General features: G+C 44.7%; 2 protein-coding genes across 2 annotated transcripts; both read right to left on the reverse strand.

Annotated features, from left to right (window-relative positions):
• Nucleotides 1-12,634: 12,634 nt before the first annotated feature.
• DPY19L2 (dpy-19 like 2) lies at nucleotides 12,635-49,300 on the reverse strand (the record flags this gene model as incomplete). The annotated part of the gene is made up of 22 exons (XM_081146986.1): nucleotides 12,635-12,785; nucleotides 15,206-15,331; nucleotides 16,622-16,721; nucleotides 17,171-17,345; nucleotides 18,025-18,144; nucleotides 18,952-18,976; nucleotides 19,701-19,747; nucleotides 20,719-20,790; nucleotides 21,836-21,937; nucleotides 23,947-24,027; nucleotides 27,144-27,203; nucleotides 30,437-30,523; nucleotides 31,336-31,413; nucleotides 31,939-32,038; nucleotides 32,380-32,471; nucleotides 34,109-34,166; nucleotides 36,904-36,997; nucleotides 39,516-39,636; nucleotides 43,172-43,309; nucleotides 45,574-45,661; nucleotides 46,434-46,458; nucleotides 48,880-49,300. The coding sequence occupies 22 exons, from the start codon at nucleotides 49,298-49,300 to the stop codon at nucleotides 12,635-12,637; spliced, it is 2,361 nt and encodes a 786-aa protein (XP_081003112.1).
• A 6,115-nt stretch (nucleotides 49,301-55,415) lies between these two features.
• On the reverse strand, nucleotides 55,416-90,632 carry TBX20 (T-box transcription factor 20; the record flags this gene model as incomplete). Its single annotated transcript, XM_081146967.1, has 8 exons — nucleotides 55,416-60,116; nucleotides 61,891-62,000; nucleotides 74,151-74,227; nucleotides 78,581-78,739; nucleotides 82,287-82,395; nucleotides 85,918-86,082; nucleotides 87,054-87,309; nucleotides 90,506-90,632. 8 exons carry the CDS (start codon nucleotides 90,630-90,632, stop codon nucleotides 59,776-59,778), a joined length of 1,344 nt encoding a protein of 447 aa, XP_081003093.1. The 3' UTR covers nucleotides 55,416-59,775.
• Between the last annotated feature and the right edge of the window lie 53,547 nt (nucleotides 90,633-144,179).

Genomic DNA, 144,179 nt, shown 5'->3' on the forward strand with positions numbered 1-144,179 from the left:
CAGGCCCAGGTTCCAGTCTGCTCTGACCCGTAACAGCCCTGGGACCTTGGCCAAGTTACTAGACTTTTCTGAGTGTCAGTTTCCTCATCCCTAAACTGAAAATAATAAAAACATCTCCACGGCAGGTTTGTAAAAATTAAATAAGACAGTGTATGTAATGTATCTAACAATTACTTCCATGGAAGTAATTTTTCAGTAATTGTTCAAAGCAGTGGATGATGTATAAGGACCCTCAGTCCTCCCGGAGCCTGAGGCTGACAGTCCTGGACAGCCCAGGGCTGTGGGATGCAGGGGAGTAGAGCTCAGAGCAGCAGAGGCGGCTGTGCACCCTCAGACCAGTCCCGCTGGGCCTCCGCTTCTCAGCCACTGAGCCGCTGATCCTCCCCGAGGCTCCCTGCTTCCCGCCTGTGCCTTACAAATGATGCTCACTCGGGCATCACGAAGCCTGGGCAAAACAGTAGGCAACCCCTCTGGCCCTCCTCCCCTCCATCCCCGAAAAGGAGGGTGTTTGCACAGAGGGAGGGTGGTGGGGCAGAAACTGGAACACTCCTGGAAGGTTACAGCCACATTTCATCTTGTCTCCATAACTGTGAGACCCACCAGCGCAGCCCTGCAGCTTATTCACAGCTGCATCCTTAGGCCAGCGCCCGCCACATAGTGGCGGATGCTGAGAAAAAGAAACAAACTGAGAGCTGATTTTAAATACTGTGTTGGGCACCGAGAATGGATGATCCTTTGGACAGATTCAAGTGTATACTGAGTATAGATTAAGCATTGCAATTACCGACCGCCTTCAACATGCTTTCCTCTTCGGCGGCTCCAGGTCCACCGAACCGTGTTTCCTCATGTGACGCTGTAGGAAAACTGGGTCAAGGCAGACGGGTTCCAAGGGACCCACCAGAGCCACCGCTCATGAAGGAGCCCTGATCTGGTCCCCAGCGTGTAAACCCAATCCTCTCTCACTCAAAGCTCCACTTTGGGCATTTGAAATTAAAAAAAAAAAAAAAATTAATTGAAAAATAATTTTTAAAAACTTTAGGGATAAAGAGAAAGAAGATTAAAAGCAGGACGCAAGCCTGGCCGGCGTGGCTCAGCGGTTGAGCATGGACCTAGGATCCAGCAGATCCCAGTTCGATTCCCCGTCAGGGCACATGCCCCGGTTGTGGGCTCGACCCCAGTAGGCGGCGTGCAGGAGGCAGCCGATCAATGACTCTCATCATTGATGTTTCTGTCTCTCTCCCTCTCCCTCTCTCTGAAATCAATAAAGATTTTTTTTTAAAAAAATGAGGAAATGATCATAAAATAAAGAGGAAGAGCATAAAATAATAGAGGCAAACAAGTAATACCCAAAACTAAGGCCTAGCAATATTAAGATATAGGGACCAGGGGAAGGAATATTGTTAAATGGGAGAGGAAAAGTCAAATTAGGCCAAGAGCAGACCATGCTGGGAGCCAAGTTCCTTCCTCTGCACACTGGCATCTTAAAGCCCCATTTAAACTCCCAGATTTCTCCCTTTGCCCCCATCTGCTCTCCCACGCACAGAGCAAAGCCAAAGGAGAACCCTGACTGTGGTGTTGATTCTCACTTCCTTGGGCCCGATCTCTTCATTGGAGAAGTGTCACGGGGTCTAGTTCTAGATTCTGGCAGTTGTTGCTCACATTAAAAGAGGAACCTCATACTCCCAGAACACTTCACAGTAACCGAAAACGGAGAAGTGTATCCGTGTGACACTCCCCGCCCAGCAGAATGCCAGGGTTAACCTGTCAGGAGGATGCATGTAAATTGCTACTCTTTTGCTTTTCACATTTTATCTACCCTCTTCCTCCCAGCCGACCTTGTAGTTTAAACTGTACACGCTCCGATGAGCGTTGCTGAGAAACTCAGAGTTCATTGTCGGTCCTGGTTAGAGTTACATGGTCAGGAGCCGCTTCAAGGGGACATCGGCCAAACTTTCAACAATAAAGCTAAATTTAAAAAATGGAAAAGAAGAACCACTTGGTTGCAGAAGGGCCTGTCTCTCTAAAAAGCAATTCCTGTTATCGAGGGCTTGCTGTGTCCTTAGGACCTTAGTAGGTATTATCAACGTTAAAAGCTCATATAGTGAGTCTCCATCCCCCAGGGCTCACAGATGAGTTGGAGGCGGGTGAGCTGGAGCAAGGCAGTTACAGGAAACAAGACGGCTGATAGGAAAATAAGTACTCGAGTCAGAGCCAAGTACAGAAAAAGCCCCAAAGATGAGACCATGGGTGCCGAGACCCAGGAGGTGTCAGGGAAGAGAGGAACCTCAGGCTAGGCCTTGTTAGAGCAACGGGATTTGTTTGAACAAAGGAAACATGAAAAGGGTGTGCTAGACAGAAGCAGCGTATTTCAGAAACCCTTGTGTGCCTGGCACATAGTAGGGGCAACTGTGGATATCTTCAGTCCATTCGGAATGAGGAAGGTAAGAAACCACGAATGTAAGTGTGAGTGATAAACAGATGGATTAAAGGTGAATAAATGAATGAAGCGATAATCGGAGCGTGAACTGCCCAGAGCGCCCCAGCATGGACCCTGGCTCGCAAAGCCCCGCAGGTGCATCTAGACCTGAGCAGCCGCTTCCCCCGGGGATACTGGGCCCCCTACACCAGGTGGCCCTTGGACTTGAATGCCACCTCCAGCCTCTGATCTGGGCCAGGGCTTGCTTGCACCCCTCAGGCTTCAGCTGACACCTAGTGCCTCTCAGGGCCCCCAGACACAGGTAAGGAGATGGGGGGGCTGACTCATGGAGACGCCTGTGGGCAGTCGCCCGCCCCCATCCATTCCCCCGGCAAGCACGCGGAGGTACCACGGGACCTATCCTCTCACCCCCAACCTCATCGCAAGCTCCCTGCAATTGTTAAAAAAATCGCTTCAGCTTATTGCAACCTTGTGTGTCCTGAATTTCTTTTACGACTAACTGGACAAACGCGTGCATTTCAGAAACCATCGCATGACCAAGACGGCGGAGAAACAAAACGTGTGGTGAGATGAGGCCCGAGGGTCTCAGGTGGGCCCTTGGGATGGAGGGAACTGGACGGGGGCAAGTGGGAGATGGGCAGCCCCGGGGGCAGCGCAGAGGCAGAGCGGATGCTGTGGCTGGGTCCCCCAGGCAGCTGGGTGTGGGAGCTTGGGAGGCTTCCCTGAGGCTCCAGCCCAGGTCGCCTGCTGAACCCCGACCTGCCTCATCCCAGCTTTACTCAACTAGAGGAGCCCCACCCTCCCCAGTTTCTTCACTGGAATCCTGTGGACAGTTTTACTTAAAGAGGGCACTGCTGCTTTGAAAATTCAGGTCAGGCAAAACACCCAGAAGCTTGCTTAAAATGCAGATTACCGGGCCCTGCCCTAGAGAGTGAGGAGTTCAGGGTGAGGCCAAGGCCGCCCGCATTTCTAGCCAGGGCTTCCTGACCACCCCTGGCAAACCCTGGCCTGGGTGCTGGTTCAGACTCCTTGGCTCCACGTGACACTGGTCTGAGCGTTTGGAGAGCACACTCCACAGCACATTGAAATTCTTTCGTTTCCATTTTGCGTCTTTGAAGACAAATATTTTCTCAAATTCTTCTATTATGAATATTTAATAGTCTATATGTGTGTGAAGGAGACACAAACAGACTTGGCCTGTAGAACGAATGGAAGGAGCCGTAGAGACACATTGTCACCAGGATCACGCCTCACCCTTCTCTTTGGAGTCATATTTCGGAGGAATAGCTATTGAATGTCCATAATAATTCTCCCTTTAGTGGTTCAAGATGGATCTTGGAAACGGGTCCTGAAAATACTGCCAAGAAAATGCGGCAGGTAACAATAGGCCGTGTGCCATTTATAAACCTTTGGTAAGAGGTTACGCAGATACCTGTTATATTGCATCTTTGGTGGCACCTGACCCTTCCTTGGAACCTGAAGTGGGGGGAAGGAAGCTAGGAACACCCTCAGCTGCTCAGTGCAGACCCACAGGCCTACCAGGTCTCAGCCCCGGAGCTCTGGCAGCGTTAACATTACCCGGAGCCTTTAAGAAACACTGATGCCCGGACCTCAGCCGACCAATGGGATCAGACAGGAAGGTCATTGGCGCCTTTTAGAAACTCCCAGGTGACGGCAGAACAGTGAGGCTGAGACCCATGACTCCAGGGAAAGAAGAAAACCCTCTATTCTCATTCCTTGGTTACACGACAGATTTTTAACATACACGAATTTATCTTTACGCAGGGTCTGTCCAGGAAAAAGAAATAGCAATGAGGTAGCCAGGAATGAGGGGGCGGTCTGGTCAAAACGCAGGCGTGGCTGTCACACCTCAGAGGCAGACCTTGTCCTTGGCACTGGCCTCCGTCTGCGTCCCTCAGCTCAGGCCACAGATGCTAACTTCACCCCAGGGCGCAGCGGGTCGCAGGCGCTGGCTGAAAACTCCTGCTCCTCCCTTCGAGCCAGCCCAGCTCTGCTGCATCCTGGAAAACCAGGGCAGGCGCCAGGCCCCTGCGTGGACTGGCTGGAAAGAGAAAGCTCGAAAGTGATGGAAGAAAAAATGAATCGAGTGTGAGGGGCCAGTGAAGAGAGTCATGAAACACTTTGGAGAAAAGCTCCTGGTCCCAAATCCCATTTTCCTGGAGCTACCCAAGCCTGAGACACATTTCTGGAGCCAGCAAGGAAGAGGCCCATGGAATTGTAAGTATGAACAAAAGAAATCCAGGCGGCACCCTGTATGTTCCTGTGCAGGCCTGATCCAACCTAGGAATGGTGCCCGTATGTGTTCTTTACACCCAAAGACAAATGCCAAAAGGTAAAACCTCAAGGAAAACCCTCCGAAAAGGGAAGGCCTCGCAGTAACAGGTAGCTACTCTGAAACTCGCCTTGACCAGGCCCCAGGCACTGTTCTGTGTTTCATGCTCACTACTTAATCCTCACAACAACCTACACGGTGCATACTTTTCCTACCCCCAATCTATGGGGTGGGAAACACAGAGAGGTTGAGTAACGCGCTCAAGGTCAGACAGCTAGTTAGAGGGGGTGCTAGGAAGTGAACCCCGATGGCGCTGCTCCACCTCACCCTCGATTCTGCCCCATGTGGTGAGGTGGAACATTCATAAACGACAGACACCATGAGTCGTGGCTTCCCCTAAGCGCTAAAAATTGCTTCCCTGAAAAGAAAGGCGGTAAAAGCCCATCAGCAATTACCGGCTTTCATAGGAAAGTGTGCTCAGGGCTCGGGGATTAGCTTGGGTTCTCTCTCTTTAATTTATGCATTGAAAAGTAAGTCCTTTCCCGACTTCCGAACTCTATTGTTAGTAACAAATGACTTGCGTCACCGCTGACAGCCCATTGCCACCCCAGGGCGGGTGGTGACGCCATCACTGCGGGAAGTACCAGCCTGGAAAATAAAACTCAGTGCAAAGAGAGCTGTGTGCTGGGGTTGGAGACGGGAGCTGGAAGGTGCGACAGGCTCACACCAGCTGGTGGAAGAGGGACCACGTCCCAGGTGGCAGCTGTGCCTGGAGGGATAAGCTCCAGGGTACCCTGCCGCCTGCCCAGACTACTGGACGACAGGCCCGAAGCCCAGCATTTATTGCAGGAGATCAAGGGATTCCTACCCAGTAAAGGAGGAAGCAGGACGGGAGGGTTTGGGATGGTGGTAAGGAGTCAATAATGCGGTTAGAGCATTAAGCACAGCGCCTGGCCCGTGCTAATCCCTGGTCATTACTAGTCGTGCCTTGTCTTTCCAGGGCTTCTCCACCAGGTGAATCCAAGTGAGGTCAAAGTGACGTGTTTGCTCCGGGGCAGGTGCCCAGAGTTTGCCAGGGGAGTGGTCTGTTAGCCCACCTGTGACTCATTTGTGTGCTGGGGGCTTCACCTCCCAGGAATCATAATGACCCAGTGTCCTGTTTTTATGCTCGAGTTCTGAAACGTGCCTCAGCACTGCCACCACCATCGCCTGTGACACTCCGTGTAATTGTTGGCCTCTAAGTCCGCTTCCCCCCGGAGGCAGAGAATTTGTCTCTGCGCTCGGAGCAGGAGTGTGATGGCTCTTTTCATTGCCTGGCTGCCTTAAGCTTGGCTTTCAGCTTCTTGGCATGCGGGGCAGCATTTTTCTTGTCTCGTTAAACACGTCTGATAATAACAACACATCACACATCTCTGAGAGCTATCCTGTCATCACAGGTCTCCCGTCCCTGAGACAAGGGTCAACGCTTCGCCAACAGCGGTGTCCTGGAGCTGTGAAGGGTGGTCACAGGAATCTCCCCCACTTCCGAGACAGGCAACTCAAGCCCGGGGAGTTCAGGTGTCTCTCTATTCAACCGAAAGCTATTAATCACCAAGAAGAGACTGAAACGGGGAATCTGAGTCAGCCTCAGAGTGACAGTTCTGCTCTCATTTCCCCTCGGCTGCGCAGCAGACGGCTCAGTATACATTGATTGACAAGTCACTCATTTTTACTCTTGCACTAGGACATCATTTAAGAGTAGGTTTCTTGCCTGGCTCAGTGGTTCAGCATCGACCTAGGATCCAGGAGGTCTCGGTTTGATTCCCACTCAGGGCACATGCCCAGGTTTGGGGCTTGATCCCCAGCAGGGGGCGTGCAGGAGGCAGCTGATCAATAACTCTTATCATTGATGTTTCTCTCTCTCCCTCTCCCTTCCTCTCTGAAATCAATAAAGATATATTTTAAAAAAATTTTTTTTAAATAAACTGAAAAGAAAGGAAAAGAAAGATATATTTAAAAAAATAGGCTTCCTGACTTCCTGTCTCTGACCCAATTAACAACCACGTGCGTGACAGGCCACACTTCATGACATCATTGTGCCCCCACAATAGCCTGAAAAAGTTTTTTAGTAAAATAGCACTTACAGTCTGCTGGCGTGTGAGTGCAGTCAAGGCCGTTTCATGCTATTTTCCGAGGCTCTTACACACTTAGGAACTTTGCATCCGAGTGGTTTCAGCAAGATGTCAACTCAGTGGTTCACCTACAGGCTCCAGGTCGAGGCCCGCCCTGTCTGGCTGCAGGCTCCGTGCATCCTATGGCTGGGACAGCCCACCCCCTCAGGGCGACAGGGAATTTCACATCGCACACCCCACAGTGGCCTCAGGCGGGAATTTGATTCTCTGCAGAGAATTTTTAATCCCAGCAAATGGATTCTAGAGAACAAGTCGATGGGGAAGGCTTCGAAGGCCCGCGCCCTGACTCCCGCTTCACAGGAACCCTGGGCATGAGCCCCGGCAGGGACCTCGGGGGCCTGCACGGAAGAAGTCTGAGCTTCCCCCAAGAGGATGCCGGGCTTCAGGCTTGCTGGGGGGCCTGCGGCAGGGCGGTCGGCGGGGAGACTCGGCGACACCTCTTGTCGCGGGGGTAGAAGGAGCAGGGGCTGCTGGGGCGACGCTCCGGGGCTGCTGGAGCACCTCGTCCACCTGCTTCCCCGTCCCCTCCACTGGTGCCCCGTGGAGGCCGCTTCCTGCCCTGGGTCGGCCCCGCCCCGCACCCCGGGCCCTCGCCAACCCTGAGCAGCTCTGGGACGAGCAGAGCGAGCGGGGCAATCTGCTTGGCCAGTAATATCGGAGGCCGTTCTTGGGACGGCCTCTGGGAGCCTAGGCCTTTACCTGCAGGGTGCCTACCTCGCTTCTCCCTTGCACAAGTGCCAGGGCCTCCATTTTCAGCCTTCATTCTTTATTTTTTTTAATCTTCACCCGAGGATATTTTTTCCATTATTTTTGAGGGAGAGTGGAAGGGAGACATTCAACATCGATGTGAGAGGGACACATTAATTGCTTCAATTGCCTGCCTCCCGCACGTGCCCCGACCCAGGCCAGGGGTTGACCCTGCAACCCAGGTCCATGCCCTTGACTGGAAATTGAACCCGCCACCCTTGGGTGGGCAGGCCGACGCTCTAACCACTGAACCGCCCGGGCCAGGACTCAGCCTTCACTCTTGGTTCTTCATTTCCTTCACTACCTGGCCCCAAGTACAACATGACGACTCCTGGGGCGCCGACTCTCCAGGCCTCCAGCTCTACCCCCTTCCGTGAGTGGCTTCCACCTGGGCAGTTGGGTGTGATAGGGAGTCGTCCTTTCATGTTGCTTTGGGGTCAACGGGGAGACACTGGTCAGAAACCATACTCCGGAGGTCTGGGTTGTTGGGTTTCTTATTTCAGACCTGGAGGGACAGACCCCGCAGTAAATTCGGAGCCATTTGGAAACTCGCCCCCCCGGGATTGCCCTGCAGCCGCCAGCCATTGCAGGGTGAGCTACAGTCATATATCCAGGCTGCCTGAGCTCCCTGTCTCCAGCATAACGGCTTCTTAAAATTAAAGATATATCTCATCGGAGAAACAGCGCAGCATAAGCCTTCGAAAATTGGCATGGCCAACTGTTGATGACGACTCTAGGAGGGACAGGCGGTCCCTCCAGAATAAGGTACTGAGTGGAGAACAGGAAGCCCGCCCAGCCAGCACCAGCCCGGTGCCCATCCGACCTGAGCAAGAACCAACTGCACCTCCCAGCGCTTCTGCTTGGCATGTGTAACGTCATTGCCTTTTCGCTTTGAAAGGCCATTTGGAGGTGTTAAAGGACAGAATTCAACTGAGTACACTTAAAGATCTAATTAGCTTTATTAAACGATTCCTGAATCTGGCAGCGTCCCATCCAGCAACTAGAAGGGCGCTTGGTGGGGTTGTACCAAATGGAAGGAATTTACAGCAAAAAGGGTGGGGAAAGGGAGTTCTTAACTAAAGAAAAGATTGCTTCTAGACCCCAGTGTCTTCTTTTGGGTTTTATCGTGCGGATCACCTCTTCTTTCTGTGGGGCATGGAGAGGGTCCATGTGACAGATGACCTTATTGGTGTCGACCAGATAATTCCAGACTGGTTAAGACTCTGTTTCTGGGAGAGGGTGAAACAGGTCAGGTATTAAATCTAGTATCTGAGACTTGAGCACAAGTGACACCATTTTGGGCCTGTGGTTTTCTCTTTAACAGAGGAATAGGCATACCTTTTATATTTTCATTTTGCATATGAGAAAAAATTTAAGTGTTAAATTCCCCAGCTAGTAAGTAGTAGAGCAGGGATTCAAACCCAGTCTTAATGTACATACTAATATATTGTATTTGTCCCCCAGAACACCACAAACAGTGCTGGAGATCTAAAAGATGTGTTGATCGTTTTGGGAATAAATTAGATATGTGGTAAGGATAGAAAACAGTAAAAATTATCCAACAGGATCAGCAACCACCCCACCTTTTTCCCCTGTGTTTCAACCAGTTATTTTCCACGTTATTCCTTCATGCAACATTTACTGAGCACCTACTATGTGCCAGGTACTGTGCTAAGTGGAACACAGAAATAAGACACAAACCCTATATTTAAGTAGCTCACAGCTCAACAAGAGACTCCCAAAGGTAAAGAGATAATTTTTAAATTATCAAACAACAAGGCAAGTGGAGTGGCACTAGCAGGCCACAAAGGAGATGGTCAGGGCAGGCCTCCTAGAGCAGGGGGCATCTGAGCCAAGAGGTGAAGATACAAGCAGGAAGAGAAAGTGAGAACAGGCAAGACTTTCACAGACTGAGGCTACAGTGTGAGCACAGGCAGGAACGATGCTGGGGATTCCGAGGCGTTTCCTTTGCTGAAGTGGAAAGCGTGGAGTGTCCATCATCCAGGACAGGCAGGTGGACCCAAAGCAGACGCTCACGAGGCGCCAGAGGCGGGAGACGCGGAACAGTGGAGACGTGGGGGGTAAGGGGGAGAAGAGCCAGGAATTACTGTTCCGTCACCACCTGCAGAGACAGTCACAGCTAAAAAGCAGTTCACGTCCTTGAGTTCTGTTTCTGCCCGGATTTCTCCCGTTTTCTCTTAAAACATGCAAACTAGTTCCTTAACACCTTTTGTAGCTATTTCATGACAAATGTTATCACATTTCATAGCCAGCAGATGGCACTAGGTCTATATAAAATAAATATTTTGCCCACTAACGGTTTTCAGTGGGTATTTTAAAAGAAATTCTTTATAATACATCGTTTCACTAAGTATGGGGGATAAACAATATTTCAGATTAACATAATTCTGCTTTTTCCAACATTGTAGAGTCTAATAAAGCCCAACTGTTCATTTAAAATAACTGGACTTGGCTAGAGTAATTCTATGACCAAGTTCTGGTGTTTACTGTTTCATAGACGTGTACAATGTGTGTATACTATGCCTTCACGGTTTGCATGTCTGGACTCCACTGTTCTCACAGGACTTTTCTCCATCCTGGAATCTCTGAAATTAGACAAGGGTCTCGCACTGTGAGGAAGGACAGGCCTCTCCGAACCACACGGTCACACTACTGACAATGGGCTGCTGCTAGTTGGGTAATAAAAATGACCTTTTTAAAAAATAAAAACAAATTGTATTTTTCCTATATATTATAGAACATGGGTGTTTGATATACAAAAACGGATGTGTTGGGTTATGAAAACAGAATTCTCATCATGCGGCGGCTAGAGGCCAGTATTCCTGTTTATTGACACAAAACAAATGCAGGACTATTCAGAATTCTGCGATGAGGTAACCACCATGCAACTTGACGTTACTGAACTGGCAATTTAGCAAGCGGGGAAGGGGGAGCACATGGAAATAACATTTGTTGAGTCCTGCACGTGCCAAGGGATTTCGCACACTCTTACTAATCCTCATAACGACCCTTCCAAGTAGGTCCTAAGACTTCTGATTTAAAGGTTAAAAAAACACACAAAAAACCTGACGCTCAGAGAATCAAGAAACATGACCAAGCTTAGCACAGTGCTTGACATATAGTAAGTGCTCAATAAATACCTTTTGAATGGGTGAAAAGTAATACATCTAGTAAATGAAGTGTCAGGATTCAAACCTAGACCTATCTGGTTATAAAGCCCATACTGTTTTCATCACATACACCGCCTTCTGCTTTAAAATGGCTAAGAAATATTGCCACTGGAAACATGGTTCACAAATCCAGGAACCTGAGATTTCTACCTTCATATCAGAACTATGTCCATCTCAGGACTCGTGCTGGTCAAGGACGAGGAAAGATAGAACACACACAGGATCTCCAAGGCCTCTTTTAATTTTTAAACATACATAGCACATGAAGACAACATAAATCCATATTAATACATTATATCTACATGAAACATTTTATTAGTCAATACAGCTTGTCCCATTTTTTTTGGTGTTCAATTCTGCAAACTTTAAAAAATTGGATGGTGTTTCCTATGAAAACACCATCCAATGTGTGTTATATTAATTTTATGTTAGGTGTTATGTCTTTTTATTTGCCTCACATACCAACACAAATTATTTGAAAAAGCTAAAGTAAAATGTGGCATGCCTTAGCTGCTTTGTATCCTGTATTAAAATATTTTACAAGTATGAGTTGAAAAATAATTTTATTGGCTTTCCTGTATATAATCTCCTACCTACTATAAGTGAACTAAATTATGGAATTAAGTCATTTTGTTACCTCAAATGTAGAGGGTCAAGAACATAAGGGAATTACAAAAGCTCCAAGATGTTAATTTAAAATAGATACACATTAAAGATACTATAGATGTGGCATATTTAACATCTATTAAGCGGAGAGTATTTATCTTTGCATTTAGCAACAGTATCTTCAAGATAACTACCCCTTTTCAAAGCATTATTGTTGGGTAGGTTTTATATTAGAATTTATAAAACATCACCTTCCTCATTGAAAACCAAAAACAAATGAGGACTTAAAATGTATTATTACAAAAAAGACAGTGACCAGAAAAAAAGGAGTATGTTAAATGACCTACGCAGCTACCAAGACGAAATGCCTTTGCCTCATTCAAGATCTAGAATCTTAAAATCTCATTCGATAAACTTAACCAGACTTTCTTTTCTGATTGAGTTTAACCCCAAATTATGTCATGTACAACAGCCAATTTTTATTTTACCTGGATATCAAAAGAAAAACCACTGGATTCTGAAGACAGATAAATAACTTATTGAACTTAGGCTGAGAATCAACAGAAAAAATACTCATCTGGTTGGGTAAAGAAATTCGAGATGTTCAGAACATTACATAGTCGGCTGTTTTTAAAAAAATGCTTAACTTGAAATGGTAAAAAGTTATTAAAAGTGATTAAAGACCTTTCCTGAGGCCAGTAAAAGAAACAGCCTTTGTAGTGGCATGGTTATAAACAAATGTCCTCACACAGGCAGGAAGTTGTGGTCAGTGTCAGGATCTGAAGTGTCGTTTGAGAAACGGCTTTAGTCTCTCCAAGTGGTTTCGAGAGTCTAAGCCAGTACCTCCTGGTACTAGAGACAATCTGAAGCAACTCACCTGGCGGGATTCAGAAGGACATACACATCTTTGATTTATTACATTTCACTGTTCTTTTACATACAATTTTTTTAAACTTTAAGATGAGCATCTGTTTATGCAGTATGAAATGAGTTAGTTATTGAAATGACAAGCTTAATAAGGCTGACATTCAATGGAAAACAAATACCCTTCAGGAATCAGAAACAACAGGTGATTTTATTATCTTCTTCTTAAGGGTCCTTAGTAAAGGCTGTGATTTTTATTAACGCCAATAAGCCAAAGCGACGGTTCCCGATGCACTTCTTCGTGCCGTGTGATCGGGCTGTGTCCTCAGTCAATCTTCAACACCCTGTACATGCCGTTCTGAAACACGGTGGTGAAGTGAGGCCGAGCATCCTTGAGCAAGATGCTGCATAAGGGGGGCTTAGCTGCGTTGGAAGGGTCTTCCAAGTCCCAAATTTCGAGCATACTGCAACCAGGCCTGCAAACCAGGCACAGTAAATCATAGGAACAATGCATTCATATTCAGAGGACACATCCAAGTTATAGAGCAGCTCCTAGATTTTGAGAGACTAATTTTTCAATAAACTGGAGATTTTAAGACACTATTTCAGAAAGCATAAACTCAATATTTAGAGATAAAAATGAAATTATGTTGCATTTTCACGTTCCACTTAATCAAATAATAATGTTACTGAATCTAATAAAGGATCAGTATACATTCAGAACTATATTTTAAAAATTCAGTTTTGAAATAAATATAAATCAATATATTTTCTAAATGATATCACCAACCAACATAAGGTCTATTAGTAGTGGAATGAGACAGACAATTCCTGATGAAATTCGTATTTTTGAACTTAAATTGGTGTGGAATTAGCATGAAAACACACAGTTCAAGTCGGGAAAGGGAAACTCTTATGCCAGATTTGTTCCCATCAACTGTTTCTCATTTGGGTCGCTCTATGAGTGGACTGAATGAAGTAATATTTCTCACTAAAGAATATTTTCCTTAATTATTTGACTATTTAACAGCGGCTTTGCAGATTTTGACTGCTAAGTCCAACATCTGGGCCTACTCAAATCTGTTTCTACCAACTTTTTTCCTTAGTATTAGTCACACTGTCCATTTTTTGGAGGTCTGATCATTTTTGGTTAGAAACTGGACACTGAAGATTATAAATTGCCATGATTCTGGAATCTGTTTTGTTCTTGTGATGACTATCGATTTGTAGTCAATTAACTTGCTGGGATAGCCTATTATGTGCAGCAGCTATCCCTGCTCAGTATTTTCCAATTCCAGCTATCATTAACTTGTAAAATCTTTTTATATAAACTATATATGTAAGTCCTTCATCAGATATATGCTTTGCAACTGTTTTCTCCCAGTCTGTGACTTGCCTTTTCATTTTCTTACCATGTTTTGAGGCAAAGATTTCAATTCTGATGTATATAATTTACTTACATTTTATGGTTAGTGCTCTGTATTCTAAGATGTCTTTAAAATTTGAGCTTTTACATTTAGTTCTGTAATCCACGTCAATTTTTGAGTATGGGTCATGTTTCAAAATTTTTCTTCTATACAGATTTCAGTTAGATCAGCAACATTTTCTAAGACTCCTTTTCCATCCAAGTAAAAAATATTAGTTATCCATAAATTTACTGCCTAGTTTCCAAATATGTATGGATTTACTAGGTACCTGTTTATAGATTTCTAATTTAATTCTGTATAATTTCACAACATTTAAACACACTGAGTCTACTTTGATGGCCCAGCATATCGTCTTTTGATGAACACTTCACTCCATGTGCCCTTTAAGAGAACATGTGTTTTCCAGCTGTTCCCCGTAGTGGTACATAGATGTCAATCAGATCAGGGTCTCTGATACTGTTTGTTGCTCACATCTTTTACATCCTCACTGACATTTTATCTACTTTTCTCAGCAGAGAAAGGAATGTTAACATTTCCAACTATGACTGAATATTTGGGGTTTTTTTTGCTTTTAGTTCTGCATATTTTTACTTTGTGTACTTTGAAGTACTGTTCAGATGTCCACACATTTATAACTGTTATGTATTTTGATGAATTAATCCTTTTGTCATTATAAACTATCTATCTATCTGGGGCAATAAGCCTTGTTTTAAAATCCACTTTGTTCTGTTAAATTTAACATTACATGCACACACATGAACATTATGATGCTCCTGTTTCTTTTGCAAGATGCCATTTCTTCCAGGATACATTTACTAGATAATGAAACTATATAAAAATAAGGTACTAAAATTTCTGAACTTACCTTTTCAATACTGGTATAGCCTAATTCCTAATTACCTACAGGAGAAGTAAAAATGCTCAATTTTGGGCTTAATACAACTAAACACCTCTTAGATCAAGGAGTCTAAAAGAAAAGGCCTCAAGATATCCATCAAACATTTTTTTAATTTTAAGATTTTTAGACATTCAAAATTCTGAAATTTAAAAATTTTAATTAAAAATACTTTTATTATGTCCTTTTAAGGTATGTGAAACTTTTGTCATAAATCTTATAAATCCCAAGTAATTTAGCTGTATAGCAGAATGCTAATTTCTCACTTCGCTGTAAATTCAAATCTGTATTTCACACATCTAATAAAAATTATCATAAAACTTGAAAAATCTTTATGAAAAAAGCTGTATTTAAGATAATAAAATTTAAAAATTAGGAAACTAAAATACAGTATAATTTTTTGAAATTAAATTCTACTGAAATGATAGTATAGTTTTACTTTCCTACAAGAAATAATTTTAAGTAAAATATTTTAATGAAATTTATTTAGAATAAGAATTTTTAAAGAATCAGGACTACTTTAATAAAGTAAAACAGTTGCTGCTTAAAAATATATCATAGGGCTCATACTCACTTAGTTCTTACGACACACCACGCCTCTTCTAAAACGTAGTAATTCACATGTAACTCCGACAATTTATCCCTTACTTCTTTTGCAGATTTTCGACTATATGCGGAATAAACTATTTTTGTCCGGGCCCTTTAATTTTTAAAACAGGTTAAGGAAATTTTAATATACAAGAATAGAATGGAGTAAATAAATTTTGCTAGTAAATTAAAATCTGAATGCTCACTGGATGGAGCATTTATATATATGACCCCAAATACATTAATTATTTTGGGGTAGTGGTTTCCACACTCCTTATATTTTGTGCATGCTCAAATATACAGCAGTTTGAATTTTGCATGTATGGCTTGTTTATAAACCAGTTTAGGATCTAGAGTTAGATAATAGGATAATCATTCACAATATAAAGTTTGCTTCATACAATTCATAAAAGAATTAATCTCACAGAACACATTCAGGTAGAGGCTAAATACAGCTGAAACAGATTTCAGGAGATAATTTCATCGATAGAAGCTCTGAGAAGCAGGAGTTGAAGCTGAATGTAGGAAACAGAACATCCAGACAGAGGGCGTCGAGGGCAGCCGTCAGATAAAGCACCTTTGCAGAAGCTTGGGACACAGGGATGGTCACCAAAATTCGGTACAATACATGGTTTAGCCCTAAATGGGAGTTTTTATGAAATCCTGAGCAAATTACCATTTATGTTCTAGACATTTCTTAGAAGTTCAAGCAAATAGGATGCCCAATCTCCATGACAAGACATAAAACTTTAAATAATTTAAAAATATACCTGTAACAATCGGCCAAAAATGTATGCAGAAAAAAGGATTACCCTGACAATTACTAGAATAATTAATTTTTAAAAATCAGGCATTTAAGAAAAACATAAGTGTCAGACTCCAATGGAAACTAGAGTTCTCATAACCACCTAGCAAAAGAACACCCTAAATTTTCATAAAAGCATCTAATACGTCAAATTTCATATATTTTTCTATCTGTTAATAAAGGCTAGTCACGGGCCAGCAGTAAGATGGAGAATGGGTTCTTAAGTCAGGCGGAGGGGCGGTGGAGTCCGGGGCGGGGGCTGGAAAGATAAGGCCACGGGCCAACCATCTCAGCTCGTTACTCCTGAGTTTTACTGCAATGAGCACACGCAAAGCGCGCACACGCGCACTCACACTGAGGCAGTCATAAATGTGGCCCATGTTCCACTTGGCCACAGTTGGCTTTTGCTTCTGTCCCCAGAGCCTAGCAAGCTGCTTTAGGGCCCACAGGCCCACGTGATCTCTGGGTGGTTGTTACACGTTTTAACCTGTAGCATGGATGAGGTGAGCGCGTGTGCGAGTGTAAACACGTTTCCCAGTGCTGAGCGTCAGCACCAGGTGTGAGCGTGCTGGGGGCAATGTCCCCTCAGCTGCCAACCTCAAGTCCGCGTCCTCGTAGTGCGGGTGGTTCACGATGGGGCGCAGCGTGGACAGCTTGATGCTCGCCATCGTCGGCATGGCGCCCGCGAACACGGCATCTGAAAGGCGACAGTCCTTCGTGACATATTTAAAGAAAACCAAGAGTGACTTATCTGTCACAGCTGAACCCAAATGAAGGATGCTGCAGGACGCAAACAACCACTCGCATGTTACGTCCCTTCGCTCGATCCTGACTGCCCACCACAGTAAGAGCCAACCTGGTGCCAGGCGGTACTAAATGTCGTTACCGGGACCACACAGTTTAACCTGCACAAGTTCACACAGTGGGTTCTCTGTGAACAATCCTGCGTTCCTGATGTTAATGAAAACTCTTTGACGGTTACCTGGGGGGACTGACAGAGGGCGCGGGGCGCGCTGTGAAAAGCTCTGCTTCAGTGGCCGTCGCAGTGAGCCTGCTCGCGACCGGCGCCGGAGCGAGCGACCGTGTGTGTGCATTTTCAAATGTGTGCACAAAACCAGCCACCCGCATAACTAAGCAGCTGCATACCTGGTCTGGTATTGTATTTGATCCACTGTATCAGTTCTTCCTGAGGCAAATTATTAAATTCTCCTAGTATGCTCCACTGATTATGGAGGTTTGCACACCCTTGGAGTGACATGACCGTTAGAATGCCAAAGATGACATTCTCAAAACGAATTCTGCAAAAAAGCCAGCCAAAGAGCTGGAATGAGAGAAACCATTTATTTATCATTCTTATGTGAACAGTGCTCTCGGGTCAGTAATTAATACTCTCACCTTGCTACTTAAGCCAGGGTGGATTACCATTTGATATTGTCAAGTGCACTAATCACTTACAGAGCTGCCCTCAGCTCCTGTTACGAACAGCAAGTATTTTTACGGACATCCTAAATAACAGGGCAAGCCCACTAGCGCGAACATGTATATTGCTCTCAGGAAAAGCAGCACCTCATATCCTAGGACAAGACCCTCATGATCAAAACTATTCTAAAGAACGAGCCCCAGAGCGCCTTTCCCCGGGGATTCTCCAAGCCAGCACTTCCACCGAGTCTCCTCTCGCATCAGAGGAGCGCCGGGGCCGGGGGCCACGGGCCTAGACACCCCTGCACAGACCTGAGCTCCACCAAAAGGCTACGTTTGTGGGCAGGGTCACGGACAGAGGGGAGGGCGAGCCCATCGCTCGTCTCAGGAATATCAGTCACAGCCTGGGAGTGATCTCACAGCTACTCGGAGTTGCTCGCCCTACTCCACAGGGAAGCGTGAGCCAACCCTGTAACTCATCTAAGGGGACACGGCCTTTCTGTGCTCTGGGGCACTCGGCAGTGACGGGAGCCGCGCCACAGCAGCCACACAGGACGAGGGACGGGGGACGAGCGCCTTACCCGCCGAGAGCATATCAGGGAAGCCATCACACACATGTGAGGCGTCAGGAACAGCTTCAGCCTCATAATTAAAACGGCAAGAGCAGTGAATGCGAACAGCTGCAAGGTGTGGAAAATCAGCTACAAAAACACAAAACAAAATGAGTTTCACTTTACATATTGTTGAATTGGTAAGTATAAAATAAAGTGTATTAAAACTACGATTCGCTAGGACAAGGATCTGTTAGCTTAGTAAGAAGTCTACTAATATTTATTCACTCGACAAAGCTAAGCTGAATGCCTACTACATGCCAGGTACTGTTCTGGGTGCCACGGATTCAACATTAACAAAACAGCGAGCAATTTCTGCCCTCGTGAGGTTTACATTTTAGTATATTTAGTAAAGAGAGACAGAAAATAAAGCAAAACTAAATCCATTATATGGTCTTTTAGGAAGTGGTGGGTGGGTGCCTAGTGTTTTTCCATGTCTCCACTGAAAACTTATCCACATGTGAGCGCAGGAGCCCTGCTACACCACCTTCCGCAGCCGTAACGCTGCTGCTGCTTGTTAACTGACTGACTGTCACATCTGTCTGGGCAGAAGCCCGGCCTCCAGTCACAGGCCTCGGGGACCCATCCTGATGGCTGAGCAGCTCAGTGGCTGAGAAATTAATGTGACTGTCGAATGCACAAAAGAATAAATGAATGAAGGTAACTTAATTTAATCATGCTCCACAGTCCTACATCAGCCTTCGAGCTTTCCAATCCTTACCACTGGTCACAACAGAGCGGGTTAAAATGTGAGGAGGGTCAGCAGACATTTACCACCACGGCCGAACCACTCAAGATCCGCTCATGGCCGTCAGCAGCGAGGCTACACCTCGGTAAACCGGCCTTGAGTTAGAATCTACTCCACAAATCTACCAGAGATTAAAATGAAGGCTTTACCTCGCCCTGTTCAAGGAGCTGTTTTCTGAAATAAAACAAAAATAGTCTCTATTTCCTAAACGTCCATTATTCTATGAGTCCATAAAAATAAACTTTATTTCTTCTTAGATCTTAAAAATTTGATTCTCTCTTAACTACTTAGAAGCATAAAGAAAAATAAATATATTAGATGATATCATTAAAAGTACAGCAATCTCTTAAGCATGATGTATAGTCATTCGACTTAAGTTTTCTTCAATTTATTTCATGTCCTATTTTTCTTGCATATGTTTATGCCATAAATCTGCTGTCTTTACTAAAATCACCAAAAAATGTGATGAAACAAATAGTTTTAACAAGAAATGTAGAAGAAACTATTTCATTGATATTCAGAAAACCAATTATACTTTCTCCGAAAGTTAAAAAAAGAATTGGCCAGATAAATGTTAGCATACTTCTGTTTCTTCACTTTAAATTCTAGTCATATATTAAACTAAATTAATTTAAATTTTGAGTTAATTCACAAATATAAATATCTGCAAAAACAGCTCCCAAATATATGAAAGAGATAGATCCATCCAATAAGACTAATACATTCAGCCAATTTTTAAATTTTTTTTTTTTTTAGAAAACATGTAAGTTTGGTTCGTATCTCCTTTTGTCACCATAATGCTGAGGTTTAATGTCCATTCATTTGAAAAACTGACATGACAGTAAATTATTTAATAATTAAAAATAGCGTGGTTTAGAAACAACTATGATATAATTACCTTAAATAAGTGTTTGTAGATAAGACACATAAAACATCACGAAAAGTCTGTGAATAGAATCAAATCAATGAAACTTTTCTAAGAAATTACACAGCATTTAAAACACCCTCATCATGAACATAAACACACCCAGTAGGGAGAGTTTCTTAGAGGGGAAGGGGGAGCGAGCCTGCCCTGTGACATTACCGCCGTTTTCCACGCCGGGCTACCAGCAGGCTGGCGGAGCAGGCCTGGGTGCCGTTTCCCACCCCTCTCCTCGCCGCTCTCCTCTTTCCAAGTGGTCCCTGGGGACCTGGATCGGGGTGAAAACTACAGAGATGCGGAGGAGGTGCCCTTCTCACTCATGAGTTACTCACATTCTGTGTGGCAACACAGGAATGAGAAACGCGGGAGCTGGAACCACAGAGAGAAGATAGCAACCGATTCTAAACACTGAAAACCGGCTTCACCAGCCGCCCGGTAGCGGGTGCGGGAGGGAGGTCTAGTCGGAGCGGGATTTCTTCCACAGCCATAACCCGTTCTTTGTTGAGAATGGACACAAGGAGAACAGAACGGTGTTTTTTAAATAGCTACACACATTTCTCCTGTGTGTCTCAAAACGGATCGAGGCTTCCTTGAAGGAGCTGTCCTTGCACTTCATTTCATAGCATCTGTAATGTGTAATTCTTTAGTCCTTTGTGTGGCTGTTTAATGTCCCCAAACCCATTGAATAGAACCTTAGGCTGTAGGTCCTAAGGCAGGGGCCTTTTCGTCTCACTGTTCCAAGATGTTTAGGTCTTTCTTGCCCCCTGGTGGGTAACTGATGTTTCTTTTGAGAGGATACATAAGAATACCTTTTCTAATGTGGCTTCCTAAAAAGCCATATAATACGAGATTAAAAAAAGATTTCAATAAAAAATCTGGGGGGAAGGGGAAGAGTTTAGTGTAAAAATAAGATGGGCAGAATTCTGAGCTGTTATCATTAATCTAGTATAAAGTTCTTATCTTGAACCCAAAGTGACAAAAAAATTTTAAATACCTTTTTTAAGATGAAATAAGTAATCACCATAACAAGTGGAAGTAATAATGTCTTTATGTATCTCAATGGAGTCTGAAATAAAACAAATTATTTAAGTCATTTATTAAATTTTACATTAAATGAGTCAAACAAAGTCCATGTCAAACTGAGTGTCACAAAGAAAATTCTTAAAGGCAGATCTTCGTCATTAACAGAATATATATATTTATCAACCTTCATGTTCTAATATAAGAATCAACATTAAAAAACAGTTACAGATTTACCAAAAGTTTTAAGGATAAAAATATTAAACTAAAAATTAGCTACGTCTATTAACTTTTCCTTGCTTTGGGGTTTATCCGTTCTTTATTTACATAATATTGAGTTTTATACTGTGTGTTTGCTGACCCGTGTGCCCTACATTATCATTTTCTGGGCTGCAAAGCTTCATCATTTTCATGCACCAAACTGGAATTAACAGCTAGCCTAAGTACTTACTGAGTAGCAATGAGGACTGAGGCAGCATCAGCAGCTAACCAGTTTTCATGAGCTGTTACTGTGACGGGGAGGGATCTACCAGGGGACCACCCTGGAGGAAGGACCCGAGTCACATTCCTCTTTGTGGTCTTGCCACCAACTGCCTCATGGGTAACTGGTGGCCAGTGAGTTTTTGACTGACTGACTGACTGGGTAGATAAGAATAACATCTGATTAGTAGTGTCCCTTTGCTGGCAACGTCTTGTTTAAAATTTGTGTAGTATTTGGGGTATTAAGTAAAATAAAGCTGAATTTTTAAAAAACCTAAATAAGAATTTGGATTTACTTTTCCTGAGTGGTCCCATACCTCCAACCGACCTGGATTACTACAAGTAATTGAACTGTCATAACAGTAAGTCGCAGTGGTCCGTGTGATGTGTTAAGCACTCTCCCTGGATTATCTCAGTCAACCACATCAATAACCCTTCAAGACGGGAAACCACTGTTGACTGCTTTTACATGTAAGAGAGCAGACAAGGAAGGCCGTCTAACTAGCGAATGTTCCAGTAAAAAAATTGATAGGGTAAGTTGGATGTTTCTGAATAAAAAATTTTGAGTTTCAGATTCGAAAGAAAACTTAACAAAACAAAAAAAAACATACCGCTTTTTCCATAAAGTCAAATTCAGGAGCACAGGTGTAAATTAAGGTATCGAAATCTGTATACCTTAAGATTCTCGCGGTTATGAGGTCACTCAGGCGAATCTGGAAGAAAATAGTTAAATTAAAATTACACAAATCATTATAGTCAAGAACCACTGATTTTATATCCTAGTAATAAAAATCTATAGAGCACATAAATCTGGTACATGGTGCCCCTCAAAGGAAAAAAAATACAGTGAACAATACAATACATGCTATAGGCTGAACTATGAAAAAAACGAGAGAGAGAGAGAGAAATGTCAAGAGAAATGAAAAGTTGAAAGAGGTCAGGAAAAATAAGCAGAGATGATAACGTAAAGAGTGAGCTAAAATCAATATTTGCTGGGCAGAAACCACCATGCAGTTAATCATGAGATTTTATAATCACATCATCTAGCAAGAGAAAGACAATTTTGCGTTACGCTCTTGACCACACACTGTAAATCATGCAGATTTTCTGCGTGGTCATTTCCCCAAAGCCTCAAGCGACTGTTTCGGGGGCCCCAAGCTTCTGAGATGCGCGCTCAAGGCCGAGCGGAGCGCCGCCTTCGCCATCACGAGACGCCCCGCACTACTCTCACTTAGTCAGTTGCTCTCCGAGGCCTAAACAGACGCAGCGCAACTCCCAGCTTCTATGCTGTTCCTTACCCTCTGTTGGGGAGACAACTCTTCTCCCACTGCATCCTTAGGCCAAATAGAAAGGAAAACATTTGGTGTATAAAATCTTAATTCATAATATTTTACAGGGATAGAAATTGTTTCATATCAAGTTTATATGATTATCTGCGATTGTCTTTTATTCATGGTCCTGAGGATGACTAGTTTCCTTAATTTTCCTAATTTAGAGTAGGCCTGGTGACTAATGATAATTTAACCAAAACACTTTAGTTTCAAATCTTTCTCACTGCTGTCTCACTGAGGAAGTCACTTAAGAGTACCAAGAATGGGGGTGTGTGTGTGCGCGTGTGCACACGCAAGCACATATGTGTGTGAGATTTGTAAAGAGTTGGGTGACCACGCGGAGCAAAGCAAGAGAGAAAACTATAGACCAACTTCATGGATAAGTACGTAACTTAGGATATCTAAGTAAAGCTTATCATAAAATAGATACTCCCTACACAATAAAAAGTGAAGAATAAAAGGGGAAAGAGAGAAAATGTGTCAGACATACCAGAGAGCAGCAGCAACAATTAAACCTAATAAATCACTATGCAAAGCTCGCAATAAATAGCAAAGGAATCCTTACACTCTGAAATTGTATTTAATATGAACACATACGTGAGTTCAATTCTATTGGATGACAATAGCGGTTGACCTTTCAGAGAGTAAATACTATGTTCCCTTGTTAAACCTGAAGCAATTTCAACATTAGACAGGGTCCTAACTGGATAGTACTAGATATGGTAAATTTCAGAGTAGATTATTGTGTGATACATGCATGTATGCTCATATCCAAACAGAAAGTGCTAAAACTCGAAAGTAAACCCATGAATTGTTTTCTATTCCTTAAATTCATTAAGTAGGGACTTATGCTTTAAAAAGGGCCATTATTTAAGGAATTAGCCTTAAAACAGAAATGCCACACAAGGGGTCCATATATTTTCTAGAAGATAAAAAAGAACTTTTATCATTTTCTATGTTAAAAATTCTTAAAAATATCAAATATCTTAAACTTAATCCGTAATTATAAATAAAACTATATTGATATTTTAAGAGTTCTATATTCCAAAGCTGAGTATAGACTGCTCATATGTTAACATCTGCAATAACTGTCTAAACAAATAATTATTTGTGCTTTAACTGAAATATAAACAAGTAACTACTTAACATATTATTAATTATTTTCCTAGAAGGGTAAGTCAGCACTCACTGATATACTTTTTTCTTAGTAGGTTGAAAAGCTCATTGAATTTCAGGGTTATAGTATTTACTCTGCCAATAATTAGCTTGGAGCCCTTGAAGAAGGCACTTAACATATGTAAAATGAAGCAGTAAAAATAGGTGATTTCAAAGTTTTCATCCAGGTATACATATTTACAGAATTTTTTATATTTTAACTAGAAAGTACTTACATGGTCTGAAACGCCTAAGATTTTAGATGTCAGAAATTTCAAAATGATTGTTCCACATAACCAACCAAAACCTTGAATTAGCTAAAGAATAAAAAAAACAGAAGTCAGTTACTAAAAATTACCCAGTTAAAATACTCAATTATATCAAAAAATGGCATAGAAAAAAATTGACAAAAAGTTGTGCCACCACCTCTGGCCCCCATAGCTTCAGGTGAAAAGTCTGCTGTATTTCAAATCAGTTTCACCCTATAGGTAATGCATCATTTCTGACTGCTTTCAAAATTTTTTTGTTTAGTTTTCAAAAGTTTAATTATGATGTGTCTAGCCAGGGATTTTGTTGAGTTTATCCTACCTGGGATTCATTCAGTCTCCTGACTCTGTAGATTTAAGTATTTTACCAAATTTAAGAAGTTTTCAGCCACTACTTCTTTAAAAACTTTTTCAGTGCCTCTCTTTTTCCTCTCCTTATGGAACTTCAATGATACAACCAGATCTTTTGTTATTGTCCCACAGGACCCTAAGCCTCTATGATATTTTTTCCAGTCTATTTTTCCTTTGTTATTTAGATTGGGTGATTTCTTTCTATTGTACTATCTTCCTTATAGCATTGGACTGGATTTGGAGGTAGAGTTATGACATTATTTCATACATATAAATACACACATGTGAGTGTACATACAGATACATATAATGAAAGGTCTAGAAGCAAGGACACACTGGTAGCAATGACAACACTCTGACCTTGGTTTCTAAATACCATTCTATACTAAAAGGAACTAAGGGTCTTGGGAGAAATGGCTGATTCCAGAGTTGGGGCAAGGACAATATAAGAAGAGCCTGACACATCTTGTTGAGCCATAATGTAAGGAAGTACATAAAGAATTATGAATATAGATCAAATGGGGGAAAACCCACACTGGCCAACTCTGACATTGATATTTGTATCTGATATAACTTTTCCCATATATATAACAAATTACTCCAGCATTATTCATTGAAAAGCATCCTGCAAGGTAATCTTGTTATAACTGCTTTGAATCTAAGCATCAACTGAAGAGAAATGACATTATATAGTGTCTTCCTATGCATAAACATGGTATATTTTTTCCATTTATTTTGATATAGTCTTAACAATTTAAAAATATTTTCCCCAAATATTGTACATATTTTGTTAAGTTTATTCAGACACTGTGCTTTTTCTTCCTAATATACATGACAAATTTACAAAAATTTTTTCTTTGTTGCCAGAAAATAGAAATGTAATTGACTTTTGAATATTAATCATATCTAGCCATGTTATTGAATTCTTATATCTAATAACTTGAAAATTATTTCTCTTCCATGTAAATAATGATATTATGACTTCTGATTCTTCCTTTCTATTTCCTTCCCATTCCTGTTTACTTTCTTGCTTTAATGTGCTAGCTCAGACCTTTAATGAAAATGTGAAAAAAACACATTTATCTTGCTATTTTAAATGGAACACTCTAACTACCTCACCTATAAGATCAATGGATGTTGAAAAATTTTACTAGGTTAAGAAAATCCCCTGCTATTTCTACTGTGTTGAGTTTTTATCGTATATACATGGGTGTTCATCAGATTCGTGTTCTGCATCTAACAGAACGATGAGTGGTTTTTCCCTTTAATCTGTCTGTGTGATAATGCACACTTACGGATTTTCCAGAACCATATTTGCATTCCCGGGATGAGGCCAATTTTATCAGAATGAGGATACATAGTTATATATAGCTGTTCTTGAGTTACTAGTTTTTCTTCCAAGTTGCCACACAATGGTAAAGAATATTAAAAATAGATTCTGATCAGTCATAAGTGACAATTTTTCTGTGTATTTTTTACTGCTATTCAATATAAAAATAATAAAGAACTTCCTTGTTCTCAAATTTTTCAATTGTGGCAGAGTAAGATATGCAATATAATCTTTATTCCATTACCAGGAAAGAATTACTTGAGAAATAACAAAACAGGTAAGAAAAAGTGTTAGTTCACAAAATATCTTTGCTTTTCTTTTTTGACTGTCTTCTGTAAAATGAAAAAAGCTATGAAAATCCAGGACATCTTTTGCATTGTTTAAATGACTACCATGATGTTTCTCCCTTTTGCAAGACTGACAATTATCAATTATACAAGTTTCAAAATATAATATATGCTGAACATTCATTAAAGCTCAACTTTTTTCTCTTTAGAATTTGTTCCTTTGGAATTACTGAAATGAAAACAATGAGAAGCTGGCAATACATTCATTTTGTTCATTTTGTATTCTGAATAGAAATGTACTTATCTTATCATAGCTTTTCCAGTTTTACCCTATCAATATATAAGATGTATTCACATAGTTCTTCAATAATGTAGGTTTTATTTTTCAACAGAAGTAAAACAGAGGGGGAAAAAATGTCATCTGCTGATATTATGATAATTAGTCATTGTAGGGCCTAGCAAATAATATACTTACTTTACTTGGAAACAAAGCTTTACACAAACAAAGAGGTAACATGGGCCATCCATTTGCTTATCTGGGAGGAAGTTGAACAAAGATTAAGCAGTGTCTAAACTGAAATAAGAAGAGGCTGGGAGATTGTAGAGAAATGTCCAAAGGACAAAAATACTAGAGTCTAAAGTTGGAAGCAGAGGGAAAGATGGATGATGGACAGATGCAGAGAACAGAAAAGGGGAAAGTGGGAACAGAATTACAAACCTGGTTATTTTGAAGAAAAGGTTAGAGAGAGAAACTTAAGGCAAACAGAAAATTTAAAAGTAGGGTAGCCTGGCTGGGCGTGGCTTAAAGGTTGAGCATCGACCTAGGAGCCAGGAGATCAAGGTTTGATTCCCGGTCAGGGCACATGCTTGGGTTGTGGGCTCGTTCCCTAGTCGGGGGCGTGTAGGAGGCAGTCGATCAATGACTCTCTCATCATTGATGTTTCTCTCTCTCTCCCTCTCTCTCTCTGAAATCAATAAAGATATACTTTTTTTAAAAAAAAATAAGGTAGTAGGGATCTAGCTGAATGAAAGCAAAGGGAGAAAGGCTGAGGCAGTACAAGTTTCTTAAAGATGACTTCTTGATGTTGCTGAAGACTAAGATGTATTACCTCCAACCAGTCATTTTTAAGTATATCATCCTATTTGGTTTATGGAAATAAAGATTTTGAAGAAATTGTATTAAAGATGTTAAATCTCACCCAGAAGTTGAGTTCAGATACTCCCAATCTTTGAATATTACTTCTCTTTAGAATTATCACCTAAAATACATGTGATACAAAATGAAATAAAATTAACATTTATATTTTATATGAATTATATGTTTCCAAAATTACATGGCCACGCCCCCCTTCCATCTTGCCTATCACCAGCCATTTTCCTTCTTAATTGCCGATTTTTCAAAATTTGAACATGACAGAATTTCCTTGGGGTGAAAGCTAAATGCTTTGAACACTAAAAAGTTGCCCCTAGAATAAAGTTAATTCCTCACTGCACTACTTGGGATGTGTTACATAGGCAACTCTTCTGACGAGGTAGATGGTGTGTGGATGGTGTGTCCATGCAAGTGTATATGCAGGTTATCCAGCAAAATTAGTGGTTTAAGTTAACCTGAAAATCCTTCCTCTCCAAACTCCCAAATAAAATATTTTAAAATGTTTTTTTAAAACCCTAACTTTTAAGAAAGAAATGGAACTTTCCACATGCCAGACAAAAGAAGGTGATTTTAAAAACAAAAACAGGAGAGACCCTATGGCAGTCTTTAAGGAGGACTGTAGAAGGAAGTTACAACTACAGGCTAGTACTGAAAAGGGAGGGAAGCAGAAGAGTACTTGGAACTATGAAAGGTAAGAAAATGAAACTGAGACTCATACATAGAGCCAGGGTCCTCAAAAACCACACCTTCAGTGCTATCAACAAAATGTTTATGTCCTCTACCAAATTCATGGGCTGAAACCCTAATCTCCAATGTGACATGCTGGAGGTAAAACCTTGGGGAGGTAATTAAATCCCTAATGAATGGAATTAGTACCCTTATAAGGGGAGACATGGAGAGAGATGGTCTCTCTCTCCACATGTGAGGATACAGTGAAGGCATCTGTTTACAAGACAAGAAGAGAGCCCTCACCAAGAACCAAAGTGACTGGCACCTTGGTCTTAGACTTCCCAGTCTCAAGAACTGTGAGAAATAAGCCACCTAGTCTATTGTATTTTTGTTGTGGAAGCACCTCTAGCTACCATTTCCAGGGCTTCATTTGTGCAGTGCCATACTGACATCTACTATTATATTCCATCTGAAGGGCCTCCTTTAACATTTCTTTTAGTGCAAATGCGGTCATGTAGCCTTTATTTTGCCTTCATTTTTTGAGCCATATGTTGCTAGGTATAGAATTGTAGATTGACAGTATTTTTTCTGTAAGCGTTTTAAAGAAATTTTGAGTATTTTAACTGTCTTATTCCTTGCATTTTTTTCTTATGAAAAATCTGACATCCTTACCCTTTGTTCTTCTACATTTAACATGTTTTATTTCTTTGGTTATTAATATTGTACCTTTATCACTGATTCTGAGCAACTTGATTATAATATGCCTTACTATATAGCATTGTTGTATTCGGGATTTACTGAAATTCTTTATCTCTGAGTTAATAATTTTCATCACATTAGAAAAATTTTGGCCATTATTTCTTCACATATTTTTCCACCTCCTCCTAACTCCATTCTTTTAGACAGCAGTTTACTTTTCCTGTATCAACTGTAAATGAGGGACTGGAATATTACTATTTTGCAATCCCCACTAAATAATGGATCTGGTACTAAGCATTGATGGCTGCTATCATGAAAAGAGAGGTACTGGATATTATGTATCTCCTGACGAACGAAGAACACTACGCTAAATGGATCAAACCTTAAGCTGTCCAAGTGTTAGATTCAATTATTAATATACGATAAATATGGAAAACAAAGGAGGATATAAAGCTAAACCACGAGGATTCAGAGAGTGAAATCTACACCATATAATCCTCTAGTGTTCAATGGCCTAGGCTCTTCAACAAGTGCATCTCCTGGGGAACAAAACAGGCATATATATATGAAACCTGTGGACAAAAATAGAAACTTAAGTGATGAAACTATAGAGGAAAGCTAGGAGCAATTACCATAGTTATTACTGCTGTAGAGCAGTGCAAGGGAATTATAATTGGGGCAGGACAGCTGGAAAAGTTCTGATTTTGACTTGATTGTGATTTAAATATATTTGCCAAATAACAGTTCATTAATCAGTACTTATCAATACTCGTTAGTACTGCCAGTACATAAAACACTTGTTTTATACAGTTTTCCGTATTTCAAAATAAAATAGCTTTCCGAAAAAGAGGTGGATGAGCATACAATTATAAGTCTTTTATCTTGCCATGCTGAGTAAGTCTGACAGAATGCTGAAGAAGTTTGACAGAATGCTGAAAAAGTTTGATAGAATGCTGAAAATGAAAAGATGATGTTTTAGAGGAATAAGAAAAGGAAGGGATTACTTATTGTGAGGGAAAAAAGGTGTGGGGAGCAAAAATGTTAAAACACAAGGTCAACTGAACAAGAGTCAGTCAATGTCCGTGCATGGAAACGCGCGCACTGTGTTGGTACTACTGTGGTTGGGGTCATTTTTGGTAACTGTGAAAAGAGAACACGTGGGGAACATTCCCATGGAGGAAAACATTATAGGCTCTGGCTTAGGAATATCAGAAGTGTGACTCTAAAGTAATAAAGCTGATTTTCTGAACCACTGTTCCAAATACATATCCAAATGAATGTTATTCAGTGAAAGTAAGTCACATGAGGAGACTATAAACTTATTCTAACTGCATTACCATTGCTCGAAAACAGTTTGGAACTCTATTTTCTAAACTACCTTCAAAAGTAATTTAGTTATAGGAGCAAGAAAATAGGTCTTATTACTTTAATGTCACACCATATTTTGATCAAGATCTATATGTTCCCCAGCCCAATCACCCACCTTATCACAAGACTTTGGTCCTTTCCAAAAATCAAATCCACCCTTGAAAGACGAAGTTTTGCCACCATTGAGGATATTCAAAAGAATGTGCCACAGTCTGTGAAGGCAATTCAGAGGAGTTCCAAACTGTTCTGAGCAATGGCAGGGGCACTGCAGTAAGTAGTGGGCCTCCTGGAGTGACTTGGGAGGAAATAACTAACTTTGATCATAAATTATGGCATATTTTAAAAGTAAGTCAGTCTTATTATCTTCTAGTTGTTTTTTAAAAGATTTCCTTGGGCATTGCCTTAAAATGGTAAACTTTGTACCATGTTATTTTCCAAGGATGAGAGAGAGAGAGTAGGTGTTATTTGGGGAACACTTTTTCGTATTAGTAATAATTGGGAAAGGATCCTACTTATACTCCTAAACCTATGTCGGGTGGGTTACACCTCCTATTTCACAGGTTAAAAAAACAGAACAACTTCATGAGCTTAACATATACTTACCCATGTCATTAACAAAGATGAAGAATAATAAGAAGATAAATACATCGGATTTCCAAACATTAATACAAAACAAAGGAGAACTGAAACCTGAAAAGGGAAGAAAAGAAACACGTTTCATCATTATGATACGTAGCATAATGCACACTTGGTCTACAGGCATATAGCCTTTCTAATATAAACTTCATATGCATAAATAAGACTAATAGATCTTGGCCAAATGATAATAGAATTGCAATGCACTGATAGGTCCTATGTATCTTCAACACTATAAATTCATTATAGAAATATTTATTTTTTTTCTCTATCTGCTACTTGGTACAAAGAAAATGGGAAAAACTATTATGTCTGTTGATTTAATAATGGAGTAATATAATAAAAAAGACTTAGTTGTATTAATTTTTTTATCTTATTTTTGCTGGACTACTTGAGGATTTCTTTCACTAAGGAAGTTTATTTTATGTTCTTAGAAGATATTTTTATGTCCTTAGGGGAGATGTGTTTGGAAACTAAGATAAAAACAAAAATTCTAGGTGGGGCAGGAGCCAGGTGGAGGGGGCAAAGGGGAGGAAGTGGGGGACACCTATAGTACTCTCAACAATAAAATAAATTTTTAAAAACATGAACACACAAAATTTACAGAGTAAATTCATTTCAGGTCTCAGGGGGAAAAGGCAGTTTCAAAGGTAGTGACTAATAAGAAATAAAGCATAAAAATAAGAGTTTCAGAGAGTAAAACCACCTCCACTATAGTTGAAAGTACGCTATAATATGGTCTCTATAAGGTACACTTCCCATTTTCCTTCTGGATGTTATCAAAAGCATATGTATTAAATGCAACTTGGAAGATGGTAGCCCCGAGATTTTATTTTAATCTTGACTTATAAATATGAAAACGTTACCATATTCATATAAATGATCTTCTTAAATTTGTTTGGCTCAATATACCCCACAACATACATGGGAAATAATGAGGCTATCTGAAAGAAAAACGTTAAAAAAGCAAGTGAAAAAAATGTAAGAAACAAATACTATTCATAAGCAAAGTAAATGTAACAGGAGAGTTATATTTCTAATAATGATACCTAAGTAATGTAACCAACCTTCTCCCTGAGAACTAGAGTAGCTAAGGAAAATACCTACAAAAGACACACAGATTACTAACAAGACCAAAAAATAAAAATAAAAAAAAAATTAGGAAGCTAAGAGCAGAGAAAGGGTGGAAATCTGCAGTGATGAGCATGGCACTGTGGGTCACCTTTCTCTCGGAGACACCTGACGGCGAGAGGCTGCGGGGGACTTAGCGGGGGCACCGGGAAGGATGCGGGCGGCGGCCCCAGGCTCCGGCAGGGGGGTCCCCAGGCTCGGGCAGGGGCGCCCCGCAGTCCCCCGCCTCCGAACTACCTCGGGCTCTATCAGGCACAGATACAGTCACACCCTAAAACCTGTACAGAAACAACCCAGTGCACTTGCACTCGACTCAGATGAGTTTACCATCATCTCACCTGCGTGAAAAGTATGAACTGAGCGAACTGCCAGGGGAGCATGAAGGCGACGTTGGAGAGGCAGAGCGCGACCAAGTGCCTCCCGCTGCCGTGCGACGTCCTGGGGGAGAAGCGACAGCAGTGAGTTCCCAAGGTCGCCTATCACAACGCAAAGGCCAAGGGCACAGCGCCCTCGCCTACCGGTTCCCTCGTCTTCCATGCAAGACAACAGAGTGCAGCTCACTTGTAAAAGCTCACTGGAAAGAACCTAAAATACTGCTTGCTTATTAAAACGTCAGTAGTTATCAGAAACTCAGTATTTTAGAATATTTTCTTAACCGGATATTCAATTTATTTTGAAAGTTACTAAAAAACCAGCACCTACATTTGAATGATAACAGGCTGGAGTGTATTTTAAGCATCGTCACTTATTATTTAGGTCTGCTGTACAATGGAAATCACCTGAGGATCAGAGTCAACACGAACATCTGCAGCACGAGGAACGGGTAGGAGAAGCTCTCCCGGAGCGGAGGTGTCCACATCACGCGCGTGGCCTGAAACCAGAAAACGCTCGCTTCACTTTGCGCCCCGCAACGAACACTGTTAACCTCACAGTCATCGCTTTAACAGCAGGCTCCTTCACTCCCGGGCGCCTGGCACAGCTCCGTGGGCTTTGGAGCTCTAAGGGACACGCGGCCGTGAGGCGAGGACCGTCCCCAGCGAGCGCAGTCAGGGGAAAGCTCAGCAGGCCACGCAGGAAACGCGAAGGGCAGGCAGGGGGAGGCGCGGGGGAGGTAAAGGCCCAGGGCCGAGGGACTGCCCCACCCCCGGCGCTGCAGGGAGGGCCCCGCAGTCCCAGGGCCTGGGGATGCACACGCACACGCCCGGGAAAATACACAAACAGATGTCCCCGGGCAACTCACAAACATTAAGGGAGTTTACACATAACGAGTTTAATAAATATACACACACAGTACAAATAATTAAGACTATCTTTGAATTTGTGAAATATACCTTTAAAAAGTTAACTAAGTTTCTAAAAGTAATGTAGTATTTGGGAATCACTAATGTGATGCATACAATAAAAGTGTTAATTACATTTAAATAAACTGTAAAACTGTTTTAAGACATATGGGTGAGAATATTATAAAAGTTTTCTATCAAGAATTCTAAAATTCTAGAAAGCACCTAACCTTGTAGGAGTTACTGCTCCTCTTCCAAGAAACCAAAATTCTTAAACTTGCAAGAACTTGGTTTTGTGGCACATATGAGAGTCAACTCACAATGCTGGTCGTCTGGCACTCAAAGAAAACATCTCTTCACATGATCACACTGGTGAGGGACGATGCATTTGTTTGCTTTAAGTTTATATATCTAAGATATTTATGTATAATACTTTTGACTCCCTTGTCTAGCAGATTGTTTAAATTAACCAAGTATCTTTCCCAGGGGTAATGAATAAAGGCTGTACCATGTGTAAGCTGGGCCCTAACATATCACATATTGTGCATCTGCAAACTAGCTGCCGGGTCCCCTCCCTTCACTCCACAGCCTCTGCATCCAACCCAGCGCCTGGCACATTGTTAGGTACGCAGCACTCTGCGGGATGAATTTATCCTGTTCTAAGTTCCTAGGAACTCTTTTTAGGTTGCCCATGACCTGCTGGGCTGAATTAGCTGGTTGGTCTCTATTCTGATTTAGTGTTTTGTGCTCCTGAAAAGGCAGCATCGTGCAATAGAAGAAATGAGGCTTTGGAGCAGACAGATGTGAACGGGGGACCCGGCTTCATCATGCAGTGAATGTGAAATCTTGGGTGAGGAACTTAACCTCCCTAACTTTCAGTTTCTTATCTCCTGTGAGGATAACTACCATCTCCCAGAAAAGTTTGGTAGGAGTGAGATAATGTATACAAAGTGCCTAAACTTAACAAGCACAGTATTTCCTTTTTCTACAAAATATATGTGTATGAACACATACACTAAAAACCAGGCCAGAAATTTCATGTCATAAATTCTAATTATTATGTAAAAATGTGGACCAAAAGGATTAAATATCAACTTACAACACAAGGTTCTTTAAAATACTGCGAAGTCCTAAGTAATACGCAATTATATATTGTTTTGATGAATATATTTTTTTGTTCCTATATAGTCCCTTCTATTTCTTAAAAATTATTTTCTAGAAAACAAACCTCTCCATGGTTGAAAAAGTAGCATAATACTGTAATTACACCTCCAAGTTGAGTCCCACTGTAAAAAAAGTATACAATCATAATTCATGCAAAATTTAGTGAATTTTTTCACAAAATTATCTTAGAATTTACAATCATATTTAAAATGTCACAGTACTAAGCCATATAAAATAAGAAAAATCTCAAAAGTACCTATGTTGTGGGTGTTTTAATCTTGAATGTACAAGCATATAAAATGTACATACAAAATAATCTGAATTTTATAATATACTTATTTTCTAAATAAAACATATAAGATGCAAACATAAGATAATATTTAACGAACAGGCCACACTTCAGTCTCTAGCGCATTATTTGAATATTCAGAATGGAGGCAGACTTTGTCTTTTGACTAAGGGATGAAAACAAGAGTCTGACAGCTTCATTTAGCAGTAACTTTAACTGTCTACACCACTGGGAATATTCCCGAGTCCCAAAGAAACAGCGTAGGACACAAAAATCTGGTCAAGGATAACCATCCGAGGTTAAGAACCATTTCCTAAAGCAGCCTTTTCTTTGGATGTTGTTCATCCCTTACATCCACTGCGCCACACTTGGAAGACAATAAATGTTGACATAATGACTGAAAAGGGAAGGAGTAGTTTCCAAAAAAAAAAAACAGAAACAAAAAACAGAGGAAAGCAAATGGGAAGTGACTGGCCATTAATAAGTTTTTACTAAAGGAGATTCAAAGGATGCACTTAGGAAAGTAAGAAATTGAGAGAAGGAATGTCTAAGAAGGGCAATACTACACTAGAAACTAGCAACACGTGGATAACACTAAGATTCGACAACATACACAACAGAACACAAAACCCAATAAATCCCACAGAGGGGCAATGGGAGCGCTAAACTATGGTAATAGAAGATGCAAGGGGCTGTTGTGAAGCCAAGTGCTTTAACATTTCTTGTACCAATCAGATCAGGAAAGATATCAATTAATTTTAGACTTGATGAAGTTAGATATGCATGTTAACATTTGTCCTTAGCCACCAACAGAACAGAAATGGAGGATCTGGATTCCAAGTTGGTGCCAGTAGAATCACAAAATAAGAAACATAAAATATCCCCACAAGTCCCGTTTCTGTTGTTTCTCACATGCCATTCACTATCCTCACAATCTGAGTGAACTTTTATAGCCAACGTTTGTTCTATCTACATATCCTTCTTAAAGACTGAAGCTTCGGTTCATATTCCAGAACTATGTAACCAATTTAGAGAAGATGATAATTCTTGGGTTGCTCAGCAATGAAAAATATTAATTTTGAAAGGCTTTAGTCTTATGTAACATTTTCCAGGTTTAAAAAAGCCTAAGACATACAAACTACTCTCTGAAATAGAACATCTTTAAGCCTAACACCATAATCTAAAGGTAATCCTTTCCCTAAAAAAAACTGTGATGAGCTTAACTATTTTTCCTATACGGCATATATACAGAAAAGTACATAAAACTTCTAGACAGTTTATGGGATAATTATAAAGCAAACATCCTTGTGACCACCACATTGAGACAGAAAACTGATTGCACCCGAGTCTCCACTCGTCACCCCTTGAGACGGCCACTACCCTGATTTTTGCAATTATCAATTTAGCCACTTGTACATCCATATCATACTATCATTCACTTTAATCTGTTTTTAAACTTGATACAAATGGAAGTAGGCGGGATTTCTTTTTATTTTGTGCCTGCCTTCATTCATTCATTTGAAGACTTGCCCGCGCTGATGTGTGTAGCCGCAGCTCCGCGTTCACTGTTCTACAGCATTCCGCTACATTAATGAACTACTGTGCGTACAGTTCTCTGCTGATGGGCATTTGAATTGTTTCCAGTTTGGAGCTATTACCAACAATGCTGCTATATTCTTGTACATACTATTTCCTGGTACGCATGTGCCAAGGTTTCTTAGACATACACACTTTAAACAGGAGTTGCTGAGTTATAAGGTACCTGCATCTTCAACTTTACTAGATAATGCATGCTGTTTTTCCAAAATAGTTACACAAATATGTCCACGTGCTATGGGTAAGAGTCCCTTTTGCAATCCAGTGGATGTGAAATAGTATTTCATTGTGGTTTAAATTTTTATTTTCCTGACAACTAATGATGTTGGTCAACTTTACATATGCTTACTGGCTTCTGGACAACAGTAGGCTGCTAGTGAAGTTTTGGAGGGGTTAAAAGTTAAATATGGATTTTCAACTAGGGGGGGGCAGTTGGCACCTCTAACCCCTGCAATGTTCAAGGGTCAACTATACATGACTGTCACAGTTAACTGCAACCTCTCACCTGAGATTGAACACACTGCCACCCCAAACTAAGTTGTAGTATAGCATTGTTATCAAGAAAGACAGGCTATCGGCTGTGTGTCTGCTACAAGAGATAAACATTATATTTCTTTTTTTAATATTACATGTACAGAGACTAAAATTAGAAATTATCTGCTACTCATGCCAACCCAAGATCCCCTAATAATGTTACACATGACTCAGGTATTTTCATTACAATTTTGGTTAAGGAATCGTAACTAAAACAAGTTCCCCACAAGGGAAAAAGGAAGGCCCTTATGATATTAGTTTAGTGACAGCTCTAGTTCCAGGTTGCACGATATGGGATAAGTTTCTGAAAAAAATAAATCTACAAATGTTCCTACTACTAGTCAATTAATCTCACTAATTATCCTTTTTATATAATCAACAAATGGCAGCCAGTCCTTATGAGCCCACTAAAGGATCTTTCAATACAGTAGCAGTCTTACCTCAGATACGCACCATATACGAAGAACATTGCCATCATTACTCCATTTAAAATAAAAATCACACCGACATAAAAGCAGGCAGGGTCTCCCACTCCTTTAAAAAGACACAGATTATTCAGTATTTCATGAATAAACGACTCTAAAGTAATTGGACATAATAACTGCAGTGCTTTGTAATCAAGAGCTCATGAGTTTGCCGAAAGCATTAGTACTTTCCTCTTACATGAGGTATTACTAGTTACATTCAAACTTTATACTTTATTGTGGCTACATTTATACTTTCCCCCAATTAAGTATCATTATACTGTAATAATTATTTGGTTCTTCGCTCTATCTAGGAGATGCTGCTATTGTTCAGTATCTAGAACTGTCTGTAGAGTCACTTGAATTACGAGAGAAGCTCCATGGCGTTATCCTGAGCTCTGTTCTAGGACGAGTAAGACATGGGTGCTGCCCCTGGCAAAGCTTTAGTCTGTGAGATAACCCAGTTATCTGATCCATTATTACGTAGAGCCAGAACCTTAAACCTTAACACAGAATAACTCCCATGCACGAGACTAGACAGACATGCATAAAATATATTAACAGTCACATGGTCGACTAGGCGCTTTACAATCTTCATGTCATAATCCTATTAGTTGTTATGAAAATAATTTTTTAATGGTTGAGAAAACAGAGCATAGAAAATTTAAATAACTTGTCAAGTGTTATTTAGTTATAAAAGTTTTTGGTGGCGCGGAGACCTGAAGGCGCTGACCTAATGCCTCTTCTGCTCCGACTGTCCCTCTGCAGCCTGTCCTGATACCTTCTTTCTCTTCCTCTGCACACCCCCTGGGGGCTGGACCACCCCAGGCTCTGTCGCACACCCTCCTCCTCAGTCTCTGTAGTGTCCTTCAGGAAACCTTCCACTTCCATGGCTCCAACTGTCACCTACATACAGTGACTTCAAGCCTCCCTCCAGCGACCGCTTCCCTCTTGCTGCCTGACCTCTCCACGCTGAGCAACTCGAACCTGCTACCTTAATAATGCTTTACACCATTCAAAAGGACCCAATTACTTAAGTTGGAAACAAAACAGTTCCACGACTTCCCTGTCCTTTCCCTCTCCCATCAACCGGTTACCACACATTGTCAATCCAGCTTCCAAATCTCTCAGACCCACGCCCTTCCCAGTCACCCTTCCCGCCATTGCCTGCTGGGAGCACAGCTGTCCCCTGCGGCCTCACTGACCCACTTGGATCCTTTCCTGTCTTTTCCGTGGAACTGCCAAAGTGACGTTTTTAAAATGCAAATCCGTTAAAATTCTTCAATGAGTCAAGGACAAAAGCCGTAACCAGTCACTGCCCTGCATTCCCTGGCCCTGGCTTCCAGGCCCGGCGCTCCCGCTCGCTCTCGCTCTCGCTCTCTCTCTCTCTCCCTCCCTCTCTCGCTCGCTCGATGGGCTCCAGGAGTCCCCTTGCTCCAGTTCTGTTGCCTCAGGAATCCTGAATAAGCTGGTCCCTGCTTCTGAAACGCTTCCTTCCCTTACTCCTATTGAGCAAACGCATTTTCTCTCTGGGCTCACCCAGCAGTTACAACTTCTAGCACCTCTTCTAAATGTTTACTGGTGCACCCGGGGGTCCGAAGGGCTAACACTAACCTATCACTTAGTGGCAACTGAATAAATAACATAAACGCACAGACTCAAGGCGATTTCTCCATCTCTCACAAAAGGCCATCCTTTCTAAGCTGCTTTAGTCTTTACAGAGTCTCTCATTTTAGGAGGCATTTTCTCCATTCCTTTATTTTACATAAGAAAAGCCCAATTATGTCTCAAGTATCCTCTACCAGTGCTAGTTTAGATGTTACAAAGATCACCTGAGGGACTCAGTATGAATGTAAGGGAAGTTTAGTATACAGATTTAGTATATATTCTGAGAGTTGAATATTATTGCGAACAAGTCTATAAAAATATATTTATAAAATATACTCAGTGTCATGCTGTGGAGAATATGAATAAAGAGAAAAACAACCATGTAAATGCTTTGCAAGTAGATACATGTGACTTCGCTTGTCAGTTTCAAGGCTCGCATCCTGCGCAAACTGTGACAACGCGAAACCACACACATCTTAAATGGCAGCAGCAATGACAGGACCTGGAAAGCCATTAGCTGATTCCAAGAGTGGCTCTTCGGCAAAGATACCACTGTAGAAAGTGTACATGAAGAGAGAAGTATTTCTAAATCAATCTAGTAGTGTATATCTGATTTTTATGTTTCCATAACTAAACTTTTACGTTAACTAGTATGGGTAAATGTTTGTTTAATCTACATCCCCACATTTATATATTCAAGCTCCCCTAAAATGGTTTTGTATCTTGTTCTGAAATGGAAGGAATGACTTAGTCAGGATTGCCTTACATTGGGGTATATTAATACTCATGTTAGTAAGTACACAGCTTTCTCAGAAAATTACTTTAAAGAGAAATACTCTTTTGGGTGAATGAGTTATAGTGTTTTTAAAAAATCAATCAATGGTTTACGATAATTCTTGAAATAAGCCATAACAGTATAAGATGATTATGTAAACGTTAATGACAACTAGCAGCATTTTAGGGGGGGGAAAAAAACATGCCTTCACAGCTTTGAATTTCATTTAGAGGTTCTACTCTGGTGACATTCCAGCAGGTCTTAGTTTCTAGCCCAAATAAATTCATGAATCCCACAAATGTGCGATAGAAGAAGGCCAGAATCACCTACAAAAGATGAAAAACAAAGATAGTGAAGAAAAATACACTATCTTCATAACAACTTTTTCAAAATACCACTTCATGATGGTTGCCTTTGACATTATAAACTTTCACAACTTTATTTAAATCATTTCACTTGGGAAACAGTCATTTTAAAATTACACACACACATTATAAACTAAAGTTGTATATTACTGCGTAATGAATATAAAAATTTTTGTTGTGATCAACATCTCTAATATATCTTGTAATCAATTCTAATATAAGTAATAGTAACTGTAAAATCAAGTATAAAATTATGTATTAAAACATGACGATGATTAATAGCAAAATACAAAGATTTATAGAAATATTTCATAACATGTTATTTAGGTCCTTGAATTTATTTTTTTCATAGTCTAAAAAATATTTAACCAACCTCATACAGCATAGCTCCTGTGCCCATTAAAACTCTACCCAAGCAGATGTAATATAACCAATCTTTCCGACCTGTAACCCACTTTTAAAGTTTAAAGACAAAGGAAAAGAACAGCAACGATATGTCATAAACTGGGAGATTTTAAAAAATTATTTTATGTATTTGGGGAAAAGCTTGCAAGACAAATTTAAAAAGTAAAAAGATAAGTAAACAAAGAGTTCAAAGTAAAAGTAAAAACCATCCAGCGCTAACTATTTTAAAAGGCCAGGGAGCGTCCCTCCAGTCTCTCCCTAGGATATGACAACACATAGCCAGGGTCTTTCAGTATTACATAATATTATTACTACCAATATAACATACATCACTAACAAACATCATAAACATCTTTCCATGTTCAAAAAGTATAGACTTACTACTTTATAACAGGTTTATAAAACTGACCTTCTGTTAACATTTATAATTTTTGTTCTCGTGTATTTATCATACATGTAGAAAACATTACCACACTAAATTATGTGATGAATCTAAAACTATACTCCTTTCTGGGATGCAGCTTGATACAGCAAAAAACCATGCCTTTGAAGTAAAAATTTCTCAGATTCTCACTCTACAAGTTACAATTTCTATGGCCTGAAGTAATACTTCAGCCTCTGAGACTCAGCCATCTCATCTCTAAAATGCTCACATGTCCAGGTTTCAGTTTAAAATCACTCATCACATTAAAACCCAGGAAGGTCTCAAACTTCATGAAAAAAAAATCAACAGATTCCAACGAGATGACAAAAATATTAGAATTATTGCTCCAACAAGCAATTATGACCATGTTTAAAACAAATGGAAACATAGGAAGTCTTAGGAAAAAATGAAAGTCTTAGCAAAGAAACAGAACATATAAGGATGGAAATAAATGAAAACTTCAGAACTGGAAAATACAATAACCAAAATAAAAACTCAGCGGAGGCTCAACAGCAGAATGAAGGGAACTGAGGGAAATAATCAGTGAACTGGCGAAGAGGACAACAGAAATTACTCAATTTCAGCAACCGAGAGAAGAGACTAAAAAAAATCATAACGGATCCCTAGGGACCCCTGGGACCATAACAAAAGACTTAATGCTTGTGTCATTGGAGGGGAGGGGGGGGGGAGGGGAAACTGAAGGTGAACAAACCAAAACCAGGATAATACCAAAGAGATCCACACCAAGCGCATCAATTACACTTTTGAAAACTTTTAAATATCATACTTTTGAACACTCGTGGGAAAATTTTAAAAAGATAAAATATTGAAAGCAACAAGGAAGAGAAAAAAAAATCTTACCTTAAAAAAGGAAAACAATTCAAAAGGTAGATTTCTCATCAGAAATCATGCAGAGACAGGATAAAGTGACACATTTGTCAAATGCTGAAAGGAAAGCTGTCAATGCAGAATCCTATATCCAGCAAAAATAGCCTTCAAGAATTAAAGGGAACTGAATATGAAAAATGAAGAAAAACTAAGAAAACATGTTGTCAGCAGATCTATCCTAAAAGAATGACTAAAGAAAATCCTCTAAACGGAAATGAAATGATGAAAGAAGGCATCTTTGAACATCAGGAAGAAGTAATTTTTTAAAACAGGTAAAACAAAATACTTTTCTTCTCCTCTTGAGTTTTAAAAAATAAGTATGGTGGCTAAAGCAAACATCTGATGTAGTTTTAAATGGATGTAGAGGAAATATTTAAGATGATTATATTATAAAGGAGTAAGGGTAAAAGATATAAAGGAAGGTAAGGTTTCTGTGCCTCATTAGAACTAGTAGAATTGTAATAGAAGACTGTAATAAATCATGTATAAAATATAATAGCTACAACCACCACTAAAAAGCTATATAAAGCAATATATTCAAAAACTATAGATAAATCAAAATAGGATACTAAAAATGTACAAACAGCTCACAGGAAAACAGAAAAAAGAAAACAGGAAAATGAAAAAACAAGAACAAAGAGAAAACAAAATCTACCAGACTTAAGCCCAAACATACTAATTATATTAAATGTAAGTGGTAGAATGCACCAATTAAAAGAGATTGACAGGTGCTAGGTCAATATTCAAAATCAACTATAACTTCTATGCAAAAGCAACAAAAACGGGAAAATAAAATTTAAAAATAATACCACTTACAATAGTAAAAATAGTGCTTATAGAAGACTGTATGCTAAAAATACAAAATACTGCTGAGACAAAAATGATTAATAAAATGGAGATCTATACTATTATCATGGGTTGGAGAGCTTAATACTAAGATGTCAATTCTTCCCAAATATGTGTATAAATCCAATGCAATCATAATAAAAACCTCAATAAGATTTCTGGACTAACGACTAACGTTTATACAGAAACGTAATTTTGAGAAGGAACAACAAAGTTGGAGAACTACGTTATTTTAAGATTTACTCTAAAGCTATAGTCATTAAAGCAGTGTGGTATTGGCATAAATATAGACATCCAGAACAACAGAATCATAGAGAATCCAGAAGCAGATCCATGCATAACACAGGAAGTCAATTTTCAACACATGCGCCAAGACGATTCAATGGAAAAGACGGTTACCATGAAGAAGCACATGGAAACTTTTTGGCATTATTTTCAATGTTTTATTCTCAGTTGTGGTTTGGGCACACAGTTTTATGCTTTTGTCAAGTGTATAACTCAAAGAACTGTATACTCAAACTAGTATGTTTTATTGCATGTAAGTTATACCTCAACAGAGCTAAGTAAAGAGAAAGCAGCCAGAGTGAGGGAACATATGTCAGCATGTATTACTAAGGATTCTGCTATAAAATATTATCAACTATGCCAACAAATAAATAAGAAAACAGCCATCAAATAGGTGACAAATATTTACACAGGTTATTGAAAGAAGAATAGGTCCAAATGGCTATTACACGTGAGGGTCTTCTTAATTCCCCAAAGCATAAGGGAAGTACAAATGAAAACAGATGCAGGAGGGCAACTTCTGATCCTCTGCTCAACTGTAAGGACACATACCATCAATAAACCCGAAGGTCCCCTCCTTTGTATTACACCATTGCGCTTACTTAGTCTTTTTATCTAATTCAAAAGCAGCCCTCTAGTTTCACTCACCTCCGGATACAGGTGGAAGCGTTTCACGGTATTGATTACAAGGGGATATTCGGTGAGCCTGTCGTTCATAATCGTCCACAGTCCTTCCAAGAACGAAGGTGCTTCAATAATGGTCTTGAAGTAGGAATAATAAAGTCCCTTAAAAGGCACAAACGGTCCATGTAGGTAAAATGTGAAAATACCCATTTTTATAAGTGCTTTCAGCCCTTCGCCCGCAGGGAGGGGTGCACAGTCGGCCCCCTGGTTTCCGCCGCCGCTCCTGGCCGCGGAGGCACCCGCCACGGCTGTCACTGCGCTACTCGCGTAAGTTCGGCAGCTCTGAAAAAGCCCTGCACGCTTGGCGGCTACATGCTGCACGGGGCTTTTCTAACCACACCCTAAAGGGGGTAATCAGTATATTTTCAACTCTGCCATGCCTAATTTCAGCCCCCTCTAGATGCCTAGAGGTTGCGATCCGATGAATCCGGCATTAACAGAGATCCTTCACGTCCTTTATAACTTTGCATACAGAAAATTACTTTTTTCAGCTCTTTATGAAATAACATAATGATCATAATCATGAGACGGAACTTCATGCTTTCGACTTACTTCCCACAGTTCAGCACGAAGTGAACGCTAACCACATGTCAACTGACTGTTGCTCACGACACAAATGCTGGGTCCTAAGAAGGGGATGAGCTTAGTGCATGGTTCCAGCACATGAAATAACCACTTTGACTAATAAAAAGTCAAGGATGAACAGCAGCATGTTGGTTCATATTACTTCCCTCATCAATTTCCTTCCTAAAATCTCAAAGCAAATAAAGGGCCACATTGTTTGCAATACTCTCCCCAAAAACATGGAAAACAATCTTCAACTCGACCCTCACTGAGCCTCATACAACCACTTTATCTTGGAGAGATTCAGCAACAGCAGTGGCTGCTCAGTCGAAGGTGTGTTTAGCTGAACGGTGTCTGAAAGAGCTGTCGTAGTTGGTGCTGGGAAAACATGAATTCATTTAAGGATTTTTTCTTTCTGCTTATGAGGGCAGCAGGCAATTCGACACTGACAGGATGTGTAACAGGCGTAAGGCAATATGTAGAGAAAGAGAAAATATATCATACGCTTTTATTAATAGCAGCCATTGTTTCTGTTCATTATCTCCCTTTTCAGTAAAACCCTCTAAGGCTGTCATTGTTCCTAGTTCACAGGCGGATCACTGAGACGTCATCACTCAGGGATACACAGAGTTTCCGTCTGAACCCAGTGGCCGCCGGTCATCCAAGCCCACTCTGCCACAGCTAATGCTCCTTATTTAATATTTTTGTCCTTTCTTTGAAAATTGAGGGAGGGAAGGGGGTGGGAGGAGGTGGAAGAGGGCAGAGACGGGATAAATGGTGATGGAAAAAATAAAAATAAAAGCTCCCCTCCCCCCAAAGAGTATAATACCTATAAAATATCAAAAACGCGAATGCCATACAGATGCTAGAGTAGCCAACTCTTCAAAGCTTTCAGGGGGCTATAAGGGCGAGTGTAAAAAGCACTGGCTGAGGGACCTAGAATAGGCAAATTCAGAGGGACGGGAAGTAGAAGGGCAGTGACCAGGGGCTGGGGAAGGGAAGGGACAGTTAGTCTTTAACGGGTACAGTTTCTCTTTGCAAGAAAAACTTCTGGAGATGGGTGGTGGTGACGGTTGCACAACATAAATGTATGTAATGCCACAGGACTGTACACATAAAAATAGCTGAAATGGTAATTTTTGCTACTTAAAAAGTTTTAATATAGTTTTAATTTTGATTGAGCCACAATTAAAAATAAAACAAAACAAGCAGAGGCTATGGAACGGGGAGGCCCGTCTGAGCTCTTCGCTGCGCCCCGGCTCTCAGCTGTAAACTTCTGCAATGCTGGCTTTCGCTACCCCATCTCATCCTCACAATAACAGCATGAAATATGCATGGCAGGTGGTGTGATCTCCATTTTACAGATCAGGTGTCAAAATAAGGAAAATTGGTAAAGAGATTACAAAGTAACCTCTTAACAGAGGTTATCTTGAAGGCAAGAGCTAAAAAAAAAAAAAAAGCCAGGAAAAACACGGATGGGGTCTCCCACCTCTAACCCAACAGCGAGCCATTTCTGGTAACACCTGATACCATTTCACGTCTTAAATGCTGTCCTGTCCTACCCTTCCGCAGCTGTCGCAATCGACCTTTATCATCTTAGAGTCTAAGTCTGCACCAGGAGAGGAGAAAACGAGGTAAGTGAAAGGACCCGAAGCCACTTCCTACTTGAGCCATGACCCCAAGTCACTGCTGGAGAAACAGTGCTGTTCACCAAAAATGCTTTTCAGTTCCTCACAAATGTCCACCTTATAGCCTTGATATTATTCAACTACAAATTAATTCATTAGAAAAAAGGACCTAACCATTTCAGTGCGAAAAGTCATCTCCCGTTCCAAAGATGAGAGGTGAGAAAAGTGACGATCGTTTTCAAAGAGTGTTACTAAATGTATCCTGGGAAGAAAAAAAGAACATATTAGAAGAACGAGGTCTTTTCAAACAAGTCCTAAAATAACCAAGTTATAGATACAGTACAAAACCATGAAGATGAAAATGAAGACATTCTTATAGTAAACAGGGAGGTAACTTTAGAGCTAGCTGACCAGCTTGCATGTTTTTAGCATTTATGCTCTAGTGCTGCCCCCGGCTGGGCGCCTCCACTCCAGGCCTCTCCATCAGAACAGAGGGAAGGCTTGGCTTGCTCATGTCACAAGCGCCTCTAATGCACCAGGTTTGGGATATGCCTCTGTAACTGCTGCAAAGCATTCGGGATATCATTTTAAATAAAACTACTTTATACTGAAGCAGTTATAAATAAGGGTAATTCCATACAAAGAATCAGTTTTCAAGTGTCAGAGAACCCAGGACTGTGGGTCAAGATGTTTTATTGGTGCAACTGAAAGCAATAGCTGTAGGCAGCGGAGATGAAAGCATATGTGATGTGCAAAATGAGTTACAGGGAGCAACTGTGCTTTCCTTCCTTTACACAGCAGACTCTTTCCAGTGAGTAGAAAATAAAAATTCCCTACATCACCCCTAAAACTTTTTCTCTAAGCTTACGTCAACTAACATACCATTACTGTAAAATAAGGGAGTTTTTTAGATGAAATAAACATGCAGAGTACACTAGAAAATCTAGCTAAAGCTGTTAAGCTTTTATTGTATGCAAACAGTGATGCCATTTTTTAATTCAAATGCTTTTATTTCAAATGGAAACTAATCTTACCAGTGCAAAACTCCCACAAAGGCAGCTGGGAAAAGAAGAAAGAAGAGTCATTAAAGGCAGCTTTCTTACGGTAATTATAATATATCCTTAAAACAACTATTTCAAATGCATTCCCTCTATGTCTAGAGAGAGCTCACTAGAGCAAGGCAGCTAGCTAATTCTGTCTACGTAACATCAGGAAAATCCCAGAAGCTCATAAAACAAATTGTGAGCAGCGCTTACCTGGGGGGGGGGGGGGGGGCAGAGGGAGACACTTGGAAGACTATATCTCATTGACTTCATTTGCAAACGAGTGATGAAATTGCTGATGATTTGGACCTTTTTGTGATTTTTTTCTTGGATCTTTTTGTGATTTTTTTCAGTATCATTCTCTCTTATTTTCCCTGTTACTATTTATTTACATCAAGTTTTAAAAAGAACCACATATACACACTATGATCAGCTTAGTCCTTTGAGAAGTGACTCGAGCCAACAGGAGCCACTCTGGCCCACTTTCCCTGGTGCTCATCAGAAGATGGCAAAGGCAGGAAGTGCGGCCTCAGCAGTACCTGAACTCCCCTTGGGGCAAGTCAAACCTTTGCTGAGCCTTGAGAGCCCCCAGACTCCTGGCCAGGGCGGCTCATCTGGAGTCCCCACGTCAGTGTCCTAGGAATGAGGCTTATCATGGAGCTGCCAGGCAGGGCAAACCCTGATACTGCTGTGGGCTTTTTGAGGAGCTCCAAACACTGTCCCCTCTGGTGGCTGGGACTCCTTATTTCCAAGGATATCATGGAGTGGGGGAGAAGGGATGGCAAGAGGCCAACTAAAACCCCACAAACCCCACTGTTCTTCCAGGGTTCCAGCAGTTTTTCTTGAATAAATGCACTCTAGATTGTTGTAAACCTCTGGTTAGTTTCTAAGGATCTGAAAATGTTGATTCTCATAATATTCCAAGTAGTTTTGTTACTGTCACAGAGGATTGAATTTACTTACCTATTCCTGATGTCCTGCCTCCTCGCCAAGATTTTATAATAGTATTTCTTATGGTTGTTCCAAAATATACTTGGCAAGACATTTTATATTAACCTCTTAAAAATTAAAAAAAAATTACTCAACTTGGCCAACAAAATAAGTGCAAATTAATCAATAAGTCAGTTAATAATAATAAAATCCTGCAATGCTGAAGGCTCCCAATCACGTCTCCGGGTCTTCTTCCGTGTTCCTAACCATCCTGGGCTCGTCCCTACAACTGCTCAATACGTCTCAGATTTGCTTGTTTTATACCATGATCAGCAAACTGAAGGCGACTCTCTGTTCCTGTCCACTAGCTAACAATGGTTGTTACATTTTTAAAGGCTATAAAAAGGAAGGAGAACAAGTGATGGAGACTGTATGTGGCCCGCGGAGCTTAAAATACTTACTACCTGGCTCTTTACAGAAAAAGTATACATTCGCTATGCACGTTAACTCTTTCTACTAATATATAATATACCCTGAGCCACTTTGAAGTTAAACCTGTACCCTCTCTCTGAACTTGAAACAGATGCCCCTCTGATCAGGCTTCACTGGCTTTAAAATACACAGACACGGGCCCTGGCCCCTGTGGCTCAGCTGGTTCGGTGTCGGCCTCTGCACTGAAAGGTTGCGGGCTCGGTCGCCGGTAGGGGGCGTGCAGGAGGCAGCCAATATTTCTCTTTCTCAAAAAAAGCCCCAAATCAACTAAAAAATCAATAAAATACACAGAGAGTGTCCTATTCAGCTACATTTGTATGCTCTTTCTTATTTTCCAGACAACTATATAGACTGGTGGAAACTCTTAAAAGTTATACTTAAGGAAAAGGGAAAGTGAAATATCCTACCAAATCCATCTAGCTTTCCCAAAGTCCTCACCAATATTCTCCGCCTCTCACTCCCTCCCATTACCCACATTCCACACCTGATCAAATGATAAGGTGTAATAATGCCAATATCCGAAATGCATAAGGCGTGGTAACGCAGGTCTCCTGGGCCCCTGGGTCCTACTAACCTCACCTCTGAACGTGACCCAGTCTTACAGTTACTGAAACAAAGGCCATTTGCAACAAGCATCCCAAACTTCTCTTCTGCCCACTTGGAGGTTCCTCTACAGTCATCCTTGCTTTTCTAACTCTCTTCTCCATAGTTAGCGTCTCAAATGCGTGTCTTTAATTCCATCCTTAACAAGGTCTGCCCCTCAGCAGCTAACCCCTCATTTTTACGCGCTGTGATAAACGGGTGCCCTGATGATGAAATTTTGTCGGTGACGTCCAGGTGACCCCGGAAAATGTCTGAAACCAAGAACTAAGGGGGCTGGGGACCTCGCCAGCGACTTCCCGGAGCTGGGCGCTTGGCACCCATTACTGCTACTAGGCTTGCCTGTGAAACGGGTCCTCTTCCGGACGCCCCCAAACCGCCCCAAGCCCAGGCGCAGAGGGCCCGCGGCGCTCACCTAGGCCTGCGGTCGCCCGCAGCGACAGCTGGCGCCTCCGCAACACGTGCACCTTGTCGCGCAGCTGCTCCAGGACGCAGTTGAGAAACTGGAAGCGCTGCAGGAACAGGCTCTTGGCGACCACTTGCATTTGCACGCAATTCTGCGCTTTGGACTTTCGGGGCCTCCGCGGGGAGTGGGGCCGGGCGGCCCTGGGCAGGTTGCCGCCGCCTACGGGCCTGGGCTTGGGCTTGGGCCTGGGCCTGGGCCTGGGCTTGGGCGCGGGCGGCCCCGGCTTCTCCGCCTCCTCCCGCGGCGACTCGTCCATGTCCGGCTCCCCAGCCCCGGGGGCCCGGCGCCGCCGCCTGGGCTGCGCGGCGCGGGGAGAGGGCCCCGGCTCCGGGGCCGCCTTTCTGGGCTTATTCCTCCTCTGCCCGAGCATTTTCTCATAGTCCCTGGTCGGATGGAGCTGGGCTCTCACGGCGCGGGCGCGCCCCGGGGCTCGCAGCCTCAACGACTCGGCCCCGCCGCCGTTGCGGGCCTCCCTGTCGTCAAGGCGACCGAGACCCCGAGGGGGCGTGAGGGCCCCGCGGCCCGCGCCGCTCCGCGCCAGCCGCGCGCAGCTCCACGTGCATCGCGCCACGCGCACCGCCCCCCACGCAGCCCGCCACGTGCACCGCGCCGCGTGCACCGCCCCCCACGCAGCCCGCCACGTGCACCGCGCCACGCGCACCGCCCCCCACGCAGCTCCCCACGTGCACCGCGCCACGTGCACCGCCCCCCACGTGCACCGCGCCACGCGCACCGCCCCCCACGCAGCCCGCCACGTGCACCGCGCCACGTGCACCGCCCACACGCAGCCCCCCACGTGCACCGCGCCACGCGCACCGCCCCCACGCAGCCCGCCACGCGCACCGCCCCCCACGTGCACCGCGCCATGTGCACCACCCCACGCAGCCCCCCACGCAGCCCCCACGTGCCCCGCCCATATTTCCTAGGTTTCCCTTATTCATCAATTTGTTTCCTGGAGTTTCCATTAGCCTTTGGACGCTCAGTGTCCTAACAGAATAAAGCATATTCTTACCCTTGGTCTAGCCCTTGGAAGTACAAATATGGTCATTTGTATCATTTAAAAATATTTTTATAAGAATGTTCATTGTACTATTATTTGTATCAGTTAAAAATTAGGAATAACCTCAACACCAAGCGGTGAATGGCAGGCCGTGCACGCAGCGCAGCATTCATCACTAAGTTGACTAAAGTCATTTGGATATTTAATGATGCAGGCAAATGCTCGCGCTGCAGTGTGAAAGGTGAAAGCAGGACGTAGGTAGTGACTCAGATGGCAGCACACACAGAGCTGACTGTGTGCCAGGCTGGGTCTAAATCGTTCACACACAGGGCCGTCTATGCAGGATGACCAGCGCGGGACTTAAGCTAGTAACCTGGCCACTCCATTCATTTCCTCGCCTGAAAAATGCTGAGGCACCTAAAACATAGTACAAGCTTAATAATTTAAAAAAGTCCTCGGATCTTTTTTTAAAAAATGTTTTTATAGAAAGGAAGAGGGATATAGAGAGAGAAACATCCATGGGCTGCCTCCTGCAGGCCCCCTACTGGGGATGGAGCCCGCAACCCGGGCACTGCCCTGACCAGGAACAGAATGGTGACCTCTTGGTTCTGAGTCACACCAGCCTGGCAAAAAAAGTTTTTATATCTTGCTCTAGATTGACCATATTCAGAGTATAGTGATGAGTATTACTTTTTACTCTTTTCGTACCTGGATTCTTTGTCATTAGCTATGCGTTCTATTATTAAACAGTAACACAAGTTCTAGGTTCCTTAGTTAACTCAGAAAACTGACATTCACCAAAATAATTATTCCTTTCATTCTGTTACTAAGGAGAGAATCGATTTGCCTTAGGTGAAGAAAAACATGCACTTAGTTTATTCCGTTGACTAGAATCATGGCATGCTTTCATCTTTTTATAACCTATCTAACAGCAGCCACTTATTTTGATGTACTAACTTTGAGCAGAGAGTTGTTTGGGTCATATTTTAGCTATATGCTTATTAATGACAATAACTTAAAACAGTATGCCAGATACTTATTCTGTGATGAACTGACAATTAAAGTAATACAGTATAATTTGATATAATACAATATATTCCCACAGTATCGTATCCACTTTGCAATGGAGATACCTCATGATTTGGCAAATTATTTCTTTTAGCGATTTTGAATGCAGTCATCTATATCTAAACCTCACCTCCGTTTTTGGTAGTTTGCAAAAAATGCAATGAAACTGTATGACCAGCAGATGGCAATAATACCTTGTAAATCAGAATTTAACATTTTAGATAGTTTCATATTTTATTCTTAAAAAGAAAAATCACTGTTCTTGTAATACATCAGTTTACTCAATGTAAAATTTATGAAAATTCCAAACGTAACCCTGCATAAGAATAATTGCATTGCATATTTCATTTATCAAAATAATTAAGATATTCATCATGGGCAAAGTTTGATTTTCCATTTAATACAGTAATGACTTTAATTGATTCAGATAATTTTGTAATCAAATTTAAATGTTTTAACTTTGCACAAATAGATATAAATTTAAGTGAGTAGCTCAGTTACATCTCTGTCTAGTGTGGTTATATGGAATGGGAAAGAGGTGTAGCTCAATGAGCAACATTTTGAAATTTTGAAATTTCCTACCTGAAATTTGATCATTTAAAATACTAATTTCACTTTAATTGATGCTCTTCTGCATAAGAGATGGGTATTTGTGCTGTTTCACAGTTTCTTTTACATTAAAGTACTTTTTTTTCTCTTATGGTGCAAGGAGTTGGAATTGGCATCCAAATATTTATCTCTAGTTTGTCATCATTAGTCCCAAAGATGGTAACAAAATTCTGAGGCTCTCATAATTATGTTAGCTAGTTGAACCACATATCCAAGATTCTTTTAGAGCAATTTGATTTAGTAATTTTATTCATTTCAATTAAGAAGTTTTTAAAAAGGTAGACCAAATGCGATTTATATCTTACACTTTTGCAAGACTTCCTATCAATTCACAAAGATGAAAAAAACCTTTTTGCTTAGTTTTCTCTATTTTAGTCTCCAAAAAATAGAATAGCCCTAAGTATGGCTATTTGTTTTCTAATTTAACAGGTGATATATACATGTCAAAAGATGTTTTCAAATTTTTCTTCAGTTACCTCCACTGAAAGAAATGTCTTTGCACATGTATATATTATAAAACAACTGTTTTAGTTTAAAACCATCACGTATCTTGAGTGATTCCTTTTGAAACAGCGCCTTTGCTGCTGTTGAATTACTCGGTAGAGCATGCAGAAATCCAAACTGGGCTCGGGTGCGTCCCCACAGGAGAAAATGGAAAATGGGCAAGTTGCAGCGAAGCAGCTCGAACGTACCCGCGTGTGCTGCTTTGAGCACCCCTGCCGGCACCATGCAGACGTCCGAGGGAGAAAGGGCATCTGTAAGCAGCTGGAATTTCTAGGAGCTCTAGTCTACTCTCTGCGTCCATGAGGGGCCTACTCTCCTCAGCTGGGGCTCTCCCGGCCACCCATACTCTGGTTAGGCCCCCAGGCCTTTATCAGATGAAATGAGACCTCCTTGACCTTGAACAGCCTCGTGGATTAATGGAATAAAGAGGATTCCTTCACCCCCTGCATGGGGAGACTGACCGATTGTATAGTTTATGCACACTGACGTCAGCAGAAGGTACTCAGTACATATTGTTAATTGACAACGCACATATACAAAACCACATACATGTATACACATACCACCCTGGCGACAGTTCTATGTACAAACTCCAACATATTGAGATTATCGTCACTTACCACCAAAGTGACTAATACAAGGATTATTACATTCAATACTGATAAGCAGAAGTCTCAGAATATATTAAAGAATTATAAAATATAAGTGCAAAATCGTAAACATGGCAATGCTGCATAAGGCATCTGCATGCTATGTTTTATATTACGTAACATTTTAGATGGATTTAACTTTGATTATGACACAATGGTCTAGAAATATCACCGGACTGGGCCCAGTATGTTTTGGGCAATTTATTTCTCCATCTCTGGTTTCCTCAACTATGAAATAAAGATTTTGGGCCGCACGGCCTTATTAAAGTCTTTTAAACTTAATTCTAGTTAGGATGTGTACATAGATTTGGGTAGCCGGAAGGATATACCTGCCGAGTCCATACAGTGCCCTGTAGCAAGCCCTCTTCTTTCCAGGGCTTCCCTTCTCTCCAGCTCTGTGTTCTGATTCCACCCTGAGCGTGTGACCCTCCGCAGTGCATCCTGTCCTCCAGTTGCCACACCTGTCTCTGCCGACCCAGGGGAGCTCAGCCTGCCCCTCTCTCTAGCCTGGTCAGCCCAGCTGCAGCCCGGCTCCACTGCAGCCTGGGCTCTGCCCCGGGTCCTCCCTGACTTCACTGCTGTCCAGGCTCTAGGCGCAGGGGGCTCCATTGCTCCTGCTTTCTAATTACTTCTCTCCTCCAGCAGCCTGGATGGCAGGCCCTAAATAAGTAGTAAGTGTTCGCATCAAGCCCGGCAGACTGTCGCTGGGGCAGCCGAGTCCCACTTCAGCATGGATGTTACCCACCCATGAGGACAAATGTGGGCCTTTAACATTCCCTTCTGGTCCGCAGTTTGTTCATACTCTTCTTGAGACACAGTGACAACTTATAATCCATTAGGAGAAAAAGTGTTGAGTTGCACAGTTTTCATGTTTCTTTAGGCCGCATACCTGGGTTCAGAAAAGGCAAGGTAAACTTTATTCTTAGAAGTTAGAGCTATTCATGTGAGGGGTTAGAGCAGGGTGTTAGCTACGAGCACAGGCAGGATTTGGATCTGGCTTTGCTGCTTACTGGTACTTACTCTCGCTAAGCCTCAGTTTTCTCACACTTCAAATGGGAATACTAGCTCCTACCTCACACAGTCGTTGCAACGATTAAGATAATGCATATAAAGTGTATAGATACAGCAAATGTCTTATAAAAAAGGTAGCAGTTATGGCCACATCAAGGCTCAGAATGGAGTTGAATTTACATGATCTATCTCTTTCCCAGGGAGTCCAAAGACCAGCTCTAATTCTTCTTGGGGAAAAAATTGAAGGGGTAAAAAGAAACTAATATAAGTTGAGAGCCTCAGGCCACACAGTGCTATCAAATAGGCAATATTATCTCCTTTTTACAGATAAAGTAAGTTCAGGCGAGGAGAAGACTCGAGACCACTCACTCTGAACTCCCAAGTACGCAAGATCGACTCCCCTGGAAGTCCTCAAAGCTGACAAGTTGGGCCCCAAAGAATGAAAAGATCTGCTGGCTATCTTTTCTCTTTTGCATTTTAAAATAACAGCTTTAATGAGATATAATTCACACACCATAACATGCATTCTTTTAAGTGTAGGATTCACTGACTTTAGTATATTCATGAGGTTGTGCAGTGACCACACTATCTAATCCCACGTTCTCACAGTTGGGTAGTGTCACACCAGAAATTGGGGCATGTCAAAAGGACACAGGAGCCAGCTCAAGGGGCTCCCAATGACCAAATCTGGGATGACTTGTGCATCAAGATGACTAAGGATTTTAATTATAAACCATTGAACAACAAGAATATTTTTTTTTGCCACAGAAGACAAAGAAAGGCTGAGCAACTGTGTCAGATTAAAGGAGACTAAAGAAACATAACAAAACCCAATATGTGACCCTCAACTGGATCGGTACTGAAGGAAAAGATACTCTACAGAGGACGTCATGAGTCATTTGACGAAATTGGAGTACAGATGGTAGATCACAGTATTATATCACTGTTAAATTTCCCGAGGTGGCTGACTCTGCCATGGATATTTCATGGAATCTTCCTGGTTTTAGGAAATACACTTTGAATTACTTGGGAAAAATAGGTAAAGAGTATACAGGGTTTCTTTATACTATTCTTGCACCTTTCCTGTAAGCTTGGAATTATCCCAAGTGAAAGACTGTTACAAGGTTGGTGTTTGGCATGCACAGAAAATGCGGGGAATAGATTAGGGGGTGCAAGAGCAGAAAGCCTGCCAGCGTCGGCCGCTCTGAAGGCCTGTCATGTGGAAGAAGGATTTAAGGCTGGGTTGGCTAATCTTATTTTGTGTCAGCCTGCTGTGTAGTGTCATTACATCACATCCGAGAGCTCAGGGCTGGATGGGAGGTGGGAGTCCTCTAAGCTTCGTGGCGTCTCCGTATCTTTCTATGCACAGAGGTGCAAAGTCCCGGCTCTCCCAGGTTCATCGGGGAGAGCAAAAGAGTGAAGGGGACCAGGCATAGGACATCTGGAACTAGTGGGGTCTTGAGAATAATGTCTTCTCTATGGGTTTTCAAAGGCAAAACCCAAACCCCACGTGGTAATCCTTTGGCTGCATCTGGCCTGGGAATGGCCTGTCGCGACCTCTGACCTTACCGAATCCTCCTGCTCTTTCCAGATAAGGAAACAGGTATCTAAAGTCACGAAGCACACTGTGTCAGAAATGAAGGTGTAAATGTGTGTGTGTATCAAAACCACACCGTTTTTAATGAAAGAAATTAATATGCACACATGTATACTTCTGTACAACTTTGGGTAATATATAATTTTAAGCTGTTTACAAATAACATGTAATGCTTCAAATATTACACAATGTTGATAATACATTTCTAGCAGAAATAAATATATTGCACTTAAAAAGAACTTCGTTAGATGTTACTTATTAGTATTAGGCTTATAACTTCTTTTTTCATAAAACATTTCCCATGCCCTTCCCGCAGCCCCCAACACACACACCATTACAGTGACTGTTCTCACGCAATTCATGAAGCAAAGGGACACAGCAAACGACAGAATGGTGAGAAACTCTACTCAAAAGGCTAATCCAATTTTTTTCTTCCTTAAGAAATCAAAGACCTTCTTTTAGGTTTCTGAAACTAAGAAAAAAACAACTAAATACACTATTATAATGTACCAGAAGTAAAATACAACAAACTGTATTTTTTGTCCAAATGTATTATTTTTGCCAAAATGTTTTAATTTTCTTATTGTCAGGGGGAGGGAATTGGAATTATTTAAGGCATGGACAGAGAAAGAAGGGCCAGAAAATCCTTTGGGAATATCTGCCTGTCCAACATTTATCGATGAACCTAGGCACATGTAAGCGTGCTGCAGAGAGATGAGGACTGGACTGTTTGAAAACTGGCAGGGAATGGACAGCAGTGAAGAAAGGATTTTGATTTTCTGAAGTTTTAGGAGTTTGTAACCTTCCCTTTGCTTGTTTACATAAAATCCCTACATTCTGAAATAACATAGAAATGTATAAAATCCATCGTCTACCCCAGTGGGATTCTCTAAAGGAGCCCTGAAGACCTTTTCCGTCCAGGGCTTTGTTTCCATCCGGGCTGTCTAGATTTAGGGTATAATATTGTTTTCCTCATAATAAAGATCAAGTGTATACACGTTTAATACTGAAAACAGTTTTCCTTACCTGGTGAATGGAAGATTGAGGAAAAAGAGAGTTTTTCTTACAATGCGTGACCTGTCCATTCCGTAACCAGATTTTTGAACTTGAGTCACTGAGTCCCAGCTAAGCTTGACTGTCTTTAACTGGTGGTGCAGTCCCTTCACTCACTTTACTGGAGCCTTAATTTCTCTATATAATTCAGCTAAATACAAGCAGGAAGCCTGAAAAGCTAGTGTGACGCTCGGAATTGGGATAACTACCTTACCATCTTTCTGGGAAATTCATGAGTGGTATGGGGTAAGGATGCTTCTAAGAATACTCAGTTCTTGGGCTTTTACAAGGTTTTGTTTTTCTTTTTTGGGGGGGGGGATGTTGTGCAATGTCAGAGATTTGGATAAGGGTGGGGGAAGGGAGATCCTGGAATACCCCAGAAATCAGTGTGACTCCTATACCATAGCTCCTCCTCTGTGCCCACCTACGAGGGATGGTGGCAGACCTTCTGGACAACATGCCATTGTTATAAACTCAGAAGGCCCAGCAATGCAATATGAATTCATCGCCGTAGACCCTGTGGCCTAAGAATTGGTGATATGTTAGACACAAGCTGGATATGTTTATCTTTATATTGCTATGGGTGGGCAGAGGAGGGGGAAGATTTACTAAGTAGAAGAAATAAGAGAACTTAGAATTATTGATAAATGCTTTGAAAACAAATCACAGGCGCAGGCCCACTAAGTTGTGAATTCACTTCTTGGAGTTTGATGGAGCAGTTGCGGCAGGGCCTCTTTCTAGCAGCCCTGCGCATTCGCCATGCTTCTGATACTGAGATACACCTGGAGGGAAAACCTGAACTTGCTCCAAATACACTGTAGCTCATGCTCTCTCTTATTCAATTGGCTTTCCACTAATTATCTAGTTCTTGCAATTACTTTTGGTAAGATAGACTTAAGAGTTTTAAATCTTAAATAACCAAGGAGTTAAGTAAGAATCAATAACCCAAAAAGCTCCTAAATACTCGGGTGGGGTAAATTCCTATCCCTGGTTCCCATGCAGACAGTGACTCTAATCGGTGGAGTTCCATTTTCCCTTGTGCTTTTTTTTCTGGTTCAAATAAAACCAAATACTTAAAAATATATCCAATTTAGAATTTCAGGTGTCATTTTCCAATAGCATGCTTTGATGTCTTAGTCTTTTCTCTAAGCACTCTAGTTATTTTTAGTCTTATTGCTTAATGACAAAATAAAGTGATAAAGTCTGGACATTTAACAAAAACACACACCCTCCATTGAGACACGCCGACTGGGAAAAATATCAAAACAGTATTAAAACGATGCCTTCATTCTCACTGAAAAGAAAATTCAGCTATGATTCACTTTAGTAGACCAGTAATTTGCCAGGCTACTAAGCATCGCGTAAAATAGTGTCTACTGCTGTTGTTCCTGCTTTAAGCAGCCGTACTCTGTCTTGAAAGGAGCCACTGGCAAGAGGCCAGCTATTAAATATTAAATCCCTATCCTAAGCTCTATGGATATTTAAACATTACTCATAACTGCTTTTCAAAGGAAATGCACATCTGTGCTGTGTTTGGAAAAAAGAACTACCTGTGCATACGCGAGCATAGCATGCCAGAAGCTATAAATCAGCCTACAGAGTCTGCCAGAGGCTCTGAGATGCTCGGTTAGCACAGCCCATGCTCCTCCGTTAACTCAGGGACACAGCAGAGAACGGCCATTGCCAAGTCCAACGACAGCATCCCACAGACGGGCTACGCCACTCTGCCTTGTTTCACGAGCTGGAAATGCGCAAGACAGGCATTTGCTATGGGCAAGCCTAACCTTAAAGCAATCCAATAAAACCCCAGGGGAGTCAGGTGTGATAGGTATATCGCATTTACTCTGAAATACACCTCTACGCTCAGCTGCAAGTTCCCATCTCCTTGGACAGATTTGATGCTTTTGCAGTCAGACAGAGTAACATGACTATTGCTTAGAAAATTTAGATTACATTAAAACAGAGTTTGGGGAGTTTTGTGAAGAAGATGGGCTATATCCTGTAGCTAGACTGCATTATATCTAAAGTTGAAGGACTACAAATGTCATTAAATTTGTTATTAGGGTCACGAACTGTTGCAAAACACCAAATGTAGTACCCTGACGGTAAATGTTTAGATATATACTATGCTGCCCAAAAATAATATAGAAATTATATATAGCTAAAATATAATTAATTACTATACAACATTCGAGGAAGGAATAAGAAGACAGCAAGAGCTGGAAATAAAGTGGGTAAATATTTAGATTACTTATAAGAAATGTTTCAGTTGGAGAGTCATTGAGTAACATGTAATTTCATATAATAGGCTAGAAAAATGGTAAAGGAGCCAGTGAACGTAACAGTAAGAAAACGGACAGATCAGATCTGTGGACATCTAACTCCTTCTGGGCACAGAGGGGCCTTTGGCACCAATGGCAGAGAAGTGCCTTTCAGAACAGGGCCACCAGCTCTTTTTGCAGCTACAGGTGACAGGAAACCTCCCGTGTCACCATGGAGTAGCTTGAGAGTGTTCCTCACTGAGCAAGTCAGTAGTAAAAATAAACCCTATTTTACGATGTAACACACAGAGCCTCTTGCTTCAAAACTGTACACAGAAGATTTTTCCTACCTCCATGGCAAGTGATTGCAAGAAAGAGAATTAGGAAGAAAGAAGACAAGACTGAGAAAGTGCTTGTCAGGTCCTGGCCCTTCCATGGTACAAAAGGAACTTTGTGACGTCATTACCAACTGTTCACCCGCAAAACAGGGTGCCTTAGCGTGACCGCAGCTCCTGCCCGGGCAGCTAACGCAAAGGAAAACTGAACATGCTTACGCTACAGCGCTACCAGGTTTCCTACTGGCTCTCATTTTCTACGGGGAGAAGTGGACTTAAGTTAATCATGAAGCATTATGGTTGGTATGTTATATAGTATTGCCTCTCTGAAGATTCTTTTAACCTGTGGATAGCAGAAAGAAAACCTATACACGTTGATTTTATACATTACTGCATCAACGCAGTGTTTTTAACCACTAGGAATAATGCACTTTAAGATTCATCTACTTTGTATTATTAACCTTTCTGGGTGAATTGATATCCTTATCAGTTGCAGGATGGACTTAGGCTGGCTGAGGCCTTTACACGGATTCATTCTCGAACCCAAGAGCCACCCACACCTCCGGATGAATCCTGGTCCATGGTGCATTCCCTCCACAGTAGGCTTCATTGTGAGTCCAGCTCTCCTCATGAACAGATCGCATGTCTCCTGGAGAGCCCTGGCTCCAACCCTCCAGACCCCACCCACCCAACCCTGTCCTCTCTTTCCATACCCATTTGCACGTTCTGAATTTGGATGCTCCTGCTTTCAGAAGAGTCATACGAATGGCGTCATCACAGCAGAGGAGTGGCGCAGTCCTTGGATAGCAGCGTAGGGCCCCTGCTGGAAGTAGTGATGGTACCGGGGCATGTGGAAGGAGGGGAAGGTCGGGCCACTCCCCTGCATGGAGCTGGCGATGGCCGAGGGCGTCAGAGGCATCCCAAGTCGGCTGTATGGCGGCAGAGAGCCCTGGATGGGGTGAGGAATGGGCGTGGCTATGGAGGCTGTGCTGGTGCCAAGAGCAGTCAGGGACTGTGGATGCTGAAATCCAGGGAAACTGGACGACGATGACACCCAGGAGCTGAGCGACAAGTTATCGGATGTTGTAAAGGCCGACCCTGGGGGGGGGGGGGGGAAATACGCATGAGACTGGAAATGTGCAAATGGAGAGTTTTATTATTTATCTGTAAGGATCAACTTATTTAAAGAAACATGGCATAGATCTGCAATTCAAAGAGACAAACGTGTCAACCATGAGGCAAATCTACCTTTCTAGAAAAAAAATCATTTACACCATATATGGAAGAGAGTTTACTAAATAGAAAATGACTTAACTCGTTAGATGGCCTGCATACTACTCCCAGAGAGTGGCCAAAACCTGGCTCCCTACCCCAAGGCAATGACCCGATTCCCTTCACAGGAGCTCCAGCAGCTGGTACCTGTCCGAACCTCCGCAGCACCCCCGTCGCATAAGGAGGGGGGCACAGGGGCCTCACACAGCTGCCGGTTTCCAAAGTCACTGTGAGGACCCACTGTGTGTTCTTCTTTTCTTTCTTGTTCAGCTTCCATAATTTTTTATTAACTATTTGACAAGTCACAAAGCAACTTGTTCTTACATCAGGACATCCAGACATTTAAACAAGAGTCTACATCGAATTTTCCCATCGTATAATTACTAGTAGCTTCTGTGGATTTAGTTATAATAAATGTTCTATGTTGTGACTGATTAGGCTCTTTCTATATGATGGACATTAAAATATGACAGAGGGCTCTCTGTCCACGCAAACACCCCTGTGCCCAGGGCTCGGGCCCTCTGGCCTCTTTTCTCAGGACTCCCAGGCGCAGAGGGCTCCTCCCTGGGCCTTTCAACAGAGGAGCTTCCAGCGCCCCCCAAGCTCCCCACTGGGGCCACTGCCTCCGCCTACGCCCTTCACTAGGGGCATCTTTTTCCAAGGTTTTCAGTTTGTCACTATCCTAGTAAGGTATTCCTATGCCCAGTGGGGGGCGTGCAGTAGGCAGCCGGGTGATGTTTCTATCTCTCCCTTCCCCTCCCTCTTTCTCTAAAAACCAGTGGGGGAAAAAGGCATTCAGATTATAAAGCTGAGGGTCAGAAAAAGTAAGGGGCTGCCCCCGAGTCTTACAGCCCTTTGGTTAGTAGATCTCAGACAAGTAACTCCTGAGCCCTGAGCCAGAGGCTCCTCGTCTCTTTACTAAAAACCCCACAGGAAACCTTCAGGCAGCAGCATCTCTTAAGACTCAAGAGCAAAACCCCGGACTCTGTGGACACAGCCTCAGGGGCTGCCCGTTTCTGAAGAGGCTCCTGAAATACTTTGGGGCCCACACGCTCCCCGAGGTCAGGGTCTCACGCCCCACCTGCCTCCAGTGGTCCGGGCTCTCGGGCTCCCAGCAGCTGCACAGGCAGTGGGGTGCCCTCTTACCTCGGGTCTGGGCCGTCGCCCCTCGTCCCCAGCACGTCGCGGTCCCTCACCTCGGGTCTGGGCCGTCGCCCCTCGTCCCCAGCACGTCGCGGTCCCTCACCTCGGGTCTGGGCCGTCGCCCCTCGTCCCCAGCACGTCGCGGTCCCTCACCTCGGGTTTGGGCCGCCCGCCCCTCGTCCCCAGCACGTCGCGGTCCCTCACCTCGGGTCTGGGCCGCCCGCCCCGCGTCCCCAGCACGTCATGGTCCCTTACCTCGGGTCTGGGCCGTCGCCCCTCGTCCCCAGCACGTCGTGGTCCCTTACCTCGGGTCTGGGCCGCCCGCCCCGCGTCCCCAGCACGTCATGGTCCCTTACCTCGGGTCTGGGCCGTCGCCCCTCGTCCCCAGCACGTCGCGGTCCCTCACCTCGGGTTTGGGCCGCCCGCCCCTCGTCCCCAGCACGTCGCGGTCCCTCACCTCGGGTCTGTGCCGTCTGCGCCTCGTCCCCCAGCACGTCGTCGTCCCCGTAGGTGCGGATGGGCGAGCGGGCGTAGGAGTGCTTCTGGATCAGGCTCTCCACGCTCTCCCTGCGTCAGAGAGCAGCAGACCGCGTGAGCCAAGGGCAGGTGCCCGGGACGGACAGGGGCCTCACAGACAGTTTACTAGTCAGGAGGGACATTTTCTCAGCCAAAAGCCCTCCACTTCTGGGAAGGCGACATCCCGAACATTTATAGTTCATTCCGTTACAGACCTCTCAGAGACACGACCTCAGGCATGTAACTATAGGAACTGGAATAATATCTGTATTAATAAGTATATTAATGGAAAGGATAAGTTGGCATGACATGGACCCTAATCAATCAACCTGCCACCTGCCATATATGTTAATCTTTGTATCCCACATGCTGATAATGTTGGAGCCCGCAGCCTGCACAGCCGATGTCCCTCACTAGAGGGCTGAGTTCACTATGGTGTTGCAGAGGGACTGTCTTTTTGGGTAGCCTGGGTCATTCAGAGAAAAGTCAAGTGAGCCGAGCAACCCTTAATAAAACAACAACCCTTACCAACAGGACATTCAAGCCGATGTCCTTTTAGTCTGAGCCACATGTCATACTGTTAATATATGAGATGAACTTAGAAATGAATTAAGTGGTTATTTTCCCATGAGGAAGGAACCGGCTACAAATGCCCTAGAGAATATTTGCTCTGGGCACAGTCATGAAGGGATGACCATCAGCGGGCCCGTTATGGACGGTGTGTCACTGCGGCACAGACTCTTCCCAGCGCAGGACATAAACTGCTCCACCCAAGCATTCAGTTCAAAAGCAGAGTTTAGTGTCTGCTCTACACACACGAGAAAAATCATCTTCCAAACGACCCAGGGCATCACTGCCTGGTGAAATACGTTGCTTTTCTAGAAGCAGCACATCACAGTCATTCTGTCCTTGGTAGATCCCTGGTATCATTACTTAGTCTCGTCTCTAGGAGGGAGGAAAAGGGGATTTTATCGAAGTGATTTACTTGTGTCAGGCCTGGGAGGGAACGGAAAGCAGTGGCAGTTCTTATACAAAGGGCGGCCTAATTGAGTTACTGCCTTTTAAGTGATTGAAAACAGTGGTGCATATCAGGGCCATCTCTTCAAAGATCTCAGGAAGAGTAGACAGCCCGCGCTGTTTATGTCTAATCCCTGTTTCCAGCAAAATGAAAAGTGCAAGGGCTCTGTTTAGCCTGGGAGCCAACTGGGAAGATTTCTAAATACTGGATCCTGAAAAATAAGGGATGACTCGCCCAATGAGGTAGGTGACCGAGGTACTGCCTTGTAACGTTCAGTGCTGTTACATCCCAAAGCTAGAGACGGTGGTTTGAGCGGGCTGACTTTGGACTGAACAGATAAATGAAATGGGTACTATTATTGATGGTCAGTCTTTCTAATATCTAAGACGAAATTACTTTTCCAGGCAAAAGGGTACATCAGCTCCGGCCGGTATGACTCAGTTGTTCGAGCATCGTCCTGTGCACCAAAAGGTCACGGGTTCCATTTCTAGTCAGGACACAAGCCCAGGGTTTGGGTTCGATACCCTGTAGGGGGCATACAGGAGGCAGCTGATGGATGTTCTGCTCTCACATCGGTTTCTCTTTCTCTCTCCCTCTCTTTTCCTCCCCCTCTAAAAATCAACATATATATAGAGATATCTCTCTCTCTCTCTCTCTATATATATATATATATTTAAGAGTACATTATACCTTAGATATGTTTTAAAGGTTTCTTCTGACTACTTTGTAGCCATCAATTCCAAGAATAACATACCACACGTGAGAGGCACAGTTTGCTGCCAGAAGGTGGCAGGATAGAGGGTAGCTACAGTGCCTGTGTTGATCCTGCCAAAACGATCAGAACCATTTGAAGTCATTTCAACTATTTGTTCAGACTCTAGATAGGCAAAACGGACAGACTCTTTTAGTTTTGGACCAACTGCCCTTCCTCTATCTTTGAAACCGGAGTGCAAATCTCTCCTTGCTAAAAGAGCAGACCCTTCCTTCCCAGCGTTCTCCTTTGCACCAGCACGGTGCTTAGTACGTCCCTCTTTTGCTGCACTTACTAGATCGATGGCAACTGCGCGTTGGCATGAGTGCTGTCCTGCCACCCGGCTGGCCTCTGGGCCAGGCAGAGAGCAGCGCTTTATCTGGGCATCGGCCTCCCACTTTAGTGCGTGCAATGGACTGAGCGTGGCCCCCAAGCGTCAGTGTTGAAATCCTAAACCCCAACGGGATGGAATCAGGAGGGGGGCCTTCGCAGACAATTAGGTCTTGAGAGCAGAGCTCTCATAAGTGGGATTAATGGTCTAAGAAAAGGCAGGGGAGCCGTGAGGACGCGGGGAGGTGGCTGTCTGTGAACCAGAAAGCAGGCCCTCGACAAACACTGAACCTGCCCACACTGTGACATGGGATGCCCCAGCTTCCAGAACTGTGAGAAATAAACGGCTGTTTAAGCCACTCGGGCTATGGAATTTTTGTTTAGCAGCCCGAACAGACCAAGACAGCGCGCATCGAAGTTACCCGGAGGGATTGTCACAACACAGACTGTCCTCCCCACCCTAGAGCTCCGGTTAGGCAGGTGTGAGGTGTGGCCTGCGATGTGACTTCCGGTGTGATTCCAGGTGATGCCGATGCTGCCAACCTGGAGGCCCCCGGGGAGAACCCCACCCCAGCCTCGCAGTTAGGAGCACGCTCGCTGGAGCCACCCGCTTCGCTCAAATCCCAGCTCTGCCACTGGCCAGCTGCGCGCTTGTGGGCAGCTCACTTCGCTTCTCCATGCCTCAGTTTTCTCATCTGTAAAATGAGGGTGTTAATATGACCTAGCTCTTAGGATTATGATTAAGATTTAATGAATATACATGGAGAGTTTATATTGGTACCTGGAATATAATAAGTGCTCAATAAGTGTTTATAGATAACAAAGTTAAATTAGAATTGTTATCACTGAGGATCCAGATCATGTGTTCCTAACGCTGGTCACACAGGCATAATCATTTTGGATGAAATTGAGACTTCCAGTCCCTCTAACTTGCCAGGCTGCACCCAAACCATCCTATAATATATACACGTCAGAGAAGGAATTAAATAAAAAGTAAATGTTATTTCAATTTACATTTTAAGTTTCTCTCCTAAATACAGACCTAGAAAAAACTGTGTCCAGGGAGAAAATGTCAGATCCATTAAAATCAAATCTAACTTATAGGAAACACAATATTTCAAGTTGTTCTGCTCATCAATTTGCTCGTGTTTACATCATGTCTTGCTGGACCTTTGTAAATAACTCCTTGTCACAATATTTCTCTAAAGATTTATGCAGATAATTTTATAAATTACTGGAAGACAATACATCAATATTTATAGCTTCCACAAAGTACTTAATAAATGAAAACTTTAGATAATATGATTTGAAATGTATTATAAATCATTAATTTTAATTTGCAAACTGAAATATATTATGCAATCCATTTTGGAAAAACAAAATAAGTCTAAATTAATCTTTTAAAAAGCTTTTAGACTTTAGTTTGTTTTCATTTATCTGATTTAGTCCTACTGGTTTTTGTTTTCAGTAGTAATACACATTTCTGATTTTGTATTATCATTAGCAACTTAAATAAGTCAGCTACACCACTGACTAAAACAAAAGCTGTTATGCTTAGTTTCCTAAGTCCTATGGCTGTGACAACCAGAAGAAAGGTCTCATGAAAAGCACAGATTACTCAGTTTTTAAATAAACTTTAGTAAATTGTGAGGCAGGGAACATGTGTCCTTCATACCCAGAAAGACAGGCACAAGCAAGGGAAAAAGGGATAATTTATAATCATAAGTTAATTGTGAATAACTCTGCTACTCTACCTGTCGCTCACTGGTTTGACACTTTTATAAAGTAAGTGCCTCCTCTTAGAAGCTGTCAATAAATGAGTAACATTTTAAGTGCAGAAACACGGTGCTAGTTAAAGGAATTTTGTAGTGAGTACTTCTACAAAATTTGAAAAAAATTTAGTTCTGTTAAAAACCATCCCTTTCTGTGGTTGTTGTCCAGAGATTCTTTTAATTTATTCAGTGACTAGATTTAATTTAAAAGCAGACTTTAAAACTGCTTTCATTTGATGCACGCAGGGTCTTATACTGAGTCCACCGTCATTGGAGGCGATTTTTAAGGAAAAAGTTTCTTTCCTGGATGACGTTTTAGGGGTCTCGCTAACACCCACTTTCCCAAACGCCCTTACACGGCTCCCTAAGGCCCTGCAGGCGTTAGTGCCCTCAAAGGGAGAAACTATTCAACCTCGTTTTCAATTACTCATAAGAGATTAGAAGACAAAAATAAGAGACAGCTGAAATCTACAGACTCTGAAAAGTGTGCATCTCACGTGTTCCTCGTCCTGGTCTGGCCTCTTCCTCTGGCTGGACCTGCAGGTGCTCAATGGCCCTAAGGGGACATCTCAGCCACCCCTGGAAGACGGGGAGGACCAGTGTCGGCTGAGATCTGATCCCGCCGGCGGCATCAGGCAGCATCGCCCATGGGCCTCGAAATGAAATTCTAAGTTTCTTTACTTTAACCCAGAAAGACGAACAATCGTCCCAAGGAGGTCCAATTTCTGGGTAGGAGTTTTCCTGGCGGCCAACATTCCCACCGCCCCTTAAAGCTCTAAGCCGGGATCAGCAGAGTTTTTCCGTAAAGGCCAGACAGTAACTATTTTAAGCTTTGCAGGCCTTATGGTCTCTGTCAGATACACTCAGCCCTGTCTTCGTAGCATGAGGCAGCCACATACAACATATAAACTGAAAGCCGTAACTGTCCTTCAACAAAACTTTATTTATAGACAATAAAATTTAATTTCTTATTATTGCATGTCACGTTATTTTAAACTAATTTTATTAAAAATTATTTTTGTGATTCTTTTAGCCATTTAAAAATGTAAAGACCTTCTTAGCTTGGGTTCTGTACCAGACAGGGTGCCCTGACCCGCACGCTAAGCCACCTACCCGCTCAGATGGGCCCCGCTGCCTCAGACACTCCACCAAACGCTGCTGTCCTCCGGGTCATCACGAAAGGCCGAGAAGCTACCCATAAGCTACGAACCTCTTCTGCAGACCTGCCAGAAAGCCGGCTGCTCCGTGGCTGGATGTAGCTGAAACTTTGCTCATTTCGCAGGATATCAGATTTGTGACTTTCTCTCTGGAAGCTTCCTTCCCGTCTGAGCGAGCCGAGCGCCGCTGGGTCTGAGCAGACCCGGTTCCCGCTGGGCGGGTGTCCAAAGTTCCCGCGGCCGCAAGTCCCCCGATGCCGGGCATTCTAAACATACTTTCTAGAGACTCTCAGGACAAATTCTGAGCCGATACAGTGAGATAAGCCTGTGTTCAGTTCTCTGCCCACGGAGAGGACTCGGCAGAACAAGTGCCAGCTCCTTATTTGGGCATTTTCGCCGCAAACAGGAAAGGGGCAGGGACAGCATCAGCCAGAGCCGGGCGTCCACGGGCGGGGAGGGGAGCCCCCAGGGGAGGGAGGGGCTGCGGGGCCCCATCAGGGCCTCACCTGACCCCAGCCCAGGGCAGCCGAGGCCGCTGAGAAAGGCAGGCCTGGGGCAGCTGATGAGGAGCAGGCTCACCCCGCTGGAGGAAGGGCAAGAGGAAGAGCTAAGGGGGGGGGGGTAAGTCAGTGGGGTAGAGTCACAACCAGGAGGGGGTCTTGGAAGCCAAGAGGAGAGGGAGAAATGGGCAACTGTCACACCCTGCTGACAGGTCAAGTGAGACGAGCACTGAGAACGCTCCCCTGGATTGCAATGGGCGGCCATGGGGACCTGGACAAGGGCGGGTGGTGGCCAGGCGACGAGAGTCTAAAGGGCAGGGGGGGAGGGACGGGGGGGGCTGGGGAACAGACCGCAGCTCTCCTGAAGGGGCCTTACTGCGAGGGGGAACAACAGCTGGAGGGTCAGCTCCACACAGTTGGGGTCAACAGAAGGTTGTTTTTCCCTTAGTGAAAGAAACGTCAGGACATCCGACCATGCAAAAGGGCAGTATATTGCTGTAGTGCAAAGATTTTTTTTTAATTAAAAAGCAAATAAAAGAAAGCAAAAAGTTTTATAAGTATAGCAATATAAGATTAGACAAAGTAGAATTAAGAAAAAACATTAAGTGGGAAGGAAGTTAAATATATATTTGATCAACTATGGAACTAAAAAAGTAAAGAAGTATTCCCCAAAGGAATTCTGTACCCAGATGAATTTAGGGGCAAGATTGTAAAATCTTCAGGTAAAGGATCACGTCTTTACTATTTAAACTCATCCAGACAATAAAAAGAAAGAAAATATTTCAGTTCATCTGAACAAATTAGCAGAAACCAGATACCAAAAACTAAGAGAGATGGCAAGGAGAAACAAAGTCAAATCTGTTATGAAGATTGATACATAAAGTCTTACTCATTAATTTAAATGAATAAATTAAAGCTAGCAATGCACTACAAAGAAAAACAAACATAATCCAGCCAGGATTTATTCCAGGAATACAAGATGGCTCAACACAGACCATATGACTAAAATCAATTATATTGTTATTTAAAAGTACAGAAGTAATTTAAACTGTCTCATTAGATATTAAAAGAGCGTTTTGTTTAAACCCAAGTAACATTCAGGATAACAAAAAAATTCTTAATTTAGGCATAGAAGAAAGGGTATTAACTCAATATAAAGATACCTGTCTGAAACCAACAGCCAATGAAACCCATGTATTATGATAAAATACTAGAGGCATTACTAAGTCAAAAACAAGAGCAAATGCTATCATTATTACTTTTCAATACTGTCCTGGAAATTTTAGTCCGTGTAACAAAACAAGAAAAAGACATCTTTAAGAGTATAACTATCAGAAAAAAAAGATAAAATGATCATTTTAATAAATGATATAGCAATCTAACTGGAAAACTCAACAGACTAAAAGGAAAAATTATTAAAACTAATTTTTAAGTTCAGTAAAATGGCAGGATGCCAAGGACATATAGGGATCAATAGCTTTTTACGGACTAAACTGGGTAGATTTCTAATGAAAAATTCTATTTTCCAAAGCAAGTCCTCTCCCTGTCACCCCCCAAAAAAAACGCTCTTAGTACAGTGCTACCCAATAGAGAGGTAATGTGAGCCACATGTAATTTTAAATAGTCTAGTTGCAATATTTTTTTAAATGTAAAATTAATTTTAATATATTTTATTTAACCCAATATATGTCCAAAATCGTATTTCAACATCTAATCAATATTTTAAAACTATGATGAATATAGTTTCATTCTTTTTTCATACTAGGCCTTCAAAATCAGTGGGGTGTGTGCATGTGTGTCTGTGTGTGTGTGCGTGCATGTATGGGTATGTGTGGGTGTGTGCACTCACAGCACACCTCAACATGGAATGACCCACATTTCAAGCCTTCACTCACTAGCCATTGATGGCCAGTGGCTAATGAATTGGACTGCAGAGCTCTAACAGACTGAGCTACGTGCCTAAGAAAATGTGTGCGGAACTTACACACTTGAATGTGCCAAACTTCTAGAGAACATAAGGAGGTATTTCAGTATAAGGACAAATTATAGGGTATATTTCTAGAAGGGAGTCTCATTACTGCAAAGATATCAATTTGCTCCCCCAGATTATTGTATAAATTCAAAACAAGACCAATCGAAATTCCAATAATATTTTTGGGGCAGACTTGACAAAATGATTTCAAAGACTGGAAGCATAAATTTCAAAGAATGGCAAGAAAATTTGAAAATGACAAGCAAAACGTTTGGAGTTTGCTATATCAGATATCTAAGTATCATCAAATATTTATATATTTTGCCAATTTATAAAAACTTTGACAATACTGGCAGGTCAATAAAGAGAGACTGAAGAAATTACTATCGGCAAGAATTTAGTATATGATAAAGGAGGAATTATAAATTAGTGAGAAAGGAATATGTCAGTAAATACATGGTATTAGGGCCACTTATTAAAATATACAATGACATATGTATTTTATATCTTACACCAAAAAAGTACTGCATGAGTTAAATACCTAAATAAAAAACTAGAAAGCAGTTAAATGATAGAAAATCTGTAGTTGAATATTTATATATTTATATAATTTCGGAGTAGAGAATGTCTTTTTAAGATAGAAATCATAAAAAAAGAGAACACTAGGTTTTGTGGTAAAATATTCTATTTATCAAAAACAAATAAAAAACTAATTTTGAACAGAGAAAATGATTCCAACATAGATGAACAACAAAAATACTAATATATAAATAGCTTTTATAGATCAATAAAGGATGAACAATCCAAAGGAAAAAATGGGCTAAGGATATAATTGGCCAGTTTACAAAAGGAAATACAAGTTTTCACTTATCAAATTGGCAGAGATGAAAAGATAGCAATCGTGTGTGAGAAGGGTGCTAAGAAACTGGCACAAGGCCATGACACGGATGACTGCTCTCTAGGGAAACTTGGCAACATGTATGAAAGCCTTAAAAACATGTCTGTCTTTCCATTGACATGAGGTGCCGACGCTCGGCAAATTCAGAGACAGAAAGTAGGACAGACAGTACGAGGGGCTGGGGAAGGAGAAATGTTAGTGTTCATGGGTATAGATTTTCGGCTTGGGACGATGGGAACATTCTGGAAATGGATAATGGTGGTAATTGCACAACAGTGTGAATGTATTTAATGCCACTGAACTGTACACTTAAGAATAGTTAAAATGGTTAAGCTTTATATTTTGTATATATTATCATAATTTTAAAAAATTCCATTATATGACTATAAACATTTGTTAAGCCATTCTCCTATAATTGAATATTTAGGTTTTCCCAAAATTTTTAACAATTAAAAACAGCATATGATTTTTAAAATGTTATGTCCTTTGACCCAGCGTTTTTGTTTGTTAGTATTTATCTATGGTAACAATGAAGAATATGTATAAAGACATACATTTTCCTCCCAGCACTGTTTGTAAGAATGAAAAGTGGGAAACCTAAGTAACATACAGGATTGGGCATAAATTCTTGTACACAATGGAAAATTAGGCAGCCGTTAAAAAGTGTGCTGCAGACATGTATCTATCAGTATCGATTAAAAGGAAGTAAATGTTCGGCCCCTGCATAGGAAAATATCTGGGGGAATATGCAAGTCTTTGCCAGCGGTTATCTCTGAGTAAACAAAACAATGTTACCTGTTTATGCTCTTTTTTCTTACTTGGCAGTATTTTTCTGCAATGAGCATGAACTCTGTTTTTTTAAAAAGAAAAAAGCTAACAAAAGGGAGTTAATTTTTAAGAAAACATTAAAAAACTCTCCTTGTTATTTTTCCTTTCTCTTAAGTAACACCGTGCCTTTGTTTGCTGTACAGTGTCCAAAAAAAGCCAACAGGCTGTCTATAGGTTATTTATTTTATGGAATCATCAGATTCTTCTTTCCCTGAACTAAAATAACCTTAAATTGGATTAAGAAGTCTCTTTGGGCTTCTGGGTTGCTTCTTAGCTGTCCATCGCAGGTATACGTGCAAAGTACCTGATGAAAATACGTTCTACTTTGGCGAACAAGGCAGATTTCCTTCTACAGACGAGGGAGAAGCTGCACGTGAAGTAGGGGAGACAGTCCGTGTCTGAACGGAGCCTCATCAAGTGAGAGCAAGAAAACCTAGTGCCTTTTAGACATCCCCAAAGCCTGCGCAGTGGCAGAGGGATTAAAACTCAAAACCATGAGTCTGGAGGTGTCAGGCAAGCAACCTTCAAGGCATTTCGCTTGGGTGTCCCACAGCCGCTGTAAATCTGGAGCAGGGAAGTGGAAATCACTGGGGTCGCATATTTATAATATCATATTCAATTAGGTTAGAAAAGTGCCAATTCTGTCATCGTGTCATAAAAAAGTGTACTTTTCTCTCAGATCCCTTCTAAAGCAAAGTTCCCTGTATTGTTACAGATGGGGCTGTTTTCAATCAGTTACATGGAGCAATTCAATTACTAGGCGGTTTAGTGCAGTAACTGACTCCAGACTAATTTAATTCCTGTAGGTCTCTAAAGATCAATTGATCTGATTTGCCCCATCCCCAAAGGCTGTTTAGGGAAAATTCAGACTTAAATACCTGGAAATGAAATCCAAAACCTTGGCAGATTTCACACAACTTGGGTCATCTTACAAATTTCCAGCTAAGTCACACAAGATGCTCTCCTGGCCCTCAGAGCATTGAGAGCCACTGAGCATCGTGTGAGTGTCCCTGAAATCAGGATGCTTGTTCTGGAAGTGGAAAATGTGTCACATGCGCCATCAAGCCTGTCCTTCTAAAGGGCAGTGGGCACTCCTATCTCATGAACATGTGCAGCCAAGGGCTACGTTTACTCCAGGAGTAGTTTATTACACTTGGATGGGGCAACAGTCATGCTCGTCTACAAAGATGAGGAGCCTGGACTGATAAGCTGCCTTCATAAATGTCACCTTCCTTGGTTCTCATGATAAACCTGTGAAGCGAGCAGGGTTCTTTTCTCTATTTTCTAGATGAGGAAACAGACTCAGGGGTCAGGTGGCTTCTCCAGGATCCCTCAGCTAGTAAGAGGCAGGGCTGGGGCTCTACCCCATGACCTGTCTCCCAGCACACCACATTCGCCCTTGGTCTGAGACAGAAGGAATGACACACACTCTGAAAGCACATCACTACTGTCCCCGCTGAGCCACCGTCCTTGTTCTTGCTGACTAACCCTGAGGCAGGTGCACCGATTACAAAGTCACCTGCGTCACCACAGTCTGATTCGGTGCCCCTGGAATTCCAGAAATAGATGAGAAAGGTCACGGCTCCTGAGAGCAGCCTTTTTTCACAGACCCATTTGTTACCCTGTTGATACCACACTCTCGCCTAGTTGGGTCTCAAGGCCTATTTGCCCACCGATGTCCCAACTAATAGGAGGGCTGCCCACTGCCTTTTCTGTTTTTGCAATGGATCTTCGACCACAGGCTCGAGTTTCTCCCTCTGATCGCAACATCCCCAACCACTCAACAAGCTCTCCAACTAATGGATCTTTCTTTCTACTCAAATCGCACAGTTGCTGCCCAACTTTCAGTCTCTCCTGCTGGCTTCTCTGCCTCCCCACTGAGCCTCTATGTCTGCTCCCCCAAATTAATCCCCCCCAATGCTCTGCCCTTGGGAAGGCTGCAGGAAGGATCAGACAGGCGTTGCTAAATTGCTAAGACCTGTAATTAGCCCTTAGTTTGAGTTGCCAAGACAGGCTGGGAAGAAGCACTAAGATCAGGAGATGTGACCACGTGGTAGGTAACGAAGAATGTGGCAAAGTGCAGTGCTTGGTAGGAAAATCACACCAAGATTTGGAAATGAGGTAAAACAGAGCCCAATAAAAGAACAAGCACAGAAGATGAACAGGCCTGAGGATCTCCTGTGTAACAGGCGAGTAGAGGTGATAACACTATTGCATTACTCAAATTCATTAATAAAGTAGAACTTAAATGTTCTCCAAAAAAAAAGTACAGAAAGTTACACAATATATGTAAGAGATACAATCAGGTTAAAGAATCTTCTCTCTGAAAAACACATTTTTTGACATTTCTTTTGGGCAAACCATGGATCTCAACATTGTCATCACTAATCACATAGATGGTCTCACACTGTGTGGACCATTTGAGTTAAGGTAAAAGTGGGTGAGTTCCAGGCACATGATTGTCACCTGTCTTCTTAAAGGTCCTGAGATCTGAAGTCTCTCCTTCTAAACAGAAGCAGTCTAAGCTCTGGGTAGAATATGTGCCTTGAGTTAAATGACCTTTTTTTCAAAATTCCAAGCTACCCCTGTAATCTTCGTGTTAGCAAATACACCGGTTCCGAGGCAAAGGCTATCAAGGCTCCATTTCTCTGCAGACTGCCACTCGAGACGCGGAGCTTAATGGCATCAAGAGCACTGAGCCTTTGATAAGAAAGCCCTATTTTTACAGTTGAATAAATGTCCTGACCAAAGGAGCCACTTCACTCAGAAACTGAGCACAGAACAGATGCGGCTGCAGCAGCTGTCAAACCTTAAGCGCCGCGTATCTACAGGGCTCGCAATGGGAAGGCGGCGGGGGCGGGGGCCGCGCACAGGGACGTCACGGTCCTTTGGCGCTGACGGGGGTGTGTTCTTACCAACCTGCCCTTCTCTTTATCTTATCTGGACAAAGAAAGTAAGCAGAAAATTCTCATTACCTCTCGATGTCAGTGAGCCGGGAGGAGTCCCGAAATCCTTTGGCAAAGGGGTTGCTGTCTATTTTCAGCTTGGTTATCTGGAAGGGGAAGAATGGGCAATAAACAAGATCATTCTGGAGGTCGGGAAATAAAATCGGAAATAGTTTGTTCACTTTCCATCACGGCACCGCGAGAATGTGTAGTGTGCCTGGGTTTCGTGAGAAAGGTCGCAACTGCCAGAGCTCACAGGATGGATGCAATGGATGGTCCGGAAAAGCCTCGGAGGAAGGTACTTGAGGACAGGCCGGAGGTCAGTGCATAGAGACAATCGGGGACAGGGTCTTCCATGAGCAGTGTGGCATAGAGACAATCGGGGAAGGGGGAGCTGCCCGGAGGGCCAGCATTGGTGGGGACTGGGGAGCAAAAACAGAAATGCTGCCTCATGCTGAAATGGCAACGTAATTTTCTAATACCAAGGCACATATCTATATTTATAATGGGTAAAAAGATTAAATGACCAATAACAGCTTCGTGTTTAATGTCTATTGAGATACATGACATAGATACATGCTCTAAAGCTTTTAGAATATAAATTTACCCCAGTAGCCCCTCACAATAGACTCAAGTGAGTCGGTCTTTTGTTGCCCACCCATGCAATGTTATCTATAGACTCTAAGCTTATGTGGAAAAAAAGCATTTGCTAATAAGAATCACTGTCTGAAGTACTAAGTGTCTATGCTGTGCTAGTCCTAATTCCCACAATATTAATAATTAGTATGAAAAGATCTATTAAATCATACGCACTGCATCTCCAAAGAAGAATACGTTAGGTTACGAAACAAAAATAAGTAAATAAAGGAAACACTGATGAAAAGAGGCTTGGCCTGTAAAATCCCTGAGTGTCAGAGCTGAAAGGGACGTAAGAAAACTGACACAGCTACTCAGTGCGTGAAAAACACCCATAGGTCCCTTTAAAGAGTCACAGCTCATCCATATCACTCCGACACCCACGGTAATCTTCAGAGACACACACACAAAATAGTCCTAAACTGGGGGGAAAAGTCATGGGTCGAGGCATGTCCTCTTCTTTCACATGATTGAAATAGTCTGAAGTGCTATTTTGCCAACAGCAATTTTCCTCTGATCACAGCGTATCTACTGTTCACTTTAAGCCACTAACACCTGAAGAACTGCTTTTATTATTACAAAAGAAAGACATTTTTTTCAAGTTTTCTTGATGTGAGCTGGCCAATGTACAAGCTGCAAAGAAGCTATTTACTACCCTTGGAGTAGAAATTTCTCCACACTCTCCTGACCAGAGAGCCTGAACTTCTCTGTCATTAACACGGGCAGGTTATAGATTGATTCTTGGATAATATGAATTTTAAGGGCGCTTGACGATGCCTGAGAAATGCTCATTTTTTGCCCATGAACATTCATTCACTCTAGAGCAGCCAAAAAAGAAAATTGCTCATTTCCTTTTCAGCTTAGTTCATGGAAAATGGAAAACCGGGAAGGAAATAAGCTGGGTAAGTAAGAAATCTGTTCTTAATGGGTAGCGGCAGCCACTCTGAGGATGCGTATAGAGAAACACAGGACCCGAGGCCGCCTCGGAAGTGTGACCATCGGGAGTCTGTGGAGAACCTTCTCTCACACTCAGCCAGACCCCGAAGGGGCGAGCATCTGCTTCAGCCGTTTTTTCCAGGGGTTGACACTCCCCGTGACATCACTGGTCTCTGGCTACGGCTGGGGCTCCCAGCCGCAAGGTGAAATTGGCCCTCAGAGACCATTTCTCCAATTATCAGGAAAAGATCTGTCCAAAGGCATTTAAAAATGGAACCTGACCTACACTTCAACTCTCCAGCAGTGGTCTGCCTGCTCCAAAAACAATGTATGACCTTTAAATCTTAAACTATAAAATAGTTTGTTGAAAGTATAATGTATTTAGCTTTTATCTAATGATGTAGACAAATGCGGTCGTTTCCTCGCCAAAACCAGAGGAAAAAATAATTTTTTAAAAGTCCCATTTTCATTACTTATAAATAAAACTACCAGCCGCAATAAATGAGAAGCTTTTCCACAAATTCCATTGGAAAAGTCTGATTTGGCTTTTAATAGATATAAAAATACCAGTCCTGTCTAAAGTTTAAGACATATGAAGGTGATCCTGACTGTGAACTTTCACATTTTCTTCCTCTCTCTTCTCTCTGTTCCTTTTTTTTTTTTTTAAATATGTTGTTACTGATTTTAGAGAGAGAGGAAGGGAGAGGGGGAGAAAGAGAAACATCCAAGAGAGAAACATCCATCGGCTGCCTCCTGCATGCCCCCTACTGGGAATCAAACCGGCAACCTTTTGGTGCACAGATGATGCCCAACCAACTGAGCCACACCTGCGAGGGCTCTGCCTGTTCTTTGTGCATAGAAAACAGAATTCTAGTATTTCTAGTATCCTTAGTAAATATTTAACATATTTCCTATATATTTATTTTATTATGTTTGCTATAGGAAAGCCAGGACACAAACATGATAGAGTAATGAAAGAGCAGATGTGGGGAGGCCTAGGAAGAACCAAAGGTAGCTTTAGAAAACTGTATAAGACTAAAGACAACATTAACCCCCAAATTAATTTATTCACCCCCTAAATGTTCAGTAAGCGTGAATTTTGATTGGTCTTAAAAGGTTTATAAACCATTTCAAAATTGGCTTGAAAAACCAAATCAAATCTTTGACTATTACCTGAATTTCAAATATATAGAAGGCATTGTGCTAGGAATTAGGGTTTTAAAGGTAGATGCATAGAAATAAACTATTTTAATTTGACAATATTGTCAAACGCTGTTTCCAAACTTTGACACTGTTGGTGGTAATGTCCTTGGCCCTGACATCCAGCATGATGCCACGAAAAAGGAGGAATGAAGACCCAGATTTGTGACCTTGGGCCAGTGTATTAACTGCTCTGAACCTGTCTCTTCATCTACAAAATGGGGCTTGAGGTGGGCTTCTTCAGGGGATTGGTGTCAGAATTAAATGAGATATTGAGAAAAACGTGGAGAGATTTTTCTAAATTAGAATAAATCCAAACCATAGACTTTAGATTCTAGTTCAGAGGGGGGAAGGGGTTACAAAGATATTTGTTGGGCTATCCTGAAAATGTTCATATTAATTGAATTTTAGATGATATTAAGGAATAATTCTTAATAATTTTCTTAGCTGTGATGAAGATATTGTGGCTACAAAATATTCTTATGGTCAGTATGTATTTACAGAAGTATTTACAGGTAAGGTATCGTGATATATGTAGCAATATCAAATGACTAAAGAAACAGTAAGTATGGACACATACAGAGACGGAAATGGGGCAGGGGAGTTTAAGTGGCCAAATGTTAATTTTTGAATCTGGGTGGATTCAATTTACCATTTAACTTTCACACATTTGAAAATTTTCTAAATAAAAATCTGAGTGGGGGAAAAAGAAATTAAGTGAGATAATGTCATTAGATCATCTGGCTGCTATTAGATGTAGCCAGTGCCTCCACTTTCCCAGCTGTAAAAGGTGACATAAAAATACTCTTGTCCCTATCACATAAAATCATGGTGAAGATTAAATAAAACAATGCACTTGAAATGGTGTCTTGCACATAGTGAATGCCCAAATATCAGTCATTATTATAATTATGTAGATGTGGCTATTATCCCCAGGCTTCAAGGTCATGCTCACCACGAGAGAAGAAAATGCATGGGAAAGTATCTAACAGCACCCAGTCCTTACTAAGACTTTGATAAATATTTACTGAATTGAATTAAACCTTGTGGGTGAAAAATGCATAAATCTTAAATGTGATATACAACAAAGAGTAAAAATATATAACTCCATGTTATAAATTAAATAGCTTGATGTTAATTAAATACACACTGCTTACATACGACAGCTTATCATCTAAAGAGACATTTAAAATCATTCTAGTAGAATTATCATGACCTAAATTACCACTGACTAAGGCCACAAAGTAGCGAAAGTGCCAGTGGTTTGGGAAGTTGGCTAGAGTACGTGCTGATTCTGCAGAAACGCTGAACTTCCACATTCTGTGGGGCAATCAATGAGCGAACGGCTAAGTACCTCAGGAGGCTCTACCAGGAAGAAGAAAAGGAAGCAGATAATTTCTCGAGAAGAGCATTTGAGGAACCAGATAGGGGGCAGTTCTGGGTCAGAGAGTGGGCAGCGAACAACCTGGCCAGGAGGACACAGGTTCTAGAACAGATGGCGCAGTGCGGGCCTGCATCACCCTGAGCCTGGTCACTCGGCACGTCGAGGCTCCGGGCTGATACTCCATAGCTCTCTCCAAAGAGACCTTCTGTTTTAAGTACTGGGATCGTTGTCTTTTCCATGAAAACGGAAGCACCTCCTAAATCTTCACCTTACTTAGGAAATAAATCGTGAGTGGTGCGCTTACCAGTTGATTCTGATAGGCAGTGACTGCGGTAAAGACCGTCTCTGGGAAGATGAACGTCCTGAATTCTTCAGACTTCAGATTGAGCAACGAGGCCGTGTGGTCTTTCTTCTTAATGATGTGCACCCGCGGCTGGTACTTATGCATCGAGTTCAGAATGATCTACAGCAGAGAAGTGGGGAATGCTGAAGTTCGGGTGTTTATATTGCTCAACAGGCCGAACTACAACGAGGCAACAAACGCAGCATGAAGTCTAGTTTCAAATTCAGTTTCAAGAACAGGATCTACCCTGTTCCATTCTCAAAGCAAATCATTTGCACAGGATACTGCAGAGTTATCCTTGTAAGTCACATTTTACCAAAACAACTGCAAGAAAATACACGTCGTTTTCTAAAATGATGGGGGGAAAGTCATGTGGAAAATAAGTTTATTTAGTTTTAAATCAAGTCTTTGAAATATTTGTTGTTTGTTGGTCTGGTTAGACCAAAGGATGTATGTCTACATTTTCTAAAGTAAGGAATTATATATGCTAGGTGTGACAGACTGTTATTTATGGGGGGCGGTGTGCTATTAGACAGGCCAGAGTTAGAATAGTGAATCTGCTACTTTCCAGCTCTTTCATCTCAGGGTGAGCGATCTCACCTCTCCAACCTCTTGCTCTCAAACGCAAAGCCAGTATTAACCTCACAGGGTGTGGTGGGGATTAGATGATGTAACCGTCATAAATCACAGAGCAAGCAGGAAGAGCTCAATAAATATGAACTGTATTATTATTGTCGTTGGTATTTCTGGCAGGTTCACCGATTCCTGACTTCAGGCACAAACTAAGCATAAATGATAATGATAAAAGTTGCCCAATACTTAGAAACCATAGCATACCCAGGTCAACAAGACAGGATCGTGTATCTTTTCAATCAAATATAATAATTTGCCATTACGAAATCTGAGCAATAAAATTCACCTTCGGATATAAAATCTTCCCCGCCCCACCACCTAGACAGATACCTAAATCTGCAAAATCAGGTATGTCTTTCCTGGGATAACAGGCCTCGCACTGTGTGCCATTCACCCTCAGGGCCTAGCAGAGAGCCTGGCTCTCAGAGGAGGTGTTTTATAAATACAGTGGCAGGACCAACTTCAAATGCACACAGCGTTGTTGCAACTAATGGCTCCCTCGTTTTGTCCACTAGTGTGGGTGTGGGAGGTGAGTGTTCCTGCTGGTTGACTTTAGGAGACTCAGATACTAGTCGCTGTGGGGTACCTGGTACAGAATCGGTCTCTCTCTGTGCTGAGATGTAAGCCAACTGCAAGGTACAGGGCATTAGCTGGCACTGGATTTTGCACATGTGATCTTTCTATGGCCCTAAACCTGAGTAGGAATAACTGAAACGTGTGAGAGCTTCAAATGAATTGAAAAAAACTTAAAAAACCAGTCATCTCTTTGTAGGCACGTATTCTAAGGAGTTCAGGGTATCTGTGCTCAGTCATAAAACCAGAATAAACTCGAAGTGACAAAGTGCTAATATAAAAGAAAACCTGATAATTCACTATATGCTCTAAGAAGGTAGAGTTTTCAAATCACACACACACAGGAAAAACCCTAAGCTTTAAATAAGGTCCTGGCTCCCCTACAATCAATTCCCTTTGGGAAAGGACACCAGACTGACTCAAACCCCAGGCTCCTGGACTCTCTGCTCAAGCCCTTGTGAGGCTCAGGAACACTAATAAAAATGTGGACGCTGCTTCATCTTACTTCCAAATAATTTCCTGGAAGTAAGAATATAAAACTAAACATGCACCAGTAAGAGGGCTTTCTTCAGGACTAACTCAGAGAGTGTGGCAAAACAACACAGGACCTCAAAACCTTTCCTGTCGTTTCCAGAACACACTATGGCTGGTGACAAAGGGTTATATTAAATAATAAAATTTTAAAGCAAAAATGGATATTAACAACCATCCGAAACTCAACAATTTGTCAAAGCCTAGTCTTGGCATCGTCTGGCTGGATGCAGAGCTCCCAAGGTGCAGCCGGCGCTATGCCCGCCCACAAAGCAGGTGCTAAAAGGAAAATGTGTCAGGTTCTGGACGGCTGATCTCAGAATGGACGTCCAAGTCTTTCTGGGAAGACCCAGCTCCTCTAAAAGCTTCACACACAGAAACTACTAGAACCACTAAAAATTTTCATCTCTCCCCACAAAGATTTCAGTAGAGCCCAAGACATTTTCATATGGATGACATTAAGAACGATCGCTGGCCTACAGAAAATGTCTCTCAGACACTTTATAAATTTTAACCTGAAAAAAACGTCCTCAATGGAAACATCTTTGGGAAGAAAAAGGACAGTTATGACAACATCCTTAAAGATAAAGGTCAACTATCTTTTCCAACAAGTGTAATGACAGAAACCTGTCTGCCTGCTGCCAACCTCTGAGCAGCGCCACCTGCAGTCACGAGTTACCCTGGTTCCTTTGACTTGCTCGTGATAAACACAGTCTCCTGTGGGCAAGTGGATGCTGCCAGAAGAGATTTATGCGGTTTCAGGTTCAATCCAACCACTGGAAACTGTGTCTAGAACTCTCTAATTTATGATCTACTTATCACCATCTTTTCTGAAAAAAATTTTGAAATTCTTTTCTAAATTGCATAGATCCAACAAAAACTGAAACGTAAAGTAACAAGGGGATAAGAGAAGAAATAATGATACCAGAATATCTAAGCCCCAAAAAGCCACTATGCAAATACCAATGTGCTTTGTGGCAATTCAGGCAAAAACATATAAACAAACAAAAAACCCAAAACAGTATTCTTATTAAAAACAAGTATGCAAGTCTGTTTAAAGTTTTTTTTAGCATAAATCTAAAACAGAATTTTTACGTAAATCTTTATTTAAGAGCACGGACTAACATCCCAGATGGTTCCTTAAAAAGCAATCTTATCAGATGCGCGAAGGCCTGAGTCCTTGGTGTTTGTTCTATTAACTATTGATAAGAGCTCAGAATTCCAGCATGTCCCTTCCCACGTTTTGATGAACTCCTTGACACAAAATCATCAGTGTTTTGTCTGTCACTCACTGCAAGACTTCTCTGTGCTTTAGTATTCATCAGACTCTCTACAAAGGGGACACAGATTGAGTAAAAAGCACTCTCCCAAACTTCTTTAGGCATGGTTTCAAATGGTCAGCCTGGACCTGAAACCAAATAGATTGCCGGCATCCACTTGCACATAGGAGCCCATTTATCACAACCGAGTCAGAGGAACTGCTGGTGGCGCTGTTCAGAGGTTGGAAGTAGGTGAACAACTTTCAGACTTATTTGGACATAAAACCCTGTTGTTCTACTGCATCTCGAGAACACACTTTGGGCAACCCCACGGGGGGACCTCTGCCCCCTTGCTTTGATGCTGTGTTATCTGACACACCACTGACAGGATTCAGGCGTGTTCCCTTTGTCTGACTGGTGTAGGTACAAAGCAGTGGCTTAAAAGGAAATCCATGGTGCTGAAGGCCCCCGACCCTCTTGCTTAGAAATGGCACGCAGTGTCCCTGTGAATGGCCTCTTGACAACATGAGTAATGGATGTTCTCAGACAATGATTCACAGCTAGAGGGTGGGAGGCAGAGGGCGAGGAGGAGGAGACCTGGAGGGAGGAAGTTTCATGTGACTTCTCCACTCCACCCGGGGAACCCGCACAGTCGTAGGTGCTGCACTTACGTGGCCGTGTTGATCCAGTTCATTGTTGGTGAGTTTCACCTTCTCAAAAGACACCATCTGCTTGAGCAGCTGCTCACCGGTAAAAGGGGAGTCTGGGTGTACATACAGCCTGAGAAAATGGTGACAGAGTTTATTGAGGCTTTTTTTTTTTTTTTTTAATCTGTTCTCTGTAGGTTATAAAATATTCTGATTCTAAAGGAACACAACCCCCCCATATAAATGGTGACTTTTATTTATCCCACATAATGTCAAATTTAATAATGTAGCAATACCAAAATAACTCTAAAACCTCTAAATGTGTTTCTTCATGTACCAATGATCTAAAAAGAGTAATACTGAATAAACTTTCTATTATCTGTTGAGCAAGCCATTTTAAAGAGTTTTTTTCTATCTACCTACTAATAGGCCACTGAGCTACTTCTGTAAAATATAAAACCTATTGGTATAGGTATTTTCAAAAGAAAGATTAGGCTACACTAATTGCGTAATAATTTCCTAGGATAAGCACTGCTAAAAAGCAATGAAGACAGAAAGAATTTAAAAGAGGAAACAATTCTAGAGAATCCATTCATTTAAAATGGAAAGTGACTGAGTTTAAAGTTATGTTCTTTGTAAATACAAGACAGAGTAACTTTAATACAGGGACCTGGGAACTTTTAATTGGCCACTGTCCTAATCTGTTACTCTCCCCGGTACCCTAAAACGCCATTACTTTCCTCATCACCTTGTTAAGTGATGAAAATGAAAACAAGCTGAGTAAGCTTCAGATTACTCAGTGTATTCATTGGTAAACAGCCTAAGTGAAAAAGAAATGTGTTTATCAAGCATTATCATCTATTGATCAGCTGCTGTGTGCAAAGCAATCTTTCACAGTTAAACGCTGGCCGTCTGCTCCCCCCGCGAGGATCCCACTAAGCACAGCTCTCTGTAACTCCCAGTCCTGGTACCCACCTGCCACAGCTTTTCTGGAGTAGGGGAGACTACAGAACCAACGACAGGGGAGGAAATGTGCTTGGTTCCATAGGACAAGCTCCTTCATGGGGGCAACAGGTTATTTACACACCAATTTTGTATAGGATCCTTATAACTACAGCTAAACATAATTACGGTTGGGGCAAAGGCAAGGGGAAAAGTCACAAAACCTTTCCTGGCAACGTTCATATGAAGAACACGAAGTCTGTGCCAAGGCCTGTCACACAGAGGACAAAGTACAGAAGAATCGGGGGCATGTACTAAAAGCAAGTCCCCCGAGCAAAGCACAGGCAAGGCGGACAGCGATGAAGATTCTCCCGAGACCCACGCAGGGACCCGGGAGGCTTTCTCTAGGTGTTTGTTTGCCTGCCTGCCTGTTTGATTTTTTTTTTTAGGAGGAGTGCTCAAAATTGCCTTTTAATGGAAGAATTCTTTGATGACACAACTATCATGGCTGTTCGAGTGTCACCGGTCCAAACCAAGGCTATAACTTTACAGTTGTTTTACCGACCAGCACCATGTTCCACCCTCCCTGCCAGGAAAAAAGAGAGAAAGGTTCGAGGATATTTCAAGCCCCAGAAGTGGCTGAAACATCCTCTCTTTAAGTCTCAATTCACCAGGTGTAGTCACATTCATAAAGATTCACTTATCCATTACTTTCAAGAAAAGGGAATGTCTTATGTGAAAACAGAGCATGATTTCAGATCATGTAGAATGTCTTGCCATTATTATGATCAAATATGTTCAAGCATTAGTTTTTCTGCTTAGGAACAACTGACCGATGAAGTTCCGTCTGAAATAAAACATGTCAAAGAACCAGACCCACAAGGAATTTCCATCATCGGTACAAAAGTGATCACCCTGCCAAGTTCCCCACCTTTTCCTTAATGGAGCTAGAAATTTTAGCACTATTTCTTTTTTTAATAATAATAATAAAGAATAGTTGCTTATATTATCTCGAATATTTCTATCCTAGAGCACACTAAACATTTTTATCTGATGGCCATATAAATAAGATGAATTAAGATAAATGAAAAAGCGCACAGGAAGCCCCTCCTCTCTGAAGGTCCCTGGGACTTGAAATTCCAGCAATAGCTTATACATGCTTCAGTTAAGATAGTGCATTGGTTCCTGCCTTCCTTCCCCAACCAGAGCAGATTAGTAACATAAACAAGGCATGTCATATTTCCAAAGTCCTGCGGGCCTGCACCAGCTCCCATACCTTCAGATAGAAAGAAAACGCATGCTAAGTAAGAGTGATTAACTTCTCAGAGGAGAGACTTTGAAGGGGGAAAAAAAGGGTTTGTTTGTAAAAATGGTTAGGAATCTGCTTAAATCTCTCTCCTTTAAAAGCTCAAACGTAATGTGAATCAGCTATTTAGTAGGAAACAGAGAACAGTAATTACATTTATTTTAATATCTATTGTAAACTGGTGAATCTTGCTTCATTAAAAAAATGAGTAACAAAAAAAAATCTCTTCATCATTGAATATGTTTTTAACATACTGATTTGGAAGGGTTGGGAAGATGTCCCTCCTCGTCTCTTGTGGGCATAGAAAGCTCTGAGAGGCTTCTTTCATCTCTTCTTTCCTGTATCTAGCATCCTGCAGGCTCAATAGCGTCATTAGCTGCTAAATAAGCTAATATTCTGCGTGAACCATGAGTGTAAATAGTCTGTGCGGATTCGTGCCTTTACTAAGACTCCAGGCTACATACTTACAAAGAACCGGCTGTACCTTCAAAGTTCCTAAATCTTTACATTGAAATAAATTTTCAGTTCTGATAGGAACTCTCAATCAATTACAAAAATTAGTCCTGACACAGCTTAAAAGCTGTGAGGCTTGGTTTTAAAACCCTAAATGTAAAGTCAGCTAATATTCTTTGTATTAAAGTATACAATTGGGTTCCTGGAACTACAGCTGTAACTGTTCACATAAGCAAATATCTGAACAGGTCTAACACCCCCATACTGCCCCGTGTTCAATTGGGCAAAGCAGCACTAATAGAGGTTTAATGTGTTACATTTTAAACAGGGTTCTACTAAGAAAATGTTATTGCCAATGAACAGCACAAACATATATGATCTCTAAGATACTAACTGAACAATGTTTCATGTAAAAAAAATGCTAACCTGATGTTGAATTACATTCATCCACTTAAACTTTAAACTTAAAATCTCTGAGCCCTTTCTGGCCCAAAACAACCACACTTTACCAAAATGATATTTATTGTGTGCACATATTACCACATTGTTAACAAATATTTACAATAAGCCACCACTTTACCAAAATGCATTTTTTTAAAAAGGATTTTAGGGCAACCACTTTGTCAGTAGTATTAAGTAGCCAACTAGAAATGATGAGTGCCATATGAAATGGGCCCAGATTTCTAACAAATATTCCCACTGCAATTTAAGGAAACTCTGAAGTGAATTAAGAGCAAAGATAAAATTACAGACGATGCTCGGCTATGTAAAAACGCTGCCTTTCTCAGAGACTAGCTCATATTTTGTATAGTCAGTTCTGGAGTGTCTGAAAATCCTACCAGAGCTCAGGGCTTTACAAACAGACCTGCTTAGAATTCAAACCACCAGGCAGAAGACATTCTACCAGCAGGGTTAACACGCATTGTGCTCAGGCAAATATCTGGAGGCACAAACCTGGCCGGCAGGGGTGGGTCCGCCTTGCCAGCCACCAGCCAGGAGGAGCGGTGGTAGGCGTAGCGGTACCTCTTGTTGTCCACGGGGACGATGTCCATCAGGACGATGTACTTGGCCTCAGGATCCACGCCGGAAAACGACACCCGGATGGTAGGAAACATCCTCCTGACACAGGGAGACAAAGCGGATCAGCCTGAGCTCACACTGCCTAGGATTAGAGGGAGAGAAGGGTGGGACTCCCCTCCCTACCCCAGAGGCCCCCAAACCCTCTGTTTCCTGTAAAGCCACAGAGATGTGAATCTGGAGACCGACATCCTAGATGATTTTAAGTGTCACCTTTACAAGAGTCTTCAAGGCTGGAGGAAGTTAGCTGTGTTTTGTTTCACTTTGGATGCCGGAAGGTCTGGGGTTAGGGGAAAGCCTCTGCTCTATTAGCAAACCCATTAGGCTCTGACCCAGGGCCTCCGAAGCCTACCCAGCCCTGCACCACCCTGGCTTCGCTGGGAGAAAACTTGCTCCTGCCATAAAAGTGGGAGCGGGGTTCTCCGGCTGGGTTTGGGGGACCCTGGGGTATTTCCCAGAGTGCTGAGAGCTGGAGCAAGGAGGCGCCCAGGCAAACGACCTCCGGAGCCTTTGACCCCGGCCTGGAGAGCGCAGGCACCCTGGGGCTGCGGAGCCAGCGCCCCTCCTCCCTGGAGTGCGGTCCTTATGAATTTCCTTCTGCTGCCCAGGTTTTACTTTTAGTTTTAATGGGAACTGGAGGTTCTGCAGATTGAAGCCCATATAAAAGAAGCACCCAGCTGCCTCCCTGCACCCTGGGCTCCAGTTCCTCCTACCCTCCAGATGCCCAGCCTGCACCTCCAAATCCTCCCAGGCTGCAGGGGACAGAAATCCCTGGTCCCTGTGCCCTTCTCATCAAGACCGAGGTGAAGTTTCCCATGGCCAGACTTCGAGAAAGCAAAAGCCTGGAAATTCTCTGAGCAGCATTTTCCAAAGCAAGTGGGTAGGAAGGACCCTCCCTGAGCGAAGCTTTCTCTCTGTGCTCAGAACGGGGATTCACGCAATTCCTGGAACTGCTCCGAGCCACCCAGGGCGCATTCCCAGCACCCGCTCCTCACCCCGCCAGGCCCCGCTACCTGCCAGACTTGGTGATGATCATCTCCGTGCCCAGCTCGTGGAATTTGTCCCAGAGCTCCTTGGTCTCTAGGCTGCAGGCGATTTTGGCCATTTCCTCGCTGGGGATGATGGGGGTGGTGGGGATCAGCGGCTCCGTGCACAGCGAGGAGGAGGGTGGGCTGCTGCTGCCTCCACTGCCACCGAACTCCCCGTGAGCCTCCAGGCTCGTCAGCTCGCCTAGGGGCTGGGCGCAGGATGACTTCTCCACAAATTGTTCTGCAAGAGAAGGGACAGTGACAGCTAACATTGTCAAGCAGACACAGGAAGAACAGCACAACTAAAATAGGTACCCAGATTTGACCTTGGAAAAGTTAGGCTCAGAAACTCCAGGAGGGCAGCTGAGAACCATCATCATATAAATCAGGCGTGTGATTCCCACGAGTGACACGTCCAGTGCTTGCTTACTGAACCAAACGAGTGAGTTCTAGAGCCACGGTTTGTTACCCGTTACTGAAACCCACACTGGAGAATTAACATGTAAGTGCCAGAAAGTGGGGACTGTGATGGGTGAAAAGCAAGTATTCCTGTTTTTATCCCTCCTAAGTTCTAGACTCCACAGCTTGTGGGATCTGGTGCCAGTCCTGCCCCGTTGACAACCAAGAGCGACTTTTCTCCAGGGAGACCAAGGGAAGAGATGAGAGCCTTCCTCACACTGAAAGGAACTTTTCCTTCCCTCCTGGAGCCCTCTCTCCACTGAAAAAATAAAATGTGGGCAGGAATGGAAAGGTGGTTAAAAAAATTAAGTCCCTTCACCTCTCTGCCTGGCTCTGTTTCCTAGGCTTTAAGGTGTTAGATTAAGGCATTTGTACAATGTACTCACAACCTGAGATCTATGAAAGACTAGCATTTAGCTTGTTAAATCACAGGAGTGTGCACTCTGGGTCATTTCTGGACCAAACGGTTCCTGAAGTGAGGAAACAACCTGAAACTCAGGCTAGCGGGAATATTAAAGCAGAAAGAAGGCTCTGCCATCCACCAGGGGCTGGAGTAGCGCTGCCTGCGAACCAAACGTTTCCCCCACAGCTGATAAGGGCCTGGGACTACAGCAGTCACTTTGATGGAATACAGGGGGACTTTTGTAATTATCCCAATTATCTTGCATCCCTTAAAAAAGAAACTACTTGAATCTGCAATGTGAAACTGACCTCCAAACAACTCTATGCTAAGTGCCCTCAAGGAATTGAAACACGTTCTAAATGTAGGTATGTGCATACATACGATATACGTATCATATAAAATGTTTTATTTTCTGTATTTCTCCTTGACTTAGGGCAGGAAATAGAGAATTTTTACCTTTTCTTCTTTTACAATAACAATCCGACTCCAGGAAATGTTTTAAATTCAGAATTATCCAATTATTTATCTTATCCTTATATCCTCAAATTCAGAGCAAGAGACCCAGGCTACGGCAAAATCTTATCTTCTACCAATATTTTCAGAAGCGCATTCACATGTCTTAATAGGGAATTAACAAGTTGCCTTAGGAATTTTCTGATTTCCTGACCACTGAAAAATGCAAAGTCCCTAAGGCCCAGATTAACCCGTGTGTCGGGGCTGGGAAGCAGAGGAAAGGCTATGGCAATGCTCTAACACAACGTTAAATGTCAATTACATCACAAAACAATTTAAAGAAATGCTCTAGTGGTCCCAAGCTGTTCTTCTAAATAGACTTAATGCGTTTGAATGGGCGATCAGGAGACGCTTTTGACCCGCACCCCACATTTGCTTCAACATTTCAGTAGGGTTCATACCACACTCTCTCGTAACAGAACCTTTGGAGGCTTCAGCTTATATTCCTAACTGCTCTGCTGAACGGACCCCTCCAAGGGACAAGAGTGAGTTCTGGCTCCTCCAGAGAGACGCTTATTTACACACTGTGTGTGGTGAGGAGTGAGGGGTGGGGGGTCTGGGAGCGGGGAATGGCCCTGTAGTTTAGACTTTAGATGGGTGCTTTTTCTCAGGAGAACAGACAAGAAGCAACGTTGAAATGACAGGGGCTGAAGCTGGCTGGTTTCCCAGGATGCTGTGGGTACCTCTGTCAGGAATTTTAACCTGGAATCATCTTTTCCCGATGGCTACCAAGCTGTGATGGGGGCATCTATAAAGAATTCGGAAGCACCCCAACAGGAGCGGACAATGTTGGGAAGTGCCACAAACACAAGTCTGAAATTGGTGGTTGATTTTTTTCTAAACAGCCAGGGTTTGCTTGATCGGTCGTTTCACTCCTTGGGCAGGTTTAGGGTTAGATGGGGGGGGGGGGGGGAGACCAGGGAAAAGTGAAAGCCTTGGAGGAGAGACTTTGACGTTCTGTGTTCTAGGGATCTTCCGGTTTCTTTTTCCTTGGTTCTGAGTTGCTACAGGGATTTTAATTCTCTCCTCTTTCTCTGCCCAGGCCCCTTATTTGTCATCTCTAGGGGTTCATCTTTCATGTTATTATTGTTGTTTTGGATGTGAGAGGTTAACTTGTCAGGAAGGACGGGGGAAGGAAGGAAAAAACTGGGGAGAGTTAAAAAGAAAGAAATATTACCCAGTTTGCTACTTGATGTTTTTCACTCTTTGGGGGCTACCAGCTGATCGGGATGTGAAATAATTATTTCCTGGGGCCCCAGGAGGTGATGAGAACACGACTTTCTCAGCTGCGAAGGGACGGGACCCATCGCTGGCAGTGTCTTTCCCACAGAGCTCACTAGCGCTAAGGGGCACATAATCCCTTCTCTCCGCTTACTCCGAGCCTAGAGTCTTCTATAAATGGTAAAGGTTGTTAAATAAACAGTATAGCTAAAAGTTGAGGAATTTGGAAAATGGTTACTGGCTAATGCTTTTGCCAGCCTCTACTGGACAGGACTGGTCATGAAATGATGTCCTATTGATAAGTCCAGGGCGTCTGTGAAGAAGGCGGTTCACGGGGAGACCCGGCTGGTTCCACAGCCCGCCAGTGTTGCCAAGGCACCGGCCCTGCCTCGTCCATCGAGTGGGGGGGACACAATTAAACCGGTTTCTTGTGAAGTCGCTTAGAGCCTCCTTGGTTTTAACTGCACAAGCAGGTGTTACAAGCATCGCAAATCCTGTTGAGTCTTAAGGGGGGGGGGGTTAAAGTTATTTTTCCTTGATGGTTGTTATCCCAACAAAGTTACACCCTCTCACCCCCTGGGGTTCCAGACAAACAGGGAGCGCAAACCGGTTGTGTTCAACAGGCCGCGAAGCTCCCAAAGAAAACACGGGCCTTGGGGGGAAACCTCCCACGCAGCCGCTCGGCCTGCGCTGAGGGTCGGGCCGCCGCGCTGAGCCGGGAAAGCGGCGCCCTCGCGGGCCGCGCGCAGCCAGGGACGCGGCAGACGGGGCGCAGGGGGGCCCCGCCCGTGCCCGTGCCCGTGCCCGCGCCCGCCGCGGGCCGTCAGGCAGCCCCACTTACCCAGCGGTTTGATGGTGTTCTCCGTGGCCTCCTTCTCCTTGGAGCCGCCGCTGGACATGAGCGCGGCGATGGAGAAGGCGTTGGCGCGCGAGGAGAGCTGGGGCTTGGGCGACGCCGTGAACTCCATGGCCCCCAGCGCGCGGTCCTGCCCAGGGACGGGGCCCGCCGAGGTGCCGTCCAGCTTCCCCGAGGGAGACAAAGACCGACACACCGCGCGAAGTTCCCGAGTGCGATCACCGCGCGGCGGGGCCCGCAGCTGGGCCAGCCCCCGCCGGCCGGGAGCTCCACAGCGGCCTCGCCACTGCGCACCGCAAAGCCCGGGCGCCGCGGAGGCTTCGAACCGGCCGGAGAGGACGGGCGAAGAGCAGCTGCGGGCTCAGCCGGGGCGCGAGCAGCGGGGCGCTCCGCGGGACCACAGGCTGCGCCGCTGGCGGCTGGGGACGGGCATCAGCTACGCGAAACCCAGGGGTCCCTTAGCGCCCCCTCGCGTGCTTCCTCCCTCTGCCCCGCGGGGGCGGCCGGAGTGGCCCACGCTGCAGGGAGGTGGGGGACCGGGGACGCTCGGGGAGAGGGCGCGGACAGCGGGAGCCCGGGCGCGGCGCGGCGGACACTGCGCCCCGGCGCTCGCAGCCTGCGCCTTAATTTGCTGGCGGCGCCGGTCCCCGCGGCCCGCAGCCAGTCAGCGCCGCCGCACGTCACCGCTTCCTGATTCCGCCGCGGGGGCGGGGCCGGGGCCGGGCGGGGCGGGCGAGCGCGGGGCGCAGCGCCCGCGTGGTCTCCGCCGCAGCCCGCCGCAAACCCGGCACCCGCTGGGAAAGAGGGTGCCACCGCCCGGCCGGCGCAGCCGCCGCGCCCCCGTCCTGCCCGTGCAGCCCCGGGGCGGGAGGGGGTGCGCGCTGTCGGGAGGGGGCGTTTCTTTGCCGCGACCTAAAATCGGGGAACCCGGAGTGGCGCAGGGCGTGAACCTAGACCAGAGGGACGCGGGGAGTTGCTGCTTCGTGCAGCGTTTTCCTTAACCGGTGCTCCAAGTTCCAAAAGAAAGTTGGGAACCGCTAAGTAGAGAGGAGAGCGGCGTCGTAAAGCCGGTGCCCTCGGGCCGGATCCCATTCTCGGCTTAGCCCCCAGGGCTGCGTCCCCGACCGTTGGGTCCAATACCGCCTGCGGGACGGCGGGGCCGCGAGGCGCAGCCCTGCCAATGACGCGCTAAGGGGGTGCTGCAGGCGCCCCCGCGGCCTGTGCCGCACAGCGGTGCGCCTCACGGGGCTTCCCGTCCCCAGAGGGCAGCGGGATGGCGCCCCGACCGCAGGCCCCGCGCTGTGCGGCGCGCGCGGGGGGAGGGTGCGGGCCCCGCAGCGCGCGGGCTGGGCCGGCCCGGAACCTTCTGCGCTCGCAGACTCGGCGGCGACCGGGCTTCCCGCGGCCTTGTGGGGGCCGCCCCGTCGGCCTGTTCAGCCTCAAGAACTCAGATCCTCCGAATTCGCAGGGTAATCCGCTTGCCCCGGAGCCGAGTAAACACAGGCAGACGCACACTCGCGCCGAGCGTGTAAATATCTGCGCCCCTTCTCGGCCAGTCGTCTGGCGATTAGGAGCCGCCTGGTGGGTCCGAAAGGGAAAGGAAAACAGGCCCCGTTCCCCACCAGCCCTTCCTTCCTCCCCGGCACCCCCCTGCCGGCGCCTGAAATAAACTCGCGGGGAAAACCTAGGAGTCAAAAGTTGAGAGCGTGTACGCGAGGAAAGCGATGCCGCCGGGGGCCGCGGCCAAGCCCGTCCTGTCGCGCAGCCGGCTTCCAGCAGGGGCCTGCGCGGAGGCGGCTCACCCGTCACCAGGTTCGACGGACAGAGCGCACATGGGCCCTTGTTTGGGGAACTCATCAAACCATAGCGCTGAATGGAAGGGCTTCCCGCCGTCACCCAGCCCGTCTCTCTTTTCTTTGGAGGGAAAAACCGGGCCTGGCGCGGCGGAGGGCGCGTGCCCCGCGCAGCGGGCTCAAGGCGGACGAGCCGACCCGCACTCCAGGCCCGGTCCTGCCCCCCCCCCCCCCCCGCAGGACTCTGGGCTGTTCCCGCGAGGTCCGCGGCAGGGCTCGCGCGGGCTGGGAGCAGAGGGCCTCCCGATTACGTTAAACCGCGGTGAGGAGGAGCGAGGAAACCACCCGTGCGCCTAAACGACCCGTTTCCATCCTTGAGTCTCGGTCCTTCGCTGCTTTGGGACAACCCAGGCCCTTCAGTTACTGAAGCCTCCCGGCCGCCCCCAGCCCCGCCTCAGGGCAGCAGTGGCGGCCCCCCTCTCCCACGGGAGGCGCCCACCGGCTCCTTCCCCGTCTCACGCGCTTAGCGTTTGGCCAGGAAGGAAGATTTATGCCGAGAGTTTTGGTGGTGGTGGGTGTTTGGGGTGTTACTTGGGGGTGGGTGATGGCACAATTAGTCTAGAGCTTAATATATGCTTCAGCTGGGTTTTCTGCTCGTTTTAGTTTTCAAAAAGTTATTGCGGGATTATACCTCAATTTTTAAAAACCTTGCCATTGCATTTCTGCACAGAGGGGACGCCTTCTTTTTTCTTAATTGTCTTAACGGTTCAGACTGGAATTTGAATAATATCGCCACGGGCATTTGTAGGAAAATCGGTGGAGCAGGGAGCAAGCTGCCTTGCGCCCAGGCAGTTTCCATTTCTTTTTCCCATTGCCCATGGCCTTGGCCCAGCTCTGGGTCTCCGGCGGGCAGGAGACCCCGGCTTTTCACCCTATTACAGGCAGAAGAAGGAGGGAAAGCGAAGCGGGCACCGAGGCAGGCCGCAAACCAGTCGACCGAAAAGGCCACTGTCGGCAAATCGGGGCGCCAGAGGTGGCCGTTTGGGGACGCCCAACAAGCGATGCATCTTGTCGGTGTTGAAACCGCTGCAGTCAAATGTATACACTACAGCGTAATTATCGGGGCACAGTGTCCCTTCTTTCAGATTTATTGCCTTTGCAAATCAATATAGTGCTATAAAAAACGGGGAACGGGTGCGTGGCAGAGAGGTGCTGTCAAAGGGTGACTCAGAGACGTCCAAAAGCCGAGCGCGGGCGTTCTGAGGCCCCTTCCAGCCCCTGGTCAGGGCAGGTAACAGGTAAAGCCCCCCAAGAGGCTGGAACAAAGCAACCCCGTTAGCCCTTCCCTCCGGGCCCTTCTCAGGCTGAGGACCGGCGGGCGCTGCTTTCGGCGCCAGCAAGTGCCTTATATTCCAGGAGAGTTTGAATCTTGACTTTCGTCTGTTAGCCCTGAGACTCTGTGGGTTCCCCAGCCCTCTCAGAGCCTCAACCTCGTCATCTGCATTAAAACAGGACCAATAGTTTATCCCTCGGTGGGAAAGGGCTCTGAGGGTTAATGAGGTAACCTGCGTGAGGCGCCTAAGCCATGAGTAACCTTAACAGTTACCCCGATATAAGTAAAACATTACCTACAGCCTTTTACTACATTTAATTTTTGAACTGCAACTGGCGACCTCACAGCTGTAGACAGTTTTGCAACGTGCGCAGAGAACTGGGGTCACGAGGTGGTAACGGACTATTTCAATCCTGTTGAACTTTGGAGCCTCGGAATTAAATTTTTGGCCGAACGTCTGAGTTTGATTACACGGCCTCCCATTACACGGAGCCCTGGAAGATGTCTCACACACGCCGCCCTTTCAGATCCTCTTTTGTAGCACCCGGGACTCAGAAGGTAGTCGGCTCCAGAGCCGTCCTGGAAGGAACCGGTTTCCCGCTCTGGGCCCGTGGTCCCTCGCTTCACTCCGGCTGAAGCAGAGCCCCTCGCCGACAGCGGCAGGGCCCGTCCCCGCTGGAGTCGCCTTCGCCCCGCCGACGCTGGGGCTGCGCGCGGGCGGTGGGACCGGGTGACCGACCGGAGTGCCCTCCGGCCCCCGAGGGTGGGAAAGCAGACGCGCCTCTCAGCGCGCGGGCAGCTACCCCCGAGCGCGGCGGGCGTCCAGTCCCCCTCCTTTCTTGGCTCTTTCTGGCGACCGCTTTAAACGCACAGTGGTGGGCCTCGGTGCGTTTGGATTTCTCAATTCGATTTGCCGCACGCAAAAGACCCCCGAAGCCGCGTGGGGAGGGAGGCCCGGCGGCTCCCAGGGGTGCGCCCGGGGCGGCGCGCGTCCCCGCGCGGGGGAGGGAGCGCGCGGCGCGGCGCCGAGAGGGCGGGTCCCAGCCTGTCCCCGAGGAGCTGCGGCCCGGCTCCAACGCAAACCCTAGCGACGTCAAGTGTTCCTGCCCCCCCAGTGGGCCCCGACAGGCGCCCTTCCAGCCCAGAAAGGAGGACCCCGGGGGGGAGGGGCCGCTCGAGGCGCCCCCGCCCAGCGCCGGCTGTGAGGACGCGGCACAGGGCAGCTCCTGGGCGCGGCCCGGATCTGTCATCTGCCCGTCCCGGGTGGTGGGTGTGCGCGTGTCCCGCCCGGGACCTCACTTTCGCGCGCAGCTCTCGGGCCAAGGAAAGGGGTGTCGTGTGAGCCAGGGCAGGTGGCACCGATGCCCGGGACCCTGTCCTCAGTGGTGAAGGGGAAAGGTCACTGGAGCCGGGCCGGCTGCTGCGATGTGACGCGCCTGGGCCTCCTCGGTTTCCCCGGCGCCGCCCTCGTGGGTCTGGGGCCGCGGTCAGGCGCCGGGCGCAGAGCCTCCAGCCGGGCGCTCCGCCTGGGCTGGGCCCCTCGCGCTCCGCCCCGACCGCTCGCTCCGCGGCCCTTCCTCCAGGGGCTGGGGGGCTGGGACCGGCCCTGGGCGCCCCAGGCCTTAGGCCCCGGGAAGAATCGGTGCGCCAGGGCCGGGTGCAGAACGCGCGGCGGGAGCCCCAGAGCGGCGAAGGCAGCTCTCGGACCCGCGGGCGCGGGACGCAGACGCCCCGCACCGCTCGCCCTCCTGCCCCCTCCTCCGGCCTTCCTCTGGGGCGCCGCTGCCTCCCCTGCCGACCGCCTGGCGGATCCTGTCTCTACTCAGGATCCTCTCTACTCAACGCTGAGATATTTTGTCCATCGTGAATCTGTTGCATGAGTGTTGCTTCTTTTAAGTCACTGCATTAAAATATTATTTCCTGATGACTGGGGTGTTTGGCGCCCCTTCAAGTCTGGGCTCTCACCCTAGTCCCGGCCGCATCGGGAGGTCGTGGACGTGGCCGGAATCACGTTGATGACAGGCAGCCGAGCGGGGCTCCCACGCGGATCTCCAGCTGCGAAGGCGTCGCTCCCGCCATCCCCGCACGCCCGGGCGGGTGGAGCGGGAACCCACCGCAGGAAGAAAGCGGCGGGGACGGTGCCCCGTCTCCCCGCGAACGCTCGGCCGGCTCGCGGCGCGGGCTCCTGGGGCCTGCGGGGTGGGCACCTGCGGCCGAGCGCGCTTCCTGGGTGCGGTTCCCTAGGTGTTTAAGCACCAACTCGAAACTAAATGAGGCGACTCCTGTAGAAAAGCGCCCAGGACTTGCGGGCAGCGCCCTTCCTCCCGCCATGGCGCCAGTTTTGGAGATGTCCCCTAATTAAGCTTAGCGATGGGCTCATTTGAGCTGACCCAGCCTCCCACCCACCACGGCGCCCTGTCCCCCCTGGTGACGGCTGGGCACGTCTGCCTTCATCTTCAGCAGCTGGAGTGAGGCTGTTTGGTTACAGACTTTCCTGCCATCAGGGGGCTTGAAGATCAAGGTGAGGAAGAGCGGCGGGAAGCGGCCCTCCAGGGTCCCTGCCGCCAGCGCCCTTGTGGGTCAGCCCAGCAGCCATCCCTGGAAGCGCCCAGCTCCCTACGCAGGGCAAAGCTCAGCAGTGAGGGCTGGGTGCCCTCTCCCATGTCAGCGAGCTCCAGGCACGTACCACACACGTTACACAAGGAAACAAAGGCGCAGGCGTGTAACAGAAGGCGGGGAGTGCAGGGCATCTGTTCATTCATCCGGTCACCTGGTGCTTACCCTGGGCTGGGTACTGTGCCAGGGTCCAGGAACAGGCCAGCAGTCAGAACCCTGAAGTGTCTACCGCATGCCACTCACATTCTGCTGGGAGACACCAGCAAGGATGTAAAAACCACAAGAAATAGAAACTGTGACGAAGACTTGAGAAGGCAAGGAGCAGAGATGGCAAACTCAGCCTATTGTGGGCATTCATTCCTTCGGACCGGCACTGGCTTATTGGGGTGGGATGTGGTTGGGTAGTTCACTATGATCCCTGCCCATCAAGGGTTCAAAGCCCAGCCGGAGATGTAGAAAAAAGCATGGAGTAAAAAAAAAAAAAAAGGGGCATGTTCGTTCTCCTCAACGCTGAGCTAAAAGAGCTCTTGGGACGGAGGCACACAATGGCTCCATGCTGACCACAAATCAGAGGACAAGTCACTGGTAAAAAGCTCTGCAGAGGAAGGCGCTAGGGTCTGGCACCCAAGCACCGGCTGGGAGCGGCCCCTGGCACAGCTCCCACGCCTGGGAAGCGCGGCCACCGAGGCAGTACCTGCGCGAGGGTTCCTTGTGAGGCTAAACGGGGTGCTGTCCCTGCGCGCGCAGAGGGCGTCGGAGGCGGGCCTTGGCCAACGCGGGGGCTTGGGGAAAGCCCCCTTTTGGGTTCAGGGATGGTACAGATTAGGTCCGATCAGGAAGTTGCTCGGGAGCCCCGTTTCCACGCTCCGGGGTGTGAGGGGCGGCTTTCCCCCGCGGTCCGAGAGGCGCCGCGCCCCGCTCAGAGGCTCACTGCGGGGGGGAGGCCGCAGCGCTGGCCTCTGCCCGCCCCGCGCTGGAAGGGCCGCCGGCTCGGTCGGCCGCTCGCTGCGTTTTCTCCTGTTACAGGGCTTGAAGGCGCTTTGCGTCCGTCTCTAGCTCTGGACGCTAGCTTTTCAGGGCGTTAGGAAGAGCTAGGGCGCGCTTAGGGTGTGCGGGGCGCACCCAGGCTTCCCGGGAGTGAGCACTGTGGGCAAGTGTGCGGGGCGCACCCAGGCTTCCCGGGAGTGAGCACTGTGGGCAAGTGTGCGGGCCGCACCCAGGCTTCCCCGGAGTGAGTACTGTGGGCAAGTGTGCGGGGCGCACCCAGGCTTCCCAGGAGTGAGCACTGTGGGCAACGGTGCCCGGCGGGCGGCGCCGTCCCGCGCATTTCGCGCTGCGGGCCCTGAGGCTCCGGAGGCTAGCGCGCCCGCTGGGGCCCTGGGGGCTGGAGGCGACCCGGGCCCTGTCACGGGTCTTTTCGCGCCTCAACCTCACCTCCCCCCACGTCGAGTCGCAGCGCTGACCGGGTGGGTTCCCGTCGGGACGCAGAGGCGGGGGGGGGGGGGCTGAGTTTTCTCGGTCGGCCTGTGGCTCGCAGCCCCGCGGCCCGGACACACGTGCGTGTCTCTGTCCGCTCACCGCGACCAGGGACTTTACTCCCCCAACAGGCGCCAGGTCAGCCTCCAGGCGCGCACAGCGAAAGGCGGCCGCGTAGAGGTCTCTCGGTGCCGCGCGCGGACCGCGGGCCAGGCGCCGTTTGTAACTTTTTCCTTAGTGGATGTCATTAGCGGGTCGCCCGCAGGGTCCGCGGAGGCGGCTGGCGGTCAGAGACGGGTCGGCCCGGGGCTCACGCACCGCCGGGCGCGAGGCTGTGAGCGCTCTGCCCGCGCGCCCGCGCGCCTGGAGGCGGACGGCCAGGCTGCCGAGTTTCCGAGGTTCGAAGTCAGACCTGCCCTTCGCCGGCCCTGCGGCCCTAAGCTGTCTGCCCCGCCCGAGCCTCGGTTCCCAGGCTGAGGAGCGATGCTCCAACGGTGCCTGGCGCGCGGAGCGCCCTGGGGGCCGCCACCCCAGCTGGGGCGATGCCACCGCAGGAAGCGGTTCTCCCGGCAACCAGGGGGCTTGCGAGGCGCGACCCGCCGGCGCCCTCCCTCCTTCCCGCCCACCCGTCCGTCGTCGCCGCCGTCGGTCCCAGACCTTCTCCTTGGAGAGGCCCACGGAACCAGGGACTTTACGCCGCTGCACTCGGTTCCCCTGCTTGGTGACTGGGGGGGGGGCGGGGGGGGCGGGGACAGACGGATTCCACTCCCAAGGACTCTTCCCAGGGCGAAGCTGTCGCGGTCCTTGCGAAACACTGCATTTTGGGGAGGCTGACCCAGACCCGCTTCTCCGGACACACGAGACTCGCACCCGCACGCGCGCAGAGGCGGCGCCCGGCTCCGGGCTGGACGCGGACGCGCAGGTCAGAGCCCCGCCGCCCGGCCCCGCTTAGCCGGCGCGGGGACGCGGCGCTGGCGGCGGCCGGGCCTCCCCCTGGCGGTCCTGCCGTTTAATCAGGGCTATTATCAGACTCGGCTCGCGGGATGGCGCCGTCCGAGCTTTACCCCCATTAGCGCCGGGCGGCGTGGGGGCGGGGTCCCCAGCCCGCCGCCAGCCGGGCCGCAGCTGCAGCGCTTCTGGGGCGCCTGAGAAGGGCCGAGGCGCGGCCGTTTCAGCCCAGCCTTTCTCAGGCTGACCGTTTACTAGGCTCTTATTTCCTGGCCCCCAATTCGACCCTTACACATCACTGAACTAATCTGAGCCTCAGTTTCTCATCTGTAAAATGGGTACTTATCAAGATCGTCGTGGAATTTTACTAAAACGATGCGCACTGTTGTGCGGATGACGTAACAGGCACACATGGTGTTACTACTGTTATTAGACCCCCATTGTAGCTGCTTTTTAAAGGCTTATTATTACCAATATCATGAAAAAGGAGGTGAAGAGCGGGAACAAGGTTGAATAGTCCAAAGGGGCCCAAGGGTCCCTCACAGACCTGCTGGTTTATTCACTACCCACTGGGCTGGTGTTTCACCTCTGCTACTTGCTGCCCGTGTGACTCCAGCATTTCACTTCATCTCTGTGCCTCAGTTGCCATACCTGTAAAATGGACAGAACACCAGTTCCTATGTTAGCCGACTCTTGTGCACATTAATGAACCTATGCATGTAGGAGCTGAGTACCGAGCAGGCTCTCTAAGCAAAGGCTAATTGTTACTGTTTACGAGCAAAATGTTTTCACAAACCACAGACTAGATTTTTTTTAAAAAATCTCCCTAAGCAGGCTCCTGGCTCCTGATCCTCAGGGATATTCCTGGGGCAAGGGGCTCAGGTTTGGGGTTGCAGGTCAGGCTGGGGAAAGGGAGTGTGAATCACCCTGGCCTCCAGGGCTTCCTCTTGGCTTTCCCATCACAATGCCCTATTGACACAGTCCATTTAAAGATAAAAGCTCAACAGCAGAATCGGTCACCATTATTTTCAGACGGCTGCTAAAAGATTAGCACTCCCAGCAACCCCAGTATTGTCGGCGGCCGTTTCTAATCAGTAAAGTGTAATTAGCAAAGCAAGACTAATTATTAAAGTGACCTTCTAAGTAGTGAATGTTTGTGAATGGTCCTTAAGTGGGGATGTGCTGGGCACACAGCCCAATCCTGAAGGACTGTGCTCGACTTCAGCCTGCTCTGGACCGCTCTCCAGTTTCCCCAAAAGCCTAGAATGACTTTCTTCCTCTCACAGGGAAAGCAAATGGCTCATAATAATGGCTGGTTTTCGGTGTGTGTGTCTGCCTGGCAATAGCCTAAGCACCCTTCCAGTGCTATCTTATTCTCCCCATTTTACAGATGAGGAAATGAGGCACAGAGAGGTTATGTAACTTACTATAAATCACACAGGATAGGCTTGAATTCGTCTGCCTTTCTCCAAGGCTCCTATGCCTGCATCGCCCAGATTTTAGCCCCTACTCTTCTGCTAATCTGAAAACATTTCACAACTGATGGTATCTCAGTGAGTCCAGAGGAAAACAGAAAACTTCAGAAATTTCTCTGCTTCTAGCAGGAGAGGTCACAATAAATTCCTGGCAGGGTCTGAGGGCCTTTACTGCTCAGGATGACTTCTCGTCAGCCTCTTCTTTACTCCTTGTAAAACGATCCCATGCCTCTTATATGGTGTAACTGTCAGTGATTGTATAACTAACATTTAGTGAGACCTAATGTGTGCATCAGTTAAGACTTTATGTTGTGAATCGTGGGAAATTCCTTTCAATCTAGTTTAAACAGTCAAAGGGATTTGTTGGCCCACCCACTTACATAGTTTAGGTATCACTTCAGGTGAGGTGTGATCCAAGATGCAGAGGAAATCCTTATTTCTCATCTCTGACGTCTTGATGTTCCTATTTTTAGGCCGACTTTCCCCTGGGGTCACAAGAGGGCTGCTAGCAGGTCGAATGGCAACATCTTCATTGTTTGTGCCCATTAGGAAATAGTCTCTCTCCTTCAGTTGCACCTGCAGAGAAAGGAGTCCAGGAAATACCTTTACATCTCATTGGCCCTGGTTTAGGGATCATGTGCCTTGAACCCAAAACCATGATCAAAGGATTAGGGGACACTGATTGGCTTAACCAACTCAGGGCTCTACCCCTGGAGTTTGGAGGGGTGGGAGTCCTCCCAAACTATATGACTGACACCAGGAAAGGGGTGACTTCATTAAAGAAAAATGAGATTGCTATTGGCCGTACTCGAGCTTGGGAAACCCTGCCTAAGAAGATTTTTTTTTCTTCTTTTCAGGAAACCTGGATTGTGTTCCCCAAATGAAGCTTTACAGAACACAGGTTGCTTCAGATATTGCCTGTTTTTGTACATTCTGAGAGCTAAGAATGGTCTTTACATTTTCAAATGATTGCAGGGGGGAAAAATGAAAGAAGAATAGTATTTTATAACATGATAATTATTTGAAATTCTAATTTCAGTGTCCACAAAGTTTTATTGGCCAACGTTTCCTGTAAAGGGTCAGACAGTAAATATTTGGGCTTGCAGGCCATATGGTCTCTGTCACAACTATTCAACTCTGCCATCATAACATCATAACAGCCATCGACAGTACGTAAACAAATGGATGTGGCTGGGTTCTGATAACACTTTATTTATGCACACTGAAATTTGAATTTCATACAATTTTCACATGTCGCAAAAATGTTATGCTTTGATTTTTTTGAACCATTTAAAAAAATGGCTAGTGGGCTTTATAAAACTAGGTGACTGGCCAGATTTGGCCCATGGACCATCCTTTTCGGACCCCGGTTTTATTGGCTGCTCTTACAGTACAGAGGCAGAGCTGAGTAGCTGTGACAGAGACCACGTGGCCTGCAAAGCCTCAAATATTTACTAGTTGGTTCTTTACGGAAAAAGTTTGCCTCCCTTCCTCTAGAATGGTACTTCTCAAGCTTTAATTTGCATACAAAGCACCTGGGTTCCGTAAGTTTGAGTCCGTCCAGAGAGTCTGCATCTCAACAGTTTCCCAGGTGGACCACACTTGAGGGATTTTCCTGTCATTTCCTCTGAATATTTTATATAAGAAACCTCAGAGGAGCTCCTCTCTTGCCCCACCCCCACTTGAACTAGAATCATTTTTGCAGAGGAATGGGAATCTGCATACTAAATAAGCAGATTCTCACCCTGATTCTCTTTGAGATGTAGATGCTTTATCAGAGATGCAGTGATGAATTCATTGAGGATGGGGCACTAGCCAAGCAATTGATCTCAGAGCTGGTGAGACCTGTGGTTTTTTGTTCAACAAAGGATGAATGCTATATATTTTACATGCCACGAATGACCTAATTATTATAGCATAAGGACTATTTTTTTGTTGGTTAATATACAGGAAGGGAATGCTGTTTACAGCATCCTGACTTCACATAAAGGCAGTGATTTAGGGACACGGATAGCTAGCAAACTGGTACCACGCTCCCTTCCCCCATTTCAGCTGAGCATTTACGACCTGCAGGATCCTGTACGTACAGATAGGTCTAAAGAGCAGGACCCGGCTTTTCTCTATCCTGCATATAGCAGCAAGGCAGACTGTCTAGAGAACCCCATTAAACCCCTTCTCTGTTGACTTCCTCTTTCCTTCCCTTCATTCTTTCCTTGATGCCATCCATCTTGAATTTTTTCTCTGTGTCTCTAACTTTAAATATGTGTGTGTGTTTTAAATTTTTTATTTTAGAGAGAGAGGGAGAGAGAGAGAGGAACATCCATGTGAGAGCAGAACATCAATCGGCCGCCCCCTGCACGCCCCCCACTGGGGATCAAGCCCACAACCCGGGCATGTGCCCTGACCGGGAACGAACCGAACCAGCAACCTTTTGGTGCACAGACGACGCTCAGCCAACTGAGCCACACCAGCCAGGGCTCTTTATCTCTAACTTTAGTTAAATTTCCAAAGAATGAACCTTCCAAAAAACATGCAGCTTTTATATTAGAGCCAAGAAAGAAAAGAGGGACGGGGCATGTTGACCAGACATGGGCTATGGGGCCTATGGAATAGGAATGAAATCTCAGGCCCTTGACAGCCAGGAGCAGCCCGCCTGAGAGCCCAGGACGGTGGAGCTCAGGCGGCGTGGAAATAGGACAGCCTGGCCCCCGGTGGAGGGGGGTCTGCATTGTGATGCAGACACACACACACTTCAAACAGCACTCATGACACCGTGGGTCACCTGAGTGAGAAGCACCATAGTGTTCTTCTTTTGCATACTTGCTGATGACTCAGAACTTGCTTCATAATTCAGTGTGTGCACTTGGTCATATGATCCAGGCCTGTCCGCGGCATCCCCTCTGGGCGAGGGATTGAGCACCAGGAACGGGGAGGGGTGTGGAAGTGAACATTCCATTCGAAGGGTGCAGAGAAGTCCAGGGTGTCTTGAGATGCTACTGATCTATTATTAATTCAAGTTTCAGCTGCTTCATATTGGCCCCTGGTGGGTAATTTTTGTTTTCATTAAAATCAGCAGAATTTCTTAGGAAAAGGGAAAATCTTTTCCTAAGAAATACGAGCTTAGAAGCAGATCCTCCAAAGTCAAGCTTCTAGATGATTTCACTCTTGACCAACTACTCGACCAGTAGATCAAAGTGAATACTGGTGATTTTTTTAAAGGTTATCTTGAATGTTCTTAAATAATTAAACTCTTATTTAACCAAGTCATGGTAATAGAGAAAAGAAATATTTTCCTTTAAAAAAAAACCCCAAAACCACCACCAAATATCTAACTTGTCAGGGCTGGGGGCGGTGGGTACAGACAGCCTTCCATTCTCGACTCACGGCTTTATCGTAATGTAGAATGATTAGCCTTCTAGCTTAAAAGGCCCCAGAGTAAAGGAAACCTGAAAATGAAAATCCCCTTAGCCCTCTCAGCATAAATGATGTGGATTTGCTAAGTACACAGGCTGGCCTCTTAAAAGGGAGACAACCACTTAACTACAGCTTTAGAAAGAGAATCAGTGAGGCCAATGGCGAGTGTGATTTTACATTAGTGATTTTACACCGGTAAAAATAACCACCTTGGGCCCCTCACAAGGTGTTGTTTTAAAACAAAAACCAAATGAATTTGGGACCTGTTTACATTTCAAAGATAAAGCAGCAAAGTGCAGTGAAGAGGCTGACAGCCTGGGAGTCAGAGGCCCATTCTCCGGGTTCCTGCATCAGCTCGGCAGGTCTGTGAGCCCCAGGCATCCAGACATTTCACCTTGGAGAGGTGGAGGAAGATCTGTCCTGCATGCTTCTCGGAGTCTTTTTCCCTCTAGTTAATTGCAGTACTTTTGTGAGGTACAAGCGAAACAGAGGATACAAAATTCCCCCTCAAAAATGATAAATTCTAACAAAAAGCATTTTGGAAGGTGCCAGTAGGTTTATTGGGCCTGTAACACTTACATGACTATTTAACATGTTCGTTTTCCTCTTTGCCTCCTAGCCTCAGCTTTCTTGAACAATAACTAAGGCTCACTTTTCTTCCTGCCTGTGCCAAGGTGAGCCTCCAGGAGGCCAGGGCTCATGGCTACTTCAGCAGAGGCCTGGTGTGGGGCACACAGGCGAGCGGGCAGGAAAGGAAATGGTCAGGGCAGGGCGCTACGTGCCAGAGGTGGGGGAGGTGGCAGCCTGCTGCCTGGGAAGGCTCCCAGAGGCCTTGAAGAGCGAGTAGGAGTTCACAGCCCAGCCAAGTGACGGCCGATGAAACAAGGGTTCCTCCCTCTGCTGAGAGTTAGGAAAGTGAAGGGTGTCCAGGGGGAGCCTGTCTGTCCCGCGCCTCATTCTCCCCACCACGCACACCTTCCCTTCGCCATTCAAGAGAAATAAAAAGCATGGTTGTGTGTCTGAGGCTACGGTAGAGTCCTTTCGTGCAAACGGTCAGGGACTCCAAACAGGACAGTAAGTGACTTGGATCACATTCCCGGTCACGTGGCCACACGATGCTCGGCCAGGAGCTGCCTGCAGAGAGAGGGGCGGCTGCCCAAAGCCAGCACCTGAAAGGTGCAAGGGGCAGATGCTGGGTGGAGCCGGGCCAGCCCACTGTGCGCCCCAAGAACCTGTCTTCCTTCCTCCCCGCCTGGGGCCCGACGACCCTCCCAAGCAGGAGAGTCCTTTCTGCTGCGCCCGGAACCAGGTGCTGGGCGATGTCTCCTCTAATCTGTTCCGATGACAGGCCTGGTGACCTTCCGCGGCACACAGACCCTTTAGGGGAGGAAAACCATGAAGTGCAGAAGCCTGAACAATCCAGCTCCCAGGATTAGCGGACCATGTCCGGCCTTCACCTTGAATCCCTCATCCTGCTCAGCTTCCCATGAACGTGAGACGAGGTACTGAGAAGGTCGGGGTTTGGATCTGGACCGTTGCTTGGTTTTCTTCATGGGCCCATCTCCGCAGCACAATTAAAAGCTTCAGTCCTCCACTTCGTTTGCAGCCGAAGAGGCCACGAGGAAACCTAACGGGGACTTCCAAGGAACATTGGTGGCCTGGAGGGGGGCGCTCACAGAGTTGCCGCACAGCTACCTGCAGCCAGGCCCCTCTCAATAGCGCGTCAGGGCCCAGCCTCCGTTACAGGATCCGACAAGCGTGTGTTCTAGAGGAAGCGGAGGGGAAGCTCTCCGTTCATATGACTAATTAGACGGACTCCATGCTGGGTTGCTCTTTTTTGATGCGGGGCCTGCTCCTAATTGTTGGTTTGCTTCTTGGAAAAGGAAGGTTGAGTTCAAATGCTTGTGTGCCCTGTTTTCTTTGAGCGTTCCTGACCTGAAGCTGATGCGGGGTGACAGGGAGCAGACGGGAAAGAGACCTCACGTTGCACTCAGAGGAAACCTCTTCAAGTTCCCGGGGAGGGGGACTGGACCACTAGGAGCAGCTGCTTAGACTGTGTTTAACGTGGCTCACGGTAGCTGGGGTTCTGCCCAGCCAGTGCTGGCCTCCCTCTAGGATGGATCCAGAGGACAGCGACTGGGGTCATCAATCAGTTACACTCCCCACAGTTGGAGATCCGAGTGGCATGGGTTGGTTTGTTACACAGCATTATTGGGGTAACAGATAGCTTATACACATGGGGCAAATAGATTTCAGTGCCTCTTGAGGTTTTTGCTGTGTCCTGAGCTTGACCTGTCTTCACCCTAGACGTGTCTCTTTGACTAAAACTAGAGTGGAATCTCTTCCTTGAATAACATCAAAGTTTTAAAAATGCTCCTTGCCAACTGCAGCAGCCAGGCCTAGAATGTCCTGAGAAAAATGCAACAGATCTAACCCCTTAGCGGGGGCTATTTTATCCATTATTTTGCCCAAGAAGCTGTCACACAGCAGCATCCTCCATGGCTCGCCAGGAGAAAACAGAGTCCTTGGCTAAACGACTTTTAATTACCTACATTTGAAATTGGCTTCAGCCCGTGAGATAAAATTTATGGACTATTGTTGTTGATGGCAAATCCTTTACCTAATAGGTGGCCTGGATTAGCACGCCTCACTATTATTGTTCTTATAAAGCAATTTAATTACTAAGCATCTGTAATCACTGCTATTAATTAGTTTTTTATAGATATCTTGGAAGGAGATACAACCTCAGATTCAATTAACATTTATGGAGCTCCTTTATGTGCTAGGCACCGTGCCAGGGACATATTTCATTGAATTCGCACCAAAACCGGGGGAGGTGCTTATTACCCCCATTTATCTCAGTGACCGACCGCACAGCTGGTAAATGAGACCACAGGCTCTGAGTGGGGTCCTCTGCCTTCATAATTCACATGCTCAACATTTGCTGAGCACCTACAGTATCCTAGGGGCTGTACTATTTAATAGTAACACAAGCCCAGTTCCTGTTCTCAGATTGTCCACAGATTAGTAGGGGAGACACATATCACATTTGCATACACGCAGTGACATGCACGCTGTGACTGAGAGACACACAGGGCACTTAGACACAGTGATGGCACCTGTTATGGGCTAAATGGTGTCCTCCCCAAATTCATATGTTAACGTCCTAACTGCCATTACTTCAGATGTGACTCTATTTAGAGTTAGGGCTTCCACGAGGTAATTAAGGTAAAATGAGGTCATACAGTTGGGTATTAATCCAAAATGACTTGTGTCCTTATAAGAAGAGAAGATTGGCAGCAGACAAGTGCAGACACAGAGGAGAGACCACATGAGGACACAGTGAGAAGGTAGCCGCCTACAAGCCAAGAAGGGAGGCCTCAGAAGAAACCACGCCTGCCAACACCTGGATCTTGAACTTCTGGCCTCCAGAATTGTGAGAAAATCTGTTGTTTAAGCCTCCCCGCCTGTGATATTTTGTCATGGCAGCCCTAGCAGATGAGTTCAGCATCCAACCCTACTAGGTGGGGCGTGGGGAGGCCACTACAGGAGCACGTGGAACAGAGGGGCAGCAGGACACAGCAGTGCGCACCAGACGGAGATCAGGAAACGTGGCTCTTAGTCCCTGCCTCTCACAGTCTCTAGAGAGGGTCTTCCAAAGGAAATTCTGTCCTGCAAATCTCAGTTTATATACAGTAGTTATAGGATCAACTAATATTACAAAACGTTTTTTAAGGTAAATATAAAAGGGATTTTTAAAAGATATATTAGCAATTACCTTTTACAAATTCCCCTTTATTAACCACTTAATGAAATATTTATATGTGAAATGTCTTTTCCTGATGCACATTTACAGTTCTAGCAGTGAAAACATCAAATCTGATCTCTAGTAACAAATGCACTTACCTGGTTCTTGTCACAAGATACCAGCTAAAAAATGTGGTATCTTATCTAAACTTTTAGAATATGCTAACAATAGAGCAGGACTAATGATTATGATAAAGTAAAGTGGAAAAAATCACGAGTACTGATACTCTATATCTCTTATCTTAATGGAAAACAAAGCAAAGAAAATAAGACACCAAGGGAAATGGCCTTGGGCTGATTTATTCGATAGTTAACCAGTTTATTTCAAATTTATTATTGATTTAAATGCGTTTTCATATCTTGATAGTAATGCCCAGATACACATCCATGGTGGAGTATTAATTTATGCTCATGTCAGCAATGTTTGCCAGCCACGCTTTGGAAATCTTCAGAAAAACACATTAAGTTCAGTAACATCGTTAGGCTCTTAATTTCTCTTATGACCGTAGCAATAACCATGTGGCTCAGCCTGTGTAAAAGCTGAAGCCATGGAAAAACACCTGCCTGGTTTCTTCACTCCCAGGAATTCTTGGACAACTTCTCTGCTAATTGAGGAGTGTGACTCAATGGATCACAGAACGTTGGGCCAGAAGGGACCTGCTTCACTGTTGATAGCTCAGGCCGCTTTATCATATGCATTCCCTCCCTTTCTTAGACATCACTGGAAACACTAAAGATAAATAAAATGCCACATCAACAAGAGAAGCCTTGGGTAATAGTGGAGTGGTAATACACCTCTCGGGCAGACAACATCTGGGAAACCCAGCAGGGCTATTCCCCTATTGAGAGGCACGGAATGCCAGCACTGCGTGTGGACTTAAAGATCCTATGGCTCCATCAGCTCATTTTATGGATCCTTATGAAGTGAGTGCCAGAGTGCTTGAATGATGTGCTTTCTCACTATGCCAGGCTGCCTAGGTGCGTGTCTGTCTCATTTCTCTGTCCTGGGTCCCTAGGAAGACTGTATTTACCAAACTTGTGGATAGACCAGAGTTATGTGACTACCCTTGGGATGTGAGTACTAGAGATGTATGCAGTTCTAAGCCTGGTACAATCCTCTTCTCTCATTTCTTATTTGAATGCAAAAGATCTTGTGGTGGATTCAGGATATCTTAGAAGATGAAAGAATTGGCAGCCCTAAAGTATCACATTGATGGCCGGACACCTGATTGGACTGTGACATGAGTGAGAAATACAGAGTTAGGCCACTAAGATTTCGGGAGTTTTTTGTTGCAGCTGCTAGCGGAATTATACTGACTAATACACTGATGCTGTAATTCGGTAGTGACAAAGCTGGAAACAAGATTCTAATAGTCTTTCCTTGCTCTTAATTATATAGCATCCTTTAGGCAGAAATTGTTTATCTCCACAGACTCCCCATGGAATTTTTTCTATTGACTACTTCCAGGAGAGGGGAATTTAACTTTCCAAAGTTTAAGTGACAAGCTGTGGACATGGTCATACATAAGAGTTATCGGTTTCTCTCACAGTAGCATGTATTTTTATTCCTTCAGCTACAGCTCATGGGTAGTTGGGCAATTATCCAATGGTAAAGAACTGTGATTTTTTTTTATTACTTAGAAGACATGGAGGACCTTAGCAATACTTAGGCACCTCTAAAAGTTCATCAGGAGCCAAGGAAAATGACTTAGTCTGCCTGGAAAAGACAGTCTCGTCTGCTTTTAGTAATTCCTTTTATTCTGATGATTAGCTGAGAAAATGAGTAAGAAGGCCATAGCTGGGTAATGCTCTACTCGGCTATCTGGCCTGTAGATTGAACACTGAATTCATATGAAACTGTGGATGACTTGTCTCCATAAATTCACAAATGAGCCCCCAAATAATCTCATTGCCATGCTCATGGGGAGGTGGAGAGAGAGTTTGCTTCCTCAAGGCACTGTGGTGGACTCATTAATACACCCCACTGTAACCAAAGGGTGGCTTCTGTTCCTTAGGTGGGAACTTGAGCTTTTTAGTGATGTTTCCTGTGGGATTTGGTTTTGGTCCCTGTCATTTTTTCCTGATTTGCATTTCTGATTTAAATTCTTTCCTGACTGGGATAAAGCATCATTTTCTTTTATCTTCTTGTGTCACTTATTCGACCCTACTTTATTAGAAGAATAGAACTATTTGGGGAAAGAATAAAATTTGTGATGAACACTTTTAACTTGAGTTGAACCAACTGACACGTTGTTCAGATAGATGGGTTTTAACAGGCTTCCTCTGGAAACTGCAACATCATTAGGAAACAGTTTGACCTAAACCGACATCTATTTGAAGAAATTAGGAAAAGAGCATCAAAATAAATTCAAATAAATAGAAGGAAAAGAATATGAAACACATTAATAAAATAGAAAATGCAGATACAATAGGATGGATCGACAAGACCAAAGTTTACAAACTGTGATAGAAGAGAAGTCAAGAGGCCCCACATCCCCCCAACATTGGGGGCTTTTCATTTTAGCCATGCGAGTGGGTTCGAGATGGAACCACATTGTGATTTTAATATTTCTTTCCCTGAGGACTAATAATATTGAGCACATTTTCATGTGCTTATTTGCCATTCGTGTATCTTCTTTGATGAGTTGTCTGTTCAGATCTTTTGTCCATCTTTTAAAACTTGGGCTGTTCATCTTTCTGTTATTGATTTGTGAGAATTCTCCATATAAATCTTTTGTCAGGTTTGTATATTTCCTACTCTGTAGCTTGCCTATTTATTTTCTTAATGGTTTCTTTTAATGAGCAGAAGATTTAAATTTTATGAAGCCTAATTTGTCTTTTTTTTTCTTCTATAACTATTATTTTCCACATCTCATCAGAAAAAATGTTGTTTAAACTCAGGAAGATATTCTTGCATGTTTTCTTCTGAAGCTCTAGAATCCTGGCTTTTACATAAAGGTCTATGGTCCACCTTGAATGAAACTTGATGAGTAGTATGAAGTAGTGATTGAGGTTCATTTTTATCCAGTTTCGTTTATCAGTTATTCCAGAACCATTTGTTGAAAAAATTTTTCTTTCCCCATTGAAAATCCACGATGCCTTTGTTAAAAATCAATAAAATATATATTTTAAATATTTTATTCTTTGAAAAGACTATTAAAATCAATAGGCTAAACTGATCAAGACAAACAAGAGCAGACTTTCTTCCTAATATATTCATCTTAAGGATATGATTTTCCCTCTTAAAAACTCCTTTTCCTATAGCCCACAAGTTTTTAAATGTAGAACTTTTTCGTTAGCATTACACTCACACTTAATTTCTAATGCCATTTTGATTTCTCCTTTGACCTACACATTATCGATGAGTATATCTCTTAATTTCCAAATATGTGGATATTTTCTAATTTTTTAGATTTATTTCATTGTGATCATTGTTTCAATCACTTGAAATCTGATGAGACCTTTTTTTTGTGATCTAGTATATGTCCCTGTTTTTTAACATTCCATTTGTGTTTGAAAGGCCTTTATTTGGCCCTGTTCTACAGATGTCAACTGGTTAAAGTCTGTTAATGTCTCCTATGTCCTTCCAGATCTTTGTAAGAACACAGAAGGTCCCAACAACATGATTACAAATAACCATCAGTTTCTGAGAAAGGTGATTGTCGATTTGTCTGTTTCTCCTTTTAACTCTGTCAAAATCTGTCTTTATACATTTTGAGGCCACATTTTTAGGTGTAAACACATTGATGAAACAAACCTTTTCTCATTATTTCTTCTTTTTAATCTCTAGTAACTATTTTTAACTTTAAATCTACCTAGTTTAATGTTAATATAGCCTCACCAGCTTTCATTTGATTGCTGTTTTCATAGGCACATTTAAATATATGTTATATATAATTGTGTTTGACTTTCTACCCTCTTGTTCCTTGTGTTTCAAGTATGCATCTTATAAGCCATACATAGTTTTTTCCCCCCTAAACCTGGTCTGACAATCTTTGTCTGTTAATTGGAGTAGTTCATCCATTTTGTGAGAGGTATTATAATAGAGTAATATGACTAAATTTATTTTTTTTAAAAATTAGACCTGACTTAGTGTCTTGGCCTTGGGGTTATAGACAGTCAGACTGGTCTGTAGCTGCTGTCTGGGAAAGTCCTTGCTTGTGCCCCTGGGTGGTACCCACACAGGGCACAGACAGACAGGGTCCTCCAAGGCCTTACTTTTTGTTTCTGAGAGTCATGTTTTCCGATGAAGCACTCGAGGTAGGAGCCAGGAGAGTCCCGCCCAGCCAGCCAGCCCAGCCCCACCGGCCCTGGCTCCTTACCCACGACAAATGCCAGGGCCATTCTCCCCGACATCCAGGATGCCCCGAGGGGTGTTCTGTCCCTTCTCGGATCCCCAGTGACTGGGCGCGAAGGGGCCATGTGCAGATTCTCAGCCTCCCGTGCGGGATGGGGCTGGGACGCAGGAGAGACGTGCCTCTGCTTTCGGGGTTTGTCCAAGGACAGTTTCCTTCTTAAGGATGACCGCGTTCCCCCCACCCCGCTCGGAACATCCGACGGCGCGAGTCCAGCGCGTCAGGTGGTAGCGGCTGATGCTCAGGGCCGACGGGGCTCCCTGCGCACTCCCAGCTGTGCTGCTTGTGCCCCGCTGTACCCGTCACCGTGTCAGGCTCTTGCACACGGGCCCTGAGCACGTGAGTAAGCTGTCTCTTGTTCGTCTGAGTCCCCTTATATCCTGGCTCGGAGTAAGGACTCTGACAAGTGATGGGGACTCAGTAGATGTTCAGAAACCCGGGATCTAGACTGGGCTCTGCTGCCATCATACCGTGAGTCCCAGCCAAGTCTTTTTACTTGGATCTGAAAAATTAAAAGGGTTGGAAGTTCTATTATGATCTCTTTCAGCTCTTACATTCACTAAAGCTATAATTTTTAAGTAAAAGAAATACAAATGGCCTTTCTGAATAAAAAGAGATTGCTTTTCCCCCCAAACCACCACAAAAAGCTAAGTCTGAGATGATTTTCCCCGAAGAAACTAAACGCAGGCGGTGAATGGCCGGCGTTTCAGGTCCTGCAGGAGGGCTGAGGAGCTTTGCCTTTCTTGCTTTCTCCCTTAGAAACTGAGGCTCATTTCTACTCATACTGAGTGACAGTCGGCAAGAGAGCAAATAAAAAGGGAGAGAGAAAAGTTTCATGATTTTAAGCGGATTTGATGAGAAATAATTTATGATGTCATTGCTTGCCTCCTGCTTATTTCATTTTTAACATGCCCTCCCCTCCTACACCTTAGCCCTCCCTCCAAGAGCCAGGCTTTTATCACTGGGGCCATTTGATAAAAGTCCTACTTTGCTGTGTGACATTGCAAAAAGGGTCTGTGTGCCCAGCAACATTCGCACCATTTCCAAAGTATCCAATTTTGGTCTCACTTGCCCTGTAGAGATGTTTCCCCTCGGGTGCTCCTCCACACTTGAGTGCTTTAAGTCTACATTAATACACTTATTTCAACCAGACCTTTAATCAATATTTCATGGGATGTACTGAGAAGACCCACTTAATCTCTTTAAGTCTCTGCAGGTGTAGGAGTGAGAGAAGGCACTGGCCCCAGAAGACGGATGTCATTTACACACAAATCAAGATGTTCCTATCGATCACGAGCTTGTTGGGGTAATAATACTTGTGATGAATCATTAACAGGAAGGGGACAAGGCGTTTGATGTTTTACAGAATGGGACTTTGGGATCCTTAAGTATCTATCAGAGTCCCGTTACTAAAGGAGTCAAAGATAACCATTAGGTTGGCCTCCTGGCAAGAAAAAATATTAATACAAATAAAATGACCTGAAGAGCCAACCCAGTGGGGGTGGGGATAAATGAGTCTAGAATTTGTGAGTTTAGATGCTCTAAAGAGATCTCAGAGCTTTCTCACTCATCACACCTTGTTCCTGTTCCTGTTTCATGAATGAAACACCCTCCTGAAAGTTTTAGGTGGATACTAATTAAAATTTTTAAATTTCTTTTCTATTTTTCATATCTTTTGTTCTTGTCAACATTGATCATCCTGTTTATCTGGGCTCTTTCTTTGTTCCTTTTGGTTTTTCTCACACGTCTGGTGGTCTTTAGTTGCTCATTGCTATTTACATATGAAAGACTGGGACGATGCGTGTTTGAGTGGGGGTGGATGTCCCTTTTCCTGCACATCTGTTTCCATACTAGGTTCCCCACCTTTGACTGGAAGACATGACTGTAGGTTGGGCCTGCTGGTGGGTATGTTTCTCTGTAGAGCAGAGGAAGAACACAAGTTGGGGTCCCATAGTTTGTCAAAGGAAGGAAATGTTACCTGCTACCGGAGTACTTTAGTGTTTTCATTCCTGGAAGAGCTGCCTTTTCCCCCACCCATGTTCCCTGCATAGCCATTGTGTAGCACCAGAATTTTCTGGAGTTCACCTCTCTGTAAAGCCTACTTTGATTGAGTGGGTTAACAATCCTTTCTCTTGTGATCTTGAAGAACTTTGGGCAGATCTCTGCTAAGCTATTTATCAGATTAGGATTGGGATTCTTCCTTTGCATGAATGTTTCCCCTTTTGGCTATCGGATCCTGTGTGTGTGTGTGCTTGTGGGAGACAGTGGTTTAGAGACTGACTCTTATTTAGCTCTGTGTCCAAGACCAGAACCAGTTCCTAGATCATACTGAGTGAATAAATCGGTGGATGAACAAGTGAATCAATGCTTGCCTGCTTAAGCTAGATGAATTAGTTCAAAACTGTTTTTATGATCATTGCTTTTTGATTAGCTTAGTAGGTTATGTTAGAATGATTGCTTTGCTTTGGGGTGTTTGCAGTCCCCATGATTGGTATGGTTTTGGTGTAGTTCTTAGAGAAGGTAAGAAGATAGCCCAAGTGAGGCTCTATACACGAATTCAGATTTACCTTCTCAAAGTCAAGGATGGATAACACTGCGCAAACATGGAGTCTATCAAGTTGCAATCTCAGGTTCATGGAAAAACCGAATGTCATCTGTATTCTGCTTTGCTGGTATCATCAGAAACCTTCCATTTCTTAAAAAAATTAGGAATAATAGATGCCATATCATTGTAAAGAAATTGCTTCTGATGTTTTACTTTTTCTCATTTTTAGAAATTTTCCCAAGGGTTATTTCAGTAACTGATCCAACAACACCCATCTCGAGAGCTGGAGTAAGACCTTACATCCTGACCCAGCCTCTCTGTAGGTTACAGCTTCCCTTGAGCAGGCGACTCAGAGCCACCCGCACTGAAGAAACGCAGGGAAGGTGCCCAACATCTACTGATGGAATATGACATGCTTGGCACTGTACTAGGCAATTCACATTGGTGGCTTTTGTCTGAAACGGCTTCCAATTGAGGAGAAATTGGTTTGACTGGCTGAAGTCACTCAGTTAAACTATCTGCATGGCTACTCGTTGCTTGTGGATTTAAGGCTAAGGAACCCTGCCTCCCCTTTCATATTAGTCTTCACGATTTAACATCTTAGTCAAGAGCAGTGCCAGGGAACTAAGCCACCAAGCAAGTCCCCCAGGGGACGCTCATGTCAATATCTACTGTTCAAAAATGAAAGCGCTCCAGAGAAGTGTCTGGTGGACAAGACTCGGGGAAGACGTCTTGGGCCCCATTTTTGCTTTTGTGTAAGTCACAGATTCCTGACCTTGAAGACAAAGGACACATCCCATTCGCCTTCTTTCTCCCCCCTCTGCAGAGGCAGCCTGCAGCCCTTCGGTAACCCCAGGAGCTCATTCCACCGAGTATAACAAACTTGGCCCAGGCGGGGACTGAACTGTGACCTACCCTGGAGAACCTCACAGCTGCCGTCCTTCCTGAGCCCAGGGCCCCAGCAGCCTGCCCTGTCTCGTGGCCTGAAGGCACGTCCCAGGCACACTGGCCGTTTCCCCGCATGCAGTGTCAGGGCAGCCTGTGCTTGCGGGAGCAGATAAGAAGTGAGCTTAGAGGGGCCTTTTATCAGCTGCAGTGTTCCCAGAGGCCAGACCATCTTCAAGGGGTTGCTTAGAGATGTAAAGCACTGATGTGACAGGGACGCTTTGATTCCAGTGTTCCAGCCGGCTCCGCGCAGCCAGTGTTTACGTAAACTTGAAACACCCTGCCACTGCTGCTCATCGCGCTCATTTTTCAGCCTTAATGCTAATTCCGGTCCAAGGACTGGGAGAAACGCAGCGGCCCTCAGGCCTGGGTGGGATCCTGCCTGAGACCTGGCGCTGGAGTGTTGCCACCCAGCCCTCGGAGGCCGGGGTGAGCAGGCTGGAGGGGACAGAGGGACTAGTCCCTGGCTATTATTGCACACGCCAAGTTCCATCTTAAATGACTCAAAGTCTCTTCGCTTTAATGTGGGAATCAAAATCCAAGAATCAGAAGTCGTGACTTTCTCACCGCACTCTGAAGACTGGGATCTCTTTCCCAAGCCCTCAGCCTCCTCTTGTTCCCCCCACCATCCTTCCCCCTCAGCCTCAGATCCCATCGTCCCTCTTTGAAGGTCCTTCTTTCCAACAGCAAAGACTGGGCTGCGAAGGAGCGAGCCCTGTAAGGGTTCAGACTCCTCAATCAAAACAATAGGGGGGAACTTGAAGAAATGAGACTGGTCCTCCCCCCGAAATCAAGGACAGCTTAGGTACCTCTCTCCTGCCTTCCACTTCTATGGGGCCTCAATTCCTCATCTTTAATCTGTTATTGTCCACATGCCTACATTTTTACAAGAGCAAAGGGAAAACACGGCTTTGGATGGGGAATAGAGTTGTGTGTGAGATTATTTTCACCTCTTCACCCCCTTTCCCTGACCAAGGCCTCAAGGATGGAGTTGGTGGGCTCAGTAGACATATCCTGGGCCTTGGGCATCCCGGCCACCCTAGGGCAGTTCTCTGATTTCTGTGTGGCATCTCAGTGCCTTCAGGCTGATCGTTGGAGTGGTGTCGAGGGCTGTGAGCACAGCCACCCAGATGAAAGGAACTTGGATCTGGTTCTTGGAACCCAGAGCAGGGATCCTGATGGAGCCTCTCCTTCCTGTCAGAGGCCCGCCTCTGGCAGACTCTTTTCCATCTGTCAGGAAAGCCAGCTTTCAACAAACGGAGTTGTAAGAGCATTTATCCTGCTCTTGCATCCAAGACCTGGTCCACAGCACAGCTCTCGACTTTTCTCAAAACCTGGGAAGGAGCCCATGCAAATGAGGGGCCTGCCATTTGTGCCTCATCAGCCTCACAGTAAATTTGCCTCTGTAGGAATATCTTCTCCTTAAGAAAATGAAAACACATTCTTCCCTCTCCCAAACCACATTACTTGATGTTTCTAAAATTGCTTTTCAAATGACCTTTGCTCAATCTGACAATGTATCAAGAGCCTGAAAATACTCATGTTTCATCCCAGTAATTCTACTTTTGGCAAAATCCAGCCTAAGAAAATTCCATAGATGATGGAAGAGCTTTATGCACAAAGATATCTATTGAAGCACTATTTATAATAGCAACAATTGGATAAACTAACATGGGAATGCAGAAGTAAAATATGATATATTCACCTGGTGGAGTTTTATAACATTCATGCCATTTTCCCCCCTCAAAATGCTTATAAGAATCTGGAGAAATGCTAATAGTAATGTTAGAAAATAATAGCACACAAAAGTTATACGATAGTGCATACAAACAGCCAATTGATAACATTGTCTTTGAGTTTCCTTCTCTTTGGAAGTATTTTTGCATTACACATGTCTTCTTAGGTGAGAAAAAGAAAGTTCTGGATGCTTGGAATTTCCAAAGTTGAGAACCAACACTGACCACATGAGAAGCCTTATTTTAAAATAAGTTCTGGTTTTTATATGATTTTAAAAAGATAATTCTCCACGTTGATGGGAATGTGATGAAATCAGCACGTTTCTTTATTGCTGATAGAATATTTAACAGATCAAACTTTTGGCCATGCTAATCAAAGCCGCCTGTGCATTCATTGCCTTGACACAGTAACCCCACCCCCAGCACTCTACTCCCAGGTAACACCAGAAATACAAGTGTAGGAGCACAAAGATGCCAACTGCAATGAAACACGCAACAGCAAAGTGTTACTAACAACCTTAAGGTCCAACAAGAGAGAAATTAAAAAAAAAATCACCATGTATTTGTAATGGCCCATTAACCATTGAAGTGGTGAAGTTAGATGCCAAAGAAAAAGTGTAAAACAAAGGTGAGAACAGACAATGGAGCGATGAGTGAGGTTAGCACACAGGTGGATATTGAAGACTTTATTTTGTTAAACTCTAATGTGTACCAGCCGCTGTTCTAAGCTCTTCATGAAGATTAAGCCATTTAATCTGTAAGTAGTGGAGCTGCAGTTCTCTGGAGCTAGACGTCCCTGCTTTTACCCCAAATGCTGTGCTACCCAGACTTAGCCCTAAGCTTTCTAGTAACCAACAGGAAAGTGGAAACCAGATCAGATACTCAAGTCAGTGTTGGTCTGTCATCCTGCAGCGAGTCCTTTAATGTACTTAAGAGGAATTCCTTAAATGCCACGGGAGATGTTTGATTTAAGCCCACTTTTGAAACCACGTAGAATTTGTACAGAAACAGAGGATTGTAGGAGACAGAGCCGAGGACAGGCTGGAGCGGTACGGTGGTGACGGGTTGGACTGTGTTAGGTTTGAAGAGCAATGAGCATGCTGGCCAAGCAGGATCCGAAAGTTCCAGGGGGAGTCACAGGAAATAAGACGTAAAAAGTAATCTGGATCCAGAGCTTTTAGTTCTGGATGGAAAAAGCTGGCTGTTTTGAGAAGAGTACAAAAGCAATTAAATCAATATTTTAGAAAGATTCATTTGGCAGGACACGAGCTATGCTTTGGACGGAGGTGGGCTGGAGGCAGAGGGCCAGTTAGGAAACAGCCGTAGCCATCCATTTGTGAAGTGACGGATGACGGCGGTGGCAGTGGAAAAGCAGGAAGAGGCGACTGTGGTTTCGGCCCACTCACGAGATCCCGATGTCTCTCCCCCGGGGACAGAAGACCCTGACTCTGTTGTCTCTCCCCAGGGACAGAAGAGGGCAGGCCGGACTCAGGCCCGATGCCCTGCATTTCTGCAGGTGTGTGAGGGGCACGGAGCGAGGCAGACCCCCACCTACTGCGCAGCCTCCATACAGCAGGTGTTCTAGCGCCTTTATTTTACAAATGATGAACCCGAAGCTCAGAGTGTGTAAGGTGACTTGCCCGAGTTTATATAGCGAATGAGTGGCAGACCTGGGGCGCGAACCCAAGTGTGTTTGACTTCGAAGCTCGCCTCTTCTCCTCTTAAACTGTGCGGACTTGTCAGCGTTGGACTAAAACCAACAGTTGAGCACTATGGCAGTGACCTTTAGTGGCTGCTCAATGTCCATGCTCCCCTTCTTTCTTGATAGCAAAACCCTCCTAAAAAACTCCACATCCCAGGCTTCCTGGAGCAAGGTGTGCAGGCACGTGGCAGCCAAGTGGCAGGTTCGTGTGGGGCTTCCAGGAAGGCCACTTGGAGCTCCAAGCTGATCCTGCTGGGAGATCCTCCCTTTTGTTCTTCTTGCTGCGCAGAGCACAATGGAGCTTTAGTGACCACATGAGGACATCATGAAGACAGGATCTATATTCCAGGCAGAGGAGCCTGGGTCCCTAAGGCTGCAGGGCCGCCCTGTCAGTTCTGGAGTGCCTGTGTCGGGACTCGTATGCGAAAGAGATATGAATGACAATTTTATTTGAACTGGTCTTATGTGCAATAAGATTCGAGCACCCTGTACCTGTGACACGCCCCTGGCACTTGAACGTTTGGTTGCCCTATTTCAGATGAAGACCCTGGTTTGAGAAGCTTACACAATTAACTTAAGATCTTGCAGCTAGTTAGTGGCATGTCTTGACTTTAGAGCATATTGCCCTAATAGGATAAAAACCTACATTTCCTGATGTGGCGTAAAAAAGACCCAAGATTTAATGACATTGCCTTTTGTTTTATGCTTTTGAAAATGCTGCTCCCTTGCCTAGAATTCTCTGCCTCCACTTTCCTCTGGGAAACTCCTACACACCACTTAATACCCAAAGTGTTTCCTGCTTGAAGTCCTTCCTAAACAGCTGTCTCATGACGTAGGCCTTCCTTTAGTGTTCCTGTTGCTCCATGTCATGCCACATGAAGACACTGTGTCACACATAGTATGTAATTGTCTATATACCTGGCCTCCCATCTAAAATGACAGCTCCTTTAGGGGCCAGACCTTTCTATCTCTATTCTCAGCTCTAGTTCACTGCCTGGCACCAAAAAAAGGAAATTTTTATTGAATGCCTGACTGCCGAATGAATAAAAGTAGGCAATCAAGCTGAATGGTACTTTTTAGTGAACTTCAGGGGCTAATGTCACGTAAGGAGGCTTATCTCCTCGTGTGTCTCCTAAGCCACCAGGGAACACGTGGGAGCCTGTCATTGGAGGGCTACGTTAGACAGAGGCCCATGAGATCTCCTGTCTCCATGGAGACCTTTCAATCCACTCTTTCCTCTCATTGGAGGCCCCTGCACCTGAGGACTGTGGCATATTTGCAATTCCAGCTGTCGCTCTGTTAGGGAATGTGACTGGGCATCGTCACGTGAATCTGATTCTTGTTCCAGTCTTGGCAGGAAATTGAATCAGTCCTGACAAAGCATCCTTTTCCAAGATTTTGAAAACTTTTGAATCATTTTAAACTAGATTGTGATTGACAAACCCACTGGAACATTAGCGAACAGTTAAATACTAATTAGCCAAGTCCCTGCTAATCTCCCAGCTGTCAGAGGCAGAGATAGAGACAAAAGCTTCCATTAAACCTGAGTTGGTCCCTGAGGAGGGAGAGGTCAGAGGGGAGTGTTCAGTCAACCATGAGATGATGTGAACAAGGTCCCAAGTAATAATCATAAAAAATATGCAAGTGTCCCTTTACTCATTTAAAAAGGCATTATATTGACATGAAAACTCTCTTTTTGTCATTCTCTTTCCCCCAAGCTTCCCATCATTTAAGTTTTCCACATTAATTTTTAGGATAAAGTGCAAAACCTCTCCCCTGACTTCCTGTCCCCAACCTTGTAAGATTTCTGGTTGTATTGCCACCTCCTTCCCAGATCTTCTGCTCACAGGTTGAACATGTCGGTAGGTACATAAAGAGGGAGATAACGGAAAGATACGAGATGGACAGAGACGCTGTGGTTGTGGATGGCGGTGGTGGGGAGCTGGCAGGTGGGGGTGAGATTAGAAGGTACATTGAGCTGAGAAGGTAAAGAAAGCTGCCTCCTGAAGATCCAGATTGTTCTGCACAAAAAGACCAGCTCTAATGTGGGCTAGTTTTCTACACTTACCCTTCACTGTCCTCCAAATTTTTCCCTAATAGTTTTTCAGAATTTGAGCAAATGTAACCTGGTATTTTAGCCCAAGTCACCTATTCAAGTGAAGCCATGCTGGCACCTACCCTCTAAAGATCCCATTGCAATAGGAGACTTTCTTTCACTCCTTGGAATATAGGTGAATTGGGAGGTGGGGTATCTATAACTTTTATATAATTCTCACAGGTAGTTTAAGCCCCCAAAAGGATAAAAAACATTAAATTAAAATAGATTAATATGAAGATTTAGAACAAAAATGTAGATAATTTATATTAGTATCAATTGGAGGACTTGTTTTTAATATAGATTTTTGGACCTCAACCCAGAATGCTTAAATTAGAAAATCTGGGGTGGGAGCCCCAGAATCTGCATTTAAAAACCCTCCCAGAAGATGTACTTTAAAATTTGAGATCCACTGGCTTCAAGTGGATTTATGTCCATGTTTAGTGGTATTTTATAACTTGTGAGTACTTTATAATTACCCATATTTCTAAATTCTAAAATTTGAATAGTTAGCTCCTTGGGTTTTCCCTAAAACTCAATGATATCATCAGAAATAATTACAATTTTTCCTCTTCCTTTCAACATCTGTGCTTATTATTTCTTTTTCTTCTCTTATTGCTATGTCATAGAGCTGGCATTGGCAAATTATGGCCCACAGTCTTAATTCAGCCACCACCTATTTTTGTATGACCCATGAACTAAGACTGGTTTTTACATTTCAAAACGGTTGTTATAAGTGCCTACATAATATCCTCTATGGTGCCTCTTAGCAGATAAAGCCTAAAATATTTACTATCTGGCTCTTTACAGAAAACATTTGATGACCCCTCCTCTAGACTCAGAAATGCACCACTCAGAACCTCTTGTGGGGAAGGACAAGCTGCCCAGCACAGGGTGTGTGACCCCTAATAAACATCTTGTACCTCACACCCTACACCTTGGCATCTGCTTCCAGAGAATCCAACCTTTGACAGGCTATAATTTTGAGTACAACATTAATATTGGTAATAATGAGCATTACTGTCTTACTTCTAACTTTGACAGAAATGTTTCTTGTTCATTATTATATAAAATGCTATAAATTTTAGATAGGTTAGGTCTTCTTTGATATTTCATCAGGACTTTGCGGTTTTTAAGATACAGATCCTACATGTTTTGTTAGTTTTATACCTAAGGGTTTATCTTTTTTTAAGCTATTTAAATGGCATTTAAAATTGTTTTTGTTTTCCAGGTGTTAATTACTAACTTAAAGAAATGCAATTGATTTTATATCCTCAACTTGTGTCCTGTGATCTTGCTAAGCTCACTTATTAGTCCTAGTATCTTTTTTTGTGTTGAATTTTGTCCAGTGCTTTTTCTGCATCAGTTGACATATAATTATGTGGTTTTTATTTTTTAGTCAGTTTATATGGTAGATTATATGGATTAATTTTTAAATGCTGAACGAGCCTTGTCTTTCTGTAATAAAACCCAATTATTGTGATGTATTCATCCTTTTGTAGGTTGCTAGAATTGATTTGATAATGTTTTCATAGGGATTTATGTCTGTCTTCATAAGGGACATATGCCCTTAGTTTTCTTTTCTTGGGATATCTGTCTCGTTTGGTATCAGGTTAATCCTGGCTGCGTGAAATGACTTGGGACATGTTTTCTTCTGTCTTCTGGAAGATAGTGCGTAGAATTTCTTTCTTCTTCTCCTGATTTGGGACTTTTTTGGAAATAGATTTGCTCCTACTTATTGAGGTTATTTTCTCTTGAACTCTTTGGAATATGCCAATTCGTTTTCTGAAATTTTACTCTGAATCTTCCAGTAGATATTTCCTAGGTTTATGCTTTTCTTCTGAGTCTTTATTACGTTGTTCTTTTTCCTTTGTTTTACAGTGTTGTTGTTTTTTTAAAGAATATTTTCTTCTCTTTACTCAGTCACTGCCTTGAACAGGGCCTGGTGTACAATAGGGACTTAATGGACATTTGTTTAATGAATGGATCATGAGGAAGATGACATCTTTCTAGACACTGGGTATGAGAATAGCCCTTGGCCCTGTTTTTCCTCTGCTTACGTGATGATCTAATTCCCCTTTCAGATCTACTCTAATTGATGTGCACGGTTTCCAATCTAATTCCCAGGCTTTCAATCAAGGTGTCTCTTTTCTACTAAGTTGACATAGCTCCCTGTGTCTAACGTCCACCTGTCTGGTACCCTGAGCTTATGAAATGCATGAGCAACCATAGTTCCCCTGCTATCAACTCTTTCCCAGGTCTGTGTGTATCGATAATGGTTTCTCAGGGTGGTCACCTATCTCATGCCCAATGCTCAATAAAAGTGCTACCTGTGCTTTCTGCCAGATGACACCTGGCATTTACTCCTTGGCTGTGGGAAGGTATCAGGCAGAGAGAGAGGTCTGCAGGCAGATGGAGACCGTAGCCCAGCTATGTTCAGCCTCTGGAGGAAAGACATGCCTCACTTTCTGGGTGGTACATACTGGAGTCTCTGAGTTGGGTGGTATAAGACACATCATTTTACCATTCTATAGTATCATTTCTTCATTTTTATGGTGTTCCTACTTTATTTACCGAGAAGTTAGACAATAGTAAACACAGAGTTATCAGCCAACACCACTTTGAGCTAGAATTCCTTTTCTAGTATGTTTTAAAAATATTAGAATTTATTTTAAAATCCAGCCAGAAATTACTTTGAATGAAAATGCATTGCTGTTTTTTTGTCATACAGACCCTTCCTACACACTTACACACAAATATGCCCAAAGTAAATACACTGTGTACTTGCTACTGACAGTTGATAAAGAATTTTTGAAACAATTTTTAAATATTTATAGAAGTAAAATAATAGCAGCCATTGCAAAAAAATAGCATCCCATCTAAGCATGTTGACAACTGATGATCTCCAAAATCATTTTATGAGGACTTATATTTTCATTTTATTCCGAAGCTAACATGTTCTCTCCTAGATCACTTCAGAGGTACCACCTCCTCTCCCTCGTGAATTCGCACCAATTAGCCAACCCTTCTGTCTTCTGTTACACTATCTGTCACGGGGCTTGCTGAGCGCCAAGCCCAGCACAGTCTATTTCTAGTCTGTGGTTCCTCCCACTGGAATGTTTTGCAGTTCTTAAATATCAGAGAATTTATTTTTAAAATAAAAACTGGTAAACAAGTTGTAGAAAAATGTGTATTTTCCTCCCAAGAAAGACTACTGCAAAATGTCAGGAAAACTCATAGACTCCTGACTTATCTACCCTGACCCTGGTTTACACAGTGAGCTCAGCAATCCCACAGCACTCCCCTTCGTAATTGAAAAAGCAGAGTGGAGGACACTCCATGGGCTACAAAACCAAAGGCAGAGAAATGCTCAGGTTAAACAAAAATTAGATGCCATAACTGTGTATACTGATACATTTTTCACAGGGTGTGTCCCCCCCCAAAATGTATACACTTTGAATGATTATAAAGTCAGTGTTTATTAACATACAGTTCATTTTCAAAATTTAAAAGAATCTACAGAAATGGGTGTATATACACTTTTGGGGGATACCCTATATGTAGCTGCTCTCTTCCTGATCAATTCTCTTCACCCTCTCTTTACTTTTTTAAAAGTATTTGACGTGGTCTAAACTACTGCATTTACTGTGCTTAAATCTGGTGTTTTTCTTTGTTTGGACAATGGCTGTAATCATGTTTTCTCAGATCTCTTAGAAGTCACTCTAATAAGAAGTAGCAGACAATCCTTCCCCCTGCATTCTAAGGGCAAATTTCTCATGTGGTGGAACAAAGAAGAAAAAATATCATTTAACCTAAAATGCAGCCTCTATCTGCGGCCCTGTGAGGTCACGTCTGTACAGCAGACTGGAATCCTGCTTCAGTTTTCCTCTGGAGGCAGGAGTGGTTTGGTGATGACATAAAGGGGCCCTGATAGGGGACTGTCAACTTTTTCTTAGATGATAGGACTAGTTCAGAAAAACAAGAGTATCCAATCAGCTCCTCCCCTGACTTGCCCTGGTCAAAATCACCTTGTCTAAATCACCTCCACCTGTCTCCTTTAAAAATAGGTGTTGATGTGAAAATTAGGACTCTAATTCTTACCAGCTCACTTTTCTTTTCTCACTGGCAAAAGTACGAAGTTGATCGAATGTGTTCCTTGAAAATTTATTTCCAAGCAAAACCCAAGGTGCAATTGAGCCTACGGTGTCATCAGTGGGCTCACCCAATGAGCACCAGAAAATAGACACGTGCACGTGTGCTTGACATAAAATGGTGAATTTCAAAGTCGGCAGAATTTGTCAGGAGAAAATCCCTTTGTTCTGTGTAAGGGCTTAAAGGACGGTTTTGTTGTAAAAAGACCCCAGAGAGCATGGCATGAAGTCCAAGTGAAGTAGAGAGAAATCAGCGTTTCTGCCTCACACATCCAGCGTGGGTTTCCAGGAGAGTCTCCAGAAGGAGAGCAGGTCCCAGAACAGGGAAAAGGGAGTGGGGAGGATGACAGAGACTGGAGAGGAATGGCCCAGGGAAAGAGCTGGAGGTGGGCAATCGTATCAAGGACAGCAAACCTCCAGTCCAGATATCAGCTTTCTCATCAATGCAATGAGGAAAACACACATCCTAGCCATGTCCCTTCATCAGCCTTGGGTTGAAGATTTGTTCTCTGTAACTTGAGGAGACTGAACCAGGTAAACTTTAAGGTAGGATTGACAAATTTAAGGAGGAGTGGGGAATATATATATAATGTCCAGTAAAAAAATATATAAATGTATATAGCCCAGCCAGCATGACTCAGCAGTTGAGCATCAACCTAGGATCCAGGAGATTGAGATTCGGTTCCTGGTGAGGGCACATGCCCGGGTTGCAGGCTCGATCCCCAGTAGGGGGCAGGGGGGGATGATTCTCTCTCATCATTGATGTTTCTCTCTCTCCCTCTCCCTTCCTCTCTCTGAAGTCAATAAAGATATATATACATCTATCTATCTATCTATCTATCTATCTATCTATCTATCTATCTATCTATCATCTATCTATCATCTATCTATCATCTATCTATCATCTATCATCATCTATCTCGTAAAATTTGCATTTAACATAAATTTTAACATAAACATAATTTTTTAATTTTTTTTTTTAGTATAAGTATATCCCATTCCATATTTGGGAGAGACTTATGCTAAAAAGTTATGTTATTTCTCTGAAATTCACATGAACCTGGTGTGCCATAGTCTGCTTGGCAACCTCACTGGAAGGCCCCTGATAGCACCAGCATTCTGAGATGGCTTCTGTGCCTGTTAGTCAGGGTTCCACCAGGAAAGCAGAACCACTGAGCCATGGAAGAGATTTATTGCAGCAATTAGACCTCACCCCATTGTGGAAAGAACTGGGGAAGTGATTTCAGAACGGAAGTGGAAAGATCAGAGAAAGAGTCACCAACCAATCAACGGAGAGGCTGAGCCCTTCCAGCCCCCAAGCGCGGCCAGCACGGGGAGGCCTATGGAAAGCCATGTCTTTGAGTGGCTGCTGCCTCTTGGCTCTGCTGCTGAGTGTCTGTGGGCCTTTGGGGCTCGTGGCGACCCCGTGTCTGCTGGCTGCTGCTTCACTTCCACGTCGGGACATGTCTTCACTTTTCTTGTCCCACGTGTCTCTGTAGGAGAGCTCCTTTCTTTCTCGTTTCCCAGTACACAGGGAACTCAGTTTGCTTTCGCTCAGCTCAGTCTGCCATGCTAAGTGGGGATGAGCAATTTTCAGGGGTTAGAGGGCAGAAGGGCACTGGCCACCGAAGAAAGTCTGAGGAGTGTATTTTTAACAAAACAGTACTTTGTTTATGTAGTGTTCTAGCATTTATTTAGAAATCTTGTTCACATAACAAGAGCCAGTCTGAGCAAATATTTGCCTTTTCCTGGGGAAACAGACTTATCTAACGTTGCGTGGCTAGTGAAAGGGCAGGGCTGGATGGAACGTCCGATGTTCTCCTTTCTAATCTGCGCCTTGTTGAACTAAGTCATTCAGTTTGGAAGGGAACCCCAAATCTGTCAATCTGCGAGGCCGTCATTTTCATATCCATGGCTTCACACAGGGCTGCAGAAATTCTGATCAGGGGAGATTTGGGGTTGTTTAGAGTCTGAACAGATTGGAGCTGATTTTGTGATTGGGTCCCCTGGCGTGGATGTCCCAGCTGACCATCAGACATCAGCCCCCTGGCCTGCACTGTGACTTCTTGGTTTTCTCCTTTCCCAGGTGGGGGGAGGGCTGCCCTACTTCTTGGCAACACTGGGCTCCCCGGCCTCCTTCTCGGAGGTCACTGGACCCTGTGTGTTTTCTACAAACGGCTCTAGCATTTGGGAGCAAGGAAGCCCACAGCGCCTGCTGGCTCGCAAAGGCCTTATCAGTTGTTGATGAGACCCTGTCTAGGCTCACAGACAGGCAGTTTCCTCCAGCCCCGAGCCCGGGCCCGCGGTGGAGCCAGAAGAAGGTGATAAGCCTCCGAGAAGATTTTTTAGGAGCCTTGCCTATCTTCCCCACAGAGTCGCCAGGGCGCATTTTCCACGGTCGCCATTCACAGATAGGGGTGGCTGCTCCCGGATAAGGCCAGGGCGGTGGGGGAGGGACGCTCAAGGGGGCAAATGGTTTTTCCAATTAGCTACCCTTGGGAATGCCTCAGGACCCTACAGGCTTGGTCTCTGGTGACTTTTTTTTTTCTTTTTAATTGTAAAAGTACCCCCCTAGCCAGTCAAGCAAACCCTTTGCCCTGGCTCCAAAGCCATCAGGTAGGGAGACCCAGAGACTCATGGTGGAGACTTGAGTCTTGCTGGGCCTTCATGATGGGGAATGTCTGTCTTCAGCTGGGGACAGGAAGGCTGTGGTGACAGGTGGAGGGGCTGCCACAGAAAAGCCCAGTGTGAGGCCCAGTGGCCCAGGCCAGTCAAGCTACGGGAAATAAGTTTACAGAATCCACCTGAGTGCCCTCTGGAGAGAGTCCCTCTGCCCAGTGTCTGGGCAAGGCCAGGGGGGCATGAAGACACTGGGTGCTGTTGACCAGGAAAGGAAGACAGGTCATGTTTCTGGGACCCAGGAACATGGGTAGATGGACCCAGGAGTCCATCTACCTTACAGCGTGCTATCCAGAAGCTGCTCCTTTCTCCATTCAAGTTCTCCAAGTGACAACAACCAGGCATGATCAACGCTTTGAAACACTGTTAGTTTTTTCCACTGTCCACTCACATCACAGTCTCACTCTCATGCCTCAGATCCCGTGGTGCAGGGCAGCCAGTCCAGGTCTAGCCTCATGTTCTTGGGTGACATGAAGCCTATGCTGCCCACAGTCCGATGACGGGCACATAGAAAATGGACAGTAAGTGGCAGCCACAATTGTCATTATCATCACTGTCATTGTTTCTAGCAGGTAGCAGTGGTGTGATTAGGGGCTTTCTCTTACTACAAAGAGAAATGAGCAAGCAGAGTAAACATGAAAATGACATATGATGGGACTTCATTTAAGGTTCCCACATGTCACAGAGGAAAAGAGACCACGCTGTAAATATAAGGGTAGGGCAGCGGCCCATCCATCTAGTAGAAAGCCTGGCACATTCTTTCTGGTTCCCATTTATATCCAGAGAAACCTGAGCCTCAGGGAGCAAGACCCAGGTGGAAATGCCCTTCTGGTTCCCCTGGAAGAGAGAACTAATGAGCAGTCTGCGGAGGGGACTCCAAGCCTGATACTGACCTGCCTACCCAGCTTCCTTTATTTTGGGACTTGATAACTCAAGGCATCCACCAGCAAAGACCACCGACAGCTCACCCTCTAGGTAAATTCCTCACCAGAACATGGTTTTGAGGGCTTAAAGGACAAAAGTGGGTGCCAACAGCCAGAGCTCATGGCATTAGCACTGATGGCCACTGAATGCCACCCGGTCCCTGGCAGCTCTCTCCTAAAGAAATGATCATTCTACTGCTTAAAGACCCCATGTCACTCCCCTTTGAACTCGGGGGACAGACTGTGCCACTAAAGGTGCCTCAAGAATCATTTAATCACATCAGTGGTTTTCCCTCCCAATACAGTGAGTGGAGAAATATTAGGAACTTCGGTGTTTGGGGAAATGCAGAGACCTTGGCATTGGCACGTCTGGATTCATTTGGCAGAATAGCAAAGTCGGGGCAGGGTGGGTGGGATGCCTGCTTTGAAGGTGCGGAGGCAGAAGAAAAATGGGTAGGCTGAGCTCTGGGAATCTCAGTCTGGAAGGTTCTGGATCTTGGGGTGGTCTAGCTGTGCATTGAACACAGCCTGATGGACTCCAGCGGGGGCTGCATTTTCCAGCTTTGTGCCCTAGTCTGGGTAGAGTGCCTCACGGGGACACTGAAGAGCTGGTTCAGTATTCCCGGCCTGTGACTCGAGACCCTCCCTGGACCACTGACAGTGGCCACGTGAACGTCACACCTCCGTTGCTTCTGGTGCGACATTACTCCAGGGTCTCTCTCTCACCAAGATGGGATGCAGCAAACCACGCCCCAGAGAATTCTCATTACTTGAGTTACTACATGGCCTGGCATTTATGAGTCTTCCTCCTCACTTACAGTTACTGGTAAAATGGAGAAATACAAATTATCCATTGGAAAAATAAATGCCTCCTGCATCCCCCCCAACCGGGGCCGGGGATTGAACCTGCAGCCCAGGTACATGCCCTTGACAGGGAATCAAACTCATTACCCTTTGGGGCTCTGGCCGGCGGCCTTACCACTAAGCCACACTGGCCAGGGCGGGAAAATATTTAAAAGCAGTTTTCAGAGACTACACTAAAAGGGCGGTATATTTGCCACTTAATACCCAAATCAGCATCTCTCAAAGTAGGTGCCCTGGGACAACCAGATATCTGGGGCCCCTGCAGGGCGGCCCCCACTTCCCTCATCTGGGCAACTCTGGAAAACCACTGTCTGCCCCTCTCCCATCTGCAGACCTGGACTGAGATCGTGAGGCACCACTTGTAACTCCCAAAGCTCCTTCGGGTCCTTTGGCTTCATTGGAATGCCCCGGGGAGTTCTCTTGCCCTTTGGCTCTTTGGTGCCATAACTTAATGGGCCCCCAGAGCTCCCCTACCTTCTCTCATTCTGGAAAAGTTGACGACTTTTTGCATTTGTAAAAAGGTGATTTTTTTTTTTCCAAATGTACTGAGTTGCCTTCAGTGATTGTCAAAGATGTCCTTGATTTTGTACACTACTGAGTTTTAGGCTGTTTGGGGTCTTCCTTCCTCCTGCTGAAGTGACTTTAAAATTTAAAGTGAATATTTACTTTTAAAAATCTGTGTCCTAAGCAGCCCAAGTGTTCATCGATAAATGAATGGGAATAAAAGGTGGTATTTTATTTAAACAATGAGATATTTATTATTTGGCTTTTAAAACAAGGAGATTCTGACATGTGCTACAACATGGATGAACCTTGAGGACGTTATGCTCCTTGAAATACGCTGGACAAAATAGACAAGTGTTATCATATGATCCCATGTATGTGAGGCACCTGGAGTAGTCAGATGTGTAGAGACAGAAGGTGGAATGGTGGCTGCCTGGGCTGGGGGTGGGGAGATCAGGAGTCATTTAATGGGGACAGAATTCAGTTTTACAAGATGAAGAGAGCCCAGCACCCAGCAGTCAGGAGACGGGGGCTGGAAGGAAGAGGGGTGGGAGATAGAGGCCGAGGGGGGAATGCATCGCTGACAGAAAGGAGATATATCTTAGACAGGCTTCTAATGCCAGGGATGTTTTAATCTCATTGCCAGAGCACAGTGCTCTCAGGATAACCTGAATTAATTTAGTGTCCTCTCTGCTCTTCCTCCGATGAGGACCCAGGGAGACTGCAGAAGTATGCCTCTCGCTCCTCTCTTTCTGCTCCTCTCTGAGAATACAGCCCACGGGGACCTTGCTGATGATTTAAAACAAATTGTGGGACCTAAGAGCTGAAAGTCATCCCCAACCGTGTGGCACCAGCCCTTTTTCTTCTCTTGTGATAGGCCCTCAAATCTTGGAGATTGTTTCCCTCACTGACCCCCATAAAGTGGTAGTGACTTGAACAGAGGCCCCCAGAGCATCACCCAGCACTTGCGACTGTCATCTTGTTTGGAAGGAGGGTCTTTGCAGATGTAATTAAGGATTTCAGATAAGGTCATCCTAGATGACCCAGGCAGGCCCTAAACCCAGTGACAAGTGTCCATGCGAGAGAGAGGCAGAGGGAGACTTGAGACACAGAGAAGACAGGGACAGGGGTGCTGGGATGTGGTCACAAGCCGAGGGACACCTGGAGCCACCAGGAGCTGGAAGAAGCAAGAAGAGTTCTCTCGAGCCTTAGAGAGAGTGCAGCCCTGTGAGCACTTTGATTTTGGACTCTGACCTCCAGAACTATGAAAGAATAAATCCCTGTTTTTTTAAGACATCACATTCGTGCCAATTGATTACAGCATCTCTAGGAAACTAACACCAATGCCAACACAAAACCGGAATGGAGTCTCCCTTGCTGCTAAACTGCAGCTGGTGGGACTTGCACTTTCTTTTCCTGACAAAGAGCCGTGCCAGTGACGCGTTGGAGCTGTGCCTCTCACACTGTCACCACATGCGCACATAGCACCTGGGTACCCAGTTGTGGAGCAGGCTGTGACACAGCTGTGGGGCTGCGGGGCCAAGATCCTGCATCTCTGAGCCACTTCCTGCGACACAGATGTTGCTGTCTGCACAGCACACTTTGAACCCACAAAACTAGCTTGAGAGAGAGAGACTTTCAAACAGAAGCACAATAAATAGACATGTTAACTGTTTTGCTGGGAGCCACTGGCCAGCATTCAGTCTCCCTGGGCCTCCTCATGCTCCGGTATTACCCACATTTGGTGATTTTTATCGCAGTATTTGTCCTCACGTGTTCACTGCTGTAGAGAGAATGCTGTTATTCATGATCTCTGCCCAATAAACTTAGGATCAGCAATTCGTTTGCATAAAGGTCTCTGTGCCTCATCTTCCTTGCCTGTTGTTGAACAAGGGATTCGGGCTTTGGTTGCTCAAGTCTCTTCTAGCTCGAACTCTCTTTGACTAAAGGATGCTTTCCACACAGAGACAGGGGACTCGGAGGGGCCCCCATGGCCACTCTGCCTTCCAACCCCCTTCTTTACTTTCAGCTTGAGGCCTCTCTCCTCATGTTGCCCTATTCCAAGGGCACAAAGTGTCCTGATTTTCTGCCACATAGAAGAGCTGCTGTGGTTTTTCTCACTGGTCAGCCCCAGTGAGCTGTGAGCTTTCTTCCAAAGAGCTAATTCCCAGGGACCAACTGCAGCTGAGCCTCCATTTCCAGGCTGTGTGTGTGTGCATGTGCGTGTGTGCATGGACCACACTCCTGTGGTCAGATTGCACACATACTAAGTGTGAAGTCTCACTGTCCAGAGTATGTGCCCACGACCTGTGTCCCCTTAGCGCAACCTAGAAAACACCATCCTCTGTGGGCATAAAATGACCACTGCCTTTAGCAGAATGTCACGCCCTTCATAAGTGGTTTTCTCAAAAAGCACTTTACTCCCAGGGTTGACAGCATAGAATTTTGCAAAGATGCTGTGTGAATGTCCCATAATCCCAGCAGGACAGCCATGTTCAAGAGTCACATTTCCGCGCCTCTGAGCTCTTATTGCCCGACCACACTTCTAGAAGGAAGCACTTAAAAGATTTGGCTTAAACACCCCCCCACCACCACCACCTGATAACATGGGGGTCCCTGCCCAGTGACTCAGACCCTCCGGCTCACTGAAGGCAGCTACCTTCTCCCAGTCTAGTCGGTATCTTCTCACTGACCTGCACAGGCCAGGGGAATGGGGCGGTGTCACTGGAAATGGAATGAGGTCACGTTAAACACGCCCCGGACTGCTTGTACGAGAACTATCCCTACTGGAGAGTGGACGAGAACCACCTTCCTTCATTTTGGTTCATTTGCTTTACATTCCTCCCTCAGCTCTCTTTTTTTTTCAGTTTTGGTCAAACTTGTTTGGTGACAAAAACAGAGACCATCACAGGGTGCCTCATGGCTTTGGGGGTTGGCAGCCGGTTGATTGATTCCTGGGCAGGGATCTGTTTGTGGACCTGAGGCCCGTACAGGCGCAGAGCCCTTTCCTGGCACCTCTGACCACACGGCTGCCCCGTGCTTCGTTCTCTGCCCGCAGCGCGCTCTGTCTGCTCAGGGTCCCTGCTTCTCTGTCTCTGAGGTTCACACCTGGCCCTTTTCAGGCCCCTGACCTTCTCGTTGCTGGTCTTGCTTCTCTCTGATTGCATATTTGCAAATCCCTCCCATGTGTTCCAGCTCAAATTCTCAAGAGAAAGAGTCTGATTGTAGGAGGAGCTTCTCTTTTCATGGGGCCGCGGGGAGAATGCTGGGCAGCCTGTGATTGGCGCTCCCGGATCGTGTGTCCTGGTCATGTGACTCATGTTGATCCAAGGAGTTGTGGCTCAGGTACCATGGGGCATAAAACATGGACTGGGGTGAGCAGGCTCGCTGTGAAGAGGTCTTGGGAAGGGCTGGCAATGACCCAGTTTCCAAGGCACATGCTTCCCGCCTGTTACTCTGAAAGGGCTTTAGATAAAAAAGGCCAGTGTAGATCCGAGGGGTTGGGAGTCATAGTTTCACTCCTCAAAGATCAGAAGGGGTGAAGCCACAGTCATGGAGAATTGAAACTGGCCTTGCAGACACCAGACAAGTGTATTTAGAAACCCCGAAGTGAGCTGGTGCCTTGTAGAGTCTTAGCCCAACATATCAAAACACTGTCAGGGCGAGCAGGCTGTGGACTTGCTGGGAAGTGGGGGTGTCACAGGGCACAGAAGCAGCTCCCAGCTGTGAATGTGTGCTGTGCCCTTGGACGTGAACCCGTCCACAGCCTGCCACACTCACATCAAGGGTCATGGCACTGTGTGAATTCCATTTGCAGGTCCCCTTTTTAAAAGGCAGAGCTGGCCTCCCTGGCCTCCCTGGCTCTAATGGAGAGGAGCAGCCTCAAGATCACAGCCAGAGAGGAGGAGGTGCACCCGGCACTGGGGAGACTTGAATGGTCTGGGCTGGGTGTCTGCTGACTTCAGCTTATTGCTCTGTGGCCACCTCCTCCCATATTCTGCACGGCTCACTTTTACTAAAGATTTCTCGTGTTTGAACAGCACAGTGTGGCATCAAAAGTGACTTTATTCTAAGAGTCATGTGATAAAGCTTCTATAAGAAAATAAAAAATACCCTGACACCTTCATACCTGGGGACAGGTAAAAGATTTCTTAGACAGGATACAACAAGCACTAACTAGGAAATAAACAAATAAATTGGACCTCATCGAAAGACACCATCAAGAAAATAAAATGCTGCCCAGCGGGGCCTGGCTCAGCAGTTGAGTGTTGACCTAGGATCCAGGCGATTGGGGTTTGATTCCCGGTCAGGGCACATGCCCGGGTTGCGGGCTCGATCAATGACTCTCTCATCACTGATGTTTCTATCTCTCTCTCTCCCTCTTCTTTCCTCTCTCTGACATCAATAAAGATATATTAAAAAAAAGAAAAGAAAATGCTTATAAGTTCTTTGGTCAATCTCTTCCCACCCTCCTTCCCGCCTTCCCTCTGATATCTGTCAGTCTGTTTCATGCTTCCATGTGTATGGTCCTATCTTGTTTGTCAATTTATTTTTTTCCTTAGAACTTATAAGCATATATGCACAGCCCATGGACACAGACAATAGACAGGGGAAGAACTGGGGAGGGGTGGGAGATGGCGGGAGGGGGATAAAGGAGAGAAAATGGGGGACATCTGTAATACTTTCAACAATAAATTTTTTTTAAAGAAAAAAGAAAATGAGCCAAAGCCTGAGAGTAATATTGACAAATATGTCCATCTAAGTTGGATCTAGAATGTATAGAGCACACCTACAAATCAGTAGTAAAAAGATAAACAACCCAACACAAACTAAGTTAAAGACTTGAACAGACACTTTCCAAATACACACCTGGTGTGTAAACACAGGCAGAGTGCTCAACATCACTGCAAATTAGATCATGCAAATTAGAACCCACAAGGAGTTTATTCGTGGCCACTCGATGCTGACAATACCCAAAGTATCAACAGGATACGGAAAAGGGGCCTCCCTTATACTGCCGGTAGGAGGCGAAATGGCAGAACCACATGGGGAACTGCTTGGGTACTTACTCTTTAACTGTTAAGAACAGCCACCCCATGACCCACCCTTCCACTTCTAAGCATTGATCTGAAGGAAAGGAAAGTGCCTGTCCACACACAGACTTTTTCAAGAATGTCCCTAACAGGTCTACTCTTAACAGCGAGAACCTAGAAACAACGAAAATTCCCATCAATAAGTTACTGCATAAATAATTGGTGGTATATGAATATAATGGAATATTTCAAAAAAAATTCTGATATGCACAAAAATGTGATCAAATCAAGAATTCATTATGACTGCCAGATACTACAGACTATTTTCTTTGTGGTTCCACTTACATGAACTTGGAGAACTCACTGAAATCATCTGTGGTGATAGGAAAAGAGTGGTGCTTTTCTCTTGGTGTGTGTGTTGGGGGTGAGGTGAGAGGGAAAGGTGGACTGCAAAGGGTACTGGGAACTTTCTGGGTGGGGAAATGTTTTATCTCTTGAGGGGGAAGTTAGTTACATGATGTAGTAGATACTATGGTGCTCTGCCCAGATGCCTTCTTTGGCCTGTGATCTGTGATCTATGTTCCTTTAGCCCCAGCTCTGAGAATATCATCCAGGACACTCCACCATCTGCATTTCTTACTGGGCATTGGCCTTGGCTGCAGGGAACTGTCTTGCCCAGTTATCTCCCTTGCAGGAAGTGGCCGTGACTAATGACTGACCCATGCAGGGGTTCAAAGGCCTGACCCCCAGGCCTCACTTTGGGACACTCTAAAGAGCCATTCCTCTCCAAAGCTCCCCATAGGATTAGCCATGGCCTCAGCTGCAACAACATGGTGGGTCAGCTTCTCCCTCTGCCTGGCCCTGCCCTCCTCGCTTCTTTGCAAGTTTATTATCTGAGAGGATGCAGCAGTAAACTTTCTGCAACATATTTTCCACTTTAGCATCTCATTCCAGCAAATGGAACTAGAAATAGTCCCCAGGATGGACTCTAAATGGGATTTTTGGAGCCGGGTAAATGGCCGGTGAGAACCAGTCTCTAGCGGTAGGCAAATGACAAAGCGTTCTTAGCATGCTGTAGGGCGCGGGTGTGATGATGAAAACTTTTGCTGGTGATGGGCATGGCTGGGATCTCTGAGGAAGGGGAGGTGTGAGGTGGTGCACTGGGTGGGGTGAGGGAAGGAGTAACCACGAGGACGGTGGGATTGAGTGGCTGTTGCTACACATATGCATTCACCAAAGCAGGTGAAAACCAAGTAAAGTCATTCTATATAATTCACCAATAAAAAGCAGGGGTACACAGGTATTTGGAGATGGAATGGAGAGCAGATTGCCTGTTATTAATACTAGCAATAAATAATAATACTGGCTACAATTTGTTGAGCAACTGCTTTGCACCAAGAATGTCCATGTTTGTTCCTTCAATTACTCCTAATGACAACCCTGTGAGGTGAACAGCATGCCCATTTTATAGAGAAAGAAACTGAGGCTCAGAAAGCTGAGATAAATGGCCCAGAGTCATAAATCTCATGAGAGGTGAAGTCAGAATTCTGGCCTTGTCTGCTGATCGTGGGACCAGTACTGTATCACACAAAACTGTGTCTCGATTGCAGAGCTCTGTGCCTTAAGCATAGTGAAAAAATTGCTTGGCTTCCAGCAAGCAGGCTTAAGAAAATATGCTTGTTCTTTCATGTTTTTGAAGGCAGAATCAGTCATAAAGGGCATTCCTTTAAGACCTTCTGCTTTGAAGTGATAAAAGCTAGATTGAGGGGAGGCTCGCAGGCCCCTGATCTGGGCTCACCCCTGACCTTGGAGCCAGGAAATGTGATTTCTCCTGCCATCCCTTCCACTTACTATACTTGCTCTGCTTCGTGGGTCTCTAGTGATTTTTTTTTTCCTTAAGAAAAGAAGATAGCTAGGTTAATTTCAACTTCTCCACAATTTATCTGTACTGAGCTGGAAGAGTGTTGAGTGGGAAAGGGTTTCATTGTCCATGAGGGCCTCGCGGCTCTTCAACACCCACCACTTCTGCCTCATGTCAAAGGAAAGCAAATAGGTTTATTAAATAGCTGTCAAACCGAGTGAGCGAGCACCGAGAACACACAGAGGGGAGATTGGATTAGAGGTAGAGGACATGCCACTCTAAACAAGGGCACAGATTTATGGCCTTGGCCATGCTGCCTTAGCGATGATGCCCAAGGTAGATATGTGCGGGGGCACGGGGGAGGGGGGGCTGGGTCAAGAAGTGAATCATGAGGTAGAGGGAAGGACTGAGGCGTAAGGTGTCTCCAGAAAGCCCCAGCACGTGGAGTTCTGGGACACGCAGTTTTTGTCTCCCCAGCATCTTCGGTATTGGAAGATCCAAGGAAAGCATTGGAGGGAGCATTGAGTGAGCCAGTTTGCAGCGTCTGCTGTATCACCTTTGTTATTTTGAAGCCAATTGATATTGGCTTTTATGTTACTTGAAACTTATGCATCAAGTACTGGATATTTATCATTTTTTGGAATCCTGAAGAGCCTGATTATCAGGTAAAGGAGTTCAAAGCTTAACTATGGGGAATCGGGACCCTCTTTGAGTAGGAGAATGACATTAATGCCTTATGCTTATTTTATTTATATTTATTTTAGGAAAACAATGATCTAGAAGACAAACTAGATGATTACTGGCTAGGCCTTTACTGTAACTAAGTGTGGAGACAGGAGATTCTGGATGGGGGCGAATTAAGAGGGAAATCAACTCCCAAATCTCAGACTCGCTGCTAGGGAAGAATTGGTGGAACGCTGTGGTTAGAATTCATTTAGTTATATTAGAAACACCCAGGTGCTGATTTAAGAAAAACAGGAGCTTTATGATCAGGGTACAGTCGTATCTGACCAAACCCAGGGCAGGGAGCCAGGGCTCAGAAGAGATTAGAGCCAGGACGTTTTTGTCTCCTTCCCATCTTTCCTGGACCCTCTTCACTCTCCTTCTGTAGCTAAAGGCTGGCTTTCTCTGCATTCCTGTGTCCCAGGAGGAAAACAAGACCACTGACGGGTTCTGAGTTTACATGGCTCCCCCCCTTTAAATTCCATGGATCTGCTTGGCCCAGGTGGGGTGGATGCTCACCCCTGAGTCAATCAATCTGGCCCCAGGAGGAGGGAAAGGAGGGGGGACCCCATGCCCCAGGTGCCCCTCGGTGGGTCTGGGAGGGGATTGCGAGGTACGTTCCCCTGGCAGCTCTATCCTCTCTGAACCTGGCGCCACTGGATGTGGGCTGCCCAGGGCTGACTTAGCAAGGGAGAGGGACAGTGAGTGACAACAATGAGGCCCCTGGCCTGAGCGACTGAGAAACTGTAGCGCCATTTCTCTGGCTGGAGGGTTAAAGCTCCTACCACTGGTTGAAATGTGGACATTTTTAATGTAGATCCATACGGGCTGGGGGCCAGCAGCTGAGTGCCGTTAAGCGCTGGTGTGTACAGAGAATCACCTTCCATTGGCTACTGCTCACGCTCCACGGGGTAGTGCAGAGAACTGGCTCGAATGTTTGAGGGAATGTGTTCTGGTTTCTGCTGCACCCCTAAACTACCTGGCTGTGGCCTGGGGCATCACTTACCTATCTGAGCCCCTGAGACCCTGTGCCCTGGTAGAACACCTGAAACGTAAAAGGAACCTGCCTCTCTCGCTTCACAGGGTCGTTGTGAAAGTCTCCTGAGAGTCCTATGAGGGTCCTGCACTATGTCAGGCAAGTGGGCCAGGGGTCCTAAGGGTCATCTGATGTGTGGTTTCCAGGAGGTAGAGCACCCACAGGCCAGCTGCAGCTGAGGATTCTTAGTGGGTGAGAGGCCACAGCTTCAAAATTAATAATGTAACCAAAGCTTTTAATTCTTGTAATTGAGTTACCGTGAAGAGCAAGGGGAGCACCTGGCTTTCTGCCCTCTGAGGACTAGAAACAGGGGAAGGATTAAGTGTACCATGAAATGGCCTCTGGGATGTTTCTAACCAGGGGCCCCTCCCACCTAGGAAAGAGAGAGAGAGACAGAGAGAGACAGAGAGAGAGAGACTGTAGGGGGCCATGCGAAGAGCAGAAAGGATAACTGGCCCTGAGCGATGGAGACCTGTATCCCACTGCTAAATGCAGTCGCCAACCACAGGGGACTTGGGAATGGGTGTGTGCAGCTTCCTGGGCACTCAGACATCCCAATCTTGGGACGGGGTGGGGAACAGAGGGGAAATACTTTAGAGCATCAGAAGGGCTGAGGTGCTACATGGTAAAGCTGTTGAGCATTTACTATGAGGCAGGAATTTCACAAATCTGGGAGTTCAGTATTATTCTTAAAAAGAAACAAACCAAGGTGTGCAAAGGAGCAGCACATCGCCCCAGATTGGGTGTCCTGGGAGGGATAAAAGTGAGACTTAAACTAAATACCCCGGCTCCAAAGCCCAGCCCTTTCCATTGTTTCCATTATTTCTCTGTCTCTTGGCAGGGCCGTGGGCAGAGAGGAGAAGGGGGAGGGAAGTGTGTGGGGGTAGGAACTGGAGTAAGAAGAGGACATGTCAGCTGTGCCAGCCCAGGACTTGTTGCATGAGGCACTCTGCCATGGCCCCAGCAGCAGCTGATACAGAGTGAGAGGCATGAGACAGGCAAGGGGAAGCACCTAGCCCAGTGGGTGTATTTTTATAGTTTGAGAATGATGTGTTCTGGGCAGAGTGCTCCCTCAGGAGCACCTCTGGCCTCAGTTTATCCTTCCCGTTGTATGCCACACTGCTCTGCTCACAGCTCGTTCGGAAAGTGTTTGTTGAGTGCTTGCTATCACTTGCCTGCCTCAGCAGGTACAATAATGTATGTGGTTCTCCTGCCCTGGATGAGCACTCAGTTTAATGGGATAAACTGATTATTTCTATGCAGACTGGTTAATGCTCTTAGAAAGGGAAGCACAAGAAAAACACTCAGGCTCACCAGAGGGGGCAACAGTCAAGGAAGGCTTCTTGGAGGATTTAACATCTTAGCTGAGCCTTGAAGGACAGTAGATGGAGAGCAAAGAGGAAGAAGGAGGTCATGGTGGAATGGAAAATAGTTCCGAGTCAACTACTGTAGTACAGTGTACATTATACTTTCTTATCTGTTTTCTTCTGTTGGTTAGAATGCCTTTAGCTTCCAATTGTACAAAACCCGACATAAACAGACTTAACCAATGATTGGATAACTAAACAGATCTAAAGGCAGTCATAACTACAGAAAGAGTAGAGACTTTTAAAACCTGAAGAGAAACATAAACGAAGTCCTCAACTTTCTAGAAAATATAAATTAAGAAATCTGACTAAGAAATAGCAAACCTGGATACACCACAAACTCTTAGAGAAACTAAATCAATAGACAAAACTCACCTTGGCAAAAAAGGACATCAGATGGTGTTACTAGAAAGTTTTACAAAACTTACAAGGGAAATAACTTTTATTTTCTACAAACTGATAATCTTCCTGTTTATGGAGACAAATAATATAATTTCCTCCATAAATACAGAAAAAGCATTTGATACTATTCTATAGCATTTATGTTATGAAACCCTTAGCAAACCATGAATTAAAGAGCACTACTTTACTTCTTTACCCTGTCAAACACCCAGGACAAATACTATACTTGATGGTGAAACAGACACATTCACTGTAAAGTTACACACAAACAAGGAGGCGTGTTACTGCCTCTTCTAGTCTACATTGTAATGAGTGTTCAAGCCAATGCAATAGGACATGGAAAAAAATTAAAGATGTACAAAATAAAAAAAACAAACAAATTACCAGAATTTGTAGATTAAATAGAAAATAGGAGGATTACAAATAAACCATTAGAACTAAGCTTTCAACAACCACTCAATACAAGATCAACATACAACAATCAACAATATCCTTATATACCTGAAACAACAAATTAGAAATATACTAGAAAAAATATATTGTAGCAATAAAACTGTAAATTGGCTAGAAGTAAATCTAACAAAAGATATATAATCTATAAAGAAAATATAGAACATCATTGGGTGGACTCTCCTTCTTGTGAGCTAGACTAACACAGACGTAAATGAAGCCTATGAGTCAGCTGATGGACTAAGCCTACACCCTAGAGGATGGCATAGTAACGAAGATTTAAAATCTCAACTTTGTAAAGTTCAGATATTAATCAGTGCTGGTAGAGATGTGAGAGTATAAATTGGTTTAACTTATTTGAAGGACAGTTTGTTAGTATTAAAAAATTTTTAAATGTGCAAACCTTTTGGTCCTGCAATATGAATATACAGGGTGTCCCAAAAAATGTATATACATACTCTGAATAATTATAAAGGCAGTGTTTATTAAAATACATTTTCATCTAACAGCTCTCAGCTGTTAAAGTGTATATACATTTTTGGGGATACCCTATATATTGAAACAATCAGAAAATAACTCGAAGATGCAAATGATACATGTTCATAATTACCATGCAGCTTTTAATGCAAACAAGTCAGAAAGGATTTAAAAGTGTTAATATATTTTTATCTACATAAATATCAGTGCCTTCTCAAATGGAAAACTATTCAGTTTTGATATTTATTTCCATTTATTAAAAGGAAGCTTACTAGGCAGTAATCAGTATATTGCCAGTTGGGTACTTACGATAGGCGCCTGTGTTTGTGGGTGCGCAAAATAGGGTCTTTACTGGAAGATGAGGAACTTCAGGGTGACAGACAAAGCAATCCCGCTCAGCACTGTCGTGGGGGGGGTGCCCATGTCTCCCAGACAGGAAGTGGGTGGTCTGTCCCTCCATAAATTGCAGAGGGAGAACGACCCCCTTGGTTTGACACAGGGTCATTATCCCAGCAGGTGTGCTCTGCATGGAGAGAGGGCTGGAGTTAACCAATTTAGTTTGGGCTGAAATTCTGACTTTTAAAGTGTTTTTGGTGCATTTGAAATATCTCATAATTGAGAAAACTTTGAAGGAGCTAGAAGAGAAAATGTGCCATTTAAAATAACAACCAAAAACTTCAAAAGCTAGTAATAAACTTTGTAAGAAATATGCAAGATGTCTATGAAGAAAACCAGAACACCTACTGAGGAGCTTAAAAGAAATCTCGGGCTGAAGCCCAATATATAAAATAGATGCTAATATTTGCTCTGCAAACAGATAACAGGCTCCATTTATCCGGCACGTATTTGTGCCAGGCACCCCACAAAGGCTCCATGCACACTGCCTCAGTCAACCCTCCAGTAACCAGCAGAGCAAGGATTATCATAATAACCGCCTTACGTGTGAGAACATTACAGACCCTTGAGGTTCTCTGCTCAGGATCAGAGAAGCAGGACGGGGCGGAGTGAGGCTTGTAGCCCAGGGGTGCCTGGCCCCAGAGCCTAGGGCCTTGGCTGCACTGTAACACCTTTCTCACTTAAGTGGGGTGGCATCCTGGATCACCGCCTCTTGACACCCCCTTGCTCCCTAGGAAGAACTGGCTGAGATGAGAGAGCTGTACAGCTCCGTACAAACTTGGCTGAGTCAATGTTTCTTATGTCTGGTCTGCCAGTATCTAATTTTGTTAAGTTTCAGCCAATGTGTTTGGTGCTAAACAGCAAAGGGGCAGAAAGAAAGAGATGAGAGAATCTCAAGGGGAAGGTGAGACAGAGGCAAAGGATGGCTGCCCCACCTTCCTACAGGGAATGCTTCTGGAGCTAATCCTTGTGATTGTTCGGTAACACAAGTGACTTCCTGCCCCAAACAAGAGGGTAAGAAACTCTAAATCCCACACACTAAGGTTCAAGTCTCATCTTGTCCACTTAGTGGATGTGTGAACTCAGGAGAGTTATTCGGTTTCTCTGGACCTCAGTGTCTGTATCCCAAGAAAGGGTTGTCAAGGTGAAATGAGGTAATGCACGAATAGCACATGACACAGAACTCAGCTAATGGCATACCCAAATCATGTCTTCTGTCATTATCATTGTCATTGTGGTCATGTCACCATCATTCTCAGGACCTAGAAGCTACCCCAGAACCTCAACTCCTGAGCCTTCCTGCTGCTCTGGCCAAAAGGCCCCTGCTTTCCTGCGTCCCCCTGAGTTGTGGCTCAGGAAAGAACAGGGAAACGCCCGCCCCATCCGGCCCTTGCTCCTGAGGCGCCGGACTGAGTTGTTTGTGGAAACCTGGACGAGAGACCGATGACTCAGATAAGATAGGCAATCAGCTCGGACTCACCACTGCAGACTTCTGGTCTACTTGTAAAAGGAGTCTTGTCATTTATTTGACAGTCCCCAGGATTTCTCAAAGGGGGAGGGACAAGGAAAGCCAGCGCCCAGCAGAGTGTTCCTGACAGCCTCAAGAGGAGAGATTGCCGCTCCTGGGGCCCGGGCAGGGCCCAGCCCTCAGCCCTCAGCCTCCCGCTGCCTCCCGCTCACCACTCATTTCAGCCAATGCTGGTTGAGCGCCTACCGTGAGGGAAGGAGCTCCAGGTGGTTTTCCCCCTCAGTGGCCAGCAAAACACTTTCACTGCAAATGAATTCAATCCTGTTCCCAACATTTAACTCAAAGCAGAAATGTCCAATCCGCTTCCCTGTAGCCACCAGCGGCCCTTTGGTGAGCAAAGATCTGGGGTCAGAGGCTGACTCAGCAGCTCACATGCTGTGTCAGCTCCCTGAGCCCTAGTGCTTCCCCTCATTCTTTGACCAGTTTCCCAGGGTTGTGATGGTTAAATGAGAATGCGTGTGAAACACCCAGGAATGCACGCATCTCATGAAATTAATCCCAAGGAAATAACTGGCAAAGCAGAGGACCCTCCGAGCACTCTATCTGCTTTGTATAGTGTTTCTCTGCATTAGGTCGCCTTAGAATTCAGATACCACAGCAGTGAGGGGAGGGGGCCCAGACCAGACACAGCACGGGCAGGCCTGGCGTGCCACTCTGTGGCCAGGGCCATTGCAGCTGCCTATCAGAGAATGTCTTCCTCTTCCCCGCTCACCTGTGCTTCGGGTGTGGTTCACCTCCCTCGGTATCCTCTGCAGATGGAGCGGGACCTGGCGCACAGCTGGCACCTCAGGGAATACCTGCTGAACAAAGGATCCAGAGAATGAATGGCAGAGAGAGAGAAACAAGGAGGGGGAACCATAATCTCATTGTTCAGCTGGAAATGCTGATTCTTCAAGGTCCAGATCAACACCTTCTCTGTGTACCTTTCCTGGCTCCCTCACCTTGCCCCTCCCCTTCTTAAGGTCCCTTTTCTTTCTCTCTCACCTCTTGCTCTCCCACAATACAATGGATCTCTCTTTTTTCTT

Source organism: Miniopterus schreibersii, assembly GCF_964146895.1.
Source record: "Miniopterus schreibersii genome assembly, chromosome: 9".
Taxonomy (NCBI): domain Eukaryota; kingdom Metazoa; phylum Chordata; class Mammalia; order Chiroptera; family Miniopteridae; genus Miniopterus; species Miniopterus schreibersii.